Source organism: Aythya fuligula, chromosome 1 (assembly GCF_009819795.1).
Source record: "Aythya fuligula isolate bAytFul2 chromosome 1, bAytFul2.pri, whole genome shotgun sequence".
Classification (NCBI taxonomy): Eukaryota; Metazoa; Chordata; class Aves; order Anseriformes; family Anatidae; genus Aythya; species Aythya fuligula.
The window spans coordinates 189,152,761-189,296,939 of record NC_045559.1 but is presented as its reverse complement, the minus strand read 5'-3'; the positions used below and the strand labels follow the sequence as shown (position 1 = coordinate 189,296,939).

General features: G+C 42.7%; 2 protein-coding genes across 3 annotated transcripts; one reads left to right on the top strand and one right to left on the bottom strand.

The window, feature by feature from the left end:
• The first annotated feature begins 36,856 nt into the window (after positions 1 to 36,856).
• ZC3H12C (zinc finger CCCH-type containing 12C) lies at positions 36,857 to 76,078 on the top strand. The gene is made up of 6 exons (XM_032208271.1): positions 36,857 to 37,021; positions 54,589 to 55,355; positions 67,895 to 68,034; positions 71,100 to 71,334; positions 72,322 to 72,428; positions 73,620 to 76,078. Exons 2-6 carry the CDS (start codon positions 54,661 to 54,663, stop codon positions 75,017 to 75,019), a joined length of 2,577 nt encoding a protein of 858 aa, XP_032064162.1. The 5' UTR covers positions 36,857 to 37,021; positions 54,589 to 54,660; the 3' UTR covers positions 75,020 to 76,078.
• A 15,568-nt stretch (positions 76,079 to 91,646) lies between these two features.
• Positions 91,647 to 131,279, bottom strand: RDX (radixin). 2 transcript variants are annotated; one of them, XM_032181798.1, is made up of 14 exons: positions 131,196 to 131,279; positions 123,344 to 123,415; positions 113,327 to 113,410; positions 108,569 to 108,664; positions 106,631 to 106,905; positions 104,043 to 104,126; positions 103,417 to 103,563; positions 101,865 to 101,961; positions 101,071 to 101,234; positions 100,306 to 100,436; positions 97,415 to 97,575; positions 96,651 to 96,743; positions 95,052 to 95,294; positions 91,647 to 94,069 (listed from the first exon to the last, which is right to left on the bottom strand). In XM_032181798.1, exons 2-14 carry the CDS (start codon positions 123,353 to 123,355, stop codon positions 93,905 to 93,907), a joined length of 1,752 nt encoding a protein of 583 aa, XP_032037689.1. In that variant the 5' UTR covers positions 123,356 to 123,415; positions 131,196 to 131,279; the 3' UTR covers positions 91,647 to 93,904. The 2 variants fall into 2 exon arrangements, with proteins under 2 accessions (XP_032037689.1, XP_032037772.1); XM_032181881.1 differs by lacking the exons at positions 106,631 to 106,905; positions 108,569 to 108,664; positions 123,344 to 123,415; positions 131,196 to 131,279 and having other exon boundaries at positions 113,327 to 113,385.
• Positions 131,280 to 144,179: the final 12,900 nt, after the last annotated feature.

Here is a 144,179-nt window from a genome sequence, read left to right as displayed (position 1 = left end):
ATCACACCAGGGGTTGCGCTGATTTAGCTGGAGTGATTTCCAAACAGAGAGAATGAGAACAACGCGAGCATTGTGCATGTGAACTTAAACAACAACCCGCTACATTTAAGCTAAGCTAGTTTTAGATGAAGCTAAGTTGCCCTTACAATATTGTGTTGGTCTGAAAAGACTACATTTTTTTCTACCTTCTCCAGGTGAGTTTCAGAGATATAGCAGCACAGATGTGCTGGGAACAAGGCTGATTCTGCACAGCTCTCTATCCTTACCTCAAACCACTTGCAGCTGAAATTTCGTTGCTGAAAGGCAATTGTTGGTGAGCAGCAGTACAGCCACCTCTGCTTGCTGCCCAAACCAGTCTTCTGCTGGCTTTCAGGGCAGTGGGCATCCAGCCCAGCCTAAGCCCCCACGCTTCACGCAATTTAGCCAATGTAATATTTGGGGATCTGAAGTCAATTGGCTACACCAAGAGGCCAGCACTGATAGAAGAAGATACAGAGCTCAATGCTTCACCTCTCTTATCTTTCCTCCCCTGAGCGTTTCTCTACGACCATGCAAAAACAGCCACAAGCCATCCAGCACAAACAGGGAGGTGGATTAATGCAGAACTGTGTCTGCTTTGATGAATTCAGCCTCTCCCTGCACAGGCACAAACTACAACTGCCTGAACGAACCTGGCACCAAAGCTGTAAGGTGGTCTTCTTAACTGTCTCACGACTGTTTGCCCTGATGCTACCCCAAGGAGAGGCCTACCTACAGGGCTGCATAGCAGTGTTGTGTCTAGAGAAACTGGAAACAACGTAAAATTGGTGCCTGTAGAACAGTTTGTTGACTTCTGTTGACTCAGTTTGAGTACCAGAGATCAGGCCTTTGCTCCTGGTTTTGCCACCAGGTCTCTGCATGGCCCCAGACACTATTTTAGCCTCCTGTGGCTTTGCTTTATGTCTGTCTTTTTGTCTGTCCTGTACATTGAATTCACAGGTGTCTGGGGGCAGGCAACATTTCACCATTGGAAGTTTTCAAGCCCCTAACGGATGACACCATGAGCATCCCGGTCGGACTTCAGAGCTGACCTGTTGTGAGCAGGAGGTTGGTTCAGAGACCTCCTCGGCTCCCTCCCATCCTGAGCTTTCCTGTAACACCCTGATTCACAAGGAGTCAGTATGGGCTGGGGAGAAAGGGGATGGTGAAATACTTTCGGTTGTAAGATCATCCTTACTACAAAAAACAGCTTCAGCATTCTGAAAGGTATGGACTTTATTAAACTTAATGGGAAAGCCAGCAGGACATTCAACACGGCATTTATCTCACAGAGCGCTTTGGGCAGCAATGGTAAATGAGCAACACGTTCTGTCTGGGAGCTCAGGCCAAAGCTTTCAACATTGTCTCTTTAAACTTCTCTATACAAAGACAGAAAATAAAATTAAACTGCAGCTAGATGCAGATTAGGCCATTCGAGTTTGAAGCTAGACCAATACAAACCAAGTCATCGCAAAGGTCAGAGGTTATCTCCTGCATGCAGCCTGCTCCTCCACACAACCAATTCCTTTCCTCCCCAGACTCAGAAGAATAGTATCAGAAACCATAGCAACACTAAAATATAGGTATCATTTTTAGCTTCATGATGTAGGCTGCGCAAAATAGAAGAACATTTAAAAAGTTTTCTGCACAACCTAATTTGAATTTTCATGGGTTTATTTTAATAACAAAATCCCTCTCTCTCTCTCTCTTTTTTTTTTTTTTTTTTTAATTGTTCTTACAATTTTCATTGAGTGATCATTGGTTTGCACTCATTGTAGCTTGCAGTGAGGAAGGCATTGGAGTCTGAGATTTTCTGTCTCCCACAGCAGCCTCCCCAGCACCAGGGAGATAACTTTGGTTCCCTGCCTGCATCATTTCTGGGCCTGGAGCTGAGTTTGAAACCCCTGTATCAAACTATGGAAGAGACCGAAACGGTATTTCTGAGCAGCCCAGCGGGTCCTGGTGTCCACGTGTGTCTGGTATGGATGCTGGGGAGAGCAGACCCTCCCCAAGGTGACAGCAGCTCCAGGGGGCTTGCCTGCTTCCAGAGTGATGCCCACTCCCTCCTGGATGAGGAGAGGAGCTTGTAGGTCTTTTTCCAGGGGCAGTGCCATCCCAGAATTAGTTAGCCTAGCACATTTGGGAAAAAACAATCATTAAAGTACTGTAGTTCTGTGAGGTTTTTAGATGGCAGAAAGAAACCCCAGCATTCACAGTGCAGAATCTCTTCCACAGAAAGGAGATTTGTCTGGACCAAAATGGAAAAGAAGGAACTGTGAGGTCCTGCTTGTGCTACTCCTTTTCTTTCCAGAAACTAAGCAACATTGGTTTCATTTGTCACATGTCACTCAAGAAGGAAGTGCTATTAAGTGAGACTACAGCTTTGATCTTCCCCACATTACATATCTGATACTTCCCCACCTCCAGCGAGAGATTTAGCAAATCCCACAGGGCTTCAGAAGTCTTTGCAATACCTCTATATCCATGGCTTCATTTCTTTTTTCTGATGGATTTGTTCCCTGTCTTTTCATGAGCTACTAATCCATGAGATAATGTGTGCTTGATCTCTGGCAAATTATTATCTTTGATTGTTTAGTGACGGATCTTCCTGAAAGCCTTCTGGAAACCCAAGTACATGAACCAGATTGCCTTAATGCCTGTGCTCACTGTGAATTTAGCTATGAACATAGCTCTTAGCTATGAACAGTACAGAAGATATGCTTGTCCTTCCCCAATCCGTGTTTGTCCATGTGTCTGCTGATCTTTCTCTTTACTGTAGGTCCCTTCAGTTGGCTGAGGGTGGCCCACGGATCTCTGACTCCAGCTGAAGAATCCAGGTGGAAAATCAGAGCCACATTTGTCACCTTCTCTTTCTCTGTCATGAAGGCAGCTTTATTCTGCAGGACTTCTATTATTTAGCAGCTTCAAAATGCCCTTTAAATTCATTCACGAGCACTAAGGTACTTCCACGGATTTAAGCAACGTGTTGCAAAACTTCCTCTGCTAAGCCTAGGGTGGATGAAGCCGTGAGCAGCCAGCTCTGACCTCAAACCTGACCTGCTATGAGCAGGAGGGTGGACCAGAGACCTCCTGAGCTCCCACCCAGCACGAGCTATCCTACGGTCCTGCAGTGCTTTAGTTTAAGAGCAATCCTCCAATATTCATATCCTTAAAGAAACACCATGGTATGCGAACCACGCCAGGCTCCTCCACCAAAACAAACAATACAATAACTCATGACCGTCTCCTGTCACTGCCCCGTATTCTTTCAGAACTTCTTTATCAGTCGGATTATTTATAGACCCACTGGTAGGTGTCTTGCTGCCCATGTGTTTAAGAAATTCCATCTTCATTTTTATGCCTTAAGCTCTGTGGTTTTCTTGGCGTGCCTTACCATGATTTTATGTTTTGCTTCCCAGAGTTAATCTCAGTTTCTGCTTTTCTTTTTCATTAAGTACATTTTTTAAAGCATAGCTTTGCTTATCCTGCTCTTTAACCATGCTAGTTTGATGGTGGCTTTTTTGGCTTTATTGCAGATTGATGGTGGCTTTCTTGGCTTTACTACAGACACAGTTCAGATGAATGATGCATTTGCTCAAGACTCAGATATTTTCATATAGTTCTTATGTGAACACTTCACACTTTTTCCCATTTCTTTATGAATATATGTATACTATTGGCTTGTTTTGTTTTGTTTATTTGTTTTTGTGGGTTTCTTTGGTTGGTTAGTTGGTTGGTCTTTAAATTGAACACTTCCACTGTGGCTTTGACAGACATATTTTAAAAGCAGGCATGTGTACAGCTCTGGATTCAGTGGAGAGTTGCTGCTCTGCTTGTCATTTCCCTGAAGTGCTCCTCTGTGTTACAGTCTAAAAATATACTCCCAGCATTGTGTTGCAATCACACTGCAGGTGCTTCATTTATATAAAGCAGCTCATGTATCTCATTCTTACTGCGTTTTCTGTATTTATCATCTCTCTAATTTCTTTTAGTATGTTACAGTCACTCTCAGCATTCCTCCTGGGTTCAAGTACAGTCTTAACACTGCATTTTTGCTGTTTAGGTCTGGAGTTTTAATCCAGTGACTTTGTGTTTTGAGTCACACACACAACTTATTTATCTGATTTGCCTCAATGTCTTCTTTAAAATACAGCAACACTGTTAGAGCTGGGCAACCCACCTTTTTTTTTTTTTTTCTGTAATATTTTCTTCCTAGGTGTTACACTATCCCAACAATTTTATTTCTTTTCATTTCTGAGGTGTCTGCTATGATGACTTTCAAATTTAAAAGCAAACATACCTGGTCCCCGATTTCATCTTTTAAACTTTTAGCTTTTGAACATAAGCACGTACCCCTTGATACAGTTACCTCATGTGTGTGCACACAAGCACTGTGTTTAAATAGGACTTTTTTTCTTCAGACTCATCTTCACTGTTTCTCTCCCGAGTTTTCAGTCTCTGCACTATCATTCATCTCAATATGCAGAGCTTTCCGTGCCTTCACTCCAGAGGACATGCCTTTCCAGACGCTACACCTCTTCGCTGTCTCACAGCTCATCTCCCATTCAACCTTTTCAATTTTGAATGCCACCTTCTATTTCTAAATGCAGAACCCACATTGTCTCAGCAGGATGCCTCTCTTTTGGAAGTTTCCTGGCTTTCCAATGACTGTGAATCTCTGCATCACTTCTTTTCCCCATTTCCTAACTCTCAAACTCAGACTGATTTTTGGTCTTTTTGTGCCATCGCACGGCACTGGGATCATTTCAATGAAGACATCCATGGGATCATGGTGCCTGTCCTCCCACTTCCATCTCAGCTCCAGCACTTCTACCCCCTTTCTCACACCCAGGCTTGTGATGCTTGCTGGGTGCAGTGGTGGCAGATCCTATGGACCTCCAGGGAGGCTCTCAGGGTGTCCTGGGACAAGGCAGACCATCCTCCCAGGCCCATGAGATCTCCCACTGCTGCACCCCACAGGCATCACAAACCCTGCTAGCTACATTTGACAACCAAAGTATCTTCCATTTTAGCTTGCCTCTTCCTATCTATGGGCAGAAATACCCACCAAGGGAGTATCTCCACTGCAAATGGGTGCAGAGTCCTCACAGGATGGAAGGGGTCCAGCTCCAGGATAATTTCCCCTCTGGCAACTTGCCTCCTTTCTGTAATTTAACTGTAGCAGCCTGGGTTCACTGGCCTAGAGTTGATATTTTTCTATTACTTACCTCAAAGTCTTGATGATGAAGCTATTTCTTTATTCCCAGCTTTAGTTCTTCATGGAAATAGTTTTCATTTTTTCCCTTGGTCTCACTAGAGAGAGCAGTTTGTACTGAACTGAGCCCCTTTTTCCCAAATGGAAGACTGCCTGCCTCTGATAAGGCAGGATCCTTAACAGGGATTTAAATCTGCAGTAAAATGAAAGTCACAAACTATATCACTTAACGTGTTATCCTGCAGAATTCTTACATCCCTGAACAAAGGAGATAACAAAGCCCTAAATGCGTTTATCAGATCTGAGAGACTGTGTAACAGCAAGAGGTGGTGAGCAGTGGGCAGCATTTTGCCGTGCCCTGTGAATCATAAGCTTCCTCAGGCTCGGCTTTAACACTGGAAACTTATCCCAAATGTACTTGTCTTCACAAGTAGAGGAGAGATTTTCTTCTAATGGACAGTTACAAACCCTGTTATTTCACCAAATAAATGGCAGGGGAGAGGCACAATTTTTGTCAGAATGAGTAGAAAAAACATTATCTTGGACCTAGCATGCACACAGAGCCATTATCTTGTCAAAAGGCTGCTTGGAGTGGGGGCAGCTCCCCTCCACGTTTGGAGCCTCCAGTAGAACACAGCTGCAGGTGTGTCTCTGGTGGGCACCGGGCTCGGTGGAGGCTCCTGACTGACTTCAGCAACTAAAGCCCTGAGCAGAAGGTGTGTCCGTAAACAGCTGGATGTCTTCTTTGCAGCACTGGTGCCTTTGTGGCTTAGAAAATAAATTTAAAAAAAAGTGTAATTTTTACTAACAGAAAATTGCTGAAAATTATCAGTGAACAGCAATTATGCTCCCACTCACCGTGGTCAAAAGAAGGGAGGAAAGTTGATTTGTTTTTCCCCAGGAATTCCTGTCTGTCATTTTTGGGTTATGATGAAACACTGGACTGGGTTGGTCAGATCCTTCCTACGCTGACAAACTTGCTAATAATTCATGAAACTTAAGGGACTAAAATCTCTGACAAAGTGTACTGTAGTGGTATATTTTTTAAAGATGTTGACTATACATGTATTCTTTCCATCGACACTGAGAATAGGCATCTCTCTTTTCATTACTTAACAGCTGTCAGTTTAATGCTTAAAACACCATTTAATTCAATGAGTCAATGCATCAATTCCTGCACATCCTTCCAAGAGATCTGATCATTTCATTATCTAGCAGATGATTTCTGTGACCTCTTCTTTCACATCACTGTGGAAATCCTACAACTGAGTTGAAACTTGAGGTCCACTTAAGTGATGCACTCCGCATAACAGCAGACAGAAGTCACAAAATCATCTCTTAACCTCGTAATATCCATGTCTCTCTGACTGAATCTCACTTGAGCATTGCTGGATCTCAATGTGAAGCACTTGGGATTAATTGTCCACACTTTAAAAAGTGGTCACTGATTCTGATGATCTCAGTAACTGAAGACCAACTTGAGAAATTGGAGTTGGAACTGGACACAGGACCTGATTTTCACACTGCAGAAAGACCCCCTACTCTGAATATCAAACAAATTATTTTTGATTTTCTTGATGGCAGACAAATCCAAGAGCTGCTGTTTTTGAATGTCAGCTACTGAATTGTTGTTTTTATTCTTGGATGGGCTAGAGACCTGTAGGAAGAAGGAGATCTTCAAAAGCTGTCTTGACACAGTCCCGGGCAAGCTGCTGTAGGTGTCCTGCTTGAGCAGGGGATTGGAGCAAGTGACCTCCAGAGGACCTTCCAACCTCATCCATTCTGCAGTGCTGTGCTTCTGTGATTCACAAGGAGAGTGGCATGTTTTATCTACCCATTATCTTCCAAAGCTTATCAACCTTTTCATGACTTCTTTTACCAGCTAGAAATCACTAAATGTCCTGATGCCTCCCACTCCTTTTATATAAAAAAAGGTTAAAACACCACCAAACCCTCCCTTCTCTATCAGCAGACCTCAAATCTGCCTGACCTGGAACTCCTCAGAAATACCTGGGCCTCGCCAAGCCCAAAACAGAGCAATCTGTGTCTATGAGACCTCCTCCCTCCACTCATCAGCTATTAGCAGAAGCAATGAAAGAACAAGATGCATTAAAAAGTGGCAATATCTGGGTGGAGTTCTCATACTTGCACATAAATATAAGAAGAAAGCTAAGGAATAGGCTATAAGTCTTTCAAAAAGGTCCTTCAGTTAAGAGATACACTTTGGAGTCATGAGTGGCAAGTTTCTTTTTACTTTCATTGAAGAAAAACTTAATCCCTTGATATGAGATTAAATGATAAGCAGCCTTTTCAAAAGCAGCCTTAATCAGCTTCATATCACAACTCTATTCTCTGAACTTGATAATGCAGTTTGTGAGGAAGAACCACCTGTCTCTTCTGTTTTGAAATTGTCAGACTATTCAAAATGCCTTTTGGAAAGTTGGAAATACTTTTGATCTTGATCATATATGCAAAATTATTTGACTACATTTCAAATGTGGAGTGGAAATGTGCAAAAAATACTGTAAATATCAAATATTACCTATTGAAAGGATGATTGTTCCCTGTCAAATGTAAAAATATACTTTTTCATTGGAAAGATTTGAGAAATAACTCTCACTAAAAGATTCCTAGGAAACAGGTAGAAACCATGAAATATAAAAGCAAACCTTAAAATCCCATGTATGTATACATATATTCTTACTGGTGTTGCTTGATGGAGCCAAATTTAATATTCAAGGTCAAAATAGAATTTGTACAAAAAATCTCTATCTAAGCTAAAATTGATCATTAATCTGACAGAATAAATAGTCTAGGTAGGAAGAAGCATGCCTTTTTCTGCCTAAACAAAAGATCAGTATATTTAGTGGTCAATGTTTCTGGAATTTTAATTCAACTGAATGAAAAGAATTTGATTTTTAGAGTTTGGGAATTGTCACATTCATCAAATCCAGCAATTTTACTGTATCTCAATGGGCATACTTAAAAAATAAGATGCCCCAAATGACTTGTCAGGTTTGAAAGAGAGTGGTCCAGATCTGCATTTTAGTATCTGGTAGTTCCAAAGACTTCTGAAATGTTTTGCGACCGTAATGAAGGCACAGTCAGTAACAACTGTCCATTCCTTAGTATCTCTGTTTTCTTATTTGAGCCAATGGCCCTGGATTTCAAAGGGAACCCGAAGTAGAATGTGAAGGTTCTTGGTACCATTGAAAAGAAGCTGTCACTTCATATGTCTGAAAAACAAGGTTCTTTTAAGAGATTGAAAGCTAACTCTAAAATCTCTAAAACCAGAGGTAATGATCAAAGTATAATCTATTAAATATGATTCATTGGACTAGAAAATTAATGTTAAAATCACATGTAGAGAAAAGTTAATATCAGATGGAAGAAGAAAATCATAATCTTTCTCCATTTGGCAATCTGTTTTCAGCATCAAAGACTCTCCAGAAAAGCCAAAGTCCAAAGTAACCTCTCCACTAATGCCTTTAAAACTGATTATGCTTAAAACTATCTACAATTAAGGCAACTGCAGAAAGAGTGGCAGTGATTGATAATGATACATGTAGCAGTACTTGTCAGTCTTGGGTTCTGCTCCAGAAGAAATGACTAAGATAATAGACTTGAGCATCCTGCTAAACTACGCAGAAACCAGGCCAGCATTAGTACTCAGTGCACAGATAGAAAGTAGTGTAATTTTAAGTGGTCTCTCCAGGTCTCCCAATTCATTAAGAATTTTAAATGTCAGGCTTAGTGCTAAATTCTCAATTTTACTTATAATAGAACTTTACTTAAAATTACAGCAGTTGCAGCAATTTTCTAAGGAAAGAGCAAAAGGCAATTTCCAGAGCTGTTGCAAATGCTCCTATAGATTAGGACTTTGGAGGTTTTTGTGTCACATAACTTCAGCTGTCTGAAAGTTAGATACCCACTGTAAATTAATCATTAAGTTCCCTCTTCAGTCAATGGGGGAAGTGAATCACCCTTTGAAATGCCTTTTTCTGCCTCTCTCTGGTCATTGATGGAGGCTGTTTCCTAAGTTTAGCCTGGACTTCACTTTCAGAGGACTGACGTTGGGTAAAATCAGGGAGTGTAGTGGTAGAACAAGGCGTAATGGCTTTAAACTAAACAAGGGTAGATTTAGATTCAGTATTAGCAAGAAATTCTTCACTCAGAGGGTGGTGAGGCCCTGGCACAGGCTGCCCAGAGAAGTTGTGGATGCCCCATTCCTGGAAATGTTCAAGGCCAAGCTAGATGGGGCTTCAAGCAACCTGGTCTGTGAGAGGTGTCCCTGCCCATGGCATGGGGGTTGGAACTGGGTAATCTTTAAGGTCCCTTCCAACCCAAACCTTTCTGTGATTCTATTAAATGAAATTTGCACACCATGATTTCAGTGTTCCACAGACAGGGATCCCACAAAAAGTCCAGAGGAGGTCTTGATGGCAGTGAAGGAGAAAATGTCCCAGCTGACGTCATGCCCTTGTGACGTGTATTACTCCAACATGCTCCAATATGTGAGGGGTCTGCCACTGATCAGTCAGAGGTTTTAGGTACCTTATTTTCCTAAATTCAGCGTGGGGAAAAACAGCACTCGATATAGCACTATGTTGTGAATGCTGACTTTTCAGCTGTAGTCAGTACATGTACAAGAACCAGATGGAATTAACTGCGTAATGGAAATACTAGATTTAGAAATAACTCTTTGATAGAAGAAGCCAAGTTTCAGAGTTAATCATATAGAGGAAAATCAAACTAGTTAGACAGATAAGCTCGATAATCAGTGAAGTCATGTTGATCAAAACAGTACTTTAAAAACTTTTACTTTTTAAACACTGTCACAAACTAATCAATGGATGTCAGTCAATTTATCATTCTTTATGGTTAGAGATGAGTTCCTGGCAAATGACTGCAATATTTTAGTATTATTACACTGTATTAAATAATTATTCAATGTGAATAAATGTTCTTCACCAGCACTGCCAGCAACCCCGAACATAGCTCTGTCTAAGTAAAGACTAAAAGTTCTGGCCTATAAATCTATTATTTGCCTCCTTTCCCCCCCACACCTCCTTTTTTTTTTTTTCTTTAATTGTAGGAATATATTTTGCAGTCATAACAGGGTTCATTTAGTAAAAGTGCCTTCCTGATTTACTAGGTGATGTCTCCATCTCAAGGTGTGGTTAACTAAGGGATAAGGTAGGAGTATCTAAGCCAGGGTGGGAAGCAGTTGCACAGTATGCATGCAAGTTTAGGTGTTTACTTATGGGTCTCCACACGTGATTAACACCATTTAGGAAAACAGAAGATACCCAGAACTTCTACACAGAGCCAGCAGACACATCACAGGACCTAAAGGGGACCATGGCCTGCTGAAGATCAGACAGCTGAAGCAATACTACCTGAAGGCACCCACCCAGATGTGCAGGTCTCCAGTTCCTGGCCACCAAGCAGGAGTTTTTTTTCTTAGAAAAGCTGGAGTCAGGTCACCCCTGAGCCTTCTCTTCTTCAGGCTAAACACAGAATCACAGAGTTATTAAGGCTGGAACAGCCCTCCAATATCACCTGGTCCAACCACCCCCCTACCACCAGTGTCACCCACCAAACCATGTCCCCAAGCACCACGTCCAACCTTGCCTTGAACACCCCCAGGGACGGTGACTCCACCACCTCCCTGGGCAACCCGTCCCAGTGCCTGACTGCTCTTTCTGAGAAGAAACATCTCCTCATTTCCAGCCTGAACCTCCTCTGGCACAATTTGAGGCCATTCCCTCTAGTCCTATGAGGTTACCTGTGAGAAGAGGCCGACCCCCAGCTCCCCACAGCTTCCTTTCAGGGAAATGAGAGATGTTGGAAGCCTGGCTGGCAATGAAGACTGAGGCAAAGAAGTTGCCGAGCCTCTCAGCCTTCTCCATGTCTGTCACCAGTTCACCCTTCTCATCCATCAGAGGGGGCACACTCTCCTTAGCCTCTCTTTTCTGAGCAATGTACCTATAAAATCCCTTCTTGTTATTCTTTGCATCCCTTTCCAAGCTCAGTTCCATCCTTGCTTTGGCTTTCCTGATCCCATCCCTGCACATCCAGACTGCATCCCTGTGCTCTTCCCAGGCCACATGCCCTTGTTTCCACCACCTGTGCATTTCCTTCCTGTGCCTCAGTCTGACCAGCAGGTCCTGGCTCCGCCATCCCGCTTGTCTGCCCTCCCTGCTTGCTTTCTTACAGAAGGGGATGGAGAGTTCTTGCACTCTAAGAAAAACATCCTTAAAGAGTTGCCAACTCTGTTCAGCTCCTTTGACCCTAAGGATGGCATTCCAGGGGATCTCATCCACTAGGCCATTAAAAAGCTGGAAGTTCAATCTTCAGAAGTTGAGGGTCCTGACTTTGGTCTTTGCCAGGCCTCTATTCCTCAAGATCACAAAGTCAACCAGGGCATGGTCAGTGCAGCCCAGACTGCCTCCCATACTGACCTCTTTAATGAGTTCATCCACATTGGTGAGCACCAGGTCCAGTAACACTTCTCCTCTGGTTGGTTTGTCTAATACCTGGCCCAGGAAGTTATCCTCAATATACTGTCGGAGTCTCCTGGAAAAGCCAGCTGTGTGGCTTTTCCAGCAGACGGCTGGGTGGTCGATGTTGCCCACCAGGATGATGCTTCTTGTAGCTGAAGCCTCCTCAACAGGCTCCCCTTGATCAGGCAGCCCACAGTAGGCCCCAACCACGAGGTGACCTTACTGGCCCGGTCCTTAACTTTTACCCACAGCCTCTCCACTCGCCCATGGCTGTTTCTCTCTTTTCCACTCTTTTCACAGGTGCAGAGAATACCAGGACAAGTTGGCAGCGTCTGCGGCTCTCACACAGAGGGCTATGAGGCAAACTTCCCGTGTCATTACCTGCCTTCCCCTGAGCTGCCACATCAGCCTTCACCACCCATCCCAGTCTCACCTGAAAGGCGTCTGCCTCATGCTTGCCGTGTTGCAAAGCCAGACAAACTCACCCTGATGCCTGGGGGCTCTCATAACTGAGACTCCTATGGTCCCAGCCCAAAGGCTATAGAAAGCAATGCATTTCTTTCCTGTGGCTTCAATGATCTTGAGGTGACCTTGGCGTTGTTTCTTCCACTTCCCATCTTTTCTTCTCTATTTTCTCTCTGCTGCAAATTTTAACTGCCTTAAACACTCTGTGAATGATGGCAACCAGCTACAGAAACATGATTCTTTCAGGAGTCTGTATTACATTCTGCCAGACAATTCATCTGTGCAAATCAGTCTGAAAACAGGAATTTAGCCCTGGTGAAATTAAGCTGAGAGAAATCAGGAAGAAAATACCATTTGAAATGTAGATGTGCTACTGAATTTTAAATAGATGTGGCCATGATCTCAGTTAATCTGTTCCACCCGTAACACTCTCCTATAAGTAATACAATTTTCTCTGGTTTTGCACGTCTTTGTAAATCGGCTGCAGGGGGACAGAGCATTTGTCAGCTGCAAAAGTTAAACCTCTTTATGCTTCTATTATCAGACCCAAGTACTACCTTTTCTTTCTATTTCAAACTTTGGGTGGCTGGATCAGGCTTACATCTCTTATGGGGGGACATGCGAGTGATGCATCCAACTGTTTTGTATTATCCAGGCAGACAAGAAGCATGGTAACAGTTTCCAGTTAGTACAGCTGGGGAGTTTACTGTGAATTAGCCAAACCAAGATGAAAAGCGTTGCCTTCTTTCCCAACCTCCTGTGTTGAAACATGTTTAAACAAAAACAAAATCAGAAACAGGAAAAAAAATACAATTACAGTTAATTTTTCCTCGGGACCTGTAGGTGACCTGTAAGGAACCATCCAGCCCTGTTTTACTTTTCATCTGTAATTCTCAGATTTCAACTATAATTCTCAGGTGCAGGAAACTGGCACAAGAAAAGGGGCCAGTGTGTCCAATATCACCCCGGGTTCCCATCTAGAAGTCAAGGGTACAGCATGTCCTCTTTGACACTGCTAGGAAAAACAACTGTTTGAAAGGATGCTGATTTTGTTCCCATTTAAAACAGATCACAGTTGGTTTCCTATGCTCTTTCATATGACCTAACAAGTAATTGTTTAAGTGGTTTCTTCGATAAAGGTCTGAAACATTACTTTGGCTGAAAGCTGTAAAATATTATGGTCAATTTACGATGAAAGCCATGAGTAGGAAGCAAGCTCTGCTGCACTGATTTCCACATTTATAGCAAGGAGCAACTCCAGTGACCAGGCAGAGTGTGTGCAGACTTGAGAACTAAGGCAAGCTGTAAACATAACCTGATGGATTTTGTATTCTGTTATACCCATGTAAATATTCAGCAATGTCACTGACTTCTACAGAGATTGAAGCTGGGTTAACTAATCTGTATGTGAGCCTTATCTGTATTATATGCAAGTCCACTAGAGTCATTTCCTTGTTTTTTAAGGGCAAGGGATCAGATATTTGCACTCTTACTGAGTCAGAATCTGGCTCGGAGGGTTAAACTCAGCTTTTATGCTAAGGATGTTGCACACAGCACATGTATTGCATACTGGGCATCTGGGATCCAAGTCTTGTCTTCCTAACAGTGAAGAACCGACTTTTTACTGCCACCTGAAAAAATACTGAATCATTTATTAAATTACTGTTATTAGAGCTGTCAGATAGATAACAGTAAAAGACTGAGAATTTTTTTTTTTTGCTTTTGCATCCCATTTCCCTGCTGCCATGCAAGACATGCCCTTGCATACCAGCTGAATGAGGAAATGTCGTGTGGTGTAGCAGCAACTGAATTGTGGCTTTGTTTAAGGGAAACTGCTCAGTGTGGGGACCAGGATTTTGTACAGCAGTTAATGAACTTCCTTTACTTTGAGTCCTCAGCTCTACCTGATTAGCTTGTGGTGCAAGCAAACAGGGCAGCGCTGCTCTGCTTTGTCTCACCAAAAACTTCAGTGGGTTCCCTGGAATGCACAAGGAATTTGGTTGAAGACTTCTCATCCTCTGAGCTGCCCATCTATCTCAGTCCTCTCAAAATGCAGTAATTTTATAAATGGCTGGGCTTCTGATCCCAGTTCCACAACTGTTGGGAATTTACCTGCACCCCAAAAGCTGTCAGTGCCAGCCAGCAGGCTGAGAGGAAGGACAACCAGGCAGCACAAGGTGAGCACCATGGCACAGCTGCTACTGCCGTCACTGCTGAGGCTGTTTGATGGACAGGTTTTCAGCCCTCTCCAGCCCCTCCACAAGCAGTCTGTGAAAAAAAAATTAGGCCCCATACATCATCGTGTGGATTACAATTTTATATTTTCTAGGCTTTGCAAGTGAACAGAGGACATCAAGCACTAAATTCTCCTTCTGCATCAACTGCGGAGCTGCCAATGCTTTACAGATTGCCACTCTGTAGGTGATATGATATTGTTCATTATGTTTGGTGGGAAATGACACTACATTTTTCAGTGTTCAGATGTGATTTACCCGCTGTGCAAGTACATGGCGAACGCTGCAATTGCCATTTCTTACTAATTATGTGGAAAAATCCACAGAGGGAGTAAGAAACTCTTGCAATATCTCTTTAGCTAACAAGAAAAAGAGCATGAAAGGTAAAAGTACATCTCTAGAAATAAATAGAATATTTTCTACATCCATAAAAAAAAAAAAAAAAAAAAGCAGAACTAGGACCAGCAAATTGTTCTTCGCCCTCGAGGGCTTTGAGGAAAGAAAAGGGAAGGTTGGTCTCCTAGTGCAGGTACTGAGTCAGTGCAAGGAGCATGAAGAATCGTGCCCTGAGGCATTGCTGCTGAGGCAAAGCTGCTGGTATTTGAGGTGGCTGAACAGGACAACAGGACAGCAACAAGAACAGGACAACACTTGCATTTGGGAGAGTACACCGGAGATTCCAATAGGTCTGGTTCAGAAGAGGGATTGAAAATACCATTAATTAAGGTTTTCGCTACGTTTTTAATGTTGTGCCCATAATTTCAAAGACAAAATGTTCAGACTAAATTTCCCCGCTCTTGCCTACTGTTTCTACAAATTGGATCTGTGCATCACCATGAGTAAAGACCACAGGAACATTCAGAAGTGTTAAATGAAAGTAGAGCCAGGAAAGGAGCTCAGTTAAACAAAAGGCTAAATTTTCATGGGGAAAAAGAAAAAAAAAAAAAAAAAAAAGGATTATTATTATTTAGTTTTCAGGGCTCACCCATTTTCTTCTTTTGGAGGTTGGACTCGATGACCTTGAGGTCTCTTCCAACCTAGAAAATTCTGTGATTCTGTGATTCTGTGATTCTTTTTATTTTTCTTTTCTTTTTTTTTTTTTCCCACAATGTTCTTGGCCAAATAACCTTAAAGACAAATAATCTTAAAGAAATGATAGTCCACTTTTTTAAAAAATTGATTTTATATCCCAATTTTATACATATTTAGGAGAATTGTTTTGCAGAAAATGAGTGATGAGCACTGGTTTTATTCACTGGCAGAGTCAGTGAAAAAGAAACTTCCTGACAGCATAGACCCCAGCCACCAGTCTCCCATTCAGGTCACTGCATTCTCCTAAATTTATCTGGAGTTTATCTGAAAGGTTTTTCAGCTCCAGACTTAGAGCAAGTTCATGCAGGACACCAACTGACAGCAGATGTAATCCGGACATAGACATGCCAAAATGTCTGCTGACAGCATTCATCAGCGAAGACATAAGAGAAAACATATTTTCCTATGCATTTTAATTACTCTCAGGGAAAAAAAAAAAAAAAATCCTAAGTCTGGACCAATTTTAAAAGGAAGGTGAGTACTTGCCACAGGCACTCCTGCTAGTGAGTCAGGAATGAGGAGATATCACAAGCAGCTTGTTGCTCCTTAATGCCTCCTTGGATTTGCACAGAGCTCCAGAGCTGTTTGTGGAATCCCTCCTCCTCAGCCCTGTTCCCCTGAGCCTACTGAAATAAACTTAACTGCCTGTTTTCTTTACTTTCCTCTGCCCTCCAACTTCCCAAAGGTGTGGAAGTGGGCTCTCCACACACACTTTTGGCTGAGGTCCCTGTTTTGGTGCCACGGGGTCTCCTCAGCTCCTGCCAACTCCCAGCTCCAAGCCCAGGGCACCATGTTCAGGTGAGGAGCTTGGCCTTCAGTGCAGATCAATCCCATTTCTACCTCTTGCTCTGGTGGGACAAAGCATGGAGACATATACAGAGGCCTTCCAGTACCTAAAGGGGCCTGCAGGAAAGCTGGAGAGGGACTCTGTCTGGGAGTGGAGTGATAGGACAAGGGGAAATGTTTTTAAACTGAAGGAGGGGAGATTAGGTTAGGTGTTAGGAAGAAATTCTTCCCTCAGGGGGTGGTGAGGCCCTGGCACAGGCTGCCCAGAGAAGCTGTGGATGCCCTATCCCTGGAGGTGCTCAAGGCCAGGCTGGATGGGGCTTTGGGCAACCTGGTGTGGTGGGAGGTGTCCCTGCCCATGGCAGGGGGGTGGAAATGGGTGATCTTTAAGGTCCCTTCCAACCCAAACCATTCCGTGATTCTTTGACTTGCCCAAGGACAGGGGAGGGAGGGCCAGAAACAAAAATAGATAGGTCTTTAAAAGAAAACAGCTCTGATGTATTTATTTTTTTTCCTTTGGGGTAGGGGAGGCGGTCTGAGTCATAACTTCTAAACAGCTGTATCTGGTTATTTTGTGAACATCCTCCCTGCCCTTCTCCTGAGCTGGAGCTTGTGGCTGTGCATCTTGCAGGCTGTGAGAGAGAAGGGCTCCAGATCTCTGCTGCCCACAGTCCACGCTTCACCCTGAGCCAAGATGCTTCAGATATCTGATTAGCGGCATCTTGCTCTGGCTCCTGCAGTTCTCCGCTGGCACATTTGACCTTTAATTTAGAAAAGAAACATTCAGCTTGGCCTTCTACCTTGGAAAGGATGCTGACACCTGCCACATACTTTCACTTGGAAGAGAAAGTAATTCCTGCTCCGTTGAATACAGTAGATTGCTGGGGTGACCCGTGGGACAAGTTAGATGGATATTTTGGGAACTCTGATTCTTAACTGAAAGCTCAGCTTGGAAGGGCTGTCTGTGTCTGTGACTCTGCAGCTAGGTTGGTATTTATTTAGCTGCTAGAGTGTGAGAGCTGCTCTGACTCTAAACATGTTCCAGGATATTCAGGGCTTAAAATATTCCTCTCTCAGACCGTGGTACTGCCTTTGACCTTGAGGAAGCCGGAGAGAAGCATGGAAGCAGATGGAGAGGAAGGCTGGAAGACCTGAATCTGGCTGCTTTGCCCACGTCCTTCAGAGACACAGCCACCTACGGCATTCAGGCCACCACCTACCTGGCTTCCCCCAAACCTCCTTCCCCAGCCTGGAGGGGAAGCAGCTTGGTGCCACGGCAGGGACTTCTCTAGGCTTAGGTCTGAGGCGTGAGGATGGCTCAACCTGTGGCCATCCTTTTTTTGCAGAAGGGTGTCCCAAATGTGCAGCCTGGCTATGGGAATGAACCCACAGGACCTCACGAGTCCAGGACGACCTCCAGCTGAGGACAGCTTCCATTGTATATCGCTGCCTCAGCGTCAGCAGGGGCTCAGGAAGCTCAGGCTGGTGTCACAAGGGCTCTGACGGGGCACTGGAACCACACACTGTATGGGAAGCGGGGACAATACAGAGTGGAAGAGTCATGAAGCAAAACACTGTCACTTGGCACAATTGAGTGTTGTTTTAAGCTGATTGAGACCTAATGAGTTATAATAATGAAGCTGCAAGGGCTCCAGCACACAGCACATCACAGCCTGGTCTGTGTCTGTACAACAAGGGACAGCAGGGATGGAGCAGCACGTGGTGCGCTTCCAGTCCGGCTGTGTGCTAAAAGCACTGCAGGAGAGACCAACACAAACCCTTGGGAGGGAGGAGAGCAGAGGGAGAAGTGCTTTCCAGACAGCAGCACGCTGCCACTTTTTTAAAGAGAGGATTACAAATGATTTTTCCTTGTGTCAAACAGGAACAAAGAGGAACACCAGGCTGGAACGACAGGAGACTTGCTCACTCCCAACTGTAATTCTGCAATTAAAGCATTCACATGCTTTGCGATATAGTGATACATGTTCTTGATGGCACTGGTTTTCATTTTTATTTATTTATTTTTTCTCCTATCACTAGCTTTGGGGATGATGGCTTATTATATGCATTTACTTCTCTGAGCTTTCTGACTGTCTTCTTCGCTGAGCATGCAAAAACTTTCAAGTAGAAAAAGAGACAGCAGAGATTCATCAAACGTAGTGCTCCAATGTGATCTGTAGTGCTTGAGTAGTCCTGGTAGGCACATTTTATGAGCATCTCATCGCCTTTTCTCAATGTGTTTATTCTCAAAGCTCTTCTGTGATGTAGGGAACTATTTCTAAATCCATGTGCTGGAGGAATAGCTAAAATATAGACAGTGGGGCCCATTAGGCTATCCATTATACCACATCTGTGGAAGTATATAAAACATGTTGGGGACCCCTATCTGACCACCTGGCATGGTACAGCTTGCATCCATGTAGCTGGCCTCTATCCAACAGAACGGAGTAGCCTCATCCAAACTGCCTGTGAGCCCAGGGTTGTGCTACCATCACCTCCCTCAGCCAAAAAGGGCCTCTAAGGGGCCCCATCTGATACTGCAAAGGATCCCTCAGAGATTAGCCACAGCAACGGTAGTGGCAAAACTGGGGAAGTCCCACTTCTGAAATCCCCCAGGATGGCCTGGGTCCATCTCTGGAGAGCACCCAGGAGATGTTCACCACCAACTCCACTGGCATTTGCACTGCTGTGAGTCCACAGTGGTCACCCACAGACGGCAATGCCACCAAAAGTGACAGCAGTTGAGAATAAGGCCTGCAGACGTTATCCAAAATCAGCACATCCGGTGAGCCACATGATCTGCTGGGCTATAGCAATGTTTTTCTGTGCTGAGTGCAGGTGCAGAACTAACAGAAACACAGCCCTGGCTGGTTTGCAAGTTACTGTAAGTGCGAGAAGAGAAGCATGCCATAACTTTGTTTTAGTTTAATGTAAAACCCATTAGCTGTTGCAGCTGAAGTGAACAGGGCTCTTCCCATAACTCCCAGAGAGAGTGTAACCTCTGTGACCAGCCGTCATTTCCTTCAATGTTGATACCATCGTCGAAAGCTTTCTCTGTACAGAAAAACTGATCAGCATTTCATAAAGCCTGGCACAAAACCACCAAGCAGAGGGGAAGAATAAACCTCTATTGAAATCTTTTTCTGATGAAATTGCGTTCATCAAAGGGAGAGAAAATCTGGCAGGACAAATGAATTATTTTAAATATTTGTTAAGTTCTGTACTTCCTGAGAATGAAAAGGAAGAAATAGCACAAACAACAGGTGCAGAACATCGCACAGTATGGGTAATTAATGCCATCCTCTTTGACATTTCACGGATGTTGGAGTCCAGCAAAAAAAAAAAAAAAAAAAAAAAAAAGGCATTTAAAACGTAGTTCATTTGATTGTTACTCACTGAATAAAACAAGGAGTTCGGAGATAAATATGCAGAGAGTGTTTATTTTTATATTTATATTTTTACATATGTATATATAAATATAAACTTCCCGCAAGCATTAGCTGGAGCTCTTAAAAATACATGAGCACACGTAAGATATCCTTACTCCGGCACCAGCTGGAGTTATTGTGGCTTGCAATAACAGAATTAAAATAAAACCTCCCAAAAGGCTCCGTTTCCTACGCATCTCCGCCAACAGAGCAGTGAAGTAAGAGTGCCATCGGGCCAGGGATGAGCGGCAGGAGGCACAGGAGGGTGTGAACCCTTCAGCCCAGACTTGCTGTAAGAGAAAACAACGCCCTGAGGCTGCACCCTGAAGCTGCTTTCAGTCAAACCAGGCACCTCCAAAGCCAAGATTTTGCAATGGCATCTACTCAGCGTAAAATGCTATTTCACGTACAATGATCAGAGGAGTCACCAACAGCACAGAAGTAATTGAGTTTTTATCAGCTTTCTGGCACACCTCGTGGTATCCCAAGTGTCAGAAAGCCAGACCTGAGGGAGCATAGCAAACGAGAGGAGACGTTTACTACCAATACATTATGGCTCCCAGATTCATTTTGTTACCTTCAAAACCGTTCTCAGTGAAGCATGAGTAATCACTTGTATTTTTCACTCTTTTATAAATGTAAACATTCTGTCTCAGAAGTGATACTCAAATGTTTATATAAAATGTCATTTTCATGGGCTACTTTATGAAGGGCTGTGTAATGAATTTTAAACTGTACTCCAAAAGACCACACAGAGCTTTATGGAGGTTCCCGTGAGGGCTTCCTTGAAATCTTCCTTGAAGGCTTCTGGAGAAAAATGGGGACATAAGAATAAGTTTGATCTTAAATCAGTCCATTTCAAAACAGGAAAATTCAAGGGTAAGATTCATCAAAGAACCTGAGAGCTTTGTGTCTGTAGGAAGAAGAAAGAGCCTCACATGTTTGTGTGTATTTGACCTTAAACACAGAGATGACTTTCTTCCATCTTCTTTCATTTAAAAATTTTATTTTTACTTGGGAAAAAAAATAAAAAACAATACCCATACTAATAATGCTCATAATAGTATGAGTGATTTTAGGGTAGCTGGAAAAGTAGTGGCAAAAATATACCAGAATTAGTATTGATCCTGAAGAAGACCAATTCCCCTTCAAACTCCTTGGAGCTCTAGTAGAGAGTCCAGGTATCCAGCAGTGCACTGAGAAACACACGTGAGTCTCAGTGGCGTGCAGCAGAACAGCAGGGAAACTCTCTGAACCACTACAGTTTCCGCAAACTCAAACCATCAGGTTTCACCCCTCTTGCAGGACATCATGCACATGGAAACCACTAGAGGTACTTAAGTGATCTAGTTTTAAACCAGCTCAGAGATGCTGCTATGAACCTGAGTGAAGCCATGTTCTCAATCCAGTTAGAGAAAGCTAAGCCAGGTATCTTACAAATTTCTGCCCTAGCTGGATTAGAAGCAATCAAACAGAAGTCTGCATTTTTGCTTGATGTTTTAAACTCCAGCCTTCTTCTGGAAACATAACTCTCAGCCAGACAAACAATAAATCAGAATAAGGAAAGAAGCATTCATCTGCTCTCAAATAAAAATAGGGTAAACCCCAGGGTGTGACATAATTTAAATAAAATTTTGTCTAACCCTCAAAATAAGAACTGATACGGAGAAAGCTGTTGTGACATCTAAGGCAAGGACTCGGCATTTTCCTAATATAGAAGCTTGCCGCCTGTGCAAAAATAGCAGATTAATCATACTGATTAAGCATGATGCAAATATACATGCAGTAATGCTAGCAGATGATCTTGAAAATGTATTAACAAAAAATGAGGTAAGAACAGCAAGTTTCATTCAGGCTTGCTCTTTCAGATAACTGGATGAAACTTGACCTTATGCAAACTACCACTTGAGTATCATCCTCCTGCAACCATAGCCTTCAGCAGCACATTTAGAGAAGTGAACAAAGAGGCATGGTTCATGCAGCAGTATGCCTAGAACCAGTCATGGTACACATTATGCTATTATTTTGGCAAGATGCTTATAAACTGCTAACAAGACCAGTAAGCTGAGCCCAAACTGTAAGGTTTCCTTTGGGTAGCGATATCACTTGCAGAAAGAGGCAAGATTAAATTCATGGCCAGACTGGTAAGGGACTGACTGTTTCTTGAGTGAATGTCTCACTACTACCTACTAAAAAGCAGCAGATATAAGAATAACTGGTTCTGTTATGAGTAAGATCTAGAGAAGGCAAAGATGGAAGCCTTGTGATTTCTTCCCAGGACTCCCTCAGTTCCCTCTTACATGGCATTAGATGGCCCCAGGAACACTCTGCCTCTAACAGGTGATAGCTCTAAGAAGCAGACTGAAGATTTGGCTTTCCACAGCAGAAACCCATTCCTCTGCCCAACAAGCCAACACAGTTCAGTTCTTTGCCAACCAAACTCCCAGGAGAGTGCAACTGCCTGAGGATACAAAGCACCAGTCTCAAGGATATGAATGCCAATCTCATGCAGAGCCCCTGACTGCCAGAACTCCGAACACAGGACAGTTAGCAGAGCCAAACACCTCTAATGGACATGAGCTGAAATCAAAGAAGTTAATGATGCAATTGAGCAGTTCCTGCCATCCTCAAGTATAAGGAGCCTGTAGCATCATGTGGATCTGTGACACCAACCTCGCTATTTCTTCCATCTGTCCCAGGAGGAAAGTGACTCTGCATTCATCCTCTCAGCAAACACCAAGATAGATTCACCTCTAGTATGACAAATCCATCCAAACTCAATCAGTCAGCAGCAAAAACTGCAGTCAACAGAAGCAGATTCTACACTTCCTTACATACCAACATAGGCTAAGGGACTTATAGCATAGCTCCTGCCCAGCAGACCCCATCAAGTCAAGTCTGGCCTCATCTTCAAGAGCTGGATCTTGAGGATTTCACAATAGAGGCTTGTCCCAGACTGGCCAGGATTTCATTAAAAGCAGGAACATGAGTGTAATGGTACCGAAGGCAGTTACGTAGCCCTGACTATTTCCCCCACCTCCCTAACTCCTACTGGGTCTGTAATTGCGCTAATGTTTTGTTGCCAGCATGCGTCTCTTTAGGACACAGCGTGGGTGTTTCTGGTGGAACCTCCACCACAATCTGCAGAGTTCTTTCAGGCATTTTCACTCAGCAATTCACTGAACTCCACCACCCCGGGAGCTGGGGCTATGCTCTCATGATTACCCTGACTGCACTGAGGCCTACACCGCAGGCATATCGCTCCCAGGGCCCTTGGCGCAGCCAGCGCTGCAGGCCCTCAGCACTTCCCAGAACAGTGGCCTTAACAGTGTTCATTTCCATTTGCCACAAGCAGAGAGGCAGAAGAGCCTTCCCTGTGCTGCACATGTTTATGGATAAGTGTAAATCATTCTTACCACGCATCTGTGAGGGCTGAAACACCACCAAAAGTCCTCATTTACTGAAAATCCACATACGACTGCTGACAGAGGGGCCGCTATCCGTCCTGCACTATGTACCTTCTTCCAGATCCGTGCTAAATTCGTTTTGGACTGTAATGAAAAATGGCAACATTATTTTTAATTGAACCAGGATGGCGGTCACAGTATATTGTTGTTAATGTGGTGTGTAGACGCTGAAATACAGGAATATCTGGGGGAAGTTCAAGACATTTACATGATTAATCACCCTTTTTAGGGTAGGTCTAGCACAGTTCAAGTATATTTGGGCTAGGAAAGGACTTCTGAGCTGTGTTTTAACCTCCACCTAAGATGCCACCCTTTCATAACGTGTTTTGCATAAGTAATTTTGCAAATTGCACATTGTCACTTAGACAGCAATCAAGCAAGCTAATTTACAGTGGGGCACACTAAAAAATCAGATTGGAAATTATTATGCCTCTTGAATGTGCTAATCTTCGCACCCTGTGGCTTTTTAATAGATGGTGAGATTTCACCCAACAACAGTGTGTCTAAACAGTAACAAATCTTCTAATAACAGAGCTAAACCTGCTCGATGCCACTCTGCCTTGGGTTCAACAGCCTCAAATGCTCAAGCAAATTCAGACCGACTACAAATAGAACAAACCCCAAGTAAAAGCAACAGCAGTAACTAAAATTAACCTGACATTTCACGACAGAAAAAGGGAACCAGTGTCAGGGCCTTTTCCACATCCTGGCTCTCAAATGCTAAGCAGTGCGCCATGGTTTCAGTTTGTTCAAAGCATTGCCTCTCGCTGCTTTTAGAGAAAAGCTGTCATTTGTCACAGACCACCTACAATATGGCTAACCCTAAATTTTGAGAAGCACTAGAGGCATACATAAATTGCTATTAGTTATTACTTGGAAAAAGTCAAAATCAGGGAAATTGGCTTGAAAACTGCTTGATATTCATGAAAATGAACTGTATGGTTTACGGTATGCATCCTTGTGTTAGTACAGGCTGGGCCATCAGACCCAAAGAGCCTTCTGTCTGCTGGGGAAGAGGCAGATAGGAAATAGTTTTGACACCTGGGTAAAGTTTTAAGAACTGAAAAAAATTCTTCAGTCCAAATCAAGATGAGAAGTCTTCATGTTGGTTTTAAAAAAGATTAAATGACTTGGTTTTAAAAAGAGATTTTAATTCAGTTTTGATGATTTTGTTTTCTCACCGTACAGTTTAAGTAGAAAAGTCACTTTCAAATGAAAAAAAAAAAAAAAAAAAAGGATTGTCTAGATATAAATCTTGAAATATCTTGTTTCAGATCTCCAAAATCAATGGTTGTTCAGATGACATGTGTCTGACTGTGGCACCCATCTATCTTCACCTGTTCTAAATTAGGAGGTATGAAGGGGACAGATCCTCTCTGCATTTTGTGTTTGTCAACACCTAAGAGGGCAAGTCCTTGATCTCACACTAATAAGCTTGTAGGCATAACATTAACACAAATAACAAATAATAATCAAATAATTGGAAGAAGCAGAAGAACTGTGTCTCAGGTTACATGTGAACTATGGTTATTAGTAGTATCATAACACTAATAAAATCAAGGAATAATCAAAGTGGTATGGATTACCACAAACACAAGCACTGTTTGCAGACACTCATGCATTCTCCCACACCCCTAATATCAGTTTGGTCATTTGCATTTTCTTTTTATTACCTTCGGCCTCAGACAGTTCTCTTCTCTTGAAGTTTGTTCCGTTTTTATCAAAAAAAAATGTTCTGAGTTTCTTACAGATTGACACATGAACAATTGGAAGATTCAGAAACAATTATCCCCCATAAGATGCATGATAGTAATAAGGATTTTTTTATGGAACTATTATAAAGCATTTAAGCAGTTTATAAAAATAGAACTGAAAAGAGTAATATTTCTGAACACTGAGCTACAATGGAGTACATTTTTAGATCCACTTGCTTTTTAGATATATGTAAAATTCCTCTCAATATTCCTCCCCCACCAATGAACTTGAAAATTTACTCCACCACATCAAGAATGAAGGCAATACCTTCTTAAACTAGCAGTCTAGTAAGCTTCTTAATAGCACTTTTGGCATCTTATTTTTGTGAGCATCTTTTTGAAGCATTGTGTATACTATCAAGAATCCACCAGCACACTTCTTCTGATGTGGTGTTTGCTAATTTGGATGCTCTCTATGCAGTCACTGTGGCTCCCTGACATCCAGTGCCAAGTTTTACAGCACACAGCAGTGTGGGGTGTGATGCAATTTTTTGCTCTGGTGGTGATATAATGGAAGAGGGCTTTTCCTCTGTTTAAGTTCCCCAGTCACTGTCCTAAAAGATAAGCTGGGGTTCCCACAGCATACATTTAATGCCATGTAGTCTCTCTTCCACCACATGCTTAGTTTCATGTTCCTTATTTTGAGAACTACACGAACCAAATGGAAGGAGCCCAAAGAGGAACAAAAAGGATGATTTAAGAACAAACAATGCTAAGGGAAACAGTGGGCTTGTTTTGTCAATAGAAGATGAGAGACGACATGACAAATATCAAATAAGGGTAAGGGTGTGACAAACCGGAAAAGAATAAACTGCTCATCACACATGTCCTGTAGAAGAGACAGAGAGAAAACAGCTCTGGATATTGGTTAGACTTCAGGGATGGTCTGTCCAGCTCAGCTCTAAACACCATACTGTAGACAACCGACTCAAGCTCCAGATCTCCACTTCCAGCAGAAACTTAGAAACCTACAGTATTTGTAGATATATACCTGTAGACCCCTACACTTTAGAAAATTCATCCCATGCTGAGTATTTGAAAATTTCCCATGGAAATGGTTCTAGCAGTACAAAAAAGTACTGATGGAGCATTTTACCTATAGAGTGTGTGGCATCTCCATCACCAGGTGTTCTCAAGAAGAGCTAGGACAAACACATTTAGAACTAATTTAGGTGGAGATGATCTTGCTGTGGAGCATAAAGGGGGGCCAAATGATGTCTCTTCTCATCCTATTTTCTGTGATTTCTATGATTCTGCACATAAGGATGTACAAAGGTGGCCAGGGATGCGGGTAATAGACCCCAAAAGGCTCAAAAACTGGAGCATTAAAAAGGTGAATGTATAAAGCTGTTATTGCCTCCTGAATACTGGAAACTGTTCCATTAGTTCAAAAATTGTTACAAAGAGAAATCAGAATGAACATAACCCAGCAGAGGGGCTGAGAACCTGGATGCTCGATTGCAACTGTCATATTGCATCTCAAATGCAAAGAATAAATACATAAATATATGGAGATGGTTCAGTGCTTGCCTGCTTTCAGAACTTTCTTCAAAAAAAGGGGCAGAACATATATTTAAGTGGAAGGAAGAAAGAAAGTAGAGATTCTTATCTCTCAGGAGATGATGTATAAAGAACAGCAACTATGAGGAGATATTACCGCTGTCTCATTAACAATAGGCAAAACCACTAAGAAAATGGTAACGTCATGTACTTAGCAGCTTTTGGTCAAATTGCATAGTTCCTGAAAAAAATGAATTCTCACTGCAACCAAAAGCCATTTTGTTCGCCTGTGGAAGCTGTTCTGCTGTGCTCAGCCCTGAGCCATTGTGAAGCAGAAATATACATGAAAAAAAAAAAAATCAGGAAAGAAAATGCTAGCGTTGACTCTTCTTTTGCGTCAGTAAGATCAGAATTTAGCAAAACAAAGGAAACAAAATTGTATCACTTCAACTTGTAAAAACACCAACCAGCTACAGCACTGAGCTATAAAACTTATGATAAAAAATACTGTCAGGTGAAACCACAGAAGATGACTAAGAGGCTGAAAAAGGACAGAAAAGTTTGTTCCTCTGCAGCATTCTTCCAGTTTTTGCCATCTGCCAAATTTACCAATAGACAAATTTTACTTACAAATTCACTGGGACACTTTGATTTGATTTTTTTTTCAAAGGTACCAAGTTTCAAATTTGTTATACACTTTTCAGAAAACATTCCTACGCTTGTGACAGGTGAATCTCCTCTCTCCACCTCCCATAAGCAATGTTTGCCCCAGAGGAAAGCCACGGTTGCAGCACGCCCCTAAATATTAATGCCACAATTAAACACATCAAAGGAATTGCTGGAGCAAGACACAGCCCTCTTCTGGTCTGGGCACTTGAGTTTCCTGCATATAAGAACCAAAGTGTAGCATTATTTTCACACAATGTGGATGTTGGTGCACAAACCTCCTTGACATGAGAGCCCAGTCCTGGCCAGAATTTATAGGGACAAGCAGGTTTAGGTTCACTGGAAATTCCAGTTGATTTTGGACTATCTGAAAATAATCACTCAAGTACGTGTTCATTTTAATTCTGGGCATTTAAAATATTTTAAGATAAACTCAAGGAAATTTCGAAGTTGTGTTTTTTTGTTTGTTTGTTTGTTTGTTTTTCTCCTAACCATGGAATCTAAATAAATAAATAAATAAATAAAGGTGGAAACTCAAATTATTATACATAATGAAAATTCTGTAAGCATCTAAAAGTGCTCCATGTTTTAAGGATTATGACTCCAAACTTGAAACACTATAGCAACTATTTTTGTTCAAATTTGCATGGCTCCAAAACACAGACATCCAAAAGAAAATAAATGGGATGAAGGCATTTCACTCTCCCATCTTACTTCTTTGCCTTATCCATTAAAGAGCAACAGATGAATACATGGGGTAATAAAGACCTTCCTAAAGGAAGGACAAACCCCATACACTGGGTTTCTTCACCAACTTCTCCTAGCACTCTCCCCGGCCCAAAGGGGCCCTTTGGCATGAGGAACCCCCACCAGCACCGATGTTCCTCTGGCTGTGCCGTGCCTCACAGCTTTCCAACAAGCTTGAGGTGCCTCCTGTCCTTGCTGGGCTCTAGAAGCCAACGCGCACACATCCTGCTAAGCGAAAATCCGTCAGCATTTTCTGAACGTCAGATTCCTGCTTTCCTGCTCTCTGCTAGGAAGAAGATTCCCCTCGGTTTTCAATCATGCCCCTGGATGTGCTGACAGTGAGTAATTCTCCTTCCTGCCGCTGCTGTGGAATTTTTGCAGCCCGCGCCTCTGACCTGCCCTGACCACCTCAGGGATCCCCCACGCGCTGGCTCCCAGCTGCGGGAAGGAGCTGGCATTTGCTCCATTCGCTCTCCCACAGGCACAGCCAGGGAATTACTTCTCTGGCTCCCCCACCCCCACGTTACTGACGCATCTCCTGGCTTCAAGAAGCCTCAGGGTTTTGATTGTTTTGTTCACGATGAGGGGGAAGGTGATAATGCAGGCCACGCTTGCGTCCACAGATGGATGTGGCAGTCTTTTTTTTTTGTCTTTTTTTCAACTAAAAAAAAAATAAATATGCTGACTCATCAAAGGCAGATTTCTGCCTCCTGCTTATCCTTTTGATCACCTCCCAGTCTCACTGTCTCCCACGGTGCTGTAAGGTTGCAGGAGCAGAGCCCTGGACAACTCAAAGTGTTTCAGAGCTTTCGCAGTAAACAGGCTAATAAACATTAAAGGACGAATGTTCACGCTGGGACACGGGTCTTAGCCCAGCCCCATATCTTTCTCTGGCAGCAGCCAGCTGAAGAAGTCCTCTGCCAAGCACAAGAACCAAACAAACATAAAAAGCTCCAGCAGGGAGCTTACAGCTCAGAGCTGTCTTAGGGACTCGCTGAAACAGAGATCTCTGCTCCTCGGTTTTCAATAGCTCTAGAGAGATTTTTATTCCATGTATGACTCTGCTTGTTTTTGGAAAAAACCTGGTAGTTTCAGGGAATTTCTCCTGTGCTTACTCTGAAACCTGACACCTGACAATTTCATCTGATGCTCCCTAATTCCCATATTAAGAGGGACAACAAATAGTTATGTGCTATTGATGTTTTTCATGCCATTCATGGTTCACAAGTCTCTCTCATACCCTCACCTGGCTGTGTGTCCTGTGCAGGCTGAAGAGTGTCTGTTCAGTCACACCTCACGGAGAAGCTGTTCCACATCCCTGACCATCCACACCCCTTTTCCCTGCTTCTCCTGTGTCTCTGTTGAGAGGCAAGAACTGCTTGGAGCATCCAAAACCCTGGAGCACCATACACGTGTACAGTGGCATAATGATGCTTTCTGGTTTTTATTCTTTTTTAATACTGATTTCATTCAGCCACTGTTGAGGACTGACATGTTCATTATAACCCCAATGTCCTCTGCCTCACATGAGGTCAATAGTTCTCCATCACTGGATTTTAATTTTTATGACCCTGAAAAAATAATATCATGAATTTTTGCCCCTTTATTCACTGCTTCTTTTTCCACATTGCTGCAAATATGGCGATCAGCACACATGCAGGTACACAGGTGTGCATAGATAAAAGAAATGGGCAATACATATCCTGTGCAGAAAAGCACACTTTTAATCTTTAACAGGGAACAAGTACAGAAAGAAAAACTCCATTCTTTGAAAGGATAAAATGGCCATCCAATTTTCCAAAGTTACCTATAATGGGGAAAAATGTAGGTTTAATCTCTTAATGGACATTGTCTTTAAAATCTCCACAAGTGATGTATTCAGCGTTGGCATTTACTGCAATAGCATTTTTATTCCAGGGTGCCCAAAACGTGCCTGGGTCTACACTCGCAGACATGCTGATTTAAGGCTGTAGCAGCAAAAGTTTGTAGAAGCAAGTAATATCTACTTAGACTAGATAGCCTGGCCAGAAAATAGAAAACCTATCATGCGTGCTGTCTGTTGATCAGATCTAACTAGAAAACAAATGGCCATTGTTCTTGGTATAAGCTATTTATGTTAAATTGAAATGCATAAGTGGGTATTAAGCTACATTTTTGAACTGTAATTCAGTTTTAATTTAAAATTTAAAAGAAAATGCTACCTAGAAAATAAATAACACATCACAGTTCCCATTAAAAACTCCTATGAGCTCCTGGCAGAGAAAATAGGGGAACTTAGGAGTGTGTGCATGAGCTAGGTCTGGAATACAAATAATATATTACAAATGGAGTGATTTTATCTAGTATATGTCCAAAGAACATCAGATTTATGTTAACATTATGTAGGGTTTATGTGGAACGTGTTTGAATAGACTGAAACAGTCATCTAAATAATTTTTATTGCATGTTTGACTCACATGAAATTATCAGTTACCTCGGCAGCTCACTGCAGTACAAGTCACCAACACGTGTCTCTTGCAGGCTGCCAAGAAAATGAGAAAAGCTTGGGTCTTCAACTATACTCGAGAGAAAAATGGGGCAAAACATTTTTTTGCCCTGCAATGGGCACAGGAATGACGGGGGATCCTACTTGAAAAGAAAACAGAATGTACAGTGGGACTGGATAAATGAATGGTGAATAATGAGAAGCCTGCGAGTACATGTAATCACAGAAAAATACCTCTGTGATGGACTTGGGTTAGTCACCTTATCCATCTTCCAATCCCAATGCCAGATCAATAGTACTTACTACTTGTCCAGCACATCCTTAAAGACATCCAGTAATGGAGACACTACTACACCCCCCGCAACATAAAGCTGTGCCTCACTAATGTTACCATTAAAAAAGCTTTTCCTCCGTGATGCAATTTAGATCCATTACATCTTACTCTACCTACCCAAGAATAGATTATTCCCTTCCTCTTTGCGATGGCCTTTTAAGTACATGACGACTCTTAGCATGTTTTTCCCCTGCCCTCTTTTCTTTAGTCCAACAGCTGCAGATCCTTTCGACTTCCCAGCCCTTTTCTTGTTATCGTTGCCACCTGCACTGTCCCCTGTTGGCTCCCATCCTTCCTGGGCTATGGTGCACAAAACCAACCCTTCTGATGATATCCTGCCAATACTGCACACCGCATGGATCGTGTCCCACATGTACTTCTTCCTGGGATGTTTATAATTTTTTGCCACAAAAGCACGTTGCTGATTCATGTTAAGCTCATGGCTTACAGTAGACTCCAGATTCATTTCTGAACGGTTACTTTTTCACCAGTTGTTCTTCTTCCTGAGTTTGTGCAGTTTTTAATACCTGCCTAAATTAAGCAGCTTGCTTTTGTCCCCCCCACAAGTTATGCCTTGCTTTTTAGACCAGTTTTGTATTTGTCAAGACCCTAACCCCCTCCTCCAGCATGTCTGCAATTCCTCCCAGAACTGAACAGAACCAAATCTAGATTCCTAGAGGATCTTATGCAGTGCATCCATTTTGACACAAACCCTTGACACCTACTCTGTAGGTACGGTTATCTAACTATTTCAGCCCCAGTTCCACAGCAGCTCTGCACAGACCCCGTTTCCCTAGCTTTTTATGAGCATACCAAGGTACAGTATCAAACAACGTGACATTACATCTTTGCATGACTCAGTTGCTGTGGTAACATAAATTAACAAAATGTACATTGTCGTAGCAGCTTTGTCATAGCAAGTATGTAGGCTTTTCTACGCAAATCATGGCAGAAGCAGCACAAGGATCTGAGATGAAAAAGTAACTGGACAAAATGTGGTGGCTGAAAAGGGAAAATAATGACAGTGGGAGGCTAAAGCAAGAGCTGACGAATCATCTAGATGTTTTAAGGATGCCAGTTTGGAACCAGGGACCACAATTGTGTTTTAGTGAAGAAAGAAAAAAAAAAAAAAAAAAAAAAAAAAAAAGGATGAGGCTCTACTTGCAAAAGGTACTCAAAATATTGAAGCAGGTGGCCAGCAGGAAATAGACTTACCATTTAGGATCTGAAAGTTAAGCAGGAGTTAGTTATAAAATAAAGGCAGCAAGCACTAACAATCGCTCTGTTGAAATCCATTATCTGCTCTGGCACAACTGATGAGAACAAGCCGGATCAAGAGAATTTTGAGCAGGGACTAAATCAAAGAAGTGGACTGGTGTGGAGGAAGGCACGTAACACAGGTTTCCCAGGTTAAGAGGGTGAGTAGGTTCACTTAGAGGGCAGCTTGTTGGACAACTGCAGGCATGAAAGAGGCATTTTCTACCCAACAGGCAGAAAATATTCAAGTCATGGAAAACAGCCGTAGCTAGTATGGGGAGAGCAGAAATGGCAGAATAAATGCACAGCACAATTGAAAAAGTAAACAAACATTGAAAATATTAATACGTATTTTTTTTTATTTGAAAAAAAAAAAAGAAAAGAAAAAAGGCAGCTGTGATGCAAAGTTGCTAAAGCCAACCTGACTTAACAGAGATTCATAAAGAAGACAAGGGAAATTAGAGTTAATATGCACAGGAAGACAGATGGTTTCACAGAAAACATACTGTTTATAAACTTATCTGATTCTGTATTGTTACATTATAGTGATGTAAGTACAGATTCTGGAAATGAAGGAGATTCTGGTTCCAGCACAGGGCAGCTGGTCCTGTTTTCCCTCTTCTTTTTTCAGCACTGATTATGCTCACGAGTGCATTGTCAGTTATTAATAACAACTTTTTCCTCCCTTTACGTACCAGGAAAGGGTTGTGCAACATGTGAAAGTCCCGGACGAGCTACTGAAGTCCTGAGTTTCAGCAAAACCTGAAAAACAGTGGTGTGGGAAGAACAGTGAGCATGTAATGGGGAAGCAAACTCAGAGGGAGAAGGGAGGCATCGGAAGTTCTGGAGGCGTATAAATTCCCAGCACCTGACTGTCCTACCAAGACGAAGACTTTTAACTCCTACAACGTTCCCTTCCAGGTACTGCTGCTATATTTGGGGGTTGCGATCATGGGACAGAAAAATCTTGGATTCTGACTCCCACACTTCTATTTTAATTTGGAAGCAACTTGCTACTTAAGTCAATAGGGAGGAAATGGGATTTTGCCAATAAGCAATCCAGTGACATCAAGCAGCTCATTTCATTTAAACTCACGTTTGAGCAAACTTAACTCATGCTTACAGTGAGCACATTTTCATCAGTTACAAAGGTACTGGAGGTTTACATAATCTGAAAGAGGAGACGAGGTCAAAAAGATCCTTTAGACAAACTCACTGGGAACTAGAGTTTACTAAGGAAAAAGTTAATGTGAAACTCTCTTGTGACTTTAAGTAGTTTCAAAATCAATTCAAGTCTCTCCCTCTTCTGATAATTACGAATCATTTTCTTCAGTGCCGCAGTGCTTTTAACTGACTCATACACTCCTCAATCACCAGCAAAGCCTTCCATAATAAGCAGCAAAGTGGAATTGCAAGTGTCTAATTCTTTAGTCTTGCTTTCACTAATTTCCTCTTCAAAATTAATATTGTTAGTTGCATTTGGACACCACTCTGACATTTCTGAAACAGCATCAGCATGTCTGGGACTAAGGGTACAAGCATTATCTTTTTTTTTTTAGTAGAGGTCTCAGACTTTCTGCACAGCCAAGGAGTAAACCACAGCCAGCCCCTTGCACCAAGCTGAACCTTCCAAATTATGCTCAAGCAAACTGGGAATGCGATACACTGAGAAATTGAGCAGATCTTGTGCTGAACGGGTTGAATAGACAATGCCATCCTGCTTATAGACTCTGTCAGTTCTATGAGGGAAGCTTTATTGAAATATATACAGGAAAGTGACACGGATCTGTTTCTCTAGAATGTTCTGTCAAGTAAATTTATTACATTTTATTGCAAAAATGAAACCTGAAGAACGGCGTTTCAGGCTGATATTTCTTCATAGGGTTTATTACATGCAAAATTCAGAAATGCAGCCCATTTTCTGCTGGGTGCCTGAAGAATTCTTTACAAACTTCAGTAGTAGCATACGAGTAGGCATTGCAATGGGCTGCCCAGGGAACTGGTTGAGTCACCATCCCTGGAGGTCTCTAAAAGACGTTTAGATGTAGAGCTTAGGGATATGGTTTAGTGGAGGACTGGTTAGTGTTAGGTCAGAGGTTGGGGTCGGTGATCTTGGAGGTCTCTTCCAACCTGGCTGATTTTGTGCGTGACTAACGCTTACACACACGCTTTGCGCCTGTGAGCAGCGATGGCTTTGTGTCGTGCCGTGTGTACGCTCAGCCAGCTAGCAAGCCACAACCACAACATCGGCGCTTCATTCATCTCCTCTAACCACCTCCCTGGCGCGCAGCCACGTCTGCACGAACACAGAAGGCACCGTGGGATGGCGCGAGGTAGATGGATTACTTCATCTCCACAGCAGCAACAGCGGGGTGGGAGGAAACACCCCCCGTTTTAGAACATGGGACGGAAACTGAGCTTTCCACCAACTCCGCCACAGGCTCCCTTTGCCGTCCTTGCCAAAGAGCTCTCCCAGCCCTGCTCCTCCGCCTGGGAAGACCAGGACAGCGAGGTACGAGCAGGCTCCGCTCACAGAGCTCTGGCTTGGTGGCAGCCGGGTGGGCATGGAGGACCACAAGCCCAGGCCGTGCTGCTGCCATGGCCAGGGGTGTTCATCATCACGGGGGGTGTTCATCACAGGGGTGTTCATCACGGGGGGCTTCATCACGGGGGGTTTCATCACGGGGGGCTTCATCATGGAGGGGTTCATCACAGGGGGGTTAATCACGGAGGGCTTCATCACGGGGGGCTTCATCACGGAGCCTCCCCTCCAGCACTGAGGGGACGTGTGTGGGTGCCTGGGGGGCGGCACCGCGGCACCCACCGGCAGGTGCCGCCCGGCAGGAGGAGGAGGAGAAAGAAGGAGGAGGAGGAGGAGGAGGAGGAAGAGGAAGAGGCGGCGGCTGGGCTCGGGGGCCAGGCGGGCTGAGGCCATGAGGCGGGCGGTGGCGGTGGGCGAGGTGGCGGCGACCTTGGCGGGGCGAGCCGCCCTCCGCCCCGCATGGCGGCCAGGTGGGTGCCCGGGGGGGGACCGGGGAGAGGGGGGCGGTGGCAGCGGCCATGGCGGCGGCCCCGGGGCCGCCCATTGCCGGGGCTGGGCCGGCGTGCGGGTAAACACGGCCCTGCCCCCGGCGCCTCCCCGAGGTCGCCCGGCCGGCAGAGGAGGAGGAGGAGGAGGAGGAGGAGGTGGAGGGAGCAGCTCGGTGGAGGTAGGAGACGGCGCCGTCCCTCAGCCCCGGGGGTCCCGGGGTGCCCCCGCTCCTCTCGGAGCCCCGGAGGGAATTAGAAAGTTGGTTCGTGTCCTCTGCTCGCCCCGCCGTCACCCTTTTCTTTAAATTATTATTTTTAATAAGTCAGGGCGGCGGGGGGCTTCTCTCCGCGCTTGTGGCTGTGCGGGCAGAGGCGCGGCAGGCGGCCACCTCAGAGAGCACCGCCTGAGCCACGGCCAGGTCCAGCCCAGCCTTTCCAGGTGCAGCTTCTCTTCAGAAAAAGGAAAATATAATAATGATTTCCATTCACCTGTGTGTTTTGGACTTGATTCTGCAGACAGGTATGAGTAACGTCGGGCATTTACGGCTGCGTTTGTGGCACCCTGACGTTATTCTGTAATGCCCTCGGGCGAGGAAACTCGGCTGCTGCGTGAGTGCAGCACCCACAGACAGCAGCCGGGCCCGGCCGGCAGTCCTGTGCCTTTGGGAAGGCCAGGTAGCCCCCGTCGGATATTGTTGCTGAAAGTTGGCTTCAGCACGTCAAGCCATCCCGCTAAGCATCAGGTCTCGCTTCTCCACCTGGAGAAGCATTAAAAGTGCTGCGTCCTGCCCTCTTGGTCTGTGTTTGCACAGTGGAGCAGTGGTTCATAACTGGGGATCTTCGTGTTACACAACTAATAAGGTGCTTAAGAAAGTGCTGGGTGTACAGTCTTTTGATCTGGAAAAAAAAATAAACCATTCATGTCTGGGTTTGCAGAGTGCCGGGATGCTTCCTCCTCCACCGTCGCTTTGCCACCTGGCATGTGCCCATAGAGCAATCCTACGAGCTTACTGTCACCCTTCTTCTGGGACAGCATTAGAGAAAGCTTAACAAACTTCTTTTTTTTTCTTTTCTGTGTGAGGATGCTCTGAGATGAGATTCCACCTCGACAAAGTGTGAGGTAGTGAGCTGATCAGAATTCAAGTGTGCTGTCATTTTTAAGAGAATTTATCTTAGTCAAAACAAGTTCACTGCTATGTTAGCATGCTTACATTACTTCTACAGGTAAATGTGCTTCCTCTGCCTTCTCCCTTCCCTTTCTTTTTCATTAATTAGAATTACTAGTGTTGAGAAATCAAAAACTTTTTCTTTTTTCTAGTGGAGGTAGTTGAACCAATCTCATCTCCCTACAAACCTTGCCATATTTATGGTTTCAGTCCAATGTGCCCATTTCACTGTTACTACTACACTAGACATCTATAGGACAGCAGTTACTCAGTGGTCATACAATAAACATTACCATTTTTGATCCTTCTAGAAAAGCAGCTATAATTTATGAGTTCCTGGTTGACAGAACTGCCCCCAAAATTTTTAGGCATCTCCAACTCAAAAAGCTTTAAAGAAATGTGGACTTATAAATGCAAAGAAAAGTGGAGTTTATTTAAGGTATGCAATTTAAAAACCAGCACTATTCAACTAGATAGAGCATGAAGGATTATCTAGACTTGACTCATCTGTGTATATTGTGCATTTTAGGCTGAACAGTGAGCTGAGTAACAGTCCACTGGAGTGATTTCACTGCTTGCTTTTCTGGATTGTACCAACTGTTTAAGATGTTATTGGTATTCTAGTGCTGTTTATTTCTTTGAAGGAAACTAGACTAGCAGTTGATGAGACTTGAAAAGACTGGAGGCTCAGTTCAATATTTGATGAAACCATTTGCTCTTTAATTTTACATAGGTAAGTGGAAAACCTTACAAGATTTTCTTCACTGACATCTTACATATCCTACACGTAGATGAAAATACTCCTTAAGCAAGCTAAAACAGGACAATTAAAAGACAACTTGAAGTGAAATGAGGAACTTGCTTGGCTTAGGTCAGTTTTTGTTGTATTCAGAAATGGCTACAGATTTAAAAAAAAAAAAAAAGTACTCAGTGCTTGGTAGGAAGGACACATGTCATTTAGGTTGATTTCGTATGTTAATGAGGTCACAATCTTGTTCAGTATTTTCTGCATCAGATCTGTGACTTCTGGCTTGAACGAATACTTTGGAAAAAATAATAATAGTAAAAAAAAAAAAAAAACACCCTACCCTAGAGTACTTCAAGTCTGTGTGGATTTTTCACTGCTTATGCTTTTCTTTTTTTAATTATAACAGATCCTAATCTGAATTGTCTAGCCTCCGCTACTAACCATGGATCTCAGCCTGTATTTTAATTAATTCTTAAAAGCTGAGCTACTTGAAAAAGAATGACAGTAGTAAAAGAGGTGGGGGTAGAGAGTTACAGTAATCAAAGGGAAGGCTGGAAATGGGATATGCCAGGTTATGGCGTAAAACTTACCTTTTTCCTGTTCTGTAAATATTATTCTGTTGCTTCTGCTGTTCGGTGAAGCAATGTCCCGCATGTAGCTAGGAAGTAGTGGATAGGGGTGGGTTTTTTGTTGTTGTTATTCAGGAGATATTTCCTCCTTCACTCATTTCCGTAGTGTTTGTTGCCATGGCAGCTGGCCAGTGGCCTTATTAGTGATGAAGGTGGTTGCACTTCTTTTTTCGTGTCTTGTGATACTGGAAACTATATCCGAGGTACCAGAAGAAACAGATGTTGTACATAGACTGTAGCAAACTGTTTCTGTGAAAAGACTGAAGTGTTTCAGTCCTTGGACTGAAGTTATCGTATAGTTATGTGTGATATTTCTTACTGTGTACTGCGCAGTTATGTTTAAAATGCCTCCCGTCTTCAAGCATGCTAAATATTTACAGTGAATGTACTACCACTGCCATATGTTTGAAGTGAGTAACCCATTAATTGAACAAGCCTCTTTTTTTTTTTATGCTTGAAAGAATTGACACTTACTGCTTTTTAGTCACTAATCTGTATGTTTGAAGTAGTGTATAAGAACAGCAGAGGTAAGATGGTGTAACAAGAAGTGGAGTCATTTTTCTTACCCCCTGCTCATTTCCAGTTAGCACGCAGATAGAAAATCAATTGTAATCTGCTCATAATTGCCTTCCTGCTAGAGTTATGAGGCATCTCTCAAATTTTCCTTCTCTTCCCCCTCCTCCTTTTACGTTTTTCCCCTCTCTCCATGTTTTTCCTCTACGTATCTTGTGGAATAGGCAGCTCTGCGGGGTTAGAGGGGGAAAATACCATATGGATGGTTTCCCCCTTAAAGCTCTGCATCTTTAAATACTGTTATGTAGCATCTTGAGGCTGTGTCAAAAGGCATGTTCTTTGCTGTGTTGTTTATTGATGAGCAGAAACTGACGAAGGTTTTCATAACCTTGGGGCTTTCTGCTTAGATGAACTAGGCATTTCCCTTTTTTACCTGTTTTGGGATTGATTACTTCAGGCTGTATCACGTTTCTTGTGTGAAAAGGCTGGGCTTGCACTACCAAAAATTCAAACTGTATTTTGCTTAGCGTGAAGAGCTGGACTTGACACTTTGCCACTCTGCAAGGATGTTGTGCTCCCTGGTTAAGGAGTTGTTTCAGCTTTTTGGTAAACTCCAGCTCTACTCGTTCTTGTATCACAGCTGCAGAATGAGAATGTTTTAAGACTGCTTGAATCTGCAGACTTGTGCATCTGTAGTCCCAGCTGGAAAGGTCCAGACAAGAACCTTTCTGAAGTTTGCCACAGGGAGAAAAGCAGCTCGCCCTCTGCAACTGCAGGATTCCTTCTGCCAGGCTCACTGCACAGTCACGCTCCAGACTACCTCTCCTGAGTGCCTGGCTGTGTTGGGGTTGTTTTTGCTTGATTTATGATACCAGCGTAACACTTGAAGATTTCTCATTCGTCATCCTCCTCCCTGGGAGGGAAGATGTCTGTTTATGTATACATGTAGGTAGATACAGATGCAGAACAGAATGCTAGACCATCCCCAGGGTCCTTTGTCCTTTAAATGTAGAAACATCATATACCCTCTGAAAATATAGTTCCCAACACCTTTGTTTTTAATCCAAAGTGATTTGGGTCTGAGTTCTTTCAGGATAAATAGGCATAAAACTTCAGCAAGATTGTACAAACTAAGAATGCATTCTCATAAAATAGTTTTATTGAGTCTGGATGGAGAGAAAAGTAAAGCTGTGTTCAGGAGGAGGGATTTTATTTATGTGGAAGTCGGTATTTTGAGAAAAGCAGGGAAAAGCGAGGAAGAGACAAAGCAAGACATGAAGTGGTCGGGAGTGAAGGAGAATTTAGTGGTCATTAGTAATCCTCCCAGAGGAAGAAATACAGCAATTTCTTTTGGTATGAAAGGAATGTCTTAGGAGGTGGTTGAAAGTTGCAGAGCGGTGCCAAAGATTGGGGAAGTGAGTGAAGCTGGAGGTGTTCAGCAGCACATGTGACACAAGTTACTGCAGATACCTGAAAAGCAGTCTGCTTGCTGCAAGTAGCTCAAGCTCTGGGGCTGGCAAGAGGCTGAAATCCTTGAGTGCTTTGGTAATTGACTAAAACTGTCATGATAGTTCCTGAAAGACCATTTCTGTGAGCCATCCTCCCATATGAGCTATAAAAAGTGATGTGTTAAGTTGAGAAATCAATGGATCAGTTCTTGAAGGAAAATGCCGTGAAACTTTGAGATTTTGTGATGAGTTGAAAATTGCTGCTCTGCTGTCACTTGGTCCTTTTATCTTAGGACTAATTAAATCTGGTGGTTTTGGCTAAGAGAAGGGACAGATTGCAATTGCGCCAATAGAAATTACTTCCCTAGCTTCCTTTTGTTCTGCAAGTTTCTGTTTACACAAGTAGCTGGTCTCTTTAAACCCTTGTCTCTCCGCGTTCCTAGTTATAACTGGTGCCCTGTCTCTGATAGGGCTCTGAATCCTTCGTCATCTGTGAAGTTATTTGACCCATGGAGTTACCTACTCCTTCCTGCACAAAGCATCGAAGCAGAGCCTCATCCTCGGTGAGACATTTCCCTGATAAAGTGTCATCAGTGCTTTTGTGGAGTTCTCCATCAAAGTGGAGGGTCTGAGGGCCTCACAGACTGCAGCAACATCCCCTAAGGCCCTCCCCAGCTCAAAATGCTCAACCGAGTTATAAACCTGAGGTAATTTCTCCTTCAGCCATAATTCCAATACATACGGTTTGTCTTGCCAGACGCACCTCTGGAAATGGTTTCTCCTGGCTGGGGAAGGGCTGTGATTTACAAACGCCCAGGGCAGTGCACCTGGGTTCACGAGTCTCTATAGCAGCTGCTCCGGGGTTGTTGCTGCTCCTCTCGCCGGGCCGCCAGCTGAGCTGTGAGTTGGGCTCGCTGCAGTTCCCGGCGCTGTCGCGGTCGGATTGCAGTCTGGGCTTCCTGAAGCTGTTGCTGAGCTACAGCCCGCGCTGGCTGCTGTCAGATTAAAGTCAGAGTTTTCTGCTTCAGCTGTTGTTTCCCCAGCCGCTTGATCAGTTGTCTGGTAATAGCTTCTTATGGTAGCCATCGCGTGGAAAATAACACCTGATATCGTGTGTGCATTGGCAGAGCTTTCATCTGGTTCCAGCAAGAGGCTGTGTGGCTCACGAGTGTGGTGCCCACTAGCTGCAGCTTGATCTTAATTCCAAAACTCATTCAAAGTTGGGCTGTTTCTTCTGAACTCTGCCTTCTTCTCCAGATGGGCCATCCCTTCTGTTAGGAGTGGAACGCTTCCTTTGCCCTTATAACTTAGGAGAAATTAAACTGTATCTCTTCACAGAAATTGTGTGTGTTTGCATCGAGGAGCTGGGCAGCCAGCCTTTTTCCAAGACTCAGAGTAATTGCACTTTGGCTTTGTTAGTCCCGTGTGTGGCCTCCCCATAAGGTTCTGTTCAGCATTTGGTGACGGGCCTCTGTCTGATTTGCTTCACAAAGCTGGCAGCTCCAAAGTTTCGTGAGGCCGTGGTAGCAGCCTGTAGCTCACACAGAGCACGAAACACCAGGCTCTGGAGTTTTTAGTTCCATCATGGCAGTACAGATGCATAGAGGTGGCTCTGGCTTCATTTCTCTGCTGATGAGAACCCCTCGCTGGGTTCAGAGGGTAGCACATTACAGATCAGTTACCTGGTGATGTGTACAAGAGGGACCTCAGGTGAGCAAACTCATTCATGAGACAACAAGTGTCATCATCTTAACACTGATCTTTCTGCCCTCTGTGAGCAGAAAGCAGTCTGAATTGCTCATGTGCAGCTTGGAAGCACTCAGCGGTGTGCCTGGGGGAGCACTGGAAGCAGATGCCTCCAGCAGGCATTGTGAGTAGAGTTCAGTTCATCTGCTGACGAGGAAGGCTTTTGTGGAAAGTGAAGCTCAAGATGACGTTGCAGAAATAGGTCCTAAGAAATAGGTCTTAGCAAGAACACAGCCAGCAGATGCACGGGGTGGTTGTCTGCCTCTTGTTGGCACTCAGGACATCACCCTTGGAGCGCCGTGCCCAGGTTTGGTCTCTGGAGGATGGGGGACGTGGACTGACTGGAGCAAATCCAGAAGGCAGCTCCAGGGATGTGCAGGGGGCTGAAATACCTCACGTACGAGGAGAGGCTGGGAAACCTGAATTTCTGTGGCCTTGGTAAGAGAAAGCTCAGGAGTCTTACGGCTCTCTTCAGCTCTATAACCTGAGGGTGTGGAGAAGACAGAAATGCTCTGTGTAGAGGAATAGACCAGAAGGAGAAGAGCCAGCAGTCACAAGTCACAGTGAAGAAATTCTCGCTGGCCATAAAGAGAAACGTTCTCCCCATGAGAGCATTTAAACGCTTGGGTAGGTGCTTAGGGAGGCTGTGGGATATCCAGCCCTGGAAATTGACTGGAAGCTTGACTGGGAAAGGTGCCGAGTGACCTGCTGTAGTTGCCCTTGCTTTGAGTTTTGTGGGATTTGTTGAACTAGTTGACCTCTGGAGATCCCTTGCAAGCTAAATCATTTAATTTTAAATGCAGCATCACTCGGTGTATGAGGGTGGAACTCAGGAAAGGAAAATGTGAGCTTGGGGAGCCAAAAAGAATCAAAATGTATTAACTTTAATGAAGGAATATGCACAGGTATTCACTCACCGGACAAAAATCTGGTTTGCTTTCCAACTTTAAAAATAAAATGATAAAGTGGGGACTAAACATAGAGGAAACCTGGTCTGCAATGTTCATTTCTAACTTAAAAGTTGCAACCTTCTGAGCTTAGAACAAAATGAATCTGCAACTTTGAAGTCCTACAAAGATTGTTTAAAATCACTACCAGATGGTTTGTCTCTTTCTGATATATTAGGTTATTAAACAAAAGTGGCCAAACTTTTATTAATATGTAAAATTAGGATTTCAAAGATTGGTGTCTGCAGCTTAGTGTGTGGAGTTCCTGGTCGGTTCTCCTGAGTTCTGGGATACGGCAATCTGAAGAAAATCCTTACCTAGATGACAGGTAATCGGATTGATCTCTGGGTAGTTATTTTCTCTTTATTTCTTTTTGAACTTGGATTTGCAGCTACAGTAACCTGCTTACCAAATGATCTGGCTGTTGTTACTACTTGTCAGTGCTATTAAAAGATTCCCCAGAAAGCAGGGAAGAATTATACACCAAGTGTGTCTCAGCAAACCACATTTGCTGTCTCTTTCTTAATTCTTTACTTTAAAAATCTGAGTAAAAAATTTGAACCTTAACATGTTGTTTTTGGCTTTTTCATCCCTGTAGAGAGTGAATTGTAAAGTTGAAAGTCTTGCAGAAAATCCGCTGCTGGCAGCTCCCTCGGAGAAGGCTCCAGTCCAAAATGACAACTGCAGCAGCGTGGTACAGGCAGAGGAATTGTCTCTCAAATAAGCATAGCCCTGTGAAGCCATTTAGGGCTACACAGAGTCCAACCAACACCTTGAACTCTGTCCAGGAACCCTGGAGATTAAGGAGCTCTCTTGCCAGCAGCATGACCTGAAACACAACCTGCCCATGTTGCTAGACAGTTTGAGAAGCCTATTTTCCTCTGACACTCCTTTCAAACTCTTAATAATAGCATGGCACAGATAAAAGATGTTAGGTTGACTAGCGAAGTCTCTGAAATTTGTATTTAAATGAAGACAATACTTTTTTTTTTTTTTTTTTCCCCCACTTAACCATGTTAGTTTTGTTAGCGGATTTTCTTCTGACAGAACAAATTTGAATAAAAGTACTTTGCGAAGCATGACGGCGTACACTTTGTACAGTTGTAGGCATTGTCTGGCCGCCCAATATTGTCACAAGGAAAGTTAATTAGACAGTTCAGATTTTCACGTTCAGAAAGCACCCAGACAGCGTGACTCATTCTGGAAGTGGGAAGAGATCGAATCCAACGTGTACCGCCGGAAACTCCTCTCTCCTCTCCACAGGGATTTGTTTGTCGGTGTCTCTGCCTCAATTCACGAGTAAATAAATCAAAATAAGGAAGGAATGAAACGATGTCCTCTGGCAATGACCTTAAACTAATTGTCGTCATCCAGTTTGTGGCAGAAACCTGCGTGTTCCGCGCTGCCCTGGTGTGGATGGGAGCAGCTGATCAGCAGCCACCCTGCTGCGTGGCAGGGGGCTTTCGACATCGTGGTTTGCAATCAGGAGGAAAAACTGACTGGTAGAGCTGGAAGGTGCAGGTTGGAAGCTGCTTTTCTTGGTTTCCTTTAGCAAGCTGTGTAAAAGTAGGATAGACCCTTAAGTGGCTACAGACTGGAATTGATAACCAGGCAGGTGATTTTTCTGTCCTTTTTTAATCTGGGTAATTTCCTTAATAACAACATATTGTAGGCTCTTGCATCACCAAGAGCAGAAATAAATACAAGATACTAGATTACAGTGCATTTCTAAAGAAAGCTTCTGAACTTACCCTCAGCACTAGTGGCAGCTGTTATATTTTTCCATGATATTTGTATTTTTTTAAGAGGGGAAAAAAAATCCCCTCCCTCAGGAGACTGTAACTGAGGGAACAATCCTAAAGCAAGGTCCACAGGGTTGGTGGGTCTTACTCATGGCTGTATCTGAACAGGGAGTGAAAGGATCCTCTTCTACAGGCATAGTTAAGAAATTAAACCTTGAATGGCCAAACAGTGGGAATGGTGAAATTACATCTGCATCCCATAAAGGAGAACACTTTCCTGATACAGTTTGGATTGCTCTTGTGTATCTGTTTCCCCGAAACACCAAGAATTTCTGGTCACCTGACTTAATCTTCTTGGAAGCAGGACTTCTGTGGCTGTGCCGTGTGTGTGTGCAAGCACTGGTTTATTTATGCAGATGTGGTCGTGTGTGATGTGGTTGTGGGATCTCATCCGTGTCCCTAAATCCCTGACGGGAGGGTGCAGAGAGGCCGGAGCCAGGCTCTGCTCAGTGGTGCCCAGTGCCAGGACAGGAGGCCATGGGCACAGCCGGGCACCCAGGAGGCTCCCTCTGAGCACCAGGCAGCACTGCTGTGCTGGGCGGGTGACGGAGCCCTGGCACAGGCTGCCCAGAGAGGCTGTGGGGTGACTGCAATGTCTCTGCTCTGTGCTTTCTGCTCAGTTGGCTGGTCGGGCTCGAGCCCGTCGGCCTCCTTAAGCAGGCAGCAGTATTTGGGGGCAGCTGCATGTGGGCACCAAGTCATCTCATGGCAAACAGCCTGTGGTCACGGCCTTTGTCTACCCACAGATGAGGAAAGACTGCAGCTGTTCATCTGCATGGTCAGCAAAGAAGTAATTGCTACTTCTGGAAAAGAAAAAGCTTAAGTTTTTGCTCTTCTCTTTAAAACATATTAGAGGATGTGATGAATTGAGCAACAGCTTGCTCAAGTCTTGCATGCTGTCAATACTGGTGATCTTACACTGGGAACTCATTGACCTCTTAGGATGATGGCCTGGTGGAAAGCGCATCCCTGCCTTGTTAAAATTAAAGGATAACTACTGGCATCTTTGGTTGTCTTTCCACAATTGAAGTAACTCTTTGCTGCTCAGCTTTTTTCATTTGAAAGTGGTTTTATTTATATTCCTATGGAGAAATCACATTGCACTTTAAAATGCAATTGATACTTTAAAAATATTTGTTTTGCAGGCCAGCTATTTTCTCTAGGCAGAGCATTACTCATCTTTATCATAACATCGGTTGTGTTCCTGAATTCTAGGGGGTTTTTACTGGCCGGTTAGTTCTCTGTGTGGCTGTAAGAGTGGCGGTGGTTTTTTGTTTGTTTGTTTTGTGGCCACGTGTAGATAGCGTCTAGAGTACCACTTCAGCATTTCTCCAAACTAAGCATTCTTCTCTCCAAGTGCTGAGCTTGAGACACTTGGCATCACTCAAGACACGGACTGGTGAAGAGGAATTTCTGCTGCATTTTGTAGCATCGTACCATAGGATGGCTCAGGTTGGAGGGGACCTGACAGACCATCCCGTTCCAGCCCCCTGCCACGGGCAGGGATGCCACCCACTCGATCAGGTTGCTCCAAGTCCCATCCAGCCTGGTCTTGAACACCTATTTCCACCTCATTGTTTGGAATAAAAGCATTTCCCTTGCAGCTTCCAAGTACAGCAATGAACGTAGGATATTTTGCAATGGCACAGCAGTGAGCTTTGTCTTAGTATACAACCTTTGTCTCAGTTTCATAAATGCAGTGTTATGTGCTTGATTTAACTTGTTCAGTTTCTTGCAAATACATCAGTTATTACTGGAGATTTATCATAAAGTTCTACAATAAAAGATAACGAAATGCATTGGTAGGCAAATCATCTAATTGCTGCAACCGTAGCCCGGGAGTTACAGAGTGACCACTCGTTATGCTTGCATACAATCACTTCTTTTTTTTAAAGGCTTTGTCTCTGTGCTTGAAATGTCAAGGTTTGTATGAAAGCAGCAGCTCTTCTCTCTAGGCAGTCCGGATTTCATAGGTGCTCCAGCTCTGTCTGCCGTGGTCCCTCAGATCCTCCCAAGGAGGGGACTCTTCCCTTCCCACCCCTCTCCCAGCCGAGGCTGCACCCCTACAGCATCCTACCCCTGGCTCTGTGCCCTCCTCGACTCTCCTTCTGCCTCTGAGTCCGAGTTATCCCCCCACCTCCACCCAGCTCACGATTTTGGGCTAGCCTGCTGCTCAGCCAAGTGGCGTCAGAGACCCGATGAGCGCTGTGAGCTGTGGGATCTGTGGGAGCCACAAGAAGTAGGTGTTGGGAGCTTCCCCCTCTTGAAAGGTCAGAAGTTTGAAGAGCTGCCATATGCTGTAGTTTGGCGACGGGGTTTAACTTCGTGACTCTTTGTATTTTAAATGAGGTGAGAGGAGGTTGCTGAGCTAGTCAAGTTATGGGATTTGCAGGTTTTAGCGAAGAAGTAGAGCTCTTTGTTCGTTTGCGCTGTGTACTTTCGAGTGATTCTATTGTAGCCCGTCACAGATGTGACAGGAGATCCACATTGTTTCTTACTGAGGTTTCTTTGTTGACCCCCTCAATCCCAGTAGGAAGCCTAGTGTACTGGTTAAAACCTTAATATGAATGCTGTGCTGTCATTGCAAACATGATTTAATGGGATGATCTGACATTTTGTAAACCTTCGGCAGCACAGCTTCTTTCAGGGGCGAGCCGAGAGAATTCTTCGAGTCCAGGCAGCTGGTTCACGGAGCTGACATCATGCAAAAAATGTTTTCTTAATTCACGCAACTGCAGCTTGTTAGAAAACTTTATGCAAATGAAACAATATAGCACAAGTCTTGAGATTGTCCCGAGTTTAGTCACAGTCAGGGCAGCAGCGTGGCCTTAGCACGAAGATTTACCAGCAGCCGACGCTCAGACCTGGTGCCCACAAGACGCGGTTGGAGTATGGGAAGTTGTTTTGTGGTGTAGGGTTTCTCTGTTTGTTTTGTGTGGTTTGTTTGTTTGTTCTTGTTATACTTATTGCTACTGCAGAAGACATTGAGGGGACCCGTCTTAGCAAATAAACTTCCAGAACTTACACCCTTATTTTGAAGGTAGGTTTTCAAGCCCGATCATATTCTTGTCCTAGCTGTGTGTGTGGAGCCATAAGGACACCACTTCTGTGCTGGGAAGTTCTCAGTTTGCATGTAGATGGTGGCTCACATGCCCTCTGCCAAAACAGGCATTTCTGCTGTCACAGAAGAAGTGCCTGGCTCTAATCAGGGAGATATTAAACTAATGACTACCAAGTGATCCTGCTTGCTTTTAAGGGCAGATCTTGGGCATAGGGGAAGTGGACTGGCTTCTTATTTTGCCTACAGAAGTTTTAACATGCTTAACATTATCCAATACCGGCGACTGAGGTAGTCTAAATACCACAGCAGGGACTGATTAGCTTTTTCAGATCACTGCTTTTATTCGCTGTTTGCAAAGAGGCTTAATCCAGTGCTGGAGATCAGGCTTCCCACTGTGCTCGTGGGTAGCTTTCCCTCAGTCTTTGTGTTCACGGTGGCAGAAATTAGTGAGGAGTCTCCTCCTGCCGCTGACTCAAAAGCCCCAAAATAGTGGTGCTGGCTGTTGTTCTCGGGAGTGTTTAGTGGACAGTGCAGAGGAACTAAACTTGGGGGTCCTGATCTTCAGTTTCGTATCTGGACGTGTGGTAAAGTCATCAGGTGGTAGCGTGATGGAGTGTGGTTTCGTTTACTGCCTTGAATCGCTAACATCCACATAAAGCTCTGGGAAATCACCCAGAGAGGCCTAACAAACCTGTTCACATTCGTTACTTCTTCTAAATCGCAGCTGAAGTTTCCCAGCAGGTCGCCTGTCTTCCCAAGCAGAGGAGGAGGACAGCTGACCCTGTGGTTTTCAGTCATGCTTTCAGCCACATACAGATGCTGAAGTTCAGAAAATTTGCTCTTCTAGCAGTCGTTCAGGTGAATGTTTGCAAATGTCGAATCTCTGCAAGGCTGCGTGCTTCTCTGCACTGAGCTGCCTGTGCTGAGGTTACCAGCCATGGCAGCTTCTGATTTGGAAGGCCGTATGACTCTGCTTTTTTAATCAGACATCAAACCTTGCTGCTGTTTTAGGGCCTGTTGGATTGGAAACATTGGGCAGTGCAGGGAGCAGGACTGGAGTTTGGGTTTGGGTTATCATTGTGGCTTACCTCAGTCAAAATAAAAACAAGAGAAGCCGGCTATTGCCTAGCTCCTGACTTCTGTTCAAATATTTCATCACTGCAAAGGAGCAGAAAGATCTTGACATCCAGAACAGGCCTGTGAAATAACAGGGAGAGAAGTCCTGTTACAAACAGGAGCGGTGCCAGAACAAAAGGGTGCTTCTTGCTGCCTTTCTGTCAAGTGCCCTAATGTTTCACTGCCATTGCATAAAAATGTGCATTATTGCACGTATTAATATTATGTGAGTTTAGTTTAATCAGTTTTGCCTTCTGCTGAAACTGAAATATACCCACAAGTACTGTTATAGCTGTGTATAAATGCAAATTTATTACACTTAGTGACTGATGCACAAAAGTGTCAGGAAAATCAGAAAGCGGTTTCTGAATACATTTCAGTGCCTAGTGTGGGCTCCTTTCATAGCTCCTTGCACAATGTACCGATATGATTAATTTTGCTAACAAGAGAAGGGGAACACACATAGCTACTGATGGATTTATTTCACCTCAATATTTTTCCTTAAAAAAAACTTTTAGTTTCCGTGATGGGAGAGATTATATTCCTTGGGAGTGATTTTTTTTTTTTTTTTTTTTTAATTTCATAGGAACTCACAACTTTTACTACTTAAAAAATAATTCCTTTTCTTTGTTTCATGAATTAGAAACAATGAGGAGAAGCCGAAGTCTGCCCAAGCCAGGTGTTTCTTGTTGGCAGCCTGCTCCCTAATGACTCTGGCTCTCATACAGCAGCTGCCTGCTAGTCTCTTTTGTATGGCCTATTGTTGCTGCATACCCCTCGTTAATACACATGCTGCCTGGGGCAGACCCTGCGAATGACATCAACTTGCTTATCTTAGAAACCTCCAAACCTGATGCAGGGTGGGGAGGTTGCCTTGCATCTGCCCGGCCAACTAATTGTGAGCGCTGCGGGTTGTGATTGGCTCCTCTTCCGCTCAGTAATAGGTTAAGCAAAGACATTGCGGGTCCATCTGTTCATCCATTCATTGTTCTGCTCGCTAGCCTGAAGTCTGCAGCTGAAATCGTGTTAAGGAGTTGCTTCTGGAACAGCTACAAGAAACCAATGTCTGTGTGTTTCCCAGCGAACGTAAGTATACGGGCTTCTCTCTGCAGCAATGGGACGCTTCGCCTTTCTGATGTTCCAGCAGGTCAGTTTGTGCTCCGACAACGTAGCTAGCGTCTGGGTCAGATGAGGTTTGCACACTTTGGGTACCTCTTAAAAGAAAAAAAAAAATATATATATATATATATATATATATATATATGAAGACTAAGTATATTAAAGAGTCATCTTCTGGCTCAGTGCATTCTGTTAAGGAACTTTTAAAAGCAGTAGAAACGGTGCGTTTGCAAGAACCTGAAAATGGTAGGCAGTACCCATCCATAGAACAAAATTCCTTCTGGCCCTTTGAGGAGAAGGGAAGGTTTCAACCTTGAGTTACGGGTCTTGACGTTCTTTTTGCAAGTAGGCTACTGCTTATTTTAATTTCTGAGAGGTAGAAAACGCTTTTAAAAGAAGAAAGAAAACTTTTTTTTGTTTTGTACCATACAATGGGTAACTTTTTCTGTTTATGAAAATAGGAAGAGCTCCATTGTGAGCTGTGCAGAGATACTGTATTGTGAGAGCATTAGGATATTCTCAGGTGGGAACGTGTTCCATTCAAAGCTTTTGTGCTTTGAAAGCTATTCATAAGTGTGTCAAATGTAGCACAGTTATTTTTATAAAGTTTCTAATCTGTTTTGTTTTATGTTTTGAGTTCAGATGTTAGGCTGAAGAACAAGCGCTATATACGCCATGAGCCTGTGTTCCAAGGATCCTGTAAAGAAAAAACAAAACAAAAAAAACAAAGACCTTCATATATGAGTTGGGAGGGAAAGAGAGCATATAAAAGGGTTAAAAAGAGGTTTGCATTTCTACCACATGCCCTATTGTGTGAACATATGCATGAGTCTATTGAAAGTTTTCAGAAGATGGGCAGGCCACCAGTTGCTGGTCTCCTGCAGTTCCAGTAGACATCTGTTGCCCCAGAGCATTAACCAATCTGTTCAATGGGACATCCTTCCTTTGTTGGGTAGAATGATGCAGACAACAGCACTCGCTGAAATACAATGGTAATTAAATACATAGAAACTACAGCAGTAGGTATTTATTACATATTCATTATTTTATTTGCATTGTTGCAGTATCTTTACGATTTGAGTAACACACGTTCATTTTTTCTTTCCTGATCAGCTATGCACTTCTTTGTGACAAGTGATTACAGTGTTTCAACAAACTGTGATTTCAATATTTCCCATTTTCTTTTTAGAAGATTTAGAAAAAAACTTCCTGTGTGAAAACAAGATGATCTATTTCACTGTAGAATGCATCTTCAGAAACTCATGAATTCTTTTGAGAATACACAATTTCTGGTACTTTGCCACAAGACATGCCATTTGCTCCTTGTTATTTTCCTCCATGAACGAAATTTGCATTAAACTACTTTTCTTATGTTCAGTTGTAAGTGAATAATATTCAGAATATGCATTAAAAGATTAGATGATCTCTTTGCCCACATTCCTCTGAGAAATAGAAATACTCTGTGAATTAATGAGTTGATTGTTGTTAACAGCTAGTGGAGAACAGTGGATGAAAATGGAAATGAAAAAGGAATGCAATTCTACAATGTAATAGCACAGTTCTCATCCAACGTATTACATTTATGCTTCATAAATGACTCAATAGTACAATATTTTGGGCCATTATCAGTGAATCTAGCATGAGATGCTCTGGTTTCAAACAGGCTGTCGTTTGTTCTTAAAAGTTACATTGTTGTAACTATAATGAAATTGGTAACCCCCAATTTGTTGTTGTTTTTTTTTTTTCTTTACGCATAAAAGCATGTTATGTTACTCAGCATAACCAAAAGTTGCAGACTTTTCTTGACACAAGTTTTTTTGGCTGATTTGTTTGCTTGTTTGGCACTCAGTCAAGTCAGAACTCGTAGTGGATGTTTTTGTTATCTATATTGCATTGTATCAGCATGCATACTTCAAAACCTTATGTGCATAATGAGAGTTCCTTGTAAATAAAGAGTGTAAGGAGTTCTTCGTATCTGATGTTACTCCTTGAATAAATGTGACCTTTTCTGTTGGCTTTTTTTTTTTTTTGACCTTCATTGTGCTATATCTAAGTACACTAGTGCTTGAATGAATTTGAATTCCAAATAAACAGATTCTGGCATATTGCTCCTCGCTAACAAGGTCAAGATAAAATAATCAACTCCAGCAGCATTTAACAGTGGCGTCTGATTTTCATGGTTCTAATGGGGGCTCTTGTAAGGGACATCACCTTGGGAGCTCCCAAGGCCAGCATTTCAGAGAGATGCTGCTGACCACAAATACAGTGTGCAAAGTTCACGGATGTTGCAAAAATTGGTCTGAAAACAAGTACAGTTTGCATGCAGGGTATAGGCCAAATGCCAGGAATAGCACACTGCTTGTTAAGCACAACTATTTCAGAAATCTTCAGTTTGGGATTTGCAGTGGATGCCTCGTCTTAACTACCCTTGAGAGACTGGGGAGACTTAAAGCAGATGCGTGCTGGGGGGGTGATACATACATTCCCAACAATGCACGGAGCTCAACTTGTGGTCACTTTTTGTAAGTAGTTGATGTGCAAATCATCTCAACTATGCTCCGTATTAGGTCTGATCTTCGGATATATTCATATGCCAATGAGGTTTTTTAATCACACTGGAGGGTGTTATGACTGTAGTTGCTGTGAGGCACTCAAATTTCAGCGAAGAAGGAATTGGAAAACGACTTAAGTGTTATTTTAACACTAAGCAAACAAAATCCTCCTGGTGATCGAGGCACTTCAAGATTTCTTTATGCCATGCTGTTAATATCCAACCTCATCCCCCCCACACTTCCAAGGGGGGGGGAGAGAAGGAAAAACAAAACCCAGCCTCTCTCTCCTCCTAGCTGAGTGCTAAAATGACATTTCACAGTACACGGATTTAGGCAGCGACCCATTATCCGAGCGCATTCTGCGGCGGCGGTACATGAGCCAGCTCAACTTTTCAGTGTTGCCCATTAACTGGACTTCCTCGAGTCAGAGCAGATTGCGGCTGGGGAACAATGATGTCGGGCCTTCCAGATTGGTTTGGCAGCTGCATTGTTCTCCGAGGGGAAACCAGACGCACTTAAGTCCCACTCTTTTTCATGGGCTTTTGTTCATACCAAATTATTCTTTTGCCGCGCTAGTATTCATGATGGTATGTTAAAGGAGCGCATCCTAGCAACTAAGGGCTTGTTGCTTAGCAGCCTTGCTTCCAATAGGTTTTCCTTGTTTGAGTTTTTTGTTGTTGTTGTTGTTTTTTTGGGAGGGGGGTCAGTCCTATGAAGGCCACACCGTTGGGTTTTCTAACTGTATCCTTTTATTGGGATATCACTGTGATTTGTTACTAGCACTGTGCTATCGAGTGCATTACATTAGTTACTAAATCACTGGTTGGAAAGGTTCATCTCTTAATTTCTTGTTGTGTTTGATCTGTGGTATGGCTAGAAATCCTAAAACTTCAAGTTAAGGGAACGTAATGTTCCTTGATATTCTGTTTGGGAGAATGTTGTGGCCTTACTCCCTTCTAATAGCCAGATCAAAATAAAACTTCAAAGTAGAATATTTTTAGTGGTCCGTCTTAACCAGATTATGGCACTGGATACAGAAATGCTTCTGGTGATTTTTTTTATGTATTATAACTAAAAACTCTCAGGTAAACTTTTTTTATTCAGTTAATGAAATCTCCACCCCAGCAATGATATCTTAGCATTAAGTGCCTATGGGATGCTCTGTGATTAAATCAGGGGCCGGTTTCCTTGGTTGATTCCCTTTAGTCTTAAGGCCAGCCTGGATGAATTGCTCATGTGCACCCAGATCGTTATCCCTAGAAGAGGAACGTACACTGTATTTAAAAAACACTGGGTTATTCTTAAATGCTCTCCTGTAAGGGAATAGGAGAGTTAATGTACTTGCTGTCAGAGATGTTGGCTCTTTGTGGGATGTATCAGTAACTTGTATTAGTGTAGATCAAGGGATTCTGCTTAGCATGTTTTTTTCTCAATATAACTTCTTTAATGAAGTTTGTGTCTGTACTGTATTTGTCAAGTTCAAGTGAAATCCCTTGAGTCTACATCTTAGTCTTATATTCTGCCTTGTAAGATGAAGTGTGAACAAACTCTTTGTTTCGTAGTCTTCCCTTGGTGTTTTTTTATTATTATTTTATCGTAACCTTGCAGCAGAATTGCTTCATACTGACCGTTGTCATTTATGAGAAGTCTTTTACTTTTTTAGTTGAAGCAGTTAGTAAAAATTCCCATCTAAATTCTTCTAAAAGAACAAAATACGGGAAAGAGGTTGCAAGCTATCTTTAGAAGTATAGATTGTGGAAGTAATCTTTGTGATGAAATGGGCAGCTAACTTCTGTATAACTGTTATACGAAATACCTCCAGAAAAACTGGTGCAGCAAATGTACAAAGTCCAGAAAACTGCAACTTTTTTTTTTCCATTCTTCCTATGTGACTTCTTTCGATATATTTAGTTTGATCCAGCAAAAGGCTTGCACGAGTCAAGTCCAAGAGTTGAAATTAGCATTTAATTTTGTTGCCGTACTGGCTTGATGAATAGCCTGGTGTGATCAGTGCAAGGATTTCCATTGGCTTTATTGGCCATTAGATCAATCCATGCCTCTACATCCTATATATGTTAGTAATGCAGTACTCTGAGAGCAATTAGCCTTTCTTCACTTAATTATCACTTTATGAAAGAGTTCAGAAATAGCTTGAGTGTATTTAGTTTAACCGATAGTGTATTTTAGGGCCAATAAGTTTCTTATTTTTATGTTACTAATAACTTTTGTTTATGGTAGTGTCTTCTATTTGCCTAATAAGCCAGGTAATCTAGTATTATGCTAATTTCTATTCAACAGAGAATCTAAGCTACTTAGTTTAAAAAGTTTTTATAGTACTTGTACAGATGCATTTTTTTGTTGTTATTGCAGTTTTGTCTATAGTTAGAAGAAATACCTGGGTACCTTTAGCTCTTGATGAATTCCGAGTTACAGTAAAAAAAAGCTTGTTTGGTTTACTATTCTTTCATTAAACTATTTATTTTCATAAACTATATAAACTTTCCTATTCTTTCACATTTCTAGAAATGATTAAGTAAAAGCATTTCATACATTCGGAAAACAGTTGTTAGTCAGCTTACCTACATTTATTCCTTATTAATTTTTGTTGTTGTTTTTTCCCAAAAAAGTTTTCCATATTTAAAAAATAAGTCATATTTCGTTTCTGGGAGACAGTAAGTGCAGTTCCAAGGAAGCAGGAAGAAAATACAAAACAAGTAAGATGTGTAACCAGTTGCAACATTTTTGTTCTCTCTTCAGGAATACGGAACACTTTATATTCAGGAATACAAGAAAAACAGCAAAGTGGAGTCAAGTACATGCAGCAGCTTCATGGGCTTGAAGGATCACCTGGGGCATGACTTAGGCCATCTTTATGTGGGGAGCACTGGCACACAAATAAATGCAATTGTACCTTGGTCGATGGCGGAGAAGCCAACGATGGATAAGGTTAATTCTAGGAAAGAAGATGTAGTCAAGGAGGCATCTGAAGAGACTTCAGGAAGCTCCAGTTGTGACTCTGAAGAAAGCACAAATTCTGATAATGATTCAGAGAAACTGAATAATTCTGCATCAGAATCACATTTATTGCCTAAGACTCACCGACAGCTGTGCCGATCTCCTTGCTTAGAGCCTCATATTCTAAAAAGAAATGAAATCTTGCAAGACTTTAGGATAGAAGAGGCTCAGATAGTACCGAAGGAAGTCAAAAAGCCCCCTGATGTGGTGAAAGAATATCAAACCAAACTGGAGTTTGCACTTAAGTTGGGTTACTCTGAAGAGCAGGTTCAACTTGTACTAAATAAACTTGGTACTGATGCTTTAATAAACGATATTTTGGGAGAACTTGTCAAACTTGGGAATAAAACTGAGACTGATCAGTCTGTAACTAATGCTAACACTAGTGTAATGCGTGAAGCGTCTTCCATAGAGTCTCAGAGGTCAGAATCTCCGCTGCAGGAGGATGTGACGGAGGATGGTGACAACCTGAGGCCAATAGTTATTGATGGCAGCAATGTTGCAATGAGGTATGTGACCATGAAGCTTTTCCTTTTGTTTTTAAATGGAAACAGAATTACCTTGTCCAATTCAAGCACTGATGTTCTGTATAATTGCCTAAAACTGTGTGCAGGTTCTTTTGCAAGCTTCTTCCTCAACCACACACTGTGCTGATCTTGTAATCAGGCTAGAGGTCTGTAAGAGTTCAGTGGTTTGTACTTGCTGTTAAAATAACCGTAGGTTAACTATGTTAATCTCCCTGTGTACACAGCTATCAAATCTCTCCTTCCCACTGCCAGTCTAATAGTTAATTAACTTCTGATATAGTTAAAAAAAAATCCTTATTAGGCACCATTGCTACGAGTAATTGCTGTATCCAGTTACTTACAAGAGGTCAAAGCAAAGATTCTTTAAGATTATAAAACAGTAAGTGACTTAGAAGAGAGTGGTTTAAGGGATACTTTTCCTCAGTAGGTTCATGTGATAAGTGATCTATCTGTAAAATCTGAGTGTTGGTTATCAGATTTGGAGCTAGGCTATAATGTTGTTAAATTCTGAGATAACTGCATCATTAGACTTTCACTGACGTGCCTGTGGGAGATGCACCTACCTGCAGCATTCACCCATGCTGACCCCACTCATCTAGGTGCACAGCAAGAGACTTGTCTGGGGGGAGGCAGAAGGTTTTTGTTTCCTCAGTGATTAGAGAGAAGGAAATGGCAGAGATTCTCAGAGATGGTTTTTACAGCTATGTAAATGATTAAGTGACAAATTGATTAGTAACTAATTAGGTAATTCATAGGGATTATCTGATTACTGGCAGCACAGTTTAGAAGGACATTTTTAGTCTCCTAACGAACTGATGTGGTTATATTAACATAGCAATAAAAGTTGGTGCGAGACTCTTCTGGGATAAAGGCTGTAGGTCGCTAGTGGGGTTTCCCAGGGCTCCATTTTAGGGCCGGTTCTCTTTAATGTTTTCATAAATGACTTGGATGCAGGACTTGAAGGTGTTTTGAGTAAGCTTGCAGGTGCTACTAAATTGGGAGGAGCTGCTGACTCCATTGAAGGTAGAGAGGCCTTGCAGAGACATCTTGACAAATGCGAGAACTGGGCGATCACCGACAGTGTGAAGTTTAACAAGAGCAAGAGATGGATTCTGTGCATGGGATGGAGCAACCCTGCCTGTACGTACAGGCTTGGGGACAAAAGGGATTTGGGTGTTTTGGTCAACAGCAAATTGAATGAGCCAGCAGTGTGTCCTGGTAGCCAGGGGAGCATGAAGCTAGCCAGTCGACGGGAGGGATTGTCCCACTCTGCTCTGTGCTGGTGCCGCCTCACCCTCAAGTACTGCGAGCCGTTTTGGGGCACCGCAATACAAGAAGGACATAAAACTACTAGAGAGCATCCAAAGGAGGACTACAAAGATGGTGAAGGGTCCAGAGACATATGAGGAGTGGCTGAGGCCCCTTGGTTTGCTCAGCCCCGAGCAGAGCAGGCTGAGGGGAGGCCTCATGGCGGCCTGCAGCTCCCTCACAGGGAGCGGAGGGGCAGGCGCTGAGCTCTGCTCTCTGGGGACAGCGACAGGACCCGAGGGAACGGCATGGAGCTGGGACAGGGGAGGGTCAGGCTGGGGGTTAGGGAAAGGGTCTGCACCCAGAGGGTGGTCAGGCACTGGGACAGGCTCCCCAGGGCAGTGGTCACAGCACCGAGCCTGCTGGAGTTCAAGAGGCATTTGGTTCATGCTCACAGATGTCTGGTGTGATTTTTGAGTGCTCCTGCGTGGAACCAGGAGTTTGAGTCAATGGTCCTTGTGGGACCCTTCCAACTCAGGATATTCTGTGATTCTGTAGTGCTTCTTTCTAAATGGGGCATTACTAGTTTTTTCTATGTGATGAGTCATTCGTAGTCTTGTTCAATTTGACTTGTAAAGCAGTTATGTCCAGTTGAACAAACGCTATTCTGATGCTAAAATGGATTTGAACTGCCTTTTACAGAAATCCAAAACACTTGTGTGTTAGTTCAAACGTGATGCCTGAACTTAGGTGCAACTACTCCCATTAACTGCACCCGACAGATTCCAGTAGCTCCAGATCAGTCACTTTTTCCTGATGTTTATTCAACTATTACCTGAAGTAATAAGGCTATGACTTCCTATTCTCCTTGACTGCCTACATAAAATGGGCCAAATGTGAGTCCATCCTATGCATGCTATGGGGCCTTAAAATAGAAAAACTATTATATTAACTGATTTAGTCTATACCTAAGAACCCAATTAACAGCTCTTTACTTCTTTTTCACCAACTTTATATGATAGAATCATTGAGTTTGGAAGGGACTTCTTGAGGTTTTCCAGTCCGGTCCCCTGCACAGAGCAGTGTCAATTCTAGGCCATGTCCAGTTGGGTTTCAGATGTGTTTAAGGGTGGAGATTCCACGTGTTCTCTGGGCCAGTGTTTGAATGCCCTCGCTATAAGGAAGTTGTTTTTCTTTTCTTTTTTTTTATGTTTCGACAAAATTTCTTGTATTTTTGTTAGTGCTCATTGCCTATTGTACTGTCACTGGTCACCACTGAGAAGTCTGTTTCAGTTGTCTTTATTCTTTCCCTGTAAGGTATTTATACATATGGATAAGATCTCCCCGAGCCTTCTGTTCACCAGTCCCAGCTCTGTCAGCCTCTCCTGGTGTGACAGATGCTCCAGTCCCTTAATTATCTTTGTTGCCATTCACTGGGCTTGCTCCAGTATGCCCATATCTATTCTTATACGGGGGAGCCCAGCACTGAACCCAGCACACCAGATGTGTCTCGCAAGGACTAAGCAGAGAAGGATCACCTCCCTCAACCTGCTGGCAACACTTTTCCTAAATGCAGCCAAGGACTCTGATCGTCTTCCATGCTACAAAGGCACGCTGCTGGCTCGTGGCCAACTTGGTGCACACCAGAAGCCCCAGAGTCATTCTTCTCAGAGTTGCTTTTATACTTGGTGGCCCCCAGTCTGTACTGATGTCTGGGGTTATTCCTTCCCAGCTGTAGGATTGGCGTTTCTGTGTGTTGAACTTGCTGAGGTTCCTGTTGGCCCATTTCTCTACCAGTCCTCAGGAACATCCATGCTCACCAGGACCTTTCAGAGGTTACCAAGAGTGGCCTTGCAGTGTCATCGGCCAGCGCTGCTGAGTGCATCCTGTCAGGACCCAGTGGTTTGGGAATGTCCAGTTGAAGTGTTCCCTGAGCTGTGCCAAGGAGAAGCCTTCCTTGCTCCAGACTTTCCTTGGACCAAGATTCCTGAAGGCAAATCTTTCCAGTAAAGACCAAGGTAAAGAAAGCATTGAGTACCTTCAGCTTTTTCACATCTTTTGTCACAAGGTACTTGCCTCTTCTCCCCAGGGCCATATCCCATAGGATTCTTCTAAACAGGGTAGAGTCTGCTCTCCTGAAGTCCAGGGTTGTGATCCTGCTTTTTCCATTGCTAATTTCTTCAAAGGCCCTGAACACTACTCAGGTCACTGCAGCCAAGGCTGCCCCTGACCTTCACATCCCTGACCAGTTCTTGTTTGTAAGTATGAGATCCAGCAAGGTTCCCGTGTTGGTTCCTTAGTCTGCAATGTTAAGTTATCAATGCACTCTAGAAACTTCTGGGTTGCTCATGCCTTGTGCAGTTCTGGCCAGCCTGATGGCAAAGACATTTTTGTTCTGCTTTGTTCAGCCAGTTGGCAAAGATGTGCTTGTTCTGCTTGGGCAGGCAGATTCCATCTTCAGCTAGAGATCAGTCCTTGATTATGGAAGAAGGTCCCATGTTTGTGAAAATGTGTGCACCTGTTGCTGACACTAGCCATGCGGCCAGTTGTTTACCTGCAGAATGGGTCCTCTCCCTTTTGAGAAAACAGGTAATAGGTACTTACCATACTTGAAGGAGTTCAGCTTTTTCCCACTGCTTTGAATGTTGTTGGTTTGTATATAAGATACAGGAATTCTCCTGCAGCTCAGATGATCTTACTCAAATTTCTGTATCTCTGTATGTCCAGGGTACTGTTATGAGTACCTAACACCTGTGAACTGGCACAGTCTTTTTTCTTTCCTCTTTGCTTTTCCAAGCTGCTGCCAACTAGCCCACTTTGGAGCTGCAAGCAGGAAAAGCAAGACAATAGCTAGTCTAGGGGGTTTTCTCTTATGTTCTGACAGGAATGGGTAGGCTGAGCTATATTCTTATCCCTCTGTTGTCATAAGACATGGACATAATGATTTCCTATTATAATTACTCTAAATAAGGACTGCTTGCTTTCCTTTAAGGGATCAGTTTGGTGTAAAGGGGATGGAGGGAGGTGTTCTGGTGAAGGATGAGGTGAGCAGTGCCCGATAATACAAGTGGGGTGAGACAGCTGTCCTCTTCTGGAAGCATCAGAGACTGCATGCAGCCCTGTCTCCATTTCGTGTCTAGGGACGTGGTTGCACAACACATCCAGGGAGGGACACAGGGTGGCTTCCTGTCAGTGAGAGGTGAGCCTGAAAGTGATGCTCGCCTCCCTGCATCTCATCTGATGACAGCACAGCTGCAAGCTGAGTTGATTCAGCTTCCCTTCTGACTTCTTTTTCTCCTAAATTAGGGTTATTTTTTCCATTAGACCTGTAAATGAAGCCAGATGTCTTGGTGGTTGGGCGAACTACTAGGTCTGAAACAAAGGAGGAAGGACTTGCCTGATTATGTGGCTGGATGTTCGTATTTGTGTAGCTGGTTGCGTAAAGCCAAGTGATGGTGGGTAGATTTGTGAGTCCCTTGGGGATAAAGGGCAGCATAGATCCAGGTTTGGGCCAGAACAACTCACTCTGGCTGGTCTAGGTGCCGGTCTGGTCTGGTGGCTGCTCCAGACAAGCTGCTTTAGCAAGCTTGCTAACTCTCTCTTACTGCAGTGGGCTTCCAGTCATTCACTAATGCTTGGAAAATCTTCCTTACGCTTTGAGGTGGCATTGCTTGTCATTCGTGCCTTGAACCAAGAACAGTTGGTAAGATGCATCGTGTGTCTTTCATATTGTAATGCTCCAATACTGTCTAAAGAATTGGTTGAAGTGTAAAAACAAAGCAATCTTCCCCCCCCTTTCAAATCACAAACACACACTCTTTTCTTAGAAAAATCTTACAGATGAGACTGACTCGTGTGTGCATGTCCCTAAATTTAAAATCAGAGCTGAAGAGTAGGGTGGATAATCCCCTAGAGCAGGTGTAGAGCTCTTGCTGTACGTTTACTACAACTGAGAGTGAGGCTGGACTGTGGGGTAGAAACCTGGGATTCACTCGTACCGTACCTGTGCAGTGATGTTCGCTGGCACTGCAGAGAGCTGTGTAGATGTGACCATGCTGTAGAATAGTGCTCTAGTTTGTATGCATTGTAATGCACAACTGTAATTTAGAGTTTTAGTCCACAAGAGGACGAAAAGCATTTGTTCACTATATAGAAATTCACTCACCACCTTACTTAGCGCAAACTGCACAGCAGATACTATACAGATGACACATTTCAGTCCACAGTAGTTCTGTATCCTCATCTGAACCTTTAAGCTAACCTAAATTTGTCATTTACTTAACAGAGGTAGACAAAGGAAGGTAATCTTTGCCCATCTAACTACCGATCATCAGCTCTTCACCCCCGTGTCCGCCGTCTCTCCTGGATCCACTTTTTGTGCATCCCAGGCTGCCTTGTCTGGAGTGGAAGGGAGAAGGTCCTGTTTCTCCATGAGGTGGCAGGGACAAGGGTTTGAAGGGTTTTTGCCCCTTCCTTTTAAGGCTCTACCGCAGAGCTTCAGAGAGTTCCTTCTGAAGAGAGAAAATATGCTGCAGCATATTTGACACAGTCCTTTTCCTTTGCTTGTCCTTTTCAAGGATAAGGCTGGGACTCTGAAAATTGCCTAAAATTAGTTACTGCTGTGATGCTTTTCTTTGCTGGAATCAAAGTCAGCCTTTTGCCAGCAAGAGTACAGGGTAAGGAACAGTGTTGTTAGTTACAAAGACGATTGCAAAACCTTCACTGTGTAATTTATGTGCTTCTGTCCCATGTTTGTTACCTTTACAAGGCAGCTGTGGGTGCCTTCGCTTTCTTTACTGACAGGGAGAATGAGTTACAGGTTTTATGTAAATGTACATAAAACTTTGTGCTGAAAACATACAGACAAGAAAGTCTGATCCTTGTTGCTGTGCTTAGTGGTGAAAGCAACATGAAGACAAGAATGGTAAGCATGTAATTGGCTGTGTTAGAATTTTTATTCAACCACTTTCAGAATTACGTAGGAGAAGGAACTGGAGTTTTGATCATGTGTCATGTGGGTTTGCTGGTTAAAATCAGTGAATCTTATTCTGAGTAATTAGGTTTTTCTGAAACCTTTACCCTTAGGATTCTAAGATGATGTAGGCATTGAACTTCAGCTTTCCCTTTTGGAAAACCCCAGCCTGTATTGGTGATACATCTTTGCACAAGGACAGGGCCACCTGAGATATCCATTGCATACCTAACTTTTCTATGGGAGAGGAAGATGCTGACCTTTTTGTTTTTTAGTTAAATGTGCTCCCACTTACAAAAGGCAGAAATTGTACAGTTTTCTTACAGCTTTCTTGCCCAGCCTTGCCTCCAGCACTCCGCAGTATCAGAAATGCACATCCACACCTGGCAGGTATGACAGTCCCAGTGCTATTCAGGAGGGGCGTTCAGCAGGAGGATGTGCAGGACATGCTCAATGCTGGCTGAGGCACCTTTGGGTATCTCTGTTTAGGTATCTGAGTCCTCTCCACATGTGCTAATCGCATTGCAGGTCATTTGGCTGTAGTAAAAGGTTTGCTGATACCTGCTCTGTGTAGTTTTTCCACAGCTGCAAATCTTCGTGCAGTGTCAACCAAAGGAGGAGTGGTTTTGTCTCCTCTATGCCAGATGTAGCTTCCATCTAGCAATTAAATTGCTTATATATTATGATAATTAACCAACAATTCAGCTGCATTAGCCTCTTCTCAGACTCTCTGCTGCTGAGCTCAGTAGCCACAACAGCACCGGTTGAGACGTTCATCCCTCAGTGGCACCAGCAGCCTTTTCCCCATGATCTGACTTGCTTCTTAAATTATTTTGATGAAGCCGCTTTAAGCAATAGATAAAAATATTTTTCCAACAAGTAACAATCATGTGGATGGGAGCCTGTTGCTGGCAGCTCTGAGTGTAACTTCTCGTTGTCTCTTTTGAACTCTGACTGCTGAGTGCATGACTGGCTCGGTCACGCACCCGCATGCGTGTCTGGCTGGTGCCAACGCTTGCCGTGCCCCAGCACTGGAAATCCTGCAGCTGAAGTGGTGTTTTCATACAGGCTTTTGAGACAAGGCTATTTGCCCTCAAAGACTTCAAAGCTCTGGAGTCATTTGGCCTAATGGGAGAAAAAATTTGTAAACTGTTTGATCCACTTCACATCTGCAGCAAAATGCTGATAAGGAGCAGGATGGAAGGTTCAGGTTATTGAGAAATACTTTGGAACAAATTATTACTCTGGTCAGGAAATTGGTGGAGCTTCATAACAAAATTTAAAATAATAGAAATAATAATAAAAGGGAGGTGAGGAGGGATGAGGTTAGCAATAAAACCAGCCTGCCAGGCTAATGAGTCATTCATCCAGGGTGGAAATTCTTATCTCTCTTGTGGACTGCTTTCCCCCTATGACATGATGGAAGAAAATCCTCTAAATTTAAGAAAATCGCCTCTAAATGTGCTAGACTGATTTAGTTTTGTTGTTCTTGGTTTTTAATAAATATACTTTTACCTGTGAAGTATCTTGTTGTGTACAGAACTCACTGAGATAAAAGCCTGTGTATGAATTGCCCCAGATCTTATTACAGCTTTCAGCTCTAATGTCATTAGTATGTATTCTGCAGCTTTCAAAATCTGAGCCAAATTTTGGGTTGAATATTGGATTAGGGCATGGCAGAAGCCTTGCAACTGTTGTTAGTAGTCAGGGTTTTAGGAGTATGCTGTAACTCCTTTCAATGACTTAATCTCTTGAAAATCTAATCTAGGGGCTAGGAAGGTAACAGAGAAAATGAAAATGTTCTCATCAGATATTTTACCACTTTTCTACTACCTCTGTCAGCCTAGGAAATGCTTGTCTGATTTTGCTCAGGAAGTGTTCAGTGTAATACTACTAGCTTTTTTTTTTCTTTTAAAAAGAAAACCACATCTATCGACAGGCCAAACATAAAGGTAGTAACAAAAGGAAATCATTCATGCAGGGTATGAAAGAGTAATAGATACTTCGTAAGGAATATTCTTTACTTTCCTTTAACTTGCAGCAGTACTTTAAATACAGTCAGCAAAGAGAAACAAAGCAGAATACACTAATTTGCTACTGCGGTTATCCTGACTGCCCAGAGCTTCCAAATACTTGTAATATTTGGAAGAGGTTTGTTTGTTTGTTTGTTTGTTTTGTTTTTTGTTTGTTTTTTTAAAAAAGCTTCTTGACAAAGAAATACAAATAGTTCTCTTCTTCACAAATAATCAGAAGGAAGAAAGAGGAAGAAGCATGATTTCGGTCTTTTCATCATGATATATCATAAAGCTGATGAAGCTCAAAGATCACAAAAAGCAGAGCATCAAATCTGCATAACCACGAAACAGAAGAAAATAACAAATTTTAATCACATTTTTCAGAGTTTTTCACTAATAATTCATATTTTTGGGGGAGTTTATCAATTCAGATACTAGTTTAGGCATCCCTTTGAAGAGAAGCAAAAAAATGTGAAGACTTATGTGAGCTGTAAATCCACTTGCTCAGCAATGCTGAAAAGCTTGTATGTATTGTAATATATTTCCCATTTCTGTTATGTAGAGTTTACGTATATTTCAAATTTATGCTCTGGGTGAGAATATTTCAAAGGTCTGCGTTAGGCAAGAGAAAGCTGAGGAGCTGAACTGCCTGATCCTTGCTCTGCCTTGAACAGCGTGGCTTGAATTCCAACCCAGCCGAGAGCAGCAGGAAAGAATTTTCATTTCTTTCAGAGAGGCCAGGATTTTGTTCCAGAAGTGATTTATCTGATTTATGGGGAGAAACATACTGCTCATACTGTTACTAAAGCGTACTCTAACAAAACGCTGCTTCACCGTAAGGAGCGAAAAGTGGTTTTATCCATTTGAAACCATGGAGATTGTTTGGAGTAATATCAGCACGGTGATTTCACTGGAATTTAGTAGCTGGAAGAAACCCTTCCTGACTGTTTTAAAATGGATTGCAATATGTGCACGGCTGCACACGATGTGCTGATAGCAGGAGCAGTAACTTCTTGTATCAGGCTCCACAAGGGAGGCTGGCTGATGCGTGCAGGGAAGAAACCTCGCATCACTCCTCAGAAACAAAAGCATGCTGCTTGGCCTGCCCTCTGAACACACCCAGGAGTCCTGCATGTGTGTTATCGCAGGGAGGTGTAATTACATTTGCCATGGCTGGAAATACTCTTGGCCATTTCTTTTCTGTGCGTGTGTGTGCATTTTAAACGTGATGCATCTCTGCATGGTTTGGTTTCCCGTTCCTGGGAAGTTACAAAATACACACATACTGCTCTTTCAGCTAAACAAATGCAAGAATAATTGTATGATATAAAGTGATGCCTAGAAAAAAATCATTGTATGTAGTTTATTATTACTGTGTTATTACAATGGAATGGTGTATTACATTATATTACTCTACCAAACAAGGAAAGTACTATTGCAGAGGTCTCTACCCATAGCTAAACAGGCTGTTAAGGTAATAAATCTCTTGCGCCCTACAGTTTTCCTAGTATAGCCCTGTAGGCAAGGAGGTGGACTTGAGCAATCCTTAGAGAGTTCCTTGTGCCAGCTAAAACCTGCAAACGTTGGTTGTTGCAGTCTGCAGCCACTGCAGTATCTTGGTATGTGATTTACATTCCCCAGGTCCTGTTTCCAGCATCATTGGAGAGGAAATAATGCAATTACTTCCTTAAAACAGAGATGTGCTAGTCTTCTTTTTTTCTATTTTTTTCTTCTTCTTTTTTTTGGGCCTGTGACCTTCAACACAGCCTCTGCTGAGGATTGTGCTTTGTGAGAGGTGTTAGCCACGATTCACCACCTTTAGACACCTCTGAAGGTGTAGGCCACATCCTCTGCAGGCTTCTGGAATCTGAACACAGTTCCTAATTTTCTTCCTCACTATTCCTGTAGCACTTCATCCAGGGCACAGGTACTCGAGTTCACTCAAGCTATCAAGGAACATGTGGCAGTGCTGTGGTTTAGAAAGGTAGAAATACCTGATACTTTGGAATGGTTCTACCAAAAAAAAAAAAAATTTAATAACTTTTATTGTGTTTATCTTTACTTAGCAACTTGAAAGTAGGAACCTTTAAGTGTGTCATCATGTTGTCCCTGTCACAAACCGCTCCTCAGTGAATGAAATACCTCCTGCCTTTCTGGAAAAGCAGGTGATGCAGTGTATGCAACAACCTGTCAGGTGAAAGCTAGTGGCCTGCTGCTGTGCCCGTGTGTCTCTTCTGCTTCATGGACCTGTGGGGTTGGGAAAACCTTAGAAAAACTGCCGGCCTCCTTGTATGCGGAGACAGCCTGGACCAGCCCCAGAGGAGCCATCTGGCTTGTTCTTAAACGTGTCCCGTGAGGAGATCTCAAAACACCCCTAGGCAGATTGTCCCATTAATTGATTAGAAGGGGTTTTCTAGTGCATTGCTTGGCTGTTCCTTACACACATTATGGTGACTTTCCTGTCCCTACCCAGTGGGACCGGGATGGGCCGGCCCCAGCTGGCAGCCAAGCGCCCAGCCAGCTGCTTGCTCAGCACCACCCCACGGCAGGACAGGGGAGAAAACAGGAGGAACAGCAGCAAGAAAACCCAAAATAATGACAGGGAAATCACTAACTAAGTACTGTTGCAGTCAGAAAAGTCTCAGCTAGGGGAATTTATTTCAGTTTATAACCAGTTAACAATTATCACAGAATCGTCTAGGTTGGATGAGACCTCAAAGATCACCTAGTCCAACCTCTGTGGTAATTATCTAATTACTGATTCAGATATTGGAAAATAAAAAAAGACAAACATTAAGATATGAGGGAAAATGTCTATCTTTTCCACACTCCCTTCACGTCAACCACCTCTCCTCCCTGCTTCTTCATCCCCACGCTCACTGCAGGCTCCTCTCCTCCCCAGGAGGTTCAGTCCCTTCTGTGAGGCGGTGAGCAGTGCAGGGGATGGCACCAACAAATGGACACATCTCTTTCTGGGTGCTGCTCCTTCCTTTTCACATTTTTCTTCCTGCACTCTGGCACAGGCCCTTCACAGGCCGCAGTCCCCCTGGGGCTATTCCTGCTCCAGTGTGGCCCCATCCCTGGAGCCCTGCAGCCCCTCTGAGGGAGGTTCCTGCTCTCCCACAGAGCACCTCCTCCTCCTCCTCTGGCCTTGGGGGTCCCTCGTTACCTTCTCCTCCGACTGTGCCGTGCTTTTGCCCTTTCTTAAGTGTATTTTCACAGAGGTACCACCAGCTTCCCTGGCAGGCCTGTTGGCAGCACGCTGGTACCAGCTGTATCCAGCACAGGTTGCCTCTGAGCTCTCCTCACAGAGGCCACCCCTGCAGCCTCCCGGGGACCAGAAACTTTCCGTGGAGGCCCATGGTTGGTTGCTGTCTTACGTTTCAGTTGCATCCAACGTATTAAGACATTTTTTTTCCCAGATTAACTACATGAAGTTCTTCCAAGCTTTCCCCATAGGTTTCATTTTGCTTTCTTTTGGATCCTCTCCAGTTTCTCTCCATCTTTCGTATTATGCAGTGCCTGAAATTGGATGTGGAAGTCAGCTGAGGACTCATCTGCCTTCAGAAAATGAAATAATTGTATCCCTTGCCTTACCTCAGACAGTTATTGCACAATGGACGCACATTTTTGTTTTGCTTGTGTCTGATCATATTCTGCTGAACTTGTGTCTCTCCGTGTTTTTTTTAACACACAATTAATTTCACCTTCCTAAGTGCAGCACTAAGCAAATTCTTATTTTTTTCCTGTTGATTTTAGTCTCCAGTTTGCCTAATTTGTCTTGCAGAGCTCCTGCCACCCCCTGGGGTTAGGAGTCCCCCTTCTCTTCCTCTGCTCAGATGGGAGCTTGACGAGCTCCCTGCTGGCCCTTCAGGCCGCTGTGCACACAGGGACTCGGTGTTCATTGCCAGTATCTCCTCCAAAAGTTGCACTCTTTCATGGGGTATTTCAGCTTTCCCTTACCAAGTCTCTATGGGGGTTGTTATACACCAGATTTTTGGTTAGGCTGTGAGGATTTTTAACATCTGCGCTTATATTTTTCCTATTTGTCTAGTCTGTGCAGAGATGTTAAAAATATTCTGCAGATTCGTTGTCCCTCTGCCATACCATTTTGCAAGTGATAGCAGCGTTTGGGCAAGGCTCAGACTGACGCCCAGTTACTTTCAGAAACCCTGGAGCAGGTGGATAACATGATGCTGGATGGGGAGATTTCTGTCTCACTGTGTTCCTTGTGTGCTCACAGAAAAGCCAAGTCATATAACAAGGAATTTTAATGTGTATTTCAGCCACGGGAATAAAGAAGTATTTTCTTGTCGAGGGATCAAATTGGCAGTAGACTGGTTTTTGGAAAGAGGCCATAAGGATGTTACAGTGTTTGTGCCAGCATGGAGGAAAGAACAGTCAAGACCTGATGCTCTCATCACAGGTAAGCTCTGTTCTGCCTTTACTGGTTTGTTTGATTCTTTGTACAATGTGAATGCTACTGCACAGATGAACAGATCATAAAAAATGAAAGACTATAATAGAAGGTATTTTTGGTCTAGCAACTGCATTGCAATCTTCAGGAAGGAAAAAGGCAAAGCAATGTTATCACCAAGCCCTCCCTTTCTGCTCGCCTTATAAATTTTCCCTTAATATTGCTACTTATTTCTTCAAGAACATTACTGCCATTTTTTAAAGCTGTTCCGCCCATGTAGCGGTGGCAGCAAAGGTTTGAAGGCAGTGATTCACCAAGCGATGGCTCTTGTGGTGAGCAGTCTGCCAGCCCGGCCTGTCTGCCAGTCACCTGCGGTGAGTCACTGCCCTGCGCCGGGAGTGAGGAATGATCCCGGCAGAAAGGGAACAGTTCTCCTTTTGAACATTCCGGTTAACGAGTGAGAAAGCTTTTGAAAATGTCTGTTTTAAATGTGTTTATTAAAGAAAAAAAAAAAGCTGTAGAGGCATTTACTTCTTTATCCAGCTTCCTTGTTCTGTATGGAGTATGGAGAGTTGTCCCCCTTCTGCCCTAAAGTTGAAACAGAGGGGAAATAGGGCTTTTTTTTTTTTTTTTTTAATTCATTTTAATCATAGAACCATAAAGGCTGGAAAAGACCTCCAAGATCATCTGGTCCAATCATCCCCCCACCACCAATATCACCCACTAAACCATGTCCCCAGGCACCACGGCCAACCTCTCCTTGAACACCCCCAGGGACGGTGACTCCACCACCTCCCTGGGCAACCCGTCCCAGTGCCTGACTGCTCTTTCTGAGCAGAAATGTCTCCAAATTTCTTCTCAGAACCTCCCCTGGTGCAAAGGAAGAGAAGCTTATGAGAATAGTAGCTATGACTTCTAAAAGAATATGGAAGTATGCTTTGATTTGCACGTGCATTTCTGAAGAGATGGAAAGGTCTTTACAACTCTTTGTTTCATTTGCCCTATTGCTACAAGAACATGCAATGTTAGTGTAAGAAAGCATTTGGAAAGCTGTTGTCATCCCCTCAGCAGAGGCAGAGTGGAGCTTTTCTCTTGAAGGTAGTCAGGTAAATGTTTGCTATAGACTATTGCAAAGATAATAACAGAAAACCATACCCTGAGAAAGAAGACATACTCCCTGTCGTAAGAGCTGGTCTTGATCAAGTTGTTTTACTGTACCAGTGTTTGAGGTATGAGAAGAGCATTGGCTAAGTAATTAAGAGTTGACTATTTAGAATTGAAACATAACATCTGCTGGAGCTGTGGCTAGGGCTAGAAACCCATAAAGGAGTTTCAAGCAAGTAGGAAGTCACAGAGTTGACCAGTTGTCTACCACAAAAAAATAATTTCCTGCATGTCATCATGGACCCTGAAAATGGAAGGAAAACCAAAGCAGTTTATTGTGTCTTCTGTAAAACAAAAGTATCAGGACGCAGGGAGCCTGTTGGCCAACAGTCTTGCGAAATACATTGTGCTGACACTCCGTTTCTGGAGATAGGTATCTGAAGTACTTGGCCATCTGGAATTTTGAAAAAGTCTCAAATGACTTACTAATGGCTCTAGACTGTCCAAGAAGCTTCTTGGACTATGTAATGACTGCATTTTTCTTAGTACAACCTGTCATTCTTATACTTGACAGATTTTTTGTTCTTTCTTAATGGGGAGAAATCACTTTCCTTCAGACTCTCGCTCATCATCTACCAAATGGGGAGAAAAATGCCTACAAAAAGGCTGGACATCATTTCTGATCTTGTGTTTTTTTCTAGTAAGCAGATAAATGCTTGCATGAAATATATTGCTTATTTGTAATATCAGTGCTGTATTGGAGTCTTTTTTTTTTTCTGGGTGGAACATGTTCCCTGTCAAGTTTCTTGTGCTACAAAACAGCTGAGTTATTTGAGATTTAAACCATTATTAAAAGCCATGACTCATATTCACCATGCAGGTGTCTTCTGCAGTTGTAGGTGTCGCCTAGCTTTCTGCTTATTTTTCTTTTGTAGCTTGTCTGCTCTGAGGAGAGTGATAGCTGGCAGAAACAACAGAAGGCGGGGGTGCCCCAGCGCTCGGTGCTCTGGTGCTACACCCAGAGCCGTAGTCCAGGTCACCTCCTTGGCACTCTGAGCTCCCCAGGGTCTCCAGGTTCAACAGAGAGAAAGAGAGGATGCTTTTGGAGGGGTGACTGAAGGACTGCGTAGGACAGGAAGGAATTACATCAAATGTTAAACACTTATTCAGCAGAATGAAGAGAAACCTTTTTGGGTTTGCTAAGACTTCATACATAACACTGAAAACTCTACAGTGAAAGATAAGTTCTGAGCCAATACTGGCAGTAAAAATAAAAAATAAAAATTCTGCTTCCTTTTTTTATATGGTTACAAGATGACATCAGAAGGCTTTTTAGCAGATGTTACTAAAAATTGTGAAGAGCCTGAGTGTTTGTACAAAACGTAAGTTTTCTAGTCTTTGTGGGTAGCAGGAATACCCTGCTCATGATGGGGAGAGACTTTAACGAGGCAGATCTATTTATTTAAGCTATTGAAGTTGTTGCAAAAGATGTTTCTTGCTGGCGGGGTACCACAACAGGATGGAAGAGTTGTATCATTACCACAGAGCTCAGTTACGGAAAACCTTTGGCTGTAAGCTGGGTGTAATCTTCCTAATCACTGACATTGAGTAAGATTTAAGACTTTTTTCCCTCAAGCAGAAGAGTTTTTCACACGAGTTTTGGTAAGCAGTGTTTCTTTTAACCACAGCGAAGTGAACAAGGTCCCCTGTGTTGCTCTTAGAGAAATGCTGGGTAGTGGAAGGTTTTCATTTGCTTTGGTTTGGTTTTGAAAGTGTTGCTGGTTGGTTGCTGCCTGTAACTTCAAGTATCACACGTCAGACATCTTCTGCAGGGCTGTAGCCTTTTAAGACATAGTTACTCCTCAATGCTTGGGTTTTCTTCCTAAAATCTAATGTCTTCAGAGGTGAAACAAACATCTTTTTCTCTACTTTCTTTTTATTTGTTGACCTTTATTTTGTATTCCTTGTAGATCAAGAGATCTTGCGTAAATTAGAAAAAGAGAAGATTCTTGTGTTCACACCGTCCCGCCGAGTGCAAGGGAGAAGGGTGGTATGCTACGATGACCGATTCATAGTGAAGCTGGCCTTCGAGTCAGATGGCATCATTGTTTCTAATGACAACTACAGGGATCTAGCTAATGAGAAGCCCGAATGGAAGAAGTTCATCGATGAACGCTTGCTGATGTATTCATTTGTTAATGACAAGTAAGTCATTCCATCCTTGTAAGTAAAATAACTGAGGAAAGGACAGTTTGAAGACGTGTATGGATTTTTTATCTTCAACCCAAATCACGAAGTACATGCAGGAAAATAGAAGGAATAGTTTGTCATAGATTTGGTATTCTGAATAAAAAGTACTTGAACTTGTTTATTTTTGCCAGACTTTTTTATGGCAATATGTTTATATCTTTATATTGTAAAATTATTTGCTGCTTCTGGTGTATGCCAATGTATATGCTATATTGTATGTATGTTACAGTATTGTATTCCAGTTTTCTTGATGTACTGAGCCAGAATTTTGGGGTGCCTATGGTTAGACCCCTAAATCATAAAGTCATAGAACGACCCACATGGGAGTGGACCTCAGGAGGTCTCTAGTTGAACCATCTACCTTGATCCACCTCTTGTAAATTCTTGTAAATTCTTGTAAATGCGTAAGTGTCACTTGCAATGAATACTGGTGTCTTTTTGTAGTGGGAAGGTCTCAGTACTCTGCCAAGCAGACACTAGTATTTGAGTGCCTCAGTGATGATGAAAAAGACTCTGACACTCTTTTGACCTTGACAAAGTCAAAAGACTTCAATCCGCACAGTTTTGCAAATCTAGTTGTGGTGTTTTAGGAAATTGCTTCCCTTCCACTGGTTTAGGAATGGGTTGTGAGCAGCCCTGCCCTGCTGCAGAGCAGTCAGCTGGGCCAGGCTAGAGGTGCCTGAAGCCAACGAGGGGTGTCCACAGTCTGTTTGTATGACTGGTCTCTCAGGTAGTACCTGCAGCAGAAAGGTGGCCTTGCATCGCTGCAGGACAGGGACATCAAGAGCTGCAGCTGATTTCAAAGCAGCTCTGAAAGTACCCAGGCTTAAAGATGATAGCATGGCAGCTTACGGCGTGGGACACAGTCATGAGGTTCTTGGTCATTGCATGAGGAATATAAAAAGGCATTTGCTTCTGTAACACTTTTTTGTTGCTTTATAGATTTATGCCTCCTGATGATCCTCTTGGCCGCCATGGCCCAAGTCTGGACAATTTTCTTAGGAAGAAGCCTATTGTGCCAGAACATAAGAAGCAACCTTGTCCATATGGTAATTTGTTCTTCTATCCATGAGCTTTCTGTACTGCTGGGACTCAGGACTGAACTCCTGCTTTACTTTAATGCTGCCAAAAATAAAACTTTTAGACAGAAGTTCTTACATTATTGTCTTAGCCTGAGAATGTTTGAAAAGCTGAGCACTGGAGTTAGTGGAGACCAAAGTGATTTTTTTTTTCATGTGCTAGCTAAAGAACATTTCTGTGTACCAGTTGAACTAAAGGAGTAATTTCATTGATCATTGGTAGGAAGAGATCCAAAACATCACCTAAATTCTTCAGGCTCCAGAAAGCCATTTTGTAATGTGCTTTGTCTATAGCACATCTAAGTTTTCTGCCAGAAAATGGATCAAGCTGCCTGACTTTTAGCTACTCACCTTCCTTACAGGCACACCAGCATCTTGACTGAGCTGAACATTTGCTGCTCTTATGACTATGATTTTCATGTTAAGTTTCCCACTTGTGTATCTCCTTAGCACAATACAGCAAGTGTGTGCATACACACAGATGGCATCGTGTTCAGCTCAAAATGCTGCTGGTGGTGTTGGTCTGTGTTCCTAGAGCAGTTGCTTCAGCACATTACCACTGCCTCTTCTACTGACAATACAAGAAAGGAGATCCTAGATCTCACCGTGTCACACAAAACCATTTGCAAGATCTCTTTAGAAACATAGAAAGGTTTGGATTGGAAGGGACCTTAAAGATCATCAAATTCCAACCCCCTGCCATGGGCAGGGACACCTCCCACCAGTCCAGGTTGCCCAAAGCCCCATCCAGCCTGGCCTTGAGCACCTCCAGGGATGGGGCATCCACAGCTTCTCTGGGCAGCCTGTGCCAGGGCCTCACCACCCTCTGAGTGAAGAATTTCTTCCTTATATCTAATCCAAACCTACCCTCTTTTAGTTGAAAGCCATTCCCCTTTGTCCTATCACTCCACTTCCTAATAGAAAGTCCCTCCCCGGCTTTCCTGTAGCCCCCTTTAGGTACTGGCAGGGCGCTGTAAGGTCTCCCTGGAGCCCTCATCTCCAGGCTGAACACCCCAACTCCCTCTATCTGTCTTCATAGAAGAGGTGCTCTGATCAATCTTTCAAATTGTCAGCAAAACTTTAAATGAGAGGCACTTTCATTGTTTAACAGTTAACAGATATTACATCATGTTCTTAATCTCATTATGTTTGTGTTAACAGGGAAGAAATGTACCTATGGACACAAGTGCAAATACTATCATCCAGAAAGAGGAAATCAGCCTCAGCGATCTGTAGCTGATGAGCTTCGTGCCATGTCTCGAAGCACAGCTGCCAAAACTACAAGTGAAGGAGGACTGGTAAAAAGCAATAGTGTTCCCTGTAGTACTAAGAGTGATGGCACTTCTGAGCTTAAGCGTGCCACTCCGAAGAGGCAGTCGGATCCTAGTATAAGGACTCAAGTCTACCAAGACTTGGAGGAAAAGCTTCCCACCAAAAACAAATTGGAAACCAGGTCTGTACCTTCCTTAGTTAGCATACCAAGTTCCTCTGCTGCAAAACCCCAAAGCACTGCACCTTTAACCAACGGCCTTCCATCCGGAGTTCATTTCCCACCTCAGGATCAACGACCACAGGGACAATATCCTCCTACGGTGATGATGGCAACCAAAAATCACGGAACGCCAATGCCTTACGACCAGTATCCAAAATGTGAGTCTCCCGTGGACGTAGGGTACTACTCCATGCTGAATGCGTATTCGAATCTGAGTATATCTGGTCCACGGAGTCCCGAGAGGCGCTTCTCCTTGGACACTGATTACAGGATCAGCTCCGTGGCTTCTGACTGCAGCAGCGAGGGGAGCGTCAGTTGTGGCAGCAGCGACTCCTACGTGGGGTACAGCGACCGCTCCTACATGAGTTCGCCCGACCCGCAGCTGGAGGAGAACCTGAAGTGCCAGCACATGCACCCCCACGGCCGCCTTAACTCCCAGCCCTTCTTGCAGAGCTACCACGAGCCTCTAGCCCGAGTGCAGAGCTACAGCCACGAAGAACCAAAGCACCACCACAAACCTCCGATCCCGTACATGGCTGTGCACCTGCAGCACCCCGCCGTGGGTGCTCGCTCCAGCTGCCCCAGCGACTACCCGGCCTCGCAGAGCTCGCCGCACTCCAAGGCCATGCACCTGGGGAGAGCCCTCGTGTCCACCCGAATCGACAGCATTTCGGACTCGCGTTTGTACGACAGCTCTCCGCTGAGACACAGGAAGCCTTTCGCTGGCCAGGACGGGCTTGGAAGCTGGGACAGGCAGAGCTACGGGGTCGATGCCTACGGCTACCGCCAGACCTACTCCTTGCCCAGCAACCCCACGCAGCCCTGCTACGAGCAGTTTGCCTTCCAAAGCCTGCCCGAACAGCAGGACCAGGCCTGGCGCGTACCCTACTGCGGGATCCCTCAAGACCCCCCGAGGCACCAAGACACCAGGGAGAAGGTTTACATAAACCTGTGCAACATCTTCCCCCCCGACCTGGTGAGGATCGTCATGAAGAAGAACCCTCACGTGACGGACGCGCAGCAGCTCGCCGCAGCCATCTTAGTGGAGAAGTCTCAGCTAGGTTATTGAGAGATGATGCATCTTTGTGGTGTCTAGTAGTTTTTCAGCTCAGCTCTAATGCTGAGGGAGGTTTGCTACAATAGCATTTGGGATCTCCTTCTCAGCAAGGAGGTTATAATAGTAATCCATTTATGTGAAATGCTGTATCATGGAGTCTGTATGTATAGCCCCGTGCATCCGAAGGACCTGGTATGTTTTGTGTTCTAGTTCGAAAATTTTTTAAATGGCTATTTTCATGGCTGGAGGATGCTCCAGTTTAAATTAATATATATATATATATATATATGAAAAAAAAAATCTGTCGTCTCTGGTTATAATCTTTGGTGCATCAGGGGTTTATATGCAGCACTTTCTATCCTTGTTACATGTTGTTGCGACTTTCGGTTTTGTTTTTTAACTTGCTGGATGTTTGTCCTTGGGCTGCGTGGTGTCAAAACGACCTGCAGAGAGAGGATTTTGCTTCTTCCAGCAGACAATTTTCAAGCCAAGTTTTTGAACTTTTTACAACACCGTGTTTGTTTGTTTGTTTGTTTTTTGTGGGCTTTTTTTTCTGTGCTATAATCATATTTATAGGAAACAAAGATTTACTACAGCACTGACTTTATTTTTTAAACGAATAATTGAGTTACCAGTTAACGGTGAAATGGGTAACGATATATTAGTAATTTATAGTATGGCACTTTTCATTGCTCTTTGTTTTGTTTAAGTAGCTACATGTTTTGTTGATGCAGTTGATTAGTAAGATCAAATGCAATCAGAGGACAATTTTTTTATTATTATTTTTATTTTTTACTAATTTATGGATAAGGTGGAAAGCCTTACTGCCTGATTTTCAAAGGTGCTGAGAATTTGCAGCCCCCTTTGAACCTGCCACAAACTGCAAACACTCAGTACCTCCTAGAAACAGGCCACCTGGTTTCAATTCCCACGTGCTGTTTTCCAGCTTCCTGTACTCCTGGTCAGTAGAAAGGGGCCTGAAATCTCGTAGGGTTCTGTTTAGTTGTTTTATGTGTTTTTCTTTGTATTGCTGCACCAGTGTACTGGATAAAATACGCTTTTCATAAAATATTTACCTGTTTTTAAATGAATTTAATTATCTCAATGCAAGTTTTGTATTTAAGATACTGGTTTTTTTTTGTTTTTTTTTTTTCTTGCTATTTATCAAGGCTGGCCTGAAAAGGGTTTGTGTGTTGAGGATATGCAACGTTTATTAACTGCACTATGGTAATGATATTGTAGCTCAAAATAATAACTTAAACTTTTTGTCTTTTCTGTTTCGGTTGGGGAGGGAGGGTCGCGGGGAGAGAAGAGGCTGTACGTGTTCCTGAGGTTAGTCCTTGGCCTGTTGCATCATGGAGGCCTGATTCTTGCCACAAATAGTGTAGAGTTTTAGAAACAGATAAAACAAGTCTGTTTTAGTACTAGTAAGGGATATTTCTGGTTAAAGTCATGGGTTTTACTAGCACCTCATAAGCTTTTATATATATATATATATATATAAAATAGAAATAGATCTTGCAATTGATGTCAGTTGTACTTAACGTGACATAGTCAGTTACCTACAGTTTTAGGTTTCCATCCATTGTAATGTTTTTCAGTGTTACAAAACCACTAGTTTACTGCTGATAATTTTGGTACACTTGCTGGAATTTAAAGGCCCTGAAGAACCAGAAAGTACCTTTTACTGTTGATACAAATTGTATCTTTTTAACTGAGAACTATTTTGATTTGTAGATTTAGTAGAAACACAAACGTATAACTATAGTCTTTTGGGCAACATTTTATCCCTTATTGGAAAATTAGAGTTTTCAGACATAGAATAGAGTTAGGTGAGTAAAAATAGATATTTATTTAGGTGTCTGTCTCAATTTCACATATTAAAAAGAAAAAGAAAGAAAGAAAGAAAGAAAGAAACTATTGGCATCTTCTTCCTTCTAAAATCTTTGTAGTGTAAACTCACTAAAATAAAGGTAAAATGCTGCCTGAAAATGATGTCCAAGCACCTTTGAATACGAAGACATTTTCACTACTTGCGCGACACCATGTGTTGCGGCGAGTAGGATTTGGGTATACAGTAAATGCTTCTAAAGAGCATTGTGCTTATAGACATATCCAATAATCTGAACCGTGTTCAGCAAACTAATTCAGGAAGTAGTGTTCCAGACAGCTTTTACTGCTGATTTGGCCTGGGGTCTGCATTCGCCTGTCCCTGTGACAATACAGGAGGTGCTGTACATAATTAGCCTGAGTTGTCTGCTTGGCAGTAGTTTGTCCCGTGGTGTGGTGGGTCGCTGTCCATAGAGCTTGTCTGAACCTAGAGGCTGATGCAGCGCTCGCACTGAGGTTTGGAGTGGTAAATGGGTCTCGTCTCAGTCGTACTCTAAGATTTTTTAAAAACTGAATTACACTGAAGTACTACACCGTAGTGTAGGTGCAGCTGCTTTAGTACTGCAGTTCCTGTGTTTGTGTTTTTGGTGAGTTTCTACATTCATTCTTATGTAGGAATTCCCTTCTGCCAAAAGATGAATTCCTTGAAGGCCAACAGAAGCGTGTGCGTGTAATCGAGGCGTTTCATCTCCTGCCCATCACACGAGCCTCAGAAGGCTCCAAGCAGCGCCGCCGTGCCAAGAAGCGTGGTGCTGGGTGGGGAATCCTTACCGTACGTTGTGTGCTTTGTGCTGAAGCACTGAAAATGCTTTAAAAGTAGAAGAACGGGGGATATTCGGTGGTTCTCAGTGTTGTGCAATGATGTGCTAGGTCCCCTTAGGCCCTTGGGTAAAGGAAACGTGCAGTGGACAAAGCGTTGGCCGTGGTGTTTCCTTTGTTGTTGATGTGAGTAGCAGAGGGAAGGAGGAGGTGTGTGCAACCTCCCCCTCGAGAAGGAGATCGGTCTGTGTATTTCACACCCTGTGGAGAGGAAACCAGTGCTAGGCATGACCACGGTGGTACTGCTCAGTACTGCGCCTGGCGGTGTGGTTGTGTTGATGCAAATAACTGAACCGCAGCATCTTAAACAGCAAAAGGTGGCTCGGTAACGTTGTCTTTGCTGCAAGTGCTGGGGTTACAGAGAATAAAGCACAGCTAGCCCTGTCCCACCCCTAAAAACAGGGCAGCGCTTACCCTTGTCTTCACTACTCAAGAGTTGTTTTGATACTTAGCAGAAACTCCGTATTTTTAAATACAATGCAAGCCATCATAGCTCCCTCAGTAATGGTGTGTAGATACACGGTGTTTTGAGCGCACGTTGACATTTGGCGTCTGCCCACAGCAGTTTTGTATACAAAGTGTGTTGCCAATATTTAGAGTTCCTAAAATGCCCCGTGGATACCTGACTTAGAGCTCAACGTGCCCGGGCTGCGACAGTGTTAATCACTAAGATGTCTTTTTTAAAAAAAAATCCTGAAATGTCACATTGTTGTTTGGTTGTTTTGTTTTTTAATACCTTAAACTCACTTGCCAACTACCGCTAATGCTCTGAGGTAAGGCCACATCCTTTCAGGTGTCCCGTTGTCCGTGCTATGTCTGAACTGTAGCTCGGGGCTCCGCTGCAGAACAGCTCCGGGGAGAGCCACAGGGCTGCCGTGTTCGTGGAACACCCCAAAAAGGAGGAGTGCCAGCCTGGGGATGCCCATGAAGGGGACTTTTGCAGCCTTCGAGTACGCGGACTGTCACTGACTCGTTGCCGACCTTCTGCTGTGAAAGTAGTAGCTACTGGTGAACACTTCTCCAAAAATACCAAACCCGTCGGTGCAAACCGGAGTACCTCACTTGGAGCGGGGAGCCGGCGGCTCCTGTCCCCGCGGGGTGACAGCGGGAGGACGCAGTGCCGGGGGAGAGGTGCCGCAGCACCTCGCGAGGCTACCAAAACCCGTGTCAGTCCCATCAGTTGCTGGTTTGACCAACTTTGACATTTTTGACGTGTGAAGCTTGAAAAGGAAAAAAAGCGAGACGATGCTTTCCGTACTGTCTAAAGCGTTTAGAACAATACAACACCCAACTGACTTTGCATTGCTACTGAGAAATTAAAATACTGTGCAATTAAAGAGACCATTTTTTAATAAAAGTAATTTAGAAATTATTTATTTTGATTTACAGTGTGACTCTTGCTAATTTATTCCTTGCATTATAAGGCCGTGGTGGAGTGCCGTTTATATTTTTTATTTAGCCTAGGAACTTAAGCTGTTGAAAAAAACAACAGATTAAAGCTCAAAACAAAACAAATCCCTATGGCCTTGTTTTGTTTTCTTACAAAAGGGCTGAGGTTTTTTAAATGTCAAATCATGCATTTTATATACTTTGTAAGTTATAGAGAAGTTTAGTCCAAGAATTTTGTTGCAGGTCGATGTGTGTGTGTGCATTGTTCGGACTGACCCTGTAACTAATCCCCAAACCATCTGTGTGATGAAATGGTTGTTCCAGCTGACCTTTTGGTAGATAACGCGAGGTGTGTTCAGACTTCACCTTCAGATGTTGCAGCATACGTTTCATATCGTTCATGGATGTCTTCAGGCTTCACCAGGAGCTGGTGGAGTCGTGATCTATCACCCGCAGAACATCTCCACGCGGGTGGATCCGACCCCTGCACGCTGGGTTTTCCGTGCAGCAGTACGCTGGTGCCTGTGACATACAGGAGCTGTTTATGCAGGCACTGCCGAATGCACCGAGCTGTTAATAGCCGTGAGTGTGCTGCAAATCATTTTCCATCTTCCGTTTTCAGGTCTCAAGGGATGGGCACAATGCGTGCTCGAGTTGTTTATCCCTCTGCCTACCCGTTCACCTCTGAAGTGTAAATGGCTGCAGTAGGTCCCCTCCCCTCGCCCAGCTTTAGCTGTCATTTAGGGCCCCGTCTCCTGAGTGCTTACGCACACGCCTGACTTCAGCACAAATGCGTGCACTGGCTGCTTTTGGTGGAATTGGAGAAGGCACGAATCAAGGTGGGCATGTGTGCAAGTGCTGGAGGAGTCAGGGCCTTGAGCACGTCGGGACCAGCTGGGAGCAGCCTGCTGCCCTGCAGAGGTGAGGGCTCACTGCTGCTGCCAGCACTGAAAGCACGCAGAAAACAAAATCTGTTCAGGCATTTCTGCACATCTCATCCTCACTGTCTCAAAGGTGTAACAATCACACCTCCTAAAAACCTCTCCATTTTTGTAAGGCAGCCTTTTTGTTGTCATCGTGCTCAGATGAAGTCTCATTTAACAAGTGAGGTTGGCTGGTTGGTTACATTATATGAAAAATGCTTAATTATACTGGTATTTAAGAAATGTTTTACCAGCATATTACAGAACATCGTGCAAGGAAACAGAAATGCAGATACAGCAGCAATAATTGTGTTTTGTAGTTCTTTTTCCCCTCATTATGACTGTACTTGTACTGAGTAGGCGAGATTTTAATGTTGTCCTGAAGCCAGCTCTGGCAAAAGCGTTAGTTAAAAGTCATGTTTGGACTACGTGATAAAGCAATTGTCAAACTTGCTCGTCGTTCCTCCACTGGTTGTTCTGTGTTGCTTATGTGAGGTGACAATTCACACCTTAAAGCCACCGTCTAAACCATACAAAAAAAAAGAAAAAAAGAAACATGTACCTCGAATTCTGCTTTTAGAGAAAACAATAAAGATTCATTTTCCTCACTGATGGGCTGGTTTTGTTTCATAAAATAAAAACCTCGAGCAGCATAGAAGTTAGCAGTGAGTGCACAGAGTCCTGCCAGCCCTGGGGCAAGGAGCCCGGCAGGGCTGAGGTGAATGCAGATGGAGTTGGCCTGAGAAATGAGGCAGCATTGCCCAAAATGAGTTGTGAGCATGGGTAACGTGCCTGATGGGATGCTCTGCACAGCTGTGTGCATCAGCTGTGTTACTGCACCCGGGCTGAGCACAGCGCGTGGCTTCGCCTCCTTTCAAGGCAAACAGGGGCACTGGAGTGGAACTGGGAAGGTGCCTTTGATGTTTCTGTCTGGGCAGAACCAGCATTTTGTGATGAAAAAGCCTGATTTATTCCCCTCCCCTCCATCCCTGCCATTTTAATGCTATACAAGGTGGGGGGAAAGCACTCTTTGGGTGCTCACCTGGCTCCTGATCCACCTCACAACCTCCCCAGGGTTTTGCCCTTTTACCCTATACAGATTTGTTTTTTTTTTTTTCCCTGAGCTGCTGCTAGACGGCAAACACCTTGATCTTGCTGTTGTCTGAAACCAGGATGGGATGGGGCAGGGCTGTCCTGGGTGCTCACAGCTCCTTCAACAGGGCACTACCGGCTGCTCTGCACCGGGTGGGTGCCCCATGGGCTAAACCAGGGTTTCTTGACTTCCCACCACTGCTTTCCAGCAAACCAACACTTGCAGGTCCAGCAGAGTGCGTGGCAGCAGAGGGCTGGGTGGAGGTGAATTTCACCTCCAGTGGGTGGAGGAGACAGCTTATGACCCAAGGCCAGGTCACCTTGGCCGTGTACTTGAGCGGTGCAGCACTGGCCGGTGGCTTGGCCACGTGTTTGAAGTCGTTCTCTAAATCAATTCCTTTGTGTCTCCACACAATAGACCCAGAGGTCTTTTGTTTGCAGGAATCAGGGACATTCATGTCCAAAGGGCAGTGAAGCCAGTGAGGGGTTTAGGGAACAAGTCCTGTGAAGAGCGGCTGGGGGTGTTTGGTCTGGGGAAGAGGAGGCTCAGGGGAGGCCTCATTGCTCTCTGCAACTGCCTGAAAGGAGCTGTGGGGAGCTGGGGGTCAGCCTCATCTCTCAGATAGCTCCTGATGCCGGTTGAAGTGTCCTTACGGTGTCTCTGTTGCCTGTCCTGAAGCCAGCTGGCAGTGCCTCAGACGGTGGAGCCACAGCACGGCTCGCGTAGGCCCACACGGGGACGCTCCCCGTGGGGCTGTGCCCACACACACAAAAACCCCGCTGGTGCCACACTGAGCAGCGTCCTCCAGCTTCACAGGAGCTTGGAGAGATGGGTGAGGGATCATCTGCTTCAGAAAGGTCTGTGCTCCACACAGGCGTTGTGGCAGAGGTTAGACAGAGGCCCCGTGTCCCTGCGCCACCCCCAGGCCCCACAGCCACGGAGCTGGCGTCCCATTAACAGCCCCCAAAGCCAGGGCTGGCCTTTTGCTTCCCCCCCCCCGCTCCACAAAGGAGCCTGCCAAGAGCAGCAGGTGGGTCGGGAGGAAATTAAACGCCGCGATTAATTTACATGAGCTGCTGAAGCGCGAGCAACAGGAGCAGGGGGTGAGGAGATGGCGATCGGCGCAAGCCTGGCGGCTGCTCCGCGTCAGGCGGGCTCGCGTTGCAGAGATCCCCCGATCGCGGCCCGGCGCTCGGTGACCTGATACCGAGGGCCCGGAGGAGCGATAATGGCACAGGGGGCTGGTGTGGGAGATGGGAACTGTCCTGCAGAGAGACTGGGACATGATACAGGAATAGGGATGGATGCAGGCTGCTGCTGCTGCCCTGCCCAGGCCGAGCATGGAGGCAGCAGCTCTGAAACTGCAGATGAAACTGCAGCTCTGGGACTGCAGACAGAGGGAGAACACGGCTTTAGGTGAGGCTGTGCTGGGCTGTGCAGAGCAGGCAGTGCTCATGCATGGTGGGGTGTGTCCACGCAGGGCACCCCCTCACCAACACGCAGTGTTTTTCATCACACAGCTCTGCTGCAAAGGCACTTCGGACAGACCCGCATCGAGGGGCAACCTCCAGTCTGCTAAATTCAATAGCAAAATCCTCACTGGGGCAAAATCCTCACCCCACAGGGATGAGCAGGGAACATCCTGTGGCACCATTTTCACCTTGTAAATCTGTAGCCACCAGCCCTGCCGGCCCTTGGCAAACAGGCAGCCTCTAGGGCTGTGGCAGAGCTGCCACGTTTCAAACAAAGCCATTGGCAGCAGTAATAGCCCAAAGCTTTCATTATGTCAAAATCACTTTTTTTTTTTTTTTTTTTTTTTTTTTTTAAATCAAGCTCTTACAAATATATTACACGTCATCTTGCACAACTCCCTGCCTGCAGCACATCCACCAGGGAACCTGCACGCTGACAAGAGAAGCCAAGAAACACTGTGGGCAGAGATCGGCAAAGGCAGCATAATGGTAAATAAAATCCTCGGGAACATTTTGCAGCTGTACTGAAATGCATTTGCATGAAAGTGCCTCGCTACCTTTCACCGTCAGGAACTTGAAGTAAACAACTTAGAGGAAGGAGGCTGCTCCCAGGTGCAGCTACGGCAGAAACACTTTAAATCTGGCTCACAGTGAAATTCAGAGCCAACAAAGCTGAGATGTGCATGAGTGTTCCCCGCAGCCCTCCAGGAGATGGCAACTGAGAAACAAAGCTGCTGCTACCTGAGGCTGCTGTGCCTTGATCCCCCTCAGCCCCAGAACATCCCTATCGCCAGCACGGGCCACACAGAGAACGGGAGGCGTCAGGAGTGGTTTTAAAGGAATCGATGAGTGCTGGGCAAGCATGTCCCAAGCCCCAGTGCTGGCCCTAATGTGTGAAACACAGGCTGAAATCCCCCTGTGCAGGGTTTCAGGTCCCTCTTGGGGTCCTGAACCTGAACGCTGTGCGCGTGGTGGTCCTGCTTGAGCTGGTGGTGAAGGTGCAGGTCGCGCACTGCCCCCACGGGCTGCCTCCACGAGGCACGGTGCGGGTACCGAGACAGCGTCCAGGCTCACCAGGAGGCTCGTGGGCCCTGGGGCAGCTCCCTCACTTGGCAGTTTGGCCAATAACTTCAGACCCGTGCTTTACACTTTTTACAGGCTCAGGCAATTCCTCCAAGGGATCGACCCACACGGATCTCAGCCTGGGAAGCCATTGTGCATGATGGCAATGTGACCAGCACAAATGCTTCCAAGGTTTGGTGTATTCCCAATAATTCACTTGTCCATCAGCTTAATTAGCAAGTGCCTTATTTATCAGTCCCCATCTTCTCCTTCAGGAGTGATCCATTCTTTGCAAATCCGCTCTCTCCCAGCTTATCTGACCGCAGCACAAAACACACAGGTGGAAACTCCATTATGGACTCGTACCACAAACTGAAAGTTCCCAGGGAAATGAACAATGGCACAGTCTAACAATTAGCAAGACTGATCATCAAAAGAATAGTGATTCTTCAGGTTAACATTAAAACCCATTTATTCAGGCTTTTTGTGCAGGGTGCACAACTCATTGCATTACGTATACACAGTATGCACGTTCTAATAGCGTACAAAAAGGCAGGTAGCAACAGGATCTTACACTGGAAATGTATGTACAGGCATACTAAATCGGTCGCTTGACATTAAAAAAGTCACCTGACATTGTTCATGTATCATCAAGGCTATTAGAAATTGTGTAGAAAACCAATAAAACTTGGAAAGTATCTACTCTCGTCTCGCTTTACCCAGGCTGGATAGAGGCAGGCTTCCCACACTGTGTCATCTGTGGTCCAAGCCTTCAAGATCCCCGAAGTGGCCGCACCACCGTTCACTCTAACACGTCCCATCGCATGTTAAAGGCCGATAGCTTACTGCCAGGTCCTGCTTTACGGGGGAGAACAACAACTGAAGCACTTCTAAGAGAGGATTTTTCTCCCAGGAAAAGACAACGAAGGAAAGATTTAGAGAGATCAGAGAGAACCGAGCGTTACTGAAATGTTTTAATAGCGCTTCCTGGTCCTTGCAGAAAAGTCTTCGTGGACCAGGCAGCACCTAATTTAAAGTGCTGTGAACTGTCCAGATTTACAGAAGCGCAATGCAGGCCTTGGCAGACCCCAGGTCTTCTGCTGATCTTTACCTCGCTCCTATCCTAAGGGCTGCAAGAGATCGTACTTTTGTAACCTGCACAGAAAGACACAGAGAAGTCAAGGAGATTTAGCACAGGCACTACACAAAAGCAATAAATAGAGTCATGCAGCAACATCGTAAGAGCCGTACTTCACTCGCTATAACTGCTCTGAAGTACCAAATTCCTGAACATAATGTCTGAATGAATTTTGTTTCAAAGATGCCAGCAGAATGAGGGAACACCAGAAAAGAATGATTCAAGAAAAATGTTTTTCCTGTAGCCAGGAGCCCCCCTCCCCAAGAACATGGAGAACCTTCATTGAATTTCAGCTCACAAAAACCAGGGCCAACTTTGTTCAACAACTGTTGCATGCCCAAGTCAACTTTTTTATTTTTATTTTTTATTTTTTCCACATACCAGTAGAGTTTTGATGGCAAACTTTAGCCTTACAAAGCACCTACCCTAAAAACCCACTCAGGGAATAGTTTTACAGGATTAATTTGCTAATGCAGACAACACAGATGAGGACTGAGCATGACGTTAGTAAGACTGTTAAAACTGCTTCCAAAGGTGGCTGAAATAAGCTGCATTGTGGATAAATACACGAGATATAGGACGTATTTGTAGAACATTCAATCACAGCCAATACTATTTCAGACATCTCTTCCTTTTAGCATTACACACATGCTGTTCGCTGGGTTTCTGTGTTTGAAGATACCGAAAAAAATGCTTATTTTCCTTTTTTTTTTTTTTTTGTGGAAATTCATCGTTGAAGTGGCTTGAAAAATGTTTTCCTTTTTGACAGTGATCTTCCTTAAACACACCATATTCTGAATACACACAGAATAGGAACACTGAATTTAAAATATTGATTATAGAGCCAACCTCTCATTGTGATCGTTTTAAAGAAACATTTCATCAGCAAGTATTAATAAACCCCAGTTTTATTCAGAAGGAATCAGGAAAAGACTTTTAATGACCAGGCTCTCTTCATCGTTTAACAAGCACGGGGAATGAATTGCTAGTTAAAAGTAAAAAGCCCTCAAATCTCTGTTCCCTCTGTTTCATGTTTAGTAGCACAACCGCAGCACGTAACACGCAGGAACACCACATCAAATTTGACGCTGCAGCCCCTACTTCCCACACAAATCACTTGCTGGCACGGAAATTGGGAACTTCCAGGGCCTGAGTACAAGCAAATAAGATGTGTGGTTACGATTTAGAAGTACAAACACTACTGGTGTTTTAGAAGTCTTGCAGCAATTCCTGAAGGGGCGTGGGAGGAGATTGGCAGTGAGAGAAACTGTAGATGAGGAAGGTACCACTGAAACCAGTGCTTCCTGGTACTGGTAAATGCCCAGACACAACCGGCTTTTGCAGGATAAAAACAGATACACAGGTAAATAAATCTGATTTTGGTATCACGGGAAAACTGAAGCATACTCACTCTGCATGCTGTAACATTTTAAGTCATTCTTTAAACACTGTTAGCTTTAAAAAGCTTTATTTTTAAACCTACTCAAGCAAAATTCATACAAAAGAAGTTGCTACTTGTGTATTTCATTTTAATACTGCCGTAGTAAGGCCTGATGCCATGTACCATGTTAGAAATCTGCACTGTGTGATATATATTTATTCATACATACATAACCGAGTTCAGCCAGATGCAGGTCAGAGCACCTTTTCTTCAGAAAACAGTTTCACCCGTTCATCTACAGGCTGCAAAGCTACTTCTAGTGACCTAGGCAAAGCACAACTTTACAAAATCACTGGGGGAGAAAAAGGCATTTTTACTCTTAAATGGATAGAATAATCCACCACTGAAATATGGCTGTAGAAAGACATACATGGTATTCTTTTCTGCAATGCTCTTTGAAGAATCCAGCAAGTGCCAATAAATAAATAAATACTTTAAAAGCTCAGTGAATTTTACCAAAGTACTTTGCTACAGTAAAGTGAGTTTGAGAAAAGGGTTACCTTGCCATACGTAGCTGCCTGCCTCTCATTTTCACTTTGTGTTAGCTGTCTCTGTAGACTATGAAGTATTTCTTTCGGTAAGTCTTGGGGCTTCAACCTTTTTTACCCCACAATGTTTTAAAATGAGAAATTAGGTCAGGGAATGAAGATCTTGCATAATTTGCATCCACACCGAAACAAAAGTTAATTGCATTAAAGCAAGCAAGGATATAAATTGAAATCTATTCTTCAGGTAAAATAAATGCCACGAAACACCAGCAAGTTAAACAAAATAACAGCATTAAGACAAGGTGAGAAGTGGGAACCGGTTCAGAGACTGGGAGAAATGCTTATAAGAAAGTCACACAGATTGTATCGAAGTCACTGCTAGAAAGAAGGTTCTCCAGAATTTATTTTCATGGTCCAGGATGGGAATGAACAGGCAGGTAAGGGATCTCTTACCCCAGCCACACCTGTCACTGCTTCTTTAAACACATGGGCTGAAGAACAGCTGGGTAACGCCTCAAAGGCAGCAGTGCTTATGTTACTGAGAGCTTCAGTTTCTACCCGAGTGACCTATAGATGATGTTTGAAGGCAGGCAGAAACTTAGACATGACTCCTTTATGTAACAGTCTGCAGGGGACAGTCAGCTAGTCCGTGTATTTTCTTTTTAGGATTTTCACATCCTTGCCAACTGCTGTGTTGAAGAGCAAAGCCAGGGCACCGTGCAATTGCACCTGGCTGTTCAGCTGCTGGAGCAAGCACAACCATCCTGTTCCAGCCCCCTCTCGCTCGGTCCAGCCACGCAGAGAAGCCACAGACCAGAATTAGACAAACAGAAACGTCTCTCCCACGTGCTCCCTCGTGAGCATGGCTAGGGTTAGGCTCAAAGTTGAGCCTCGTGGGTATAAACACAGATTCACATCTTCGCCAATTTTCTGCATGTATTAATATACCTATTTTCTGACATTTTCTGTTCCCCAGAATGCTCCTGGCAATTATTATATAGTCACTATAGGTATTACTTTTAAAAGGTGACATATAATAATTCGCCATGCATGCCTGATATTAAAACTTGTAGCCTAAATTAATCCAGAGATCGTTGCAAGAAGCAGCAGCAGTAGTTCTAATTTCAGTACGATGAGTTAGCGTGCTTTATTGAAAACAACCATGCAGGATCCCAAATGCTAAAGAAGAGAAAGAGCAAGAGCTGTGTTTTCAAAGGGTACAAAGAAGCGTGACTGGTACTTGAGCAGCAGGACGGTTCCCTGATACGCTGGTTGTAAGAGAAGAGATCGAAGAATTTAAAACATGAATTAAAGTGAAGAAAAATTATCAAGAATAGGAAACAAAGAAGCAGCACAGATTAATGTTAGGAAGATTTCTCAAGGCTTCTTTTTTTTTTTCTGATGCGTGAACAATCTTGCTATCCTATCCCAAATCCCTAAAATACTGAATCCGCTCACTTGAAACATAAATTTATTCCTTGTCACAAAGAGGAGGGCAGGATTTACCAGCCTATGCACTCTGGATGTTACCCGCACATTGCAGACTTACTGTGTTGACGATCAAAGTGCACTTGGCAGAAAAGTTTTCAGCTTCAGCCCCAATGGAAATGAACCTCTGGCATTACAACTGCAATTACCATATTCATAGAGATTAATTAATCAGAAGTGCTGTTTAAATGAAAGTAAAGCTAGACTATTTCAACTCATCATGATGATGTATTTTAAGAAAACATTTGACATGGAGTCAACCTTTTACTAGAAGCTCGGCTTTGTAGAAAACCTTTGGAATCGCAGATTAAGGTTAAATCCTGTATAAAAAAGGAATTGATGTGAATAAGAAGTGTGAAAGCTGAGGCCACAGGGAGCTGTGAACTTGATATGAGAACCTGCAGAGTTCCGTGTGTGTGGTCACAGAGCCCGTCACGAGATCGCTGCCTCACATGGGTCCACGTGGGTTTCACGTTGCTGGAACAGGCAACGGGGCAGCCAAAACCGCGGAGGTCGAAAGGCTCCAAGGCAAAACCATCAGACTGCAGAGGGTGCCTGCTGAAATGTAATGAGCTACACAGCAGGCAGCCTGGGTACACCTGGTTTTAAAGAGCTCCGAGATCTTCCAGTATTCAGTAAGAGGCCTCCTCAAGGCCTTCAGCTAAATGTTCAGGTAACAGCAAGCCCTTTGGTGCAAACAGGATGCTCTAAAATAAACAAGCAAAACAAAGCAATGCAAAACCAAAAACCGATGTCCTACCTCTGAGCTTGATGTCTTTTCACCTGATCCATTTATCCAGAGCACAAGGAACATTAACTCTGCGCACGAGCATTAGGAAAATCTGCACCGAGCAGGGCACCTCCTTTCAAGTGTGTTTCCATCTCCCCTGGTTTCTTCTGCTGCCTACCGCCTACTGCTGCGAACAGAAACTCTGACAAGTTATTTACAAAGGCCAATACAAGCACCTCACGGAACCCCAACAAGTCAAAATGTTTCATTTCCCTTTGCTAACTTTCTCTGACTATGAGCTATGTGGGCATAAGCTTCTGCTCCCTGCACATGTGGAATCCCGCGGGCACTGCTGCGAGTATCGTGGTCTCTTATTGTCCAGAAACGGGATTGTTTGGGTTTGGAGTTTTGAGGGGAAGTGTTTTTGTTTTTATTTTTCTTTTAATCCTCTTTATTCACATTACCTGAGACATCTATATTTGATAGTGTTGGCAATCTCTACTTATAAGGCAAAAAAAAAATGCAAACCAACTCAAAGTTTCACTGATCTCACTTCAAACAAAAAGTTTATCAACTCCAAATCTGCAGAGAGTAAAGTGAATGCAAGCGACAGATTCCAACAATCAGAAGACAAATCAGCTGGCCTGCGCCTACACATCTGGACTCAGCTCTGTGGAATGAGAAGTGCATCGCTTTCTAATGAACCAGCTGCTGAATCTGCTACACAACGCTCAGAATAAATTTCTGGATGCTGTAAGAACAAACTGATGAGGCCCTGACAATAAATCTGCCAGTTAAGGACCCTACCTCACCAGGTGGCATTTCTTTTCTAACAGCCCCCTACCACCATGAACTTTCACTATCACACCGCCCCTCCCAGCCCTGAGATGCTGCTGGCAGGGTCCCCAAATTGGGCAACAACCCCGTGGTGTAAAACCCACCTGCTTGCAGACCAACAGGCTAGGCAGGAGGGGTGCTGCCTGGCCTGCCTGGGGGCAGAGCGGGCAGACACTAACCTGGGGGGCACCCACGGCAGCCAGAGCCAGCCCCTTGCCCAGCTCCCAGGTGACAAAGCAGCACAGCACCCCAGCCGGGAGGCAGCTCCGCTCACCTCTAAGCACAACTAGAAGAATTTGCTCTGACGTGTCAAAAAAGTATCAGTTTGTATGTTGATCCATTGACATTTACTATATTTTCCAAAAAAAAATCTTATCATCCAGATACTTTATGTACGTTGTGCATATGGGAAGGCTTCTAGTAAGAAGTGAGCACTGCATCAGGCTCTTTTGAAAGGAAGCTTCTGATTTTCTTGTGCTGACAACCCTACCCAGAAAACACCCTTATGAAGGTCAGTCTCAGCCCCCTCATTCCATGGGAACACATCACCTTTGTTAAAAACCCCCGTTCTTGAAATTAATTTGAACAAGATGTTTTGGATGATCCACACTTGAAGACATGGAAAATGCTTGGATAGAAGTTCCTTTTCAAAAGCAAAAGGTTTTTAACTGATCATTTTAATCTCTATGTTGTCACTGAGAGAGAGAGAGAGAGAGAAGTATCTTTGTAAGTTTAGTCTTCTGTTTAGAACAGCCGTCCTTTCTCCTCAGAGGTGGTTAAGCAAGTAACCTGAACAACCCTGGAGAACATGTTCCAAGAAAAAGGCAAAAGTGCAATACTGCTTCCAAACTCTGCTTAAAAATGCAGGCACAAGTTTTGTTACATTTTGGGCAAAATAAGTGGATTAAGAAACACGTACTTGAAGACCCAACTAACAGAAAATCCAAGTTTCGATGTGTACAGGGACCTATTTTAAAAAGACAGAATCTCTTCTTTTACGCTGAAGCATTCGAAGTGATTGTGTTAGTCTGGCCTTTAAACAGCAACACTTTTTTTCCTCCATCTCAAGAGCATGTTTAAAGAAACCACTCACAGCACACTTACCTCCCCTTTCAAGCACAATACTCTGAGTTACATACCTACGGCAGAAGCTAACAAATGAGAAACTTCAACTTAATCTCCAGCAGAAGGGGCTTAAAGAAGAAGGAAGTGTAAGCTAAAAACACAGAGTTAAAAGCATCAAGTACAAGTGTTTTAATTCATGATAATAATTCTACCATACAGAGTAACAAAATTGAACAGAACGTCACCTGAGAGGAGGCCTCATTTACGTGACAGCAGATTAATTTGTATACGTAATACTTATTTATGCAGGGCTGCTCCTGCCCTTCTCCTAGCGCAGTAGAGGGGTGAGAAATTACAAACTTGCCATTACAGAAAACATACAGCTATGCATGTGTTTGACAGCATTGTCTAAAATAATGTGTAATATCATAAAAGTTTGTTCTACTGTTTAAGACTTTGACTTAAAATTAAATTTCACTTATCCTGGGGCTAAGCAATATGTAGGCAGTGATTGAAAGTTCTTACATTATGTGGCCAAACCACCCTCAGCTCAGAAGAACCAATATGCTCTGATGTTTAAATCCCATTCTGAATCGACAATCACCACTGCTTTCTCCCAGCTGCCTGTGGCAATTTCATGAGTACCATTCTCTACGGACAATTTAATAATTTATTTTTAAATTTCGATTTGACCATCCTGTGAAACAAAAGACTGATTACCAGCGTTTGTACACTGCTCTGAAAAAAGCCTACTACAGTGCATTTAGTGACAGAAAAAAATGTGCTGTAAATAACAACAATGGACCTCGGAGAAATTAACTGTATCTCTTTATTGTTAACCAATGAATGTTATCCAAAATAGTAGATGTAATTGTAGCTTAATTGTACAACACAAAACAGGATGCTAAAGGAAAAAGCATGTGGAAAATTACTTCACCAAGTAATCATTAAATGTATTCTTAGTACTTCTGCACCAGTAAGTGTTCCCAAATGCTGGTGACAGCAGCTATTACCACTTTGTTCATTGTGAAAATCCATAGTACAAATGGTTGTTCCTGGTTTTTAGAAAAAAAATCACACAGCTTTATAAATGGATCTAATCCATTTACCCCTATTCTATATACTGTAGATTTATGAACAGCAAACTTTACTGGTATTTTTCCCCAACACTGAACCTGATGTATCAACGGTAGCGCACACTTTCCAGGAAGAAAAAAGAAGAACTCCTTGGAAGCACAGTGTTTCACCTGCTATGGCAAACTGTTCCAATACCTCGGAAATTTGCTCGTGCTTCAGAGTGTGAAGCCTGTGAAACAAGAACTGTTCTTACAATGCACCGCAAGCAGAAACACCAGCTTCCACCAAGCAGCATCTTGAAGCACGTGTACACCATCTGCACATCAGTCCTCAAGGTTAATGAGATATGTTTAGCCCCACAAACCAAAAATATATTAATGTATCTTTATTTTATTTTCATGATGTCACCCCACATAGCCAACCTTTAACTGCAAAATAAAAAAAAAAGCCTTAGTCGGACTGTTCATAAGAAAAATTAAACCTATTGTGCATGAAAAAAATGTTTAATAAAATGGCGAATTTTAATAGATAAGTGTAAATTTATGAGTGCATAATATCAAACAGAAAAGAGCTGAACCATCCTCAGAGAAAGCAGGGTTCTTCCATTGTACATATTTACTAGGGTACTGCAACAGAAGGAACAACTGCAGCTCACATTAACTGTGAAGGTATCTCTAATGTTCATTTTCTAAGCAGGTTTCTCAAAGAAAAACACATGAAAAAAGAAGCAAGTCTCCTTCTCAAGAGAGAAAGGACTAAATGATTGACGTCAGATATGACAATTACAATAACAGCTTCAATGAAAACTGAAGCTACAAATACTTTTACTCCAACTCTGGGAACTTTCATTTTTATTTGGAAACCTAAACCCAAATTAACTCATCAGCACCTTCTACACCCCTCCCAGAAGATAGTATACCAGTGACAGGTTACAGCTTTAAAAAACACACGATGTTTTTACAACTTAATCTCAACAAAAGGCAGTTAAATAGCATTTAGCACTGTAAATCCATCTTGAATTCAAAGAAAATCCTAGGAGTGAGGGCTCCTAGCATTTGTGATATGACTGAGTAGTGACAGTCAGTTTAAAGAGAGCTTTTTCCCTGGTGTTTGAAGGACCAGTCATCATGTATGTAGTAGTGAGGTAGGATACTGTCCCCTCCCTGGGACTGATGTTTTCATATGCTCCCTTGCCAGAAAGGTCCAGGTCTCCCTACTGCAAATAAAATAATTACAAGCAAATAGCTTACAAAGCTTTTTTTTATTATTATTATTATTTTATTTTGCTGCGTTAGAACATTTTGCGCATCTAAAATAATCACCTAGGCAAAGCAATACTTATTCAAGCCTATCCGCAGCCACGTGCTGCCCACAGGTAGTGTTCCATTTAAAAAAACATCTCCTGGAACTACCACCTGCCATCCAGACCTTTGTGAACAGGTAGGCAAAGAAAACCATCAATGATGACAGGACATGAAACACCAAAGAATTTGACTTGGGAGGGGGAAAAAAAAAAAAGAAAAAAAAGGAAACTGAAAGTCAGTGATATCAAACTCTTAGTGGTGTAGCTACATTGGAAAATGTGATTTCAAACTTCATCGTACTGAAATAGTACCTATCCAGTTTAGGTTCAGCTCCATTATTCTTTCTATTTTTTAAGGTTCAAGCAGTATGTACACTTGTCAGTCAGTATATACTTCACATCAGTTTTCAAAGAAAAAAAAATATAAAACAATAAAACTGAAGACGTGATGGGGAGGAAAAAATTGCTATTATTCTCCACACCCTCCCCCCGCAGAAGTTAGGATGACAGACTGCCTTACTGTTGAATAGCTTCCCATAAATTTGTCTTCTGACCACTGTAGTCACACTGGTATTAAGTGCTTTGGCAAAGTGGGGTGCAATCCATCAAATCTGCAAAGCCCTGCTTTTATCTCTGTTGGTGGTTCAGCTTTACGAGGAACATATATGCAAAATAACAGCTCTCACATTGCTTCAAACTCATCGATACGCTGCTTTGTATTGCCTTGTCGGATTTGTCGAAGTGTCTTGTACTTATCACGGCCTGCTTTAACATTCTCAGCATGAAGGACATCATTTTGTGTTTTCTTGGTTTCGTCTCTGGCTTGAGCCAACTCAGAACTTAAAGCCTGTTGAATAAAATATTTGCATTTGAGTGCTTTCACTAATCTTTTTAATGACTCTGGAATTTCTGATAACATCTATTTCGCAGCTTGGAATTTCTTGAACGCCAACTAATGAAATACTTCCTGTAATGTTCAGTAACTAAAGTTGGGAGGTCTATCAGAAAGACTGCAGAAGGAAGAGAAGAGCAGCAGCAGCAGCACAGGATTCTTTCCTTACAGAAGGGTGAACATCAAACTAAAAAGAAGGCCTCATACCCTAACATCTAAGAAAAGAGGGACCAGCAGGAAAAGGCAGCAGAATGATCTTATTTCTATTTCTGCTTGACTAAAGACAGCAGAGTCATCTCCCTGATTCTGTCAGTGACTGTTCAAGCAGAAAAGATAAATTACCGAATCACACTACTAAGATACTGCTGCCAAAAAAAGAAGCAACTTCTCATTTATTTCCTTTCCAAGCAGACATTTCTTAACTCAGCAAACTGTTACCACTGATATTAGATTATTATACTTTGAGAGATGCTTTTAGAGATAGACTAGCCTACAAGTAAATGCTCTTTTTCAGGGAATTAAGATTCATCCTAAATGGGCATATTTCAGTTTTTGCATTTACAAAGTCTGAACAACTGCAAATAAACCCAAACACCATTAAGGATCTGTTCATACTGCTTAATTTCAGTAATTTAAAAAGGAAAGCATCATGTCTTAGCATTCGGTGTCCTGGGCATTATAATAATTACTAGAAATCTTTACTGTCCAACATAGTAGCACTTCTGACAACATAGTAATACTTTTAAGCTATAAAGTATAATCTTACATCCAGCCTTCCCCTTTCTTCTGCTGCTAGAGCACTATGAAAGATATTGGTTAAATAGTAATAAACCAAAATAAGTAAGAGTGTTTTCATAACTTCAATGAGATTTTTGACGAATACAGAATGAAAACCCAAAGCCTGAATTATGTCGATGCAACTGTAAGTCTTCATTACCTGGAGTTGTTTCTTAACACGTTCGTTTTTCTGTGTTTCTGTTACCCGTTCTTCCTCACTCCTGTGATTCATGACACCATCAGAAGACAGTTCTGCACTGGCTTCAGCATTGTTCTCATCATGTTCATCGTGTTCGTTCTCTGTTGGAGGAATAACTGGTGGGGGAGGAGGTGGAGGAGGAGCAGACATCACAGATTTCAGTTCTTCTTTGGTCTTTTCCAAGTCCTCCTGGGCTGCAAAAGCCTAAATAAAGTAAACACCACTTAGCATCTTTAAAAATGATTTACAAATAGTCAGAAACTTAGAAATAAATATTTGAGCTGGTTTTAGATACATGGAAACCGCCTCTATAAATGACACGGGAAAAGATTAGAGGCTGAAAGCTCTCAGAGAAAAACAGGGTAAAAGAGGTACGACTACAACCAGCTTTACTATAGGTCCCTTCAGTCCACCCAATTCCAGCAGTAGCCATAGAAGAGGGAGAGAAGAGTCAGAGAGGGCAGGAATATATTGATTACAACTTTTCCAGCCTCCAGAAATTTGAGCCTCAGGGACTTCCTAAACAAAGGTGATGTCCTTGAATTTCATATTCAACCAGAACTTTTATAAGAAATTGTTCAATTACTTTCTGAATCTGTGTATACAGCTAGTATTCACAATCCACAGTCAATTACAAACTGTGATGAAATATTTTCACAGAATCACAGAGTGATAAGGATTGGCAAGGACGCCTGTAGGCCACCTGGTGCCAGCCCTGCCCAAGCAGGGACACCCAGAGCAGGCTGCCCAAGCAGCTTTTGGAGCTCCCCAAGGAGGAGACCCCACAGCCCCTCTGGGCAGCCTGTGCCAGGGCTCCGTCACCCGCCCAGCACAGCAGTGCTGCCTGGTGCTCAGAGGGAGCCTCCTGGGTGCCCGGCTGTGCCCATGGCCTCCTGTCCTGGCACTGGGCACCACTGAGCAGAGCCTGGCTCCGGCCTCTCTGCACCCTCCCGTCAGGGATTTAGGGACACGGATGAGATCCCCCTGAGCCTCCTCTTTTCCAGGCTGAGCAGCCCCAGCTCTCCCAGCCTCTCCTCACAGCTCCAGTGCCTTCATCATCCTGGTGGCCCTGCCTTGGGCTCTCTCCAGGTCCCTCTGGTACTGGGGAGCCCAGAACTGGACCCAGCACTCCAGGTGTGGCCTCACCAGTGCTGAGAATATTATCTTAAAATGAATTTTTATTTGATGTACCTTTGTTCTAATTCTGGTTCCTCTTTTTCACCACCGATAGTGTTTTATACCTCTCTTGATGTGCTTCTTTTCCAGCACAAAGCTCCGATCTATTCCATTGCCACACATACAGAAGCCACTTCAAATCTTTGATCACACCTTTGTGGTGAGAATTCCCCCTCCCCCCTTTTATGTCTATCTACTACTAAGAGATGACATATAGAAGTATAAACTGACTTCAGAAGACTGGAGAACAAAAACCTTTAAGAAAAGCTTCTCTGAAGCCTAAGGGAGTAACAGACCCAACCCCACGGACTTCCACTGGTATTCCTGCACTCATCTCCCTCAGTTTCTTTGAAGTTCTGACTTCACACAGCATGAGCTCATTACTTTGTGTTGCCATTCTGAGGCTTCCTCCTCTTTTTTTTTCTTGGCCTCCTCTAGAAGTGCAATCTTGGCAGTGAATTCAGCAAGTTCTGCTGCCTGAAACAAAAGCAAACAAGAAAATTAGTTCAATACTATTTTGGTTCTGCCTTTGACTATTTTCACGTTGGATCACAGCAGTTAGCCATCACTTCTCTGCTTATTCTAAACAGAAATTTTAAACATACATGACAGAGGGAGAGAATCAGTAATTTGCCTGATAGGAATAAGTCCAGAGACATACATACATACATACACACACACGTGTATTTTCTGCACTTCCAGACTAGTTGGAAAATAAAGAGCTGCAGTTACAAATTACCATTTGGCACTGTTTCAGTTTAGTACAGCTTTAAAGGTTCCACCAAAAACCTGGTGACTCTGGATCACATTCTCAGCCCTATCAAGCTACACCTTGCCTTCAGCATTGTGTGCTGACTTCGCAGACTTTTTTTTAACTGTTTTATAGTTGAAAAATACTCAATACTCTCCTGAAATTTGTGCCTCTCAGTTAGTACGTGCAAATCTTCAAACAGAAGCCATCTAGCACAGAATATAAGGCAATGCTGCAAAATCTAACATAAGGGTTTTATTATTATTTAATACTAAGTCCCACAACAATCTGTAACAAAGCATAGAGCATTTCACACAGCTGTCCATTTTCCAAAATAGACGTAACCAAAATCAACTGTATTTTTCCATTTGTTTAACGTAGGGTTAGAGATTCTTACTAGTTGCTCCTGGTTCTTCATTTGATCAGCTGCCTGCTTGGCTAGAGCAGCTTTAGCTTCTTCAGCTGCTCGACGCTCTTTTTCCAGGCGCTCTGCTTCTTCTTTTGCACGCTTTCGTTCTTGATCCAGTTCTAGAGCTCTTCTGGTCTGTTCCTCTAGCTCTGCCATAGGGAAAGTTTGCAGACAATACATGGTTACTTAACTCCTACTCATACGTAACACAGACAACAGCCGCAACACTCAAAGATAGAAAACTGACAAAGATTTACAAGGCTGCCTCAAGTTAGCCTGACTGAAGCCAAGAAGAGTTGTTATCGCATTCCCCAGAGCTACACTCCAAGTCTGATTTTTATTCTCCGTTTGAAACATATGTTGGCTATATTTCATCTCACTTGACTGACAGCCCAATGTTTCAGAAAAGTATCAACTCATCTTTATTAATTTAGTTCTATCACTAAGTGTATACTCCCTCTCACTTGTGTGAGAGGTTTTTATACACAATAAATCATTCTGTTGCCATAAAAAAAGCCAGAAAATCACCTACTCCATTAAAATGCTTCAAACAATAACTGCAACTGACAATTTAGGCATGCACCTCCAAAGTGACCCACTGGAGAGGTCAAAGAATAGAGCCAACTTCAGAAAGATGCAAAGAGGAAAACCTTAAATCAAGGAAGGGATAATAGTTGTCTAGCTGCCTGGTTAGCAAGACATTACAAGCTAAGGGGCAAAAACCTGATATAAGAGAAACAGGAAGAAACAACAACCTACCAGTTCTGTAATTTCAAAGGAAGATTTGCACAGGGAACTTTGATTTTTCTGATAACCCAAATTTGAAGGCCAGAATCAGGGGCACGGCATTACAAATATGCTGAGTTGCACAAACGCAGTACTTACAAGATGAAATAAAATGCATGAACGTTTAAAAATACTATTCAAAAGGACAAAGTCTTCCAGTGAAGACGGAAAACACTTAACTACCCTATCAACTACAGAACAAAGGCACCATTCATATAAACACTAGTCCATATAGGAAAAGAAGGCTAAGGACACATGACCATTATGTACTGTATTGGAAAATAAATGATGTCCTATTAAATTTACCAGAATATAAAATAATTTGTTCAGAATCGTGGAATTGCTTTTTGAAGGTCGAATATATGCTGTTTAACTCAATATAATGAGACAATTCCAGGCAAAAAAAAAAAAAATCCTGATTCCTATCCCTGAATGACACAGACACACTCAGAACAAAGTTAAACTTTGTAAGTTTTCTTCACTAACACAGCTCTCAAAAACTCTAACCTCCAGTATAATTCCCGTCAAGTTCTCCAAAAATTAATGGTTGTGATATGCTTAACACCAATTCTGATGTCCTGTCTTTGGAACGTGACCTCCAAGTCAGAGTAGCTCTGGACACACTGCTTATTTTCAAGGTTCCCTGATGTCTATATTTTCACAAAAAATATTTCAGCTGACATTTTCCCTGCTGAACATTCTGCTCAGGATTGCTTTTTTGTTCATTTAAAATTTAGACTCAAACATGGGATTTATTTTTTTTTTAAATAAAGGAAACATGAAACTTATTTCACCAGATCATCAGAAAACCCAGAACACAAAGCCCACAGAATGAAAAGGTTTTAACCTTTTCTCAGAGCAGCTCTGTCATACTCATGAATTTAAGCACGGGCTGGAATGTGCAGAGGGCACCCGTTACATCAACAGCAGTGCCTTTTCAGTGCCTGGTGAAAAGTTTCTGGGTTTAGTCAAATTACAGACGTACACACATCTTTCAAGGACTTGCGAGGCGTACCAGCTACTCACTGCTGTTTACTGAAAATGTGCCTGTGGGTTTTTTTTTGCCCTAGCAGAAGGGCAAACACCTGACGTCAGCAGCTGATTTAGTGATGGAGACACAATAAGATGACAGTCAGGCGAGCAGCTCACCGTGCTGCTGCTGCTGGTTATCTCCATGATACCAGGCAAAATAGCACCAGGAGATGCTACCAAGCACTGGAACACACTATCCACACAATTAAACCTTCACAGTCACCCTGACGCTGTGATGTCCTGGGCTAAAAAACCCCCCTTTTGAACAATTCCAAAGCCCAGCTTGTATGTCAGCTGCCTGGGTGTGTCCAGCCTGTTCTGCACTGAAATACTCAAAAGTACGGAGGTAGAGCTAGAGAGCAGTGCCAGGCACACGCGATTTATTTGCAAAGATGTAGCCAGAGATTCTCTTTATCACACTTGAAGACACCAGTTGTCAACAGAAGAGAGAAGAATGGAACTTTTATGAATATGAACCAAACCTTAAGCAGAAAGAGAGTATGGAAAGCAGCTGAGGCACAGACTGTACAGAGTAGTTCAACACAGAGAACCACGGTAATTCACACTAAACATAGCTTATTCACTAAAATCTGGTAAGATTTTAGGTTTTAAAATTCTCAGATCTTACAAGGGAATGGGAAAACAAAGGGCTAATGAACTTTTCATCTAAAAGTTCAATTCAACAAAATCCTAGAGGAATTACTTTGAATCTTCACCCCCCCTCCAGCCTCAGGTTTTCAGCATGCCAAGTACTTCACAGGTTGGAAGTAAACTGTATACTCATTAACTTCCATTTTATTAAAAAACACTTGCTAAAATCAGAAATTGCTTTCATATGATGCACACATACCCACACAACCCAGCTTGCAACTTTTAACATTGAAAGGAAGAACAGCTCTTCTTAAATCATAAACACACCACTATGTCTTGCTGTTATTAAAATAAGTTGGAAAAAAAAAGACATACAAAAACATACACCAAGAGAACTGTGGAACCTCACTACCCAAATAAACTAAACAGTGTAATCAGCTATAACAAATCCAGGACCAGTAAGAGCTCACCTTTCTGAGCTTTCATTGTTTGCTCTTCAATTTGTCTTAAGCGTTCCATTAATTCTTCCTTTTCACGCTCTATTCTTTCCTTTTCCTTTTCTGCTATCTCCCTTTTCTTCTTCTCATTTTCTAGCTGTGCCCTGAAAATAATACAAGTTTTTTTTAACCTCAAGCAGATTAAATTCTACTCTTAGGATTTTGGTAGCATATTCTTTTAGTTTACTCAGCTAGTACAGAAGTACAGAATTCTAAACGTTTTGAATTCATTTTACAGTAAAAACAGAGGAACCAAGTTTCATTATTTCAAAATGCTGTACAGAAAAAGAATTTAGGAACAAGAATTGCCTAGCAACCTTGGTTATGGTTCAGCCAGATAAATCCAAAACTAGTTACATTTTTACACAACTGATGTTTCATCTGGGCTAGAAATAGCAACCGTCTTTATTTTTAGAGTATACAAAAAGTAAATCATGATCTTCTTCACTGAACTTGCTTTAACGGTTCACCTGTAGAGGATAAAAGTCCCTAAGAATCAAGCAACAGAGACTTAAAACTGTTTCACAAAAAGACTTAATGAGAAACAACGGTACAGCTACTATTACTATGCTGAAAGCTCAACAAGGAGACGGCTTTCTATTAAGACAGGTGAAGCATGTTACAGAAAGAAAAGCAGACGTCTTTTCTAGAATGCTAGGATGCCTGCTATTCTATGACTTAGTTTTCTTAAAAGGATAGAAGCTTTTTTCTTCCGTTTCATGAAAGTTTGTTAATTACCTTTCCAATTGTTTCTGATGTTTCTCCTCTCTAGCTTGGGCCTTCATCTGTTGCACCTCAATTGTATCAGGTTTCCTCCTCCTCATGTACAATTCATGATTTCCCATACACAGTGCCAAAATCCGCTTGTTAATTCTCAGACGAGGTGCATAAAAAACAAAATCCTAGAAAAATAATTGCAGCATATCCATTAAACACTCAGTTGTGATGAGACTCAAAGTATCACTGCACACCTGCAATTTTTAAATGTAAATTTACAAACATTTTGACTTTTCTCCTGTGAGCAATTCAACGCATTAAGCCTATAAACCTAGTTCCTGCAAGGAACCTGCAAGATAAATTCAAAATCCCATCTGGTTTCCTCTACGTAGAGGTCAGCTATTTTACCCAACATTATTTATTTCAACTTCTAAATGTAACACTATTCTCTACTCTATTTCAGTAAGTTAATGTTTTGCCCCAGAGTTTCATGAAACGTGCTACTATAATGCAAGCAAAAAAAAGAGGGTACAGGGATTTTAGCATGCTACACTGCAGCTTTTCAATTCGTCACAAAACGTTAGTTGGTTTAAAAAGGAAAAGGAGAAAAGAAGAAGAAATCTTATCAGACTGTCAGCCAGAATGAAGAGAAGGAAAATAAGCATACCAAACTTCGCAATTAAGACTTGTTATTGATTACCAACACAAAAAATAAATGCCATACAAATATTTACACTTGCCACAGTGCCAGAGCAGGACCGTTAAGGCTTAAAACTCTTGATATACAAAGGCATGCTATTCTACAGAGTACTTACAGGGGCCTTTTTGTCAATTGGCTTTATGACAAACTTTTTGTCATTAAAAGAGATGTTTCTTATTTCACTCCATGGAAAACCAATCTTGGGTGTCAACCTTCAAAGAGAAAAAGTTTTCATTAAAAGAAGTGCATTTCATTTACATCCATTAATGCGTAAGGTTTAATTTTGAACTGTTTTGACTGCCACACAATCACATGCACAACAGTTTAAGGACATTTTGGTAGACAATGCCATATACTACTACATGCCCATCAAATTAACGTTTCATATTAATGCAGCACTTCAACAGGAGGAATTCAGAAATCTTAACTGGTGATTTGTTCTACAATCATTAAATACATGCTAAACATCACAATCTCACACTGCTTCTTTATAAGTCATTGACAATTTCCCCTTCAGTACGGAAGCTACCTATTTTGATGTGCATACACTCTTAGAAAAGTCTGACATCCCAAAGACTGAAATTAAATTAGCCTTCAGTAACGCTGCACTTTGTTTTTAACTCAGCTCTAAGATACATGTTCTTACATTCCCAAAGTTCAAACTGAATTTCATCCACTTGTGTTTTAAGCAGAATTAAGTTCCGGAACAGTTCCAATGCTTTGCACCAACTGCCTAACTAAATATTTTTCTCCATGGGCACAAAAAGGTTTTTTTCAGTTTATACTAACTACAAATATTTAAAGATGTTTAAACATTTGATTGCTAACTATCAGGAGTAAAATAATTCCAAAAATTAGCTGATCATTCAATCTGATCTGAACATTTCCTGAGTATTTTCTTCATCTTTCAGGAGTTATGTTGCCATCTAATGGCAATTAAGGCTTACAGAATTCTGATAGGGAGTATATACATCAGAGAGCATGAAATTACAGTTCAGCTGACAGCTCTTATCTGGTGTTGATACATCATGTTTTACTTCAAATCACTCTGGAAGTACTGTTAACATCAGATACTAATAATAGAAGCGTCTGGAAAGAAACAAAAGAATGAGTCTGTTCTTCATTTTTAAGACTCTTAAGTTTTGCACATTTTAGCTTTATCCACCTTCAAATAGGAAAGATTTGATCTCTTTATCAGAATCCAAGATCCATCTGTTTTCCCTGATGTCTAAAAGGTTTTGCTTTTAGAGCATGAAAAAAACTTTGAGTATCTCACAGCTCTAATCCTAATAGCTGTTCTTGCAAAATGTTTCTCAGACATATTGTTCAGCTTTTTGGTGTCCTTTTCATTCTGACTGAAAAGGAAGACTTGAGAGAGTGAGAAGTACAGGAAGAACCCATATAAAAATGCTCAAGCTATCATAAATTTATGTTGCTAAATATGGATGTAGGTTTACACAAAATTGTTCTGCCGTTCCCTGCTTTTGCATTGCTATTTCTTCTTTAAAAATCAAATATTTCAGCAGATAATTTCTATCTTTTACATAGATTAGAAAGTCTTTGAGAATCTGTTTTGCTGATGTTCCTGAAACACGATAAGGTATTTTTTGTATAATCTCAGATAGGATCTCCGAGGACAGAATGGAAAATGAGTATTAGCCACTTACTTGTCATCGTGTTCATAAATATTCAAACCCAAAGCATCAACTCCTAACCACAACTCAGTTCCTTTTTTATTCTTTATTTCAAAATAGTTGACTCCATACATTTCCAAATCTTGTGCTATCTTAAGGTATTCCATCATAGAATCTTCCCTGATGAAAAGAGGAGAAACAAATGTAAACACAGTGTGGACAAATCAAAAGTACACTGTAAGAATAAGGGAACTGCAGAGTAACTAGTGTGATATTTTGTTAGGCACCAAACCTCCCTTCCTTGAAATTCACATCTACATTGATTTAGGTACTTGTAGAGGTGGACACCCTAATACTCAAGTACAGTTTAAATAACTGCATTCTGTGTTTTCAGACTGTGGACTAATAAAATACTAAATATATTTTAGAGGTAGGCAACTGCAGACAAAAGCTGTTGACAGCCTTACCAGAAGTCATGTAGGTAACCAATAACCCAACTGGAAACTCAACTCTGACCTAAGCTTTCATGGAAGTTTTTGATAACTGGCTATACCAGCCAGAAGAGAATAAGAAAGACGTTTCCAAGCAAAAATAGCACCTCAAAATACATAATAATAATAATGAAGTCCTAAAAGGTCTTGGAACATTTAAGCAATTACCTTAGCATTCCCCTGTGCTCTTCGTGCCAGTTCTGTATTCTTTCTTCCCACTGTTCTTTTGTCAGTTTGTGCTGTTCTAATACTCTGTGAATAGAAATTGTTATTAAATTACACTGGCAACCTTTTTTTTTTTAAACCTTGTGGACTAACACATGCTTTAACTGAGTAAGTTTAAACATTACTTCCTATATACTCACCTTTTTAACCCAGACCCAGAAGTTTTGAATTTCAAAAAATACGTATTTTAAAATAGTGTGAACTCACTTCTTTTTTCATTGTATTCTACTCTTTGAATTATAAAAGTGACAGCATGGCATGTCTCAACTTTCAGTAAAGCCATAAAGCATAATGCTGGAACTCCCCAAAACACAAACCTATAAAATCCTCATAGAACAATACCACAGATTAATCTCTATATATTCCCAGACACATTCAAGCTTTCATTCTGCTGTCATTTGGAAGAAAACATAGCACATTTAAACAAGTCAGCAGGCTACATTTGTTTTTTGTTTTTTGTTTTTTTAAATCTACTAAAATCAGTAGCAAAGCAGTTTCAGGAATTTGATTATAGAACTACAGCAGGCTGCAATGATGGAGATGTATTTTGACCTACCCAGAACTTGTAACATACGACTGCAGTAAGAAATCAAACGTGTATGGTAACTTTTTATGCTTTTACTCTATGTGGCTAGCTTCTCAAGCTTGCCTTAGAGAAATTATTTTTAAGGGCTATTAAATAAAAGGAAACTAAGACATTCTTACTAAAAGAAGTCAGAACAGTTGTTTTTTCCTTCCTTTCTCTTTACTCAGGAAAAGAACAATTTACTACTTTTCCCTACATTTTTAGGGAACTACAATAGGGAATAAACAGGGTGATGCAAAATATACTGATGCAGTATTTCTATTATAGGATTTCTCTCACTCATTTTGCAACTCTATCGCACATCTAAGTACACAGCCATCTCATCATTTGGTCCCCTCCACTCTTTCTTCACATGCTCCTGATGAAACATGGCTAGCAGGTAGGCAAGTGCTACTAGTGTGACAAAAAGAAATCAACAAGGAATTTCTGTCTTGTTGCTACCCAGCTCATTTCTTTTGAGCCAAGAAGCATGTTCACTGGTCAAAACACTTCACAACTCTATAGTTAAGGAGAACTGCAGGTCTTCTCACCTTTTGCAGTAAAATTTTGCAATGCTAGTCTACTTCTGGAAATGAGTATTTTTGTCATTACATTGTTCTGAAGTACCTTAATTATGTACCTGTCAGTTTTCTGGCAAATCTCTGGTGACAGGAGGCAAAACAGGAATAATTGTTACAATGAATACAAAAGATGTGTGTTCACCCGGTGCAAACTGGCAAACTATTGGTTGAAAACATGCTGGGAAACCACCTGAACGATTGTCTACCGAAAAAGAGCATCCTAAGCATTTCAATTTGTGTTGTACACAAGCACTCTGGTGTTCACAGGCAGTCATCACAACTAAGCAAAGACCAAGATCTGTGATCTACCACATTCAGCACGGAGTTGTATTGGTTCTGAATCTCCTTGCCTTCCTAGTACAGTGTATTTTTCCAGAAGTGTGTAGACCTCACTGTCACAAGAAAGTATGCAACCGACACCAAACTCTTACCCAGAATTTTTAAAAACCTGAAACGTTTTCAGAAATATTTTTTTCAACACTTCACAATCCTTTGAAATGCTTTTTTGCTAGCTTGAGAGTTCAAAACTTAGCTAATGAGCTAATTCCTACTGTAAGTTCTCACAAAAACAGAGCATACGGATTTCAAAGAAAACAAATTATTCCATGGTTCTCATCTCTTTGAAGAGGCACTCGTGTTACACATTTAGTAAGTACACATTTGTTGGCAATACATCAACATGGAATAATTTACATTAACAAAACTATCTAACTTTGTGTATTTGTGTTGCAATGCTTCTCTTGCTGCCAACACATGTCAGGAGCATGGTTTCAGCTGTGAGGGGGATGAAACAGAAGTATAATCTTGGTGCTTACTTTTCCTAACTACTTAGATGTGTGAGTAATACAAAAAGGTTCGTGCTCAAGAGCAACGGCAACAGTTGATTTTCTAATTTTTCTCCTCAGGCTAGCCATTTTTCTGCTCTGTATTTAACTTATAATACATTGTAATGATTTTCAGGAATTTATTATTATTTACCAGAACTTGCATAAAAACATCAAGAACTGAAGAAAAAGAACAGATATTAAATAAACCTTAATGACTTATATTAAAGGACTTTGATTTTAAGCCTCTGGGAATGATAGATCATTTTATCTATTTTGGAATACTTCGGAAATTTGATCCACTAAAACTGTGCAGCTGGTTGTGGACAGGACAAGAAATAAAACCCATGAAAATCTCATGAAACCATTGGCTGAAATACTTTGATATTTAGTCAGAACTGGGATATCATTTCCTCCTAAATTCTACTACTGCAACATGCATCTCTTTGAGAAAGTTACCATTAAATGCACATTTTCACTTAATATTCTCACAATAAGAAGAATGCTGCAAGTTTATATACGGCAGATGATGCAAAAGCATATATTTATGGTCTGTCTCACCGCTGAGGGAGGAGTCTGTCATTGGCTAGGTAGCCTAGTTTATGTATCTCCTTATTGTAATCTCCATACTTGGACTGGACAGCGTAAGAAGCCAGAAGAACTGCAGTTTCTGGTGGACAATATATCTCATCGTTTAAGATAGCTTCTTTGACTTGCAGGAAGAAAAGTCTCTGTGTTATTTCCTGAATTAACTCTTCAGATACATCTTCTGGAAAGAACTTGGCCCTGAACTTGAACTGCAAAGGATTCTCTTTCCTTACATCCTGCTGTGTTACCTAAGGGAGGAAAAAGAAAATACAGTAAATAAAAACATAAAAAGACCAGTAGGTGCTATATTAAATACAAATAGCTTGGCTGTAAGCTCCTGTGCACTGAAATGCAGCACTTCTTGACAAGCCCACAGTACAACTCACTAAAGATTCACAGGGCACTGCATCAAGTACACCAACTTGCAGAAATTAGACAATTTTGAAACATTACTCAAAGGCTGTGGAAGTGTTTCTTGTAGTCTTGTGTGTATTTATCACAATAAAGATATGAAAAAAAAAGCTGTAAATACATACAAAAAAGCTATATCCATGGACGAATTGTAATAAATATCAAATTAGGTTTAATAAGATTTCTTTAGCAAGAACTAGGGCACATTAAGTATAAAGCTGGATTTTTTCACAAGAAGTCTTTGAACTATTGAACATGTGCTTTGTGCCAGTGGAAAAACCACATGTATTCATCACATTTTTCTAGAACTTAATTGGTATGCCTTATCAGGATTTTGGTGAAGAGATCAGATGTGGTCAGCTTACAAGTTTTAAACAGCTGTCTACTTCAAGATGTCATTTTTCAAATTTCTAAATGAAAAATAGGTTTCCTGTTTTATTTGAGCTCAGCCTTCAGAACTCACTGTGACTAAAACAAAAAAATCAAACGTTACAGTAATCCTAACAGTGAATACTGTGGTTATTAAAAGGTGCATTGAGAATAAATCTCAGACGTCTCAATTACACAAGCACTTTATTATGCATTTAATCTTACATGCACAAGTAGTCCTTTTAGAACTTCACTACGCATGAAATCGTTTGTTTGCTCAACTCACAGGAAGTACCAAAAGTTATAAATAACAACCATTGAATCACGTACCTAAGGCAACTTAAGCACTACATTTCAGATGTTAATTTTAAATCTTTTGCTCGCTTTCATTCTTCCCCATAGAGCTCTGATTTACATGCACTATATATTACTTTAAACTCACCAACAATTAGGTGGTCTGGGAAAAATTTGGGAAAAAAATGGGAAAAAAATCCCAAATTATTTCCTAAAATTCAAGGCAACAAAGGTATTCTTGATTAAACTTCAAGAATCCCTTCATTCAGCAGTGCTGCTAATAATCTGACAGCCAATATTAAAAAGTGACAATCAAACCATAGATAACATTTAAAATAAAATGACCTGGCTACCAACAGATGTTCTGTGCTGTTGGGGAAAACAAAATAGAAATTATCCTACAAATTCCATGTTGGATTTTAGATACCTAAACAGAAGATTAGGAACCTATCATTGGTGCCTTGTTCAAAAACCTACAGCTATCTACATGCCAATTTCTGAAGTTCAAATACTTATAAACTTATAATTTGCCACCAGAAAACAAGACAATCATATGAATGGAAGTTTTCTTAAATGCATACATCACCATGGTCCTGGAAATACAGAAAGTGACTTTCAATCGTTCTCAAATTAAACGCTGATGCAGCTTTGCAATATGATTCTGTTCTTTTATAGCTAATCAAACTGAACACTGCATTTTGTCATTTGAAGCAAATGAAAAAAACAACTTTTTGACTAGATTTGAAGCCAGGTATCTCACTCACAACATCGGAGCATCAAGTCTTATAAAAGCCTATTTAAAACTATCCATTTGTCTAAGTGTCGGGAAAACATTACCTTTTTATTTAGCTTCAGCCAAGTTGAGTAGCCTTTGCTGTCCACATACTGTAGCCCAAAAAACCAGACTTCACGAAGACCAACAGTTTTTACCACCTAAAGATAAGCGACCCAGAATCATCAGTAATCTGTACAGCAGGAATCTCGTATGGTTAAGCTGTATAAACAACCTCAAATTGAAATACAATGAAGTGTTTAACATAAAAAACAGCAACAAAACATGTTCTAGATAAACTCAAATACCATGTTGCCAAACTACCAGCTGGAGCGAGCAGCTTACTGCATGTATCAACCTCAGCACCTAAGGAGTAAGGCAGCCAACAGGACCCTGATCTTTGAAATCAGGTCTGGGAAGGGATTTGCAGACCTACAGACAAGTAAGTCCACTTCAACAAAAGACAATCAGCAAAATTATATTGAAGAATAATACTTGGGGACAAGTATGATGTAAAGAGGATGAATCACCTCCTTCAAATATTTTTGAGATTGTCTGAGTTAATGATAAAAGGGATAAGAACAATCTGGCTGACAAATCATAAGTGGATTTCCTGTAAGATTTCTGATCAATCCTATCACCAATGGCTATTAAAGAAACAAAATGTCCTTAAATAGAGGAAAGGCTTTTTTATGGATACACTAATTAAAAAGAAATAAGCAATTCCAACAACAGACACTGATTACTTGTAGTGCAACCATGAGGGAAGTCTTACAAGACTTCATATGTGATCCATACTAGAAAAAAAAAAACACACCTGGTATGACAAAAAAAACACCTGGTATAACAAAATCTGCTGTAGAAAACCTCCCATAAAGATCTCTGAATGAACAGTGGGGAAAAAGATTAACTTTTATCAAAGATGATATTTAATAAAACTAAAATACTGTGCATTGAACACAACAATTTTAATCATGTGAACAGAGTACTTGTTGCAAAGGAAAAAAGCTACAATGATGTCGTGTTGTTATACAAATCTGTGGTTTCCCACATCTCTAATACTACATACAGAGTGGTCGTGTCACTTTATAAAAGGATGTTGCAGCACTGGAAATGTTTCAGAAATGTTGAAAGGAATGATCAGTGACATGGAACATCTTCAGCATAGACGAGACCAGAACTAAATCTACAGACATGGAGAAATGAGGCAGGGGGGAAGATGATGTGTGTCTTTAGCACTTGCATGGCACGTAGAAGGAAAACAGAGAATGATTATTCATTATTTCTCATGATGTAAGAAAAGAATTAATGGAATCAACTGAAATCATTAGACAGCAGGTTCAAAGCAAACAAAAAGAAGCACTTTTACTACACAGAGTATAATAAAACTGTGGAACTATCTTTCAAGTCTTTGGCACAGTGAGAGTACACATGGATTCAATAAGCAATCAATCAGAAAGGTCCAGCAAAGATTATTAAACAAACTGTAAACTCTGGCTCCAAAAGATGCAGTAGGGCAGTACTTACGTATGTTCTCAGGCTGGACCATGCTGGCAAGCTGGTTTACTGAAGGCTGTTTTATGGAAGCATTCAGATGCATGTGAAATAGAATTTTACACATAGATCCTCCTCCACTTTTAAGTAGTACTAGCGGGTTGCAAAATTAAGATTTGGAAAATTAGAAAAATGTCACAATTAAGGCTGCTGTGCAAACTTACTTCTGATCCCTTGCATGTGTGTATTATTACTTAACAGTCACTCAAGTGCACCTTTTCTTTTTTCTTTTTTTTTCCATCCTCTACCCTTCCACCTTCAAGCTCCACCAAGGCACACAATGGACAACGTTCGTGGATCCAAACTGATCCCTTAGTGAACAATTCTTTGCTGTAAATTCCTACATTATACTCCTGCTTTGGAAAAACTGAGCAAGTTTTTGTTTCTGCTATTGTCCTGAGCTAAATCTGGTGTCCTGCTGCTTCTTTTGGCACAGATCTTCAGTGTGAGGCTGATTAAACTACTCATGGCTTTCGCAGATGACTCCTAATGCTCTTTATTTTGCAGCTGTCCGAGTCAAACCTCGATACCTACTCAGCACTCTGAGCTGCAACATCAGTCAGTAACAACTGCAGATGTTCAACAGCTCTGCCCGTAAGGCATAAGGAGACAAGTGCTTATGCTCCTGTCCAAACATTTCACTCTCACTGCTAGCCGCTGCCCTTCAGCTGAGAAGCACACTGCACATTATTCAAATACACACAGGTTGCCTTCTGCAAAGTTACACGTGTTTGTAGATCAATACTGAGCACAGCTCACACACGAGCTTGTTTTACCTCAGGACATCAGGAAAAAGCATGGTCTATCGCTGCCTCTCAGCTCAAAGAAAAGGCTTTCTGAAACTTTGCACCACGATAATACAAGCACTTATACACAGCAGTGGTGTGATATGAGAAGCACGCAATGGGAAACTTAGGAGTTTGATTTATAATTCAGGCTCAAAAGATTTATTAGGTAGCTTCAGGCAAATTTTCATCACATCTGTAAAACAGATTTATCCACCATCGTATCCCACAGCTTGACAACTAACAGGTAATAAAACCTCTTGGAGAAGAAAAGTGACTAGAAAACAGATACGTGTTTTGGCAGATCAAAACATTCACATGAAGAAAACCTAGCAAGGTTTCCATTTAGTCCACCACGGAAAGATCGATCTAGGGGAGGTTTCTGAGATACCCAGAAAGGAGAGCTGGGGGTTAACTTGAAATGAAGGAGACAACTCCCCCATTCTTCCTGAATGGAAGCTACGGGAAACCAGCCCTGCTGCTTGGTGCTAACACCCTACTGGAAAGAACGAGGCAACCCCCACCTCTGCCACCAGACTGGACAGGCACCCACCCCAGGATCCTCTCTCCCAGGAAAATCAGAGATGATAAACTGGTCGAGAAAAAGAGGACAGAACTTGTCCTGCCCATCCTAACCACTGGCAGGATGGACAAAAGGACTAATGATAAATATGTTAAGGCACCTCCTGAAATAGCATGAGACACTAAAATAAACTGGTTTGTGCAGTAAGAACTTCACTACGTTTCACAATGGAGGAAAAAAGAGAAATAGCGTAGTTCTTCCTAGAGAAATAGCGCAGTTTTTGTATGGAAGTGCTATGTTAGGTGTGCAATACAGTTCACCTCTTGATGTTACTCTGTGGAAATCACGTACGGATTTAAGATCACGCTGAAAATATTTCTCTTGTAACACAAAACCATGCTGGTTGATTTTGGCTGACTTAAATTTTCAAATTCCACCAGTTGACTGTAAGAGCTTGTGAGATGTCAAAAGCCACACAGGGAGTCAAGGAACAAAACTGCAGAGAACACGAAACGTGCCAGGGCAGAAAAAAGAACTCCCAGCTGTATCTTTGTTCCCTGTCTGCAGAAGCCCCAATTTGGATGAAGCTGATTACCTGGGCACCAGACATTACACAGCAGAAGGCCACCCCACCCAGAGCTGCAGGGCGGCAGATAGCAAAGGTTGGCAAAAGAGAGACAACAGTTTTCAGGCTGCTGTGCCACAGAATACCACCCTTTTTATTTAATGGTGGGGTTAGACAAAAGCAGGACAGCTGCCCATGCATCTGCCCCCCTTCCTTCAAGATGATTTGCAGAGTCACGAAGTCTATGTCCAAGCTGATGCTGCAGGTAGACTGCTAACAACGTTAGCTAAAGGAGCAGGGGGTAGAAGTGGGTCAGATTTGTTCCTAACAAAAATGGCAAATAAAACTAATAGAAAGAAAAAGGCTCAGTGTTACCAAACTAAGAAGTTATCTACCTTACATACTAAGACATTTAACTGACCCATTAAAGAACTCTCTTTATACACATCACTTTCTCTAAAAATGCTTCGTGCCACATACTCTCAGCATCTACAGTGGAGTGGACAGAAGTGACAGTCCTGCCAGACCAGATATTTGATATATGTACACTGCTTTTGAAAAATAACTTGGAATATTTCTGCATTTTTAACTAAATGCATGCATCTTCTGCCTAGATAACGTACAGTAATTTAATTCCTCACTGAACAAAGAAATGACACATTGACAGGTTTCAATTCTCAACATGATCTAGAACACTCCATAACCTGGATCAAAAAATAATAGTTCAAGGTTCTAATGGCTAGCAACACACAGAATGAATGCAAGAACAACCCTTCTAAACAAATCATTCACTTAGCTGGTTTAAGATAAAAGCACCATCAAGTGAGAATGCAGTGCTGATGGGACTGTAAACCTAAGGCACATTAAAGGCCATCACATGCACTTTTGCACTCTGAAATTCAAGTTAAAAAAAAAAAAAAAGAGAATGAATCATAGGCCAGCATTACTTTTCAAACATTTGAAAACTGAAATAGCATCTACAGATTCAACTCCTGAAGAAAAAAGATTCTAGCTTTGCTTAATTTTTGTGTAACGTTTGTTTTTAAACAATAGTGAAGGCTATTTGAGTTTCTCACACAAGTAACTAACACTTTTATTGCAGCTGTAACCATACCACAACACAAAATACCATTACTTAAAGCAGTGCTACACACAAGATTCAGCTGAGGCCCCATTGTTCATCTATGTATGCAGAACTGTCTTTGAATTTAGTGCACTCCATTAGGATGAACAACAAAGTTCAAACTAATTGACTGTTTGGCTTAGATCGTTACAGAAAATGATGGAAATCTATACAAGAGAACACTTCTGCTTTATCAAACGATGCTTCAATAACCACAACAGCTTTATCTGATGTGTTTGTACAGATGGATACACACAGACACGTGTAAGTTACCTGATCAAAGAGCTGCTTGCCTGTTGTATTGGGTTGGATGGCAAATTCCAACTCTGCATCCATTGTGGTCACTCGGACGTTGATCTAAAGAAAACAACAACAAAAAAATATTTATATCACAGTGTACCAATGTAACGCTTCTGTATACTGCAATTACCTTGCAAAAAACAATCTGCAGAAAGTAAATTCAACAACTGCAATGGTCTTGTACATGTGCAGAACACAAAAATGTAAAATTTCAATCCTAAAAAAATCTTACCATTAATTTTGTATACAAGCATACTTGATGTAGTACTTAATGTTGGGTTGGAAGGTCAAACCATGGAATAAAATACAAATAAAATCAACTTAATGGGATGGCTGACGCTACTCCTAAACACCTAAAAAACACTCTGGCATTCATCTGTGGGGCACTACCTTCTGATGAACTTCCCAAACACACGCAAAATAAAGTTTAAGTGACATGTTATTATTTCAAAGCATTTATATTAGTATAATATGCAATATAAAAAGCAAAGCAGTCCCCTGCCCGACCGTTTCCAATATTAAGAGGCTCAACTTTTTTTAATGGGTCTGGGACCAGTGGTTGGGACAGCCTAATAGCAGCTTTTACATCACTGGCAGGAAGAACTGTAGAGGTTACTCCCCTTACACTGATCCCATCTGATCGCTTCGCTACGAGGCTGGAAAAACCACCGGCACCCAATGAGCTTCTTCCCCCTGCTGGAATGGAAACCCATTTTCCAGACGCCTCTTGACAGGCACTGTTTCTATCTGCTCCAAAGCAAGCAGTCAAATGCTCTGGCTGGATCTGGAAGCCTGCCTTCCTTGGAAAAAGTGTCTGTTCCAATTTCTCCTCAACTGGTACATGCAGGAGCGGGGATTTTCATGAAGCAGAACCAAGCACTAAATACACAGCGCTGGCTTCTCGCTGCTAGAATGGCCCTCTGTCCTACCGCTAGACTATCATGTTTTATTTGTCTTTAGTGAATTATAAAGCATTAGAGGTCAAATTTATTTTGCTATAAATGCAAAACCAGAAGCACAAAACTTATTTAAGTCACACACATACTGTAATTTCTCTCTCTACTGTAAAATACGGAGCAGGAATAAATTAGGGCTTGTATTACAGGTTCTCACACTACTTGACCTATGCCTGTGTAAATCATTTCCATTAGCTGTTTCCCTAATTTTGCCACCAGGTGGAATACTTTGAGAAGTGAGCCTGGAAGAGTCTCAGTAAGACAGAGCACAGAAGACACGTAAAGTGTGAAAAAGAAAACCCAAGAGAAGTTTGTCCCTGCGTAGCAGTTTAAGCTTGTTCACCCCTTTCTTTCGTGTCAGGGTGAACAACTTTGGGCACGAGCTGGATACGCCAGACAAGAGTAGCGGGAGGCAGAGGACCTCTAGGTTATAGACCTGCAAACAAGGAAGATAGCAGGGGGTTGGCAAAACTTCTGCATGCAAGGACTGATAAAGAACAAGAGTTGAAGGCTTCGGAGGAAAAGATAGTAAACTTTTATTGGAAAAAAAAAAAATAGAGGGTGTGCGTGTCAAGAGGAGGGAAACGAGGTGGTTTCTGCATATTCTGCTCCTCTGTTTCAAGATAAAGCTGCTTTCTTTTAAAAAACGCTTCAGCTTTTAAAAAAGGAAGCCTCCTGCTTTAGAGCAGCTACAAACAAGTTATAAAGGATAAGGCTAAAACGTAACTTTATTAAACGCCAAAGCACTCTTACATAACAGCAGCAATGCCAAAACACGAAGTGCCACAGATCTAGAAAGCACAGAAGGGTGAACTAATTGCAGCAGACTTTTTAAAGTTGCAGCAAAGACTTCTTAAATAAATATCCTTGTAACAAGTGGTATTTTACAGAAATGGAGGACTTACTACCTGAAAGTCTGTACCCCTTGTAAGCTAAAACATTCAAAATAAATGGTAAAATAATAGAGAAACAAAATACAGAGGCAAAATTAACACAAACTGTAGATTCTGTTTCCTTCTGGATATACTAGCTGAAAAAAAAAAAAAAAAAAAAAAAAAGGAGCAGAGTGCTGTAAGAGTGTTATGAAGAGGCCTACAAAGGCAATCACACTCTTGATTTGAAAAAGAAAATTGTCCTCCTCCTGGATATACTTAGACCAACTTCGATTTTGATGTACAAATACTGAGCTTGTACAACCTTATAATGAATGCCTGAGGTGGGAAGGGCCCTCTGCGTCCATCTGGTGACCCCCTGCCCAAGCAGGGACACCCAGAGCAGGCTGCCCAGGCCCACGTCCAGGCAGCTTTTGGGGATCCCCAAAGAGGAGACCCCACAGCCTCTCTGGGCAGCCTGTGCCAGGGCTCCCTCACCCTGTCACAGCAAAGAGGTTTTTCCTCATATTCAGAGGGAACTTCCTGCGTTTCAGTAACATTGTTTCAAGGCTTCAGTTATTCTGTCCGTGGAAAACACAAAAGTTATGCTGGCAAAGCCTGAGACTGAACCCAGAAGACCCCGCAGTACTCAGAGAGCTGACCGATGTCATCACAGAACCTCTCTCAATTATTTTTTCAGCAGTCTTGGGAACCTGGACAGGTCTCAGATCACCAGAAGCTGTCAAACGTGGTCGCAGTTCTCAAGAAGGGCGAGAAAGAAGATCCTGGCAATTACAGGCGTGTCAGCATCACTTCTTTTACTTTCCTGGTAAAATTATGCAGAGAATTATTCTGGGAGTTACCAAAAAACACCTACAGGACATTGGTCAGAGCCAACATGGGCTCACGAGGGAACGTCATGTCTAACAAACTTTATTTCCTTCTACGACAAAATCACCCAGACAGTTGAGCCAAGGAAGCCAGTCAGTGTAATCTTTCTGGATGCCAGGAAAGCTTTCAATCCTGTCTCTCACAGCACCCTTCTGGACAAGATGCCCAGAACCCAGTTAGATCAAAGCACACTAAGATGGGCGAACAGCTGGCTGATGGGTCGGGCCCAGAGGGTTCTGGGGTTACATCAGGCTGGCAACCTGTCACTAGTGGGGTTCCCCTGGGCTCCATTTTAGGGCCATCTTTTTTTCATAAATGATTTAGATGAAGGACTTGTTTTTGGAGCAAGTTCACAGATGATACCAAACTGGGTGGAGCTGCTGACTCTGCTGAGGAGAGGGAGGCCTTGCAGAGGGATCTGGACAAATTAGAGAGCTGGGCAATCACCAACAGTGTGAATTTTACCAAGAGCAAGGGCTGGGTTTTGCACCTGGGCAGGGGCAGCCCTGGCTATGTGTACGGGCTGGGGGATGAGATGTTGGAGAGCAGCCCCACAGGAAGGGATCTGGGGGTTGTGGTCAACAGCAAGCTGAGCAAGCATGACATCCACAAATTATGAAGACAGGCACTAGTCTGAACTTAACTGCACGGTGCCAACTTTATCACAGCAACAAGCAAACAGGGTGGACCTTTCACAATGGTGAGAAGTGTGTGAAGGCACATGGTGGAGCACCACCACTCCTAGTACCACAGGGCTCTCGCTATGCCGTTTCACTCTTGCTCTCACCAGGATTACACTTCTTCTACACTTCAGGAACTCCCACAGAACATTTGACAGGACTTGGGTGATGATTTCAGCTCCTCAGTTGTTTCACACATCCAGTTCTGCTGTGCACAGGCTCAGGGCAAGAGCTGCAGCAAGTCTCAGGACACCAGCATACAGGGCATCTGCTCAGCTCCCACTTCAGGTGTACAACTACACTGATCTCCACCCAGTAAAGTTAGCACAGTTCTTGTCCTCTTGTGCTGGGAAGGGGGGCATTTAAAAAAAAAATAAATAAAAATCCCACAACCCACAGGCAACATACAAATGCCATTAGGGTTTGCCTTTTTCTGGCAGAATTTCACCCTGAATGTATTGCCTCGATGTAATTCTACATTAAATTACATAAATATAAGGGAGACCTCATTGCTCTCTGCAACTGCCTGAAAAGAGCTGTGGGGAGCTGGGGTCGGCCTCTTCTCACAGGTAACCAGTGATAGGACCAGAGGGAATGGCCTCAAGTTGCACCAGGGGAGTTTTAGGTTGGAAATGAGGAGACATTTCTGCTCAGAAAGAGCAGTCAGGCACTGGGACAGGTTGCCCAGGGAGGTGGTGGAGTCACCGTCCCTGGGGGTGTTCAAGGAAAGGTTGGACGTGGTGCTTGGGGACATGGGTTAGTGGTGACGGTGGTGGTAGGGGATGGTTGGAGCAGGTGATCTTGGAGGGTTTGTCCAACCTTTGTGATTCTGCGATTAAGGCATTCTATGATAAATCGAGCACCTAGACAAGCACAGGCTGTATTTAAAAAGTAATACCAGAGAAGATAAAAAGGGAAAGTTGAAGAGTTATTTTAAAGTCTTTTTAAGATGCCTAAGAAGAAAAAAGCATTTAGCAGTAAGTTTCCTTCAACTGGCTACTTGTATAAACAAAGACACTGCAGGAAGGTATAAAAAAACCACAGTGCAGATTAGCATACCGTAACATTTGCTGGACATTTCTCTTGCAAAGCTCTACCTTGGGGCACTAAACCTCTAGTTAGAATACCAAGACTTATCTCACAGCTTCTAAAGAAACTAGGTTGGCTCACTCGCCCACAGGTAACAATGTAATCAAGTGGCCAGGGACAGAAACCTTTCACCAGAAAAAGAATGGCCAGACTTTTGGAAAAAAAAATTCTGCAAGTATGATTTTCCTTTATTCTCACAAAACTGCTTTGCCACAATATCTTTTTATTTATTTATTTAAAGTTTCAAATCCATTGAAGCATTGCATTCTGACAGGGATTCTCGCCTTGGCATCAGAATTAGTTGACTGAGTTATTCTGTATTTTACCCCACTTGCTTTACAGCATAAATACGGTCAATGAGAAGGGAAGACTGTGTATGTAACATGTACAGGTCAATTATTTGAAGAATAATGCACGAAAGTATTAGAATGAGCACAGGGGACACAGAAGTAATAGAATGAGTCCAGAGGAGCAGGGCCATGAGGATGATCAAGGGGCTGGAGCAGCTCTCCTATGAAGACCGGCTGAGGGAGCTGGGGTTGTTCAGCCTGGAGAAGAGAAGGCTCTGGAGAGACCTTGCAGCGGCCTGCCAGTACCTAAAGGGGCCTACGGGAAAGCTGGGAGCGACTCTTTGTCAGGGTGTATAGGGATAGCACAAGGGGGAGTGGCATTAAACTAAAAGCAAGTAGGTTTAGATTAGATAAAAGGAGGAAAGTTTTGACTCAGAGGGTGGTGAGGCCCTGTCCCAGGCTGCCCAGAGAAGCTGTGGATGCCCCATCCCTGGAGGTGCTCAAGGCCAGGCTGGATGGGGCTTTGGGCAACCTGGGCTGGTGGGAGGTGTCCCTGCCCATGGCAGGGGGGTGGCACTTGAGCTTTCATCAAGAAGCCCAGAACTGAGTAGGCAGCAATATTTAGTAAGAACAACATTTAAAATTATACGGAAAAGATTTTCTGTGGTTGTGGTCTGTTTTAATGAATACAGTATGAGTCGGTCACATGCAAAAGCCAGGGAAACCAGCCTAATTCTTATCTGTAATCAAACTGCATGTAGCAAAAAAGGGGTTTTCCACAGTAAACAGCTGATTATTGTACTCTCTTTACGTTACATTATTTGTGTTAGTGGAGGAGCAGCATGTTGGTCCCACGGCTTTCTGCATCACACACGGCACACTCCGCACATCAACCTCAGAGCAGACACATGAAGAGATGCAAGAGAACAATCAAAGAACAAGATAAGGTAAAACGCTGAGGATTAAACAGCATTAGGAACGGAACAGGCTACAGAAAAACAGCCCACAGATTTTGATAATACTGAAAGACAAAAAAAAAAAAAAAAACAGTTCTCCAAACTGACTTCATTTGTCTATTTATGCTGCAGCGATAGATCATTTATTGAAGCTGTAACTCAAACACTACATTACACAGCTCAAACATCGCCCTGCACAACAATAACATTCTGATAAAAACTGGATTTATGATACACAGCATCTCAACACCACCACTTCACTGAAATTAACTTCATCTTGTAAATATTAATTTGAATTTTAAACACCCAAATAATTCCACAATCTGACAGCTCTGGATACACAACACCACAAAATGCCAAAGTAGTCCAAAAAAAAGGATTGCTTTTAAGCTTAGCAACGTTGACATTTAGTCCCGTTACTCCATAGCATAATGCTTTCTCTTTCGTGCCTTGCAGTCTTGCAGAGAAATGCTGCAAACTATCAGCAAAACAGCTGGGAATTTTAACTCCTCTTACACCCTCTAAATGCAAGTAAAATTTCAGTCAATTACACCTAATCTTCTTAGCCTATGAAATGATTAACAGTTATGCAACTAATGATGCCTAATTTTAGTCCCCAGGTTTCTATTTTTGGTGAAGATCTGGGAGAATGGCACACAGCTAAGAAACATTTTGTATCTGTTCTTTTAGGAAGAAACTACCAAAAATAAGTGAAGATTCAACAAATACCCTATTCTTCTCTAAGTAGAGAACCAGGCACGTTGCAAATAGCCCTACCTAGTAGCAGCTCCAATTTTGATTACAGCAACGAAGACCTAATTAAACAGCAGAAGTCAGCATTTATTTTTTTTTTTTTTTTTTACATAAAGACCAGAACAAAAATTAATTGCGACTTAATTTCACCCTGACAGACAGAACTGAGAACATGAAAGTCCCAATATTATTTTATTTTGAAAGTAGAGGAGCTGCAGAAAAAGAACGGAGAGCTACTTTGTTCCAAATACAAAGTAAATAGATTTTTCTGCTGAAGCAACAGAACAAGAAAATGTTTAATAGTAGATATTTTTCAGACACTTATTACCTTAATATCTCATGACAATGCATTAAAATCATTTTAACCCTTTTCAAAGCACCCTTTCTCACTCATGCTATTTAACCCAGTAGCCTCAGAGAAAATCCCAAACACTCACAGAAGAACAAGGTCCTTTTACTACCACATCTAAGATCATTCACAGTGGCACAAACCTTATTTCAGACAGAGGCTTAACTTCCAGGAAAGCTGAAAAAATTGTTTTAAAATTCAGCTATGCTAAGATGCTTTACTGGTCCTCATTTACTTAGTTTTGATTGGTATATTGCATAAACTTTCAACATGAAAGCAAAAAAAAAAATTTTATTCCATTAATTTTCCTGTGATTAAGTGTTTAGTGATTTAATTTAAACTCATCTTTAACTTCATTATTTGTTACATACAGCATCAAAACAAAATCCATTCCAAGCTGCAGAGTGTTTAGTTGTATGCACTATTCCCTTGTTTACACAAACATCGGATTTTCTGACAACTATCATTACCGCAGGACCTGGGAAAAAGGAAATATCTGACCATGTCAAAGTAACACAGGGAAGAGATGTACAAAATAACACCAGCCAAATTCTCCCCAATTATGTTAACGGGTTTTTCCCAGTTCTATACAACAGCTTATTCACAATTCCTTCATTAGTTTTCAGGTTAAAAGACATCTAAAAATAAAGCTACAGAACAGTGACAGTTTTATTGCACAGCTGTCAAAGATGAAGAACAAGGAGTTTAAGCACCAAGTAGTTTCTGAGCTACATTTTCTTTAAAAGACTGGTAAGAGCTGTAATCAACGTCCAGAGTGAGAAACCTTCCATGGCCCAGTGCTACGGAGCCCTGGCAGAACCCAAGCAAGGGTCTTCAAAGAACAGTGGCAGATTTATTGACCAAAACCTAGGACTGGGTTGTTAAGAGTCCCCAAAGGAGGGTAAAAAAATAAAATAAAAGGAAAAGCTTCAAAGCAGTTTATCATTTAAGAAGCCACCAGAACAAAACCTGAGGTTTGAGTTTTACAGGTAAAATCAGTTAATCTGTGGCACGTGCACTACCACTGCATACACAGATTACAACTGATAACCACAACAACCTGAAGTTTACAGGAAAAAGATCCCTTTGACATTTTTCCTGAGCAGGAATCAATTTAATTTCGCTTCATGGCTTCTTTCACTTGGTTTTCTTCTGAGATCTCGCATTGTCAGTAGGAAAAAAAAACAACACATAAAACTCATATAAAGCCCTTCAGAAAAGCATGGATATATATTCTCTCACTTTTGGCATGACTCCAGCTTGCTTCCTAAGATCCAGTAGCTCATTTCCATTCCTAGGGTGGACTGTGAGCCCTTTTAACACTTCTGCAATCTCAACTCTAAGGAGTATTCTTCACTTTGAACCATCCTAAAACTACATTTTCTGTGATTGTCTCAGGTCCCTAAAGCAGTGGGAGCACTGCCTGCTTAAGTTTCATGATTTTGATCCCAGAACTTAAATAGAGAGAACCTCACACAGACTAAGGTGTTTGTTTTTCCTACTGATCAATTGCAAGGTCCTGCATCTGGGCTAGAGCAATCCCAAGCACAAATACAGGCCAGGAGGAGAATGGCTTGAGAGCAGCCCTGAGGAAAAGGACCCGGGGGTGCTGGCTGATGAGAAGTTCGACATGAGTGAACCTCATCCTGGGCTGCACCAAAAGCAGCGAGACCAGCAGGGTGAGGGAGGGGATTCTGGGATTCTTCCCTCCTGCTCTGCTCTCATGAGACCCCACCTGGAGCCCTGCATTCAGCTGTGGGGCCCTCAGCACAAGGACAGGGATCTGTTGGGGCAAGTCCCAGAGGAGGCCACAAGGCTGGAGCACCTCTCCTGTGAAGACAGGCTGAGGGAGCTGGGGTTGCTCAGCCTGGAGAAGGCTCTGGGGAGACCTTACAGCAGCCTGCCAGGGACTCTGTCAGGAGGTATAGTGATGGCACAAGGGGGAATGGCTTTAAAATAATTACTTATTCTACAAATGAGTAATTGGCTACAGACTACTCATTCTCATTTCATAAAGTGCTAAAATATTGTCCCAAATCACCTGGGGGAGGGTCACACGTGGGGGAAGAAAAATGACAGAAACAAAATGCTATGGCCAGGCTGCCAGGAGCTCTGAAGCTCCAAGCAGAACTCGCAGCCTCTGGAGAGTCCCGTGCTCACATCACTCATTCAGCTGTACTGATTCCAAACACTGGGGTGCAATACTAGCTACTGTAATTTCTAATTAATAGCAAAAATTTTATACATCCACAAATATATATGTGCACACAGACTTATGCTCAGCAGTAGACAACATTTTGTCCTGGTCCTGATCTCAATGAAACATCAGTAAACAAAGGAAGCCCGCAGGCTGTTACGTAAACCAATTAAGAAGAATAGAAATAATCTCCTCTGACAATTCAGTTCCCTTTCTGCATACTTTGCTTGCTCAATGTAAGTGGAAGAGACAACCAAAAATTGTTTAACACATGGCAGACAAAAACGCAACCATCCAATATTCCACCAAAAGATCAAGCTGCTGAACAGTTATATCCTTAAAGAATTCCAGAACCAGGATGGAAACAAAAATCTGAGATTTTTTTCCTCTACAGAAAGTGGAGGAACACTTATTTTAGCTGAAATGAGAGGAATAGGAGACCACAAATATTGCTCGTGTCCTTCCTTCACACTTACCTTCCAAATTATACCCCCAATCACAGTAAAAATACCACCTAACGGTCTTGTTGCTGTCACCGACACTTTGTCTGTTCTGCCTTTCCCTGACAAATCCTGCAGCAGATCCTTTCACTGATTCTAACAGATGTTGAGTCAGGCCTCCATCACCCACTGCATGCCACCTCATCCCAGAGTCTGCAATTCCTGAAAAGTTGTTCCTCCTGCCAGCCAAACGGGCTCTCAATTCTCTGCAGCTTAAGCTCTGCCCCCTCTGCAGCTGTACACACACAGCCGTGCTGCACACAGCTTCTAGCACCGAGATTTCAGGTAGTTTAATACCAACGTGTGGAAAAAAAGCTCAAGAACTCTGACTGTACCTTACCAGATCTTATGAAACCTAATAAGGGCAGAGTCAAAGTAACTAGAGCTGTTTTAAGATAACTACTCTGAAAACTGAAAATCCCATTACGTTTTAGGGAGTAAGAGAAGAGCTACTTACTGGTTTCGGCATTTTGCTGGTTTTCTTTAGTCTCTCGTCCAGTGAAGTCTTCTACAATCTCTTTGTCCCCTTCTGTCAAAAACAAATGCAAAAGGCTCGTTTTTAAATTAATCATAACAGAGTTCACGCACATCACAGCAAATAGTACAAATTCCAACACAGATAAACAAGAGCTCTACATGTGCAAAATGCACTTTTCAGTAGATAACATCCATAAAAAAAAAAAAAAAAAAAAAAGTTACCCACTACCAGAATCTACAGGTGTCTAAAAAGTAACCTCCTTCCCAGTTTTTACAGAATACTAACCCACTAACATTAGGGAAAAAAAAAGATCCCCAAAAACATTCTTTTAAAAAACTTTGATATTAGACATCTTCCAGTACTGAAAGCTTATACATTATTTGAGAAGCAAAAATTTGAACAAGGAACTCCAAAGCTTCAATTTAGTCTGTTGATGCTAGCCAAATTTGAAGCTTCGTGCAAACAAAGAAAAAACTAACATTATTTTTTAAGCATCAGACTGTATTTCGTATCCATAGAAGCATCCATTTGTCTCAGGGAACAAGTCATGAACTCAATTTTCCCTAATGAAGAGGAATTCCAGTTGTCAGACCATTACAGTAAAAAAGGAGAAAAATCTGTACTGCTTATTTTTTATTTTTAAGCAGAAAGGCTCTAAGTTACATCTGTGTGGTAATGAAATTAATTACTATCATCTTCTGCAAGTTCAAAACAGTCTTTATGCCTCGAAAAAAGAAAGCTTGTAATTTCCTTGGTAGGTTGCATCCTGCCTTGACTCAACTCACGTCAACTCAGAAAGCAGAAGAAACCAGTCACCTTCTTGCATGCTTTTAAAGTAACAGTATCTATGAATCAGTCCTGCAGCGTACCAAAAGTGGCATTGCCTCCAAAATAATATAACTAATTACTCTGAGTAGTATTTGTCTTGGTGTGAATGTAATCTGAGATTTCAGTATTATAATTCTATGACTACATCAGACAGATAAAATGTTCAGAAGTGCTTGAGGAAAAAAGTATAGGGACAAAATCAAAATGTTTAAAGCAATTTATTTATCAAAAGCAAACTTCTGTATCATTTTTTTAATTCATCAAAAAAAGTGTCATGTATTGTTACATGTATTTAGAAAAGTTCTTTTTCTTTGCTTCTTGGCAAAAAATACAGTAAATAGATCAACAAACATTTGCACGGCAAGCTAAGGTACACTTGCTTTTTTCTTCTACTCTGTAGAGATTGTTTGAAAAGAGGGACTGGAAAAAAGAGATAAAGGTTGAAAATAACTTAAGAAATATCAATATTGTTGGCTGGTAAAGAAGAATGAATGACTAAACGTTACAGAAAGAGATCCTACGTCATACTGGGGATATGGAACAAATTTTGTTTAATCACAAATCAGCCTGAAATTAAAACAGTGTCTTTAAGGTATATTCATTATGGCACAATTGATGTAGAACAATAAAGGTATAATGCAATACATCATAGTTTGTCCAGCATAATTACAAACACATTCCAGTAGGATTTTTTTTAAAACTTGCTTTAGGTATGAATTTTGAAATTTTTACTTCAGTTTTGAATTTCTGAAGATATTCTGAAGCATTAGACAGTGTCAGTAAGTCTATTTTACCATTTGAATATATAGTCTGATAGAATTTGTAAAATATGAACTCACTTTTCCATAATCCCCTTTTTTTAAAAAAAAAATATTTTTACCCAAAAAACTTTCGAGGGAAAAAGAGATGAAACAAACGATGTTTCTACCAGGTTTCCTGGGACCTTACAACACTGCCCTTTGATACAATTCCATGGCACGTGTTCAGTTCACAGAGGACATTGCTGCCTCCCCTCCTTCCTTTCTCTAGCTCAGAGAAACCCAGGAGCACTAAAAAGCAGAACAGGCTTGGCTCTGACTCCTGCTACCTGTACGCAGGGCCCCGAGCTGCAGCAATCCCCGTGCCCACCTGGTTGCCAGCAGAGGCTCATTACCCGTACCGCTGAAGGCAGGCAGAAGGCCTGGAGTTAAGCTCAGTTAACAAACAACATAAAAGCTAAACCAGGTTCCCATCCACCATTTTAGAAGTGTGCCAACTCAGCAGTGCTACAAGGAGTGGGAAGCAGCACAACTGCTTTTATGTGCCTGCAGTAACATTTGCATTGACAAGAGGAGGCACGGGGAGAGGAGCGACACCGCCTCAGAGCAGCCGCTGGGAAACAAACGGGAGCAGATGGCTCAGGGCTGAGTCCGGGGAGACCAACTGGCTCCTGGCTCAGGGCTTCCCAAAAGGCAGCGTGTCGAGCTTTCTGAAGGGGCTGCACCAATCCCTCCGATGGTCTGTCCTTGCCAGTTCTCCCACAGATGTATCCTGATTTGGTGGGATTGGTTTTACCGAAACATTTCGTTAAACTCCTATCAACCAACCCTAAATTATGATTTGAAAACATGCTCTTAAAAAAAAAAAAAAAAAAAAAAAAAAAAAAAAACTTCAGGTTTTAATCAAAAACATCACTACAAAAAACTATCCTGTAAAATAACAAGTCATCAAATCCCAATTAGGAGACAAATAATTTAACCGAATTTACAGAATTGACACATAGCTGATGTGCGATGAATCAAAGTTATCAGCTAAAATAAGAATCCTCTTGTCCAAAACCCAACCCAGATGAACTGTGCCCCTGGCAGCCCCACAGATCTCAGGGGCCTGGGAAGTGACCACAATAAGTAAACAGAAAAAAAAATATGGAAAACAAATATAAACGATATTTTTCACTGGATGTGCTGCAGTAATTTTAAGTCTGTCATTTCATTTATTTAAAAGGAAAATATTTCCTAAATTTACTCAACTAGGCTGAAGGTCGCTTCTATTTCAGATGATGAAAACCATGTGGTATATTACAAGAAAAAACACACTAAATGTTACACCAATGTTAGTTTAAAAGTTACATTTGTAAGATGGAAATAATCTGCGCATAAAGAAAAACCAGCCGGTGTCTATATGCTTTCACACTCGAGGTGCTAGCAATTTCAGCACAGTATGCTCGCACAAAAGCACTGCAACCAAGCGTGATCGCTACAGAAAAATCAAGAGCTTCGCAGACCTTAGAACTGTGCAAGAACTGAAATCAAAAAGTAAATAAAAAAATAACACCATCTTTCCTGAGCACTGGCATCAGCTAGCATTGAAACACAGCAAACATGGAAACATTTGTCCAAAAGAAACCAAAACCTCACTGCCAGAGGAAACAGCGTGCGCCTGCACTGCTGCTGCTGGAAGGGGAGCTCACTTCTGCCACTCGCGTGCCCAGCAGCTTTACACTCGGTTCAGTTTTACTCAGCTTTTAGCTCTGACACAGTCCATTACTTATAGCTTTATCTTAACGCCCACGTCAGACGACGCTGTGAACAGAAGAGCACATCCAAGGGGATGGGGAACGATTTCCCGTATCGCTCCCGCGGTTTGAGGCCTGCCTGTGACCTCCTGCACGCCGCGGCGACCCCAAAGGTGCCTCCTCCGAGCCAGGAGGATTAGCAGAGCAGGTCGTGACTCCGCAGAGTTCCTGCTGCTACAGCGCTCCGCTCCTCGAGACCTTCGTGGCAAATGCTAGGAAGCTGGACCAAACCGCCAAAATATCAGCTGGCTCCACATCCCAAACCAAACCAAAAAGATCCGCCCAGAAGTACAAAAATTCTCTTAAAGCGAAGGATTGCAATTCCAACTCCTTCCACGCCAAGGCAGCTAGATTTTTAAATCATCATCATCATCCATGTTTCCAGTTATGCCACAAAAGGCAACAAATAAAGCAATTGTTGGAAGGCAACAAAGGAAGCTTTATGCAGAAAATGATGGTGCACAAAGCGCTCGATGCCAAAATTCTGTCATGTAATTTATGCAGCAGCTGTTTTCAAAAGAAACATTCATGCACACAGCCCTGGGGCTGAGGTCAGGTGAGGAAGGCGACTCGAGCAGGGCACCCGGATGGCAGAACCCAACTCTGAAAAGCAGCAGGGTCCCTGTCCAGCTTTAGACCTGCCCCCAGAAGCAGCCTCTTAGCAGCGTGCTTCCCCAGCTCTGTGAAGAGGCTCACCCTCAGCTTTTCTGCACACAGATGGCAGGGACCCCACAGCTTTAACCAAAGCAACGCCACCCTCTAACTTGCGTATTTAGAGGAATCACCGAACAGTTTGGGTTGAAAGGGACCTTAAAGATCATCAAATTCCACCCCGCCGCCATGGGCAGGGACACCTCCCACCAGCCCAGGTTGCCCAAAGCCCCATCCAGCCTGGCCTTGAGCACCTCCAGGGATGGGGCATCCACAGCTTCTCTGGGCAGCCTGTGCCAGGGCCTCACCACCCTCTGAGTAAAGAACTTCTTCCTACCATCTAGTCTAAACCTCCCCCCTTTTAAAGGCATTCCCCTTGTCCTATCAGTCCACCCCCTGACAAAAGAGTCCCTCCCCAGCTTTCCTGTAACCCCCTTTAGGTACTGGCAGGCTGCTGTAAGGTCTCCCCGGAGCCTTCTCTTCTCCAGGCTGAACAACCCCAGCTCCCTCAGCTGGTCTTCACAGGAGAGGTGCTCCAGCCCTCTGGTCATTCTCAAGGCCCTCCTCTAGACTCCAACAGGTCCCTGTCCTTGTGCCCAGAGCTGAACGCAGGGCTCCAGGTGGGGTCTCACGAGAGCAGAGCAGAGGGGGACAATCCCCTCCCTCACCCTGCTGGCCTCGCTGCTTTTGATGCGGCCCAGGGTACGGTTGGCTTTCTGGGCTGCATCAAAAGAAGGAACTTCTTAAAACTAAACGCACTTTTTCTTTTCAGTCTTGTACCGTTCCAATTTTTGAGGTGCCTAATAGCTTTAGAGGCAGCAGCAGGAAACGTACAGGCCACTGTACCTGACTGACTGGTCTCAGCTTTCTCCCAGAACATTTTACTCCAAAGCCGCCTGCGAGTACCTGCAGGGCAATCATCTTTTCCACTAAGCCTAACAGCTCCCTAATGACACGCTTGCAGAAGTCCAATAAAGAAGTTAATTCACCACAGGCTCTACCTCCGCATACATCTTTTTCAGACAGCCGAGGAGATGCGGTCTGCACAATTGTCTCGGAGGTAGGCAAACCCGCAAGCTATCTCACAAAAAAGGGGAGAAAAAGCTGAGTTCTGTGACAATAAAATAGAGACGTGACCATTGCTGGGTATGACAGAGTTCTCCATACCACCATTTTGAGTACTGCACCTACACCTTCCTAAGAACACCATTTCCTCCCAATTCTTCCCCCCAAGATACTAGAGACGAGCTTCCTGGGTCTCTGATAGATAATTCCCATGCAGCCAGTGCAATTGTTATGCCTTGAATGTATTTATAGCTAAATATATTTTGAAGAGGCAAGCGTTTCTTCCAAATGGGAGATCCTGGTAACTTCAAAAGCACAAATGGGAACTTGGCAGCACCGCAGTCAAATAGAAGGGAACACAGCCCAGCCAAGGAGTATTTATGCAATGCTTGCAGTTTTACCAGTCCGTGACAGATGTGCTGTATAACTTACATACTAATCTGAATATAAACTCCCATCTTCACATTTTAAAGTGCTCACAACTGGAGCAGACGAAATAACTGTAAGATTTTGAAGAGTTCTACAACAACAACGTCCACTCTTCCCACATATTTCTGACAGATGAGTAAAAATGGAAATTGCAGAATGTGGCCAGTACAAGTACTCTGTTGTTTCAATAAACTTCTCCATGGAAATACCACTGGCAGGTGACTGTCACAAGTAAAATCCTGGTTATATCCCATTCCAGGAGCAGGTACTGTGTTTTCTGAATAAAGCAGGTAAGTCTCTTAGCAGCAGTTCCACAAAATAAAGAAAACTGCTAACACGAACTTGCCATTCGCATAAGCCTCCACGTGAGCTGGCTCGAGTTCTTGAGTCCAACTGTTCTCAAGGTGTTCACTCCCTGGTTGGGCCACTGCACTATTTGTTTCTCCTTGTATTACACGACTTGAAAGACAGAATAATTAATAAAGGTCTAAAACAAGGAAAAAAAATAATTCAAAGCATAGCTAAGGATTAGACTACCGGTGAAGTTGCCCCCCAGATGCAGCCCCTCAATGCTGAAGGCAAAGAGTTTATTTACCAGGTCCCTTCAGCTCTGGAGAAAACTGGCTAAGTAAGGCACCCAGCGCTGCTTTCATGTACCGGTATCTTCTGACAATCAGGTCTTTCTCCACAAGTCTGTATAAAGTTTTGGTTACATTTGCAGACTTGAAAATCCTCCCTTTCCTCTACTCCCACACACTTTTAATGCAATACAAAGCGATAGGACAGCTTTGATGTATTTAACACATCCAATACAAAGAAGTAATACCTTGAACAACTTTCCTTTTAATCCCTGCCAACAAAAGTACCCCTTCTTAAAAAGCTGAGCAGCAATTTAAGATCTCTGAAGAAGAAAGGCCATATACCTAGCCTAACAATGCCACAAGTCCCTTTAGTTGCTTTATTTACCAGGATCTGCCTTCTAACGTCACAACCTTCTACATCTCTTACTCCCTAGCCTCGCACCTTGTAGATGAAGCCATGCTCATCCTACAGCTTTACCAAGTTTCCCATGAACCAACTTTTTTCTGGCAGCTCTGAGTATCTTCAACGCCTGCAATGCTCTCCATTGCAATTGCAGGAGTAGGCAGTGACAAGAACCCTTCTCGTCCTCCCAACAGACACTTTCACACTGTTTCTTTCAGTCAGCAGTCAATGAAAACTCTCTGGACAGCTCCTGACATGTCACACCACGTCCTTTTCCGTGCGTTTTTTAAAGTTGTTTACTGTACTTTTGCTCCCTCGCCTCCCGAGCTGATGGAAGAGCTGTGTCACCCAGCGCAAAGCTTGGAAACACGCCACTGCCATTTGCCAGGAGGGCTCTTATCTGGGAACACTGCATTGACTTACAGTTTATTTTTCTCACAGTCCCTCTTACGCTGAATCAATGGATCGATGGAGATGAGCCCTACAATCCCATACAGAGCCACTACTTTCCCCTTCATCGATTGCAAACCCACCTCGTGGCAGTTGCCGTAAGGTTTCTGCGTGCCAGCTCCACGCCTGCCCTCGCCACGCAGCACCGTGCCAAGGTGCTGTGTGTGAGCTTGAGGCAATCGTGGCATTTCTGTGGGCACCCGAGCAGGGTTAGTGCCGTGCAGGCTGGCGATGAGCCCTCACAACGCCGCCGTGGCTTACGAGGCAACAAGCGAATGGGAACTGGCTGGGTAAGGTGCAGGGACACCTCTGAGCCCTGGCCCGAAGCAGTCACAGAGACACAATGGGTTTAAATAAAGAAATATAGCTACTAAAACTAAATAAGAAATTATTTTAAAAGCCTGGAGAGGAGAGAAGAAGGCGAAATAATTTGCTGGGATGCCAGACAGCTCTGTACACCTCACGACCAGTCGCGTTGGCAGGGCGTCCAGAGAGAGAGAGAGCCCTCCCCGCGCTCAAATTAAGAAAAAAACGACAAAAACCAACCAAATCCCGCAGAGCTGAAGCCCGAAGCCCCTCGCTGCGCCGCCCTCGGGGCGCCCAGCACGAAGCCGCCCGGCAGCCGCACAAAGGCTCGCTCCGGGCCCTCCTGCACCGGCCGCGGGCCGCGCACAATAGCGAGCAACAGCTGCCCGCAGCCCCCTGCCTGTGAGGCGATCCCTCCCCTGCCCTCCCCGCTGACGGGACACAAATAACGCCGCGGGGCCGGGGGCGAGCTCCGGAGACCCCCCGCAGCCCCCTCCCGCCGCCTGAGGGGAGCCCGAAGCCGCCTCAGCGCCGCCTCAGCGCCCCCGTCCCGCCTCGCCTCACCTGGGGCCGCGCTCCCCCGGCCGGCGGGGGGGTCTGGGGGCGAGGCGCTGCCGGCTCCGGAGGGCTCAGGGCGCTCGCTGCCCACCCCCGCAGCCCCCGCCCGCCGCTGCGGGGCCGCCCCGGTGCTGCTGGCGGCGCCGCCGGGGACGAGGCGCCGAGCGCGGCGGGCGCTGACAGCTCCGCAATATGGCGGCGGCGGCCGCCGGGCGCATCCCCCTCCTCCTCCCTGCTCCCGCCTCCCCGCCTCTGTCGGGGGGTTCGCAGCTCGGGGCGCAGCGCGCATGCGCGGCTCGGGGGGAGGCGCATGCGCGCGGCGCGCGGGCGAAGCCGCTGCCCGCAGCCGAGCCGCGCCGCTGCCCGCAGTGTGCTGGCGGAGGGGCACGGGGCCGGCGGGGCGCGGTGAGGCGGCGGTGCTGCGGCGAGGAGGCGGTGCTGCGGCGAGGAGGGGGCGGTGGGGTGCCGTGTCCTGCCGCCGCGCTGAGGCTGGGGGGAGGTACCCCCCGCGGTCCTCGGCCCTCGAGAGGCTGCCAGGAGGCGTGATGCCACCCCTCGGTGTCCCGGGGGCGTGAGGAGCGTCCTCCCGTAGAAAAAAAATAATAAATAAAAGTAAAAATGAAATAAAAACTGTTGTCTCGCCCACTTGAAGAGGCGAAACGGCTCCCGCGTCCGTGCTGGCGCAGGGTGGTGGGACCCTCACTGCTCCATCACTCCGAGGGGGAAGGGGCCGTGCTGCGGTCACACGTGGCTTCCCCTATTCACACTTAATTTTTTTTCATACGCAAACCCTTCAAAAATCCCTCCACAAACTTCTCGTGGAAGAACGAGGAAATTCTCCCAGTAGATCCTCCCAGTCCTGAGGGACGAAGCTGAGGCGGTCCCAGCCCCCCCCCCCCCTCCTCACCCCCCCCCACACCATGGACTTGCATTTTATTTTATTTTATTTGCAAGTGACTAGAGGTGCGCCCTGAGCTCTGGCAATGCAGCCAGGGAGGCCAAACAGCAAAGGGATCCACTTGAGCTCCCAGCCCTGAGTCATGCAGCTGCTATTAATACACCTCGCCCTCTGGCTGCCTGATAAAGAAGGCAAGGTTGGGGGAAGAACTGGGAGGAATTGCCAATTAATGTCCCTTCAGAAAGAATAATTAGTTTTAGGATGAATTGGAGGTGGAGAGCTAGGGAAGAAGAGGAGAGAGGCTCGGCAAGCCACAAGGAGTAATATCCCCGTGAATGTGTGGGAGCTGCACTGACTAACTCTTTTTGCATTTGTTTGGACAAAATCTAAAGAACATTCCCATAAACTAGATGACTACATAGTGCAATCTGTGATGAAATTAAATTTATATAAGACTGAGTATAATTGCTTCTTCTAGAAGCATTTAATGAATTTAATCTGTGATGATTTTATGGATTTTATTGTATATGTCAAATAGGCATTTATTTCTCTCGCAGTCATCACCACAGAACCCAAACATCTCGGTCTATTAAAGATAGATTCAATTTCTTCCCATGGGCTAAAATTTCAATTCCAGCTTTGTTTTTGCTTTTCTGTTCCAATGAAAAAGTGACCGTGGCTAGTTCCACCTGCTCTCCATTGTTGTTGCTTGTCCAAAGTTTTGGAGCACATTAAACTTCTTAAGTGTTTCGCAGCCTCTGCAGATGCATGGTTGGTTCCACTGGTCATCGTCAGTATGCAACAAACTCTTCCCCATTCAGGTGGCCTTTTTCTGCATGTCAGAGCAAGATCCAAAGGCAATCAATAAAAGCTCTTCCAGGGAAAACAAGACCTTAATATCCATTCAATGACCTAAGGGTAGGAACTTTGATTCAGACCAGAAATCGTCTATGAATCAGTGCAGTAACAGATAAAAACATCTTCACTTTAGTTGACTGAATTAGAGGCTGGCTCTTCCTCTGACAGAGTCCATCGTGGACTGGCTCAGGTGTAGGAGTATTGCACTAGGACATGGTTCTGTGCTGATAGCAGGTGTAAAGAAAGTGCCTTTCAATGTGCACGTTATCGTCTTAAGATATGCTTTATCTCTTATAACGGTGCACGAAGAATATTATTCCTCAAAAAAGTCAAGCTAAATAACATTCTTATCTACCTTGTCAACAGTATAATGTGGTTTTATTCTTGCCTTGCTTCCTTAACAAGGTATAAACTCGCAGTGTGGCTGATAAAGCAGGACAGCAAAAAGAAAAGTGTAGTTAGAGATTGTACCCATTTTAGCCATGACACTGAAACTACAGAAAGAATTACAGCCAATAAAGAGAGCTTTCAGATATCCATATCAGCTTAAATTGCACAGTTATTGAAGAGGTAGGTTATAAAGATAAAGTTAACGATAAGAATACTGTAACTGCATGATGTAAAAGTTTGTCTTCCAGCAGTAATGCCAACATGCAGCTCTTCATTAAAAAACAGATTTTAAACTTCCACTGCCCTGAGGAATTAATCCTAGAATCGATTGTGACAGTAAAGGTTTCTGAGCCGTGACGGAGAGCATTAGTCAGTGTATTAGAAGTTTCTTCTATTGAAGCTAATCGTGCAATCTGAGGGACATTTACTGGACAAGGCGGTTTGGAAAGGAGAACTAAAAAAAAAAAAAAAAAAATCACTGAGAAATTTCCAAATTGTCTTGGCATGTTAAACATTATGCAATACACCTTTATTTTATCCTGTAATCCAATCAAGAGTTATGCTGTCAGCTCGGATAGAAGCGTAGTTCTGCCCATACCATGCCACTGACATGAGAAGTTATACGTGGACGCAGCCTGCAAGTCTGCAACCCAGCTGCTCTTTCTGGGCATATTTATGCATGTGACTCAATACACACATATTCGTCTATTAATATGTTTACAGAGGCAGACCTTACAGCGCCAAGAATTATTGCAGGGTAGTTTAACTGTTACTAATTGTGCGGTCTAAAACAGAATTGTTTATTCTTTTGTTAATACTTGAATAAATATAATAGGATATGCTGCCTTAATGGACATTAATCACGTTTCTTTTTTCCATCAAGTGTTGCCTTTTAAAGTCTCTACTAGAAAAAAAAATGGAATTGAAAGAATTTTGCAGTAATTAGATGAATCCAGTTCACAGATATTTTAAATATTTGGTGAATTTGCAGTAAATGTCTGAAGTAATAGGTTTTGTGTCTGTTGTTAAATTTGTCATCTAAAATTAAATTTATCTAATTCCAAAAGTGTGTTGTTAAAATATGAAGTTTCAATAAAAATATGAAGATTCCAGTAACAATGATGAACAATCCAAGTTGCCTTTACTTGAGTGTATTTCTATGGCCTGAGCTTCGATCAAGTTCAAAAGGCACGATGTGGTATGTTTCTGGGAAGGATTGGTCCTTTTCCTTTCTGAAATATTGTAGCTGTGTGGAGCACACTTAGGTGTCCTTGAACACCTCGATTCTCTGATTTGCAGCAGCTCTGCAAACATTTATTGCTGATGGCCTCAGCTCCAGGAAGATGTCGAGGAGTCCAGTTCTGGAGATTCCCCTGTACACGTGTTGTGACGAGGGAGGACAGCCTCTGTGTGCTACAAGCAAGAGGGATTCTCTCTCCTCATCAGGGACACAGAAAACAGAAAGGATAAACCAGGACCCCAAAGCCTGATCAAAGCATCTGGGAAACAAAATTCAGGATTATCTGCTACTGAACTGCTGTGCTGGCAGCTGGTTTGGTGTCAAACAGTTCTGCCTTTTGTTTTAACAACCTTGCTGAAAAGGCTTTAACCTTTAACATTCACACTGAAACCTGGCTTAACCTTTACCACTGAAAATCTGCAAGGTTGATTGCAAATGGTTTGTCTTGCAGCCCAGTGAGTGCCTCCCAGTGAGACTTCAGGAAAACAGTGCTTCTCTCGAAGACTGCTCCCACCACAAGCAAACACATGATTAGGGCTATGGGTCTCCCACTGCTGTGTCTGAGTAGCCCAAAAGCTTTGCTACCAAACATCTCTCACATATGATGACCTTCTCCACATTTTTCTCTTAGGTATTTAGCCTCTGATGCTGCAGCAAAGAGCAGCACTCTTGCAGTGTCAGCCCATCTCAGGGCCAAACTGTAATACCTATTCTGCTCAAGACTGAAAATAGTGAAATCACTTTTGAGGTCTGTTTAACAGTCTCAAATACAGATCTGAATTCATTTCAAGTGAATCACTACTTGCATCTCTGTGATAACAATTTGCAAATAATCTAATTTTTTCACACAAAATACAGATTACCCAGTCGTTATTTTTCATCTATTACCTCAGCCACCATTTTTATTTTATGATTTTTTTTTTTAATAATAGTTGGTAACTGCCCAAAGGGAAATTAACAAATTAAACTGCTTTGCAGCTAAGGCTGGGGCAAGCTGTCTGATTTCTTGTATTCCAGCTGGGACAAATCTGTGCGTGTCACTGCTCCTGTGTCACGTCACCCAGACGTGCCTTTGCTGATACATGAGGTTGTCATCTAGCAGCTGACACTTAGCTGCAGTTCTGCTTCTGGCCACTTAATGTTTTTATCTCATTCATAGTTGTAATTATTATGACAAGTACAAGTTGTTCCGCAGTGACAGCGTTGTTTTTTTAGTGACAGTGTTTATTTTAGCTATCATATGGCTGTGGCTAGGTCTTAGCAGTGAGAGCCATTGATAATCCTGGAGATATTAATTTCAGCAAAATAATGTTGAGTATTTATTGTGAAATAAAAGAAGAGGTAAGGCAATAGGCAGAGTTAAAGGCACCAGTCCCAACAACAACTTTTTTTTCTTGGATCTAGTTCTGTGGATGAAAAAAGGGAACATGATTACCAAGGAATTGGATGCAAGCATTTGAAAGCTTAAAAAAAATATACAACTGTTAAAGTAAAAGCAAATGGTTTTGATTTCCACCACCCACCGAGGCGCATGTAAGCTGTTCGGAGATACAGCCGTACAACTCAGTGAATAAACAAAATCATATTAATATATAGAGGTTTTTACTAGGAATCAGTCACTGAAGTATTTTTAGGTCCTCCACCCTCCTGATTTTACTGCATTCACTTGCTGCCTTATTAAGAAGCAAAAAGAATCAAGGCTGTGAGAGTTACGAGTTTTCAGCCAAAATACAGTCTCGAGACTGTGTCATCTCCTTGCCCTGCCAAACTGGACACGTCAAAACCTCAGAAGGGAAGTCCACCTTTCCCCTCAGCCCTGTCCAAATAGAGTGACTAGGACTCCTTTTCTAAAAGGGGAGTTTCCAGGAATGCTTACATATATTTAGGAAAGAAAAGTGAAAGCTGTTCCATTTTGTGTTTTCTACATATGGGATATTATGTCAGTAGCATCACAAAAGGTGGAAAAAATGCCTGCAGAACCATAGGAGGCACCCCATCACCTCTTCAGGGGGATATTCCACAGAAGTCTCCCCAGCCCACTCTTACTAAGAAAACGTTCCAGTTAGAAGAAAACAGATGGCAATTTTTGCTGACGTCATTTTCATCTAAATTATATGTAGCCCTTAATCATGAACTTCCGCTGGGGAAAAAAAAAAAAAAAAAGCAATTGCAAAAAAAAAAAAAAAATCCACACCATGAATTTGATGTAAAGTAGCCAGCAAATACAATTCCTTCTTTATTTTACCACTCTGCTTCCCTTGAAATCAGTGGCTTATTTCAGAGTTAATCTGCTTGTACAGAGTAGCAAGCCAGCAGACTTCTGGGCTTCTGAAGGAATTTAAGAACAAAAGGGCTGAGCTAATACTAACAAAAGCATGAGTCATTAAAGCCAGCTACCACTCTATTGCTGAAGTGCGTGTCCCTGCAGATTACTCCTTTTTTCACCTCCCTAGCACAGCAAGTGAGGCGTGTATCAAGGTTCTTCGTTTGCAGAAGCCAAATTAGTCTCAAGGCTCTCTCATTAGCACACCTACAAAGATGCAATTTGGAGTCTGTAAGGTGATTCGGCCTTAAGAGGGCATGTGCTCTTGCAGCAGGTATCATGTTCCAATTTAATGTTATCAGAAGAAATCACCCTCAACTAAAGTTCAGCAAAGAGAACCATAAGGAAGGAAAGAGAAAGCTTCTCATACCTTTAAAAGCTGTTTCATTTTGCCATGTGTGAAGAAGGGCTGGAAAACTTAGCCGTATTTACTTGCTTTTAGGAGAAATACTGGAAGATACAGGCTATGGTTATCCTTAAGGAATGTTGGTGGTTGAAGAGCCAGGTGAGTTAGGATGTTACAAGGGTACCAAAGCAATGAACTAGGATAAAATTGAAATGAGAAATGCATTTTAGACTCCTTTAATGTCTTCCTATTATAGGTCATTCATGAAGTTTAGAGGTGAAGAGAGGATGAAAGGGTGGAACATAAGGACAGATTTGGGACTTCAGATGCTGCTGAAATTAAAATTATAAAAACAGGTAAGTTGCTCCATGATTTTCCTAAACAAAGCACACTCCTGCTTGCTCCCACTTAAACACCCAAGAGGAGGGTTACGCTGGGTGCCCTGCTGATGGCTCATCATCGGAATTTCTTCTACGTGGAGCCAGTCAAAAAAAAAAAGTCAAAAAAGTTGCATGAAGGTGGAGGTTTGCTAAATTGAAGGTCTGCCCCTTCTTGCTTCTTTACATCATTTCCTATCACATAAGTAAAGCTGAGCATTTTTTTCCTCATTGCTGCAGCTGGGCCCTGCAAACCTTGTTTCTGTGGTCAGTCTATGACAGTTGGGAGGGAGTCCATCTATGCTGAGGTACAGGGAGCACAATGGCAAATGAAGTTTACACAAGGTAGAGACGGTAAAAATGACTTAATCTTGCACATTATGTGGTAACAATTTTGTTTCCAGAAATATGGCTCTAGGTCATCCTGCTTGAGTAGGGCACAGTAGATGACCACCAGAGATCCCTTCCAACCTCAATCATTCTGTGATTCTGCAAAAAAAAACCCACAGCTATCAATTTAAGCAGTACAATATGTTCCTATAAACAGCAAAATGTTCAACTGATAGATGTACGAATATCCAACTTGAGCTGAAATATTGCATGCAGATCTGATCATTGGTGGTGGCTTAACCTAGGTGAGCTGCCAGGTGCCTATCAAGCTGCTCCCACTCCTCCTCCTTGACAAAACAGGAGCCTAAAAGACTACAGAACTAAGAAGACATTTGGAAACGCTGAAAGGTCATGGAAAAAAAAAAAAAAAAAAAAAGCAAAAAGGCAAAAAGACATCTGATTGAATTAGAACTTTTTGCCTAAGAAATGTAATTAATGAGATTCAAACATGTAAGCCTGAGGCTTAGGAGGGGAAAAAACAAACAAACAAACAAACAACAACAACAACAAAAAAACAGCAGTGTATAGTAATGGAAAGCCAAGAGGGGTTGAGTGCTCTGCTGTCATCTTTTGCATAGAAAAGGAGCTGAACAGCAATGGGCAGGCTTGAAACCTTCTATTCGTACTTTGTGCTTTGTTCTATTCCTGTCAAGAAGTCAGCCACCAAGAAAAAAATGTTATAAAGTTGAAAAAGTGATGTAATTGCATTAACATGTGAAAAGCCTGGGCAAACTAATTAGGCATAAATGTGCTTGGGGTTAGCAGTCACTCTGTTCTAAAACCACACTTTCAGCCTGTGGATGCAGAAACTCCTCAAAAAGGAACAGAAAGCTCTGAAAAAAAATCTTCCTTGGGCAACAAAGATTGTTTGTCTTCATACGTGATCTCCTGTGGAAAAGCACACGATCACTGATGAGTGACTAGCAAAAAGGAATAGCTGGTAGGATGAAAGGGCAGCAGGTGACGGGGAGCAACTAACTGAAATGGCACGGTGACATTTCGACGTACAGCAGCCTAAGCTGAGGTAGGTGGTAAGTCCACAGGACTTGACACAAAGTACCAGTAAATAATGTATTACCTAAGGGGGTAAATAGCTGCCACCTGCCCTAAGAAACCAGAGCACATCCCTAAATTACTACTGTGCTTTAGGAAAGAGTAGTTGCTGTCCCATTTCTCTTCCTTTACTTCCCTCGTTTCAAAGCTCTGTCATGTTAAGCCATTGGATTCGCTAATATAAATGGGCTGTATGGTATTGCTGCAGTCCCTTTTTAGTAAATAATCCCTAGAAATTCTGGGTCAAGATCTAGTGAAATGCTGGCAAACATAAAAATAGAATAGAGAACATGTTCATGAGCTTTCATATCCTTTGTCTTGTAATACAAGAGGAGGCAGATCATGAAGTTGAAAACTAGTGTATTTGAAACCAAGTGTTATCTCTTCATCAGAGAACAAAATGGACTGAAAATCACTGCTACAGGATGTTGCTGAAGTGAAAACACACAGCAAGCATCTAAGAGGGAGTGCAATATTTTCTTGTCCTGAATTATTGTATTTCTGGATATTTTTGTTATTTATATGCGGTATTGAAAGAGAAAGCCAGCTTGAAACACAAGTTAGTAATTAAGTTGAATTCTCCAGCACCACACTTCTGCTGACAATATTTTTGGGTTTGTTTTATTTTTGTATCTTCTCAGCAGCACTGGGAAACAACGGTTAGATGTACACAATCGGGCTAAATTAACATAATGCAGTATGGCACGTTATATGCTCCAATGAGCTCAACATTGTCTGAGAAATAAAACTAGGTTTAGCCCACAGAGAGAGCATGTCAGTGATCAAACTCTACATGCCTTGAGGAAAAACGGGGAAGAATCTCTAAGGTTTAATTCTATAAAGCAAGGTTGCAAAGCAACTGCTGAAGTGCACATAATTGCTCCAAACTCTCTCTTTCTGAAAGGTCAGTTCTTAGTTCCCTTTAGGAGAACATAAGAAATACAAGTTACACAACTGTTCAGAAAATCCTTAATTTGGGTAGAAAGTCAGTTCTTCTACACAATTCGGGCTTTGGGAAAATTCATTTAGGCAGAAACACATTTCAGGTGTTACTGTACAACAGTTAGGGCTCAGAAAACCTTGTTCCCAAATGCAACAGACCATGAAAATGTTGAGTTAGATTCCTATTTGCAGCTCTGCTTACCAATTAAAATTTATATGTTAAAATGCAATCGCCAACTGTTAAGATCCTCGAAAGTGCTACCATTCCTCACGGAAGGCTCTGTCACAGTACCATCCAAGATTATTAAAACTTCTCTGTATTTACAAAGACTGTTTTTAATATTCATTCTCTCACGTACACCAAATTATGATGGCAGTAAGTTCCACTATACAGCTCTCTGTGGAAGAACAGAATCCAGCTTTTAAGGTAACTTGCTCATTTTTCAATAGTAGCCTAGTGACGCTCCTCCTGCTAATGGTAGCAGAGCAGAACATAACATTTCTACTTAAGTGTCTTTTTCATTAGTAATTTTATGGTCACGCTGAAACACCACATCCTGCAAGACATAGTACTCACACTGTAAAACTCAGCAACAGAGGCTGTTAAGGTGATTTTACAAGCAAAATGAAGATATGCCCAAAGCCTGCACAGAGACTTTTAATCCAGACATTGCAAGTAAAGCCAGCAGTCATACTGTCACTGAGATGGAGGTGAGTTCTGTGTTCAATTTTCACCATGCCACATGGGCATAACCTAATTCTTCTCGCCTTTTCCATTCAGAGTGGGTTTGAAATGGTAGAACAGCTCTGCTGTTGTCTCTGCTTGAGCTTGTGCCACTGCTGCTAGTGCAGTTGCATAGCTGAGAACTGCTCCTGGAATTTTTCATCAAGACACGACCCTTCAGAATAATTCTACATAAAGGGTTCGGACCTTCTTCTAGGTGTTAGTATAACCAGATATCATTTGCTTCTCACAACATTTTCAGCCCCCCGGAAGGGACTTTTAATTGCCAACAGTTTTCTTTATCAGTTGAAGGTATCCAAACTGCTAAATTGTACATAAATATAATCAGCAATCGGTCTCAAAAATATTTGTGTAGTACCTGAAGTAATCCCTTACTCAAAGGTTCACTACTTTCTACTGCAGTAAGTTAAAATGACAGCAAAGCTAGTCTCACAAGAGCTCTGAGTTCATATGCATTTTGGTTTGCAGAAAAACCCACCTAGATTGTTCCATATTTGGTGAAATCTAAACCACCAGACTCATATTCTTGCCGTACAGTGGGCAAAGCCACTGACAGATGTGTAGGACAAGAAAGATAAATAAATCATCAAATTAAGCAAGATAGATTACAACATATCATTTGCCCTAAACTAAGCTGGTACTATTATGCTTCTTTACACAAGATGGAAGAGCTCTAGCAAAAAGTGCAGAACACAGGATTTCTTCCAGAATATTTTCTTGCAAAGCAGAAGATACACCGGCGGCACAGATGAGGATGTGGGGAGTTGTGGGTTCGTGTGGGCTGAGTGAGCGTACCTCAGCTGCTTCCTGGCGGCTGCTCGGCACGCTTCCTCTGGAACAGATTCACTCTGTCAGGCGTAAACCCGGTGGAGCACGGGGATCCGAGAGGAAGCAAACACACCCCCGGGGTTAGCTCACAGCAGGCACGGCTCAGTCATGGGTACCAGGCTGCATCGGCGTGGGACAGGCTGCTGTGGGCTGCCTGCGAGCCTTTCTGCAGCTGGCACACGAGAGATGGGCCACAGGTCGAGCCCCGGTGTATAGGGTGTGCTCTCCTACCTGCTGACTTCTCTGTACTTACACTAAAATATAAAACACCCAAATAAAAACATGGAATTCTGCATCATTGTCTTTGAACCTGAGTATTTTTCCATCAGTAAAATTTGAGTGTTTTGTAATAACACATGTAAAACTGCATTTTTGCTTCAGCTTTCTGAGGATATTGTGGTTTTCTATGCAGTAGGATTAATCTTTCAAACAAAACTCTTGATATGTTTGCAGTGCTGGAGATTTCAGCCTTTCATACACACCCTTTAACCCATTAACCCAGCATCGATAGATATAAAAGGGAACAAATTCAGCCTAGTTAGTTGGCTGTCCCAGCTAACAAATGGCAGGTTCTACGGGCAGGCTGGCCTGCAATGACTGCAACAGTGCTGGCTCAGGAAATATCTCCCCTCTGCTACACAGCTAGCAATTGCTAGAAAAGCATTTGCTTCTCCATTATAGAGCTGAACAGTTCAAGCTTCTTCCATCTCAGGAAGCCACCAGCCCACACGTAAAAGCTATTGAGTGCAGCAAACACCTGGCTGAAATCTCAGCTGCCGGCACTTCAGTGAGAGCAGGATGGCATGACACAATTTTAAAAGACATTTGATTTTAAAGGGATTACTAAAAGCATCATGCTTAATCACATAGGGTATAAACCCTGGTGCTAGATGATCCTTTACTCATCTTTGCACAGGGCTTCTGCATCGTGGTGGTGAGCCTGGCTCTGCGTGGTGTACTGCAGCAAGGACTCCACCAGCTCCGCAGCTGTGCCCGTTTAAAACAAAGAATTTGGCCTATTTAAAAACCCAAGTGCTGCCCGATTCCATTACCCGTGCTCATATACAGAAAACAGAAGTGTGTTAAAAAGTAATAGGGCAGAGCGCTACCTCAGCAGTTGGGTACTGCCACGGGTTACTAACTCCAACGCTGTGCCAGCACTTTGGCCGAGGGCCCTAAAAGCAGCGCAGGAGAAACCTCCTATGCAATATATATGCCCCAGCCTTGAAACAAGAGCCGCCTGGCAGAGGCAGTGCAGTACATTGGAAGCATTGTTTTATTGCTGCCTCACTGCTGGGATCGCTGAGCGCTCCTGAAAACCGCCTGGCGCTGCTGCTGCTCTGCTCCAGCGGGACGCGGGCTGCTGCGGGGGGCGGCTGCACGCTGCCTCTGCTCGCTGCAGAGCAGCAGCTCGAGCAAATGCTAAAGGACTGGAAATAGCAGTTAATAAAGGAATGGAAATATCAGATGAGTTCCCTCAAAGCAACCGAGTCCGCAGTGGTCGGGTTGCTGCCAGCTAAGCTAGCGCAATTTAAAGTAAAGCCGAATTTCTGCACCGGCGAGCGTGTCGGATGCACCAAACCCACGCAGGAGCAGCCCCCCGCAGCCCCAGCTGGGCTTTGGGGCGCTTTGTTCATTTCCTGTGCTGAAGGGTTCCTGATTGCACACAGCAATCTTGGATTACAAAGGAGCACAGGCTCCATCTCGACTTGTTTTAAGTGCTGCCAAGAAAAAAAGGGGACTTGGGTAAAGCCCAAGCTAGCCAAGCGCAGAATTGCCAAACCGAGGCTTTCAATAAATCAGCTCTCAGAAAGTCATGAGACTGGCATTAAAAAAAAAAACAAAAAACAAAAAAAAAAAACACTCATGAGCCTTTAATAATAGTTTGGGGCTCTCTTTATTTCTTTTCTGTGTTCTTATATTCAGGTTTCTGTTCCAACCTAGGAAAAGATCAGATTTTAGATTTTACATTCTCAGCTGCTGATCACCTGATTTTGAAATGATGAAAAGAAGGCTTTGGTTAAAATATTACAAAAAAAAATATAAAATTTAGCAGCTTTAAAAATACTTCTGTTCACATTCTGAATATGATAAATATGCTCCTAGGGTGCCAGAGAGGGTCGTTGTTTTCAGTCACACTGGTGGAGGCAAAACATAACTGCTAAGCTTATTACAATCTACAAGCTGTGCAGTGCCAGATGTGTGACTACCCATTGGTAAGTCTGTCACTGTTTTTTAAATTATTTTTAATATATAACAGGTATGATCATTCACATGCATAAATGTTTGCAGCATCTTTTCCATGTGTACATAACCATATCTATTTGGAAAGGTCTCTTACACAACTGCTTATGTATATGTTAAGAGGCAGAGCCCCTGTATTGCTTTATACACTGATTCACATTTTTATTTTCAGACGCTAATTATGTCTTCCAATGAAAGTGAACAGCAGCAACAAGATTTATTTGAATTTCTAGCTTTGGATCAGAGAACGTTTTTGACACCTGCACATTTTATTACTTCATTTTCTTGCCAGCTCTACACATTCCCAGTTTTGCTCATTAGAAATCTCTCCATTTCCTACTCTGGATGCAAAGTCA

Bases quoted from the DNA above. Each gene is read 5' to 3' on its own strand.
- ZC3H12C (XM_032208271.1), top strand. From the start codon at position 54,661: ATGGGCTTGAAGGATCACCTGGGGCATGACTTAGGCCATCTTTATGTG. The intron at 55,356-67,894 runs GTATGTGACCAT...TGTGTATTTCAG, and splicing joins GGCAGCAATGTTGCAATGAG to CCACGGGAATAAAGAAGTAT. The intron at 71,335-72,321 runs GTAAGTCATTCC...GTTGCTTTATAG, and splicing joins TATTCATTTGTTAATGACAA to ATTTATGCCTCCTGATGATC.
- RDX (XM_032181798.1), bottom strand. The intron at 106,906-108,568 runs GTAATGTTTTCC...TTCCTCCCTTAG, and splicing joins GGCTGAAGCTAAATAAAAAG to GTAACACAGCAGGATGTAAG. The intron at 96,744-97,414 runs GTAAGAATCTCT...CTTTTGTTTCAG, and splicing joins TGAAGAACCAGGAGCAACTA to GCAGCAGAACTTGCTGAATT.